This window comes from Odontesthes bonariensis, chromosome 11, assembly GCF_027942865.1.
Source record: "Odontesthes bonariensis isolate fOdoBon6 chromosome 11, fOdoBon6.hap1, whole genome shotgun sequence".
NCBI classification, from domain to species: domain Eukaryota; kingdom Metazoa; phylum Chordata; class Actinopteri; order Atheriniformes; family Atherinopsidae; genus Odontesthes; species Odontesthes bonariensis.
Genome location: NC_134516.1, coordinates 25,172,063 through 25,313,028, shown reverse-complemented (window position 1 = coordinate 25,313,028; position 140,966 = coordinate 25,172,063). Strand labels below are relative to the sequence as shown.

At 43.2% G+C, this 140,966-nt stretch overlaps 2 protein-coding genes, 2 long non-coding RNA genes and 19 other non-coding genes across 29 annotated transcripts; 19 read left to right on the top strand and 4 right to left on the bottom strand.

Moving 5' to 3' along the window:
• Positions 1-26,296: 26,296 nt before the first annotated feature.
• trnav-aac (transfer RNA valine (anticodon AAC)) lies at positions 26,297-26,369 on the top strand. The gene has a single exon. It is a non-coding gene; the product is annotated as a tRNA-Val (tRNA).
• A 4,439-nt stretch (positions 26,370-30,808) lies between these two features.
• trnav-aac (transfer RNA valine (anticodon AAC)) lies at positions 30,809-30,881 on the top strand. Its single transcript has one exon. It is a non-coding gene; the product is annotated as a tRNA-Val (tRNA).
• An 845-nt stretch (positions 30,882-31,726) lies between these two features.
• trnav-aac (transfer RNA valine (anticodon AAC)) lies at positions 31,727-31,799 on the top strand. The gene has a single exon. It is a non-coding gene; the product is annotated as a tRNA-Val (tRNA).
• An 850-nt stretch (positions 31,800-32,649) lies between these two features.
• Positions 32,650-32,722, top strand: trnav-cac (transfer RNA valine (anticodon CAC)). The gene has a single exon. It is a non-coding gene; the product is annotated as a tRNA-Val (tRNA).
• A 442-nt stretch (positions 32,723-33,164) lies between these two features.
• Positions 33,165-33,236, top strand: trnaq-uug (transfer RNA glutamine (anticodon UUG)). The gene has a single exon. It is a non-coding gene; the product is annotated as a tRNA-Gln (tRNA).
• A 331-nt stretch (positions 33,237-33,567) lies between these two features.
• Positions 33,568-33,640, top strand: trnav-cac (transfer RNA valine (anticodon CAC)). The gene has a single exon. It is a non-coding gene; the product is annotated as a tRNA-Val (tRNA).
• A 1,775-nt stretch (positions 33,641-35,415) lies between these two features.
• On the top strand, positions 35,416-35,488 carry trnav-cac (transfer RNA valine (anticodon CAC)). Its single transcript has one exon. It is a non-coding gene; the product is annotated as a tRNA-Val (tRNA).
• A 437-nt stretch (positions 35,489-35,925) lies between these two features.
• trnaq-uug (transfer RNA glutamine (anticodon UUG)) lies at positions 35,926-35,997 on the top strand. Its single transcript has one exon. It is a non-coding gene; the product is annotated as a tRNA-Gln (tRNA).
• Positions 35,998-36,600: 603 nt separating this feature from the next.
• Positions 36,601-36,673, top strand: trnav-cac (transfer RNA valine (anticodon CAC)). The gene has a single exon. It is a non-coding gene; the product is annotated as a tRNA-Val (tRNA).
• An 838-nt stretch (positions 36,674-37,511) lies between these two features.
• On the top strand, positions 37,512-37,584 carry trnav-cac (transfer RNA valine (anticodon CAC)). Its single transcript has one exon. It is a non-coding gene; the product is annotated as a tRNA-Val (tRNA).
• Positions 37,585-62,751: 25,167 nt separating this feature from the next.
• LOC142393121 (5S ribosomal RNA) lies at positions 62,752-62,870 on the top strand. Its single transcript, XR_012771741.1, has one exon. It is a non-coding gene; the product is annotated as a 5S ribosomal RNA (ribosomal RNA).
• Positions 62,871-63,168: 298 nt separating this feature from the next.
• Positions 63,169-63,287, bottom strand: LOC142392404 (5S ribosomal RNA). The gene has a single exon (XR_012771058.1). It is a non-coding gene; the product is annotated as a 5S ribosomal RNA (ribosomal RNA).
• Positions 63,288-63,732: 445 nt separating this feature from the next.
• LOC142391885 (uncharacterized) lies at positions 63,733-72,587 on the top strand. Of its 3 annotated transcripts, none has more exons than XR_012770621.1 (6): positions 63,735-66,248; positions 66,678-67,295; positions 67,397-68,686; positions 68,772-68,918; positions 69,127-69,303; positions 72,390-72,587. It is a non-coding gene; the product is annotated as an uncharacterized LOC142391885 (long non-coding RNA). The 3 variants fall into 3 exon arrangements; XR_012770620.1 differs by having other exon boundaries at positions 69,116-69,303; XR_012770619.1 differs by having other exon boundaries at positions 63,733-66,248; positions 68,772-69,303.
• Positions 64,283-70,238, bottom strand: LOC142391884 (uncharacterized). Of its 2 annotated transcripts, XR_012770618.1 has the most exons (11): positions 70,172-70,238; positions 69,531-70,069; positions 69,103-69,430; positions 68,164-68,968; positions 67,794-68,003; positions 67,394-67,674; positions 67,166-67,273; positions 66,919-67,071; positions 66,664-66,816; positions 66,395-66,476; positions 66,162-66,237 (listed from the first exon to the last, which is right to left on the bottom strand). XR_012770618.1 is itself a non-coding variant. In XM_075478069.1 (10 exons), exons 2-10 carry the CDS (start codon positions 69,989-69,991, stop codon positions 65,203-65,205), a joined length of 3,534 nt encoding a protein of 1,177 aa, XP_075334184.1. In that variant the 5' UTR covers positions 69,992-70,069; positions 70,172-70,238; the 3' UTR covers positions 64,283-65,202. The 2 variants fall into 2 exon arrangements, 1 of the variants encoding a protein (XP_075334184.1); XM_075478069.1 differs by lacking the exon at positions 66,395-66,476 and having other exon boundaries at positions 64,283-66,237.
• A 104-nt stretch (positions 72,588-72,691) lies between the features above and the next one.
• On the top strand, positions 72,692-81,517 carry LOC142391886 (uncharacterized). Of its 3 annotated transcripts, none has more exons than XR_012770624.1 (6): positions 72,692-75,178; positions 75,608-76,225; positions 76,327-77,616; positions 77,702-77,848; positions 78,057-78,233; positions 81,320-81,517. It is a non-coding gene; the product is annotated as an uncharacterized LOC142391886 (long non-coding RNA). The 3 variants fall into 3 exon arrangements; XR_012770623.1 differs by having other exon boundaries at positions 78,046-78,233; XR_012770622.1 differs by having other exon boundaries at positions 77,702-78,233.
• LOC142391883 (uncharacterized) lies at positions 73,213-79,168 on the bottom strand. Of its 2 annotated transcripts, XR_012770617.1 has the most exons (11): positions 79,102-79,168; positions 78,461-78,999; positions 78,033-78,360; positions 77,094-77,898; positions 76,724-76,933; positions 76,324-76,604; positions 76,096-76,203; positions 75,849-76,001; positions 75,594-75,746; positions 75,325-75,406; positions 75,092-75,167 (listed from the first exon to the last, which is right to left on the bottom strand). XR_012770617.1 is itself a non-coding variant. In XM_075478068.1 (10 exons), the coding sequence occupies exons 2-10, from the start codon at positions 78,919-78,921 to the stop codon at positions 74,133-74,135; spliced, it is 3,534 nt and encodes a 1,177-aa protein (XP_075334183.1). In that variant the 5' UTR covers positions 78,922-78,999; positions 79,102-79,168; the 3' UTR covers positions 73,213-74,132. The 2 variants fall into 2 exon arrangements, 1 of the variants encoding a protein (XP_075334183.1); XM_075478068.1 differs by lacking the exon at positions 75,325-75,406 and having other exon boundaries at positions 73,213-75,167.
• Positions 81,518-95,299: 13,782 nt separating the features above from the next.
• On the top strand, positions 95,300-95,373 carry trnat-ugu (transfer RNA threonine (anticodon UGU)). The gene has a single exon. It is a non-coding gene; the product is annotated as a tRNA-Thr (tRNA).
• Positions 95,374-101,035: 5,662 nt separating this feature from the next.
• On the top strand, positions 101,036-101,109 carry trnat-agu (transfer RNA threonine (anticodon AGU)). Its single transcript has one exon. It is a non-coding gene; the product is annotated as a tRNA-Thr (tRNA).
• A 1,564-nt stretch (positions 101,110-102,673) lies between these two features.
• Positions 102,674-102,747, top strand: trnat-agu (transfer RNA threonine (anticodon AGU)). The gene has a single exon. It is a non-coding gene; the product is annotated as a tRNA-Thr (tRNA).
• A 15,971-nt stretch (positions 102,748-118,718) lies between these two features.
• On the top strand, positions 118,719-118,792 carry trnat-agu (transfer RNA threonine (anticodon AGU)). The gene has a single exon. It is a non-coding gene; the product is annotated as a tRNA-Thr (tRNA).
• Positions 118,793-119,054: 262 nt separating this feature from the next.
• Positions 119,055-119,128, top strand: trnat-agu (transfer RNA threonine (anticodon AGU)). The gene has a single exon. It is a non-coding gene; the product is annotated as a tRNA-Thr (tRNA).
• Positions 119,129-119,709: 581 nt separating this feature from the next.
• trnat-agu (transfer RNA threonine (anticodon AGU)) lies at positions 119,710-119,783 on the top strand. The gene has a single exon. It is a non-coding gene; the product is annotated as a tRNA-Thr (tRNA).
• A 12,788-nt stretch (positions 119,784-132,571) lies between these two features.
• trnak-uuu (transfer RNA lysine (anticodon UUU)) lies at positions 132,572-132,644 on the bottom strand. Its single transcript has one exon. It is a non-coding gene; the product is annotated as a tRNA-Lys (tRNA).
• Between the last annotated feature and the right edge of the window lie 8,322 nt (positions 132,645-140,966).

Sequence of the window (140,966 nt, the reverse complement as noted above, 5' to 3'; positions counted from 1 at the left end):
ATGTGTTCTGAGAATTTCGATTTGACCGTTTTTAGCCAAAAGTCGTTAGCCTGGAAGTGAGAGAGGCATATCATGTCACCGCTACAAAACACTATTTTTATACCTCTTCTACAGCTCCAAACAACATAACACTTACGTGGTAGTGAGTAGAGGGTCCCTAAAGCCAAACCGAAGTGTCCCGAGGTCTTCATGTGGTCGGATATAGAGTCCAGAATGAATTTAATCAAGCCAGTACCTTTCCGGAAATGTTGCTGCTGCAGCTGCTGCTGAAGACCGTGGTGAAGTTGGTTTGATATTGGATATTGGACATATATTCAAAATAAGGAAATAAGGTGTCTTTTTTTTCAAACCTGCTTTTAAACATGTATAGCACTTTGTGCTACATGTTAATGTATGAAAAGTGCTTTATAAATAAAGTTTGATTTGATTTTTACCAGAGGCCCTACGGGTGGGGCGAGAAGCCTGTCTGCGTCTGCGTCTTCTAGAATAGAAAAATACTTTATCCATCCCCCAATGGGGGAAATTTAAATGAGTCAAGTAGCTCAAAAAGAAATGAATAATATTTACAATGATTGTATATCAAAATATTATATATAATACTAGATTCTCCGAAATGTTTGGTATGCATCATGAGGTTACTACTCATATTCAAACTACCCAAGATGCAACGTAACGTCGCTGATCGGCCTCACTTAGCATGTAGCAGTAGCATCAACAGATCCCTGATCAGGGTTTTGTGAGTCCGGGACTGCAGAGCTGTAGCTTCAGCTTCAGACATTCAGGCAGGTTTACTCTGCAAAGATTCCCTTTCTTTCCTTCAGCTGCTTTGATGTTTTAAATCATCAGGCTTTTTCTCTTAACGATTCCCTGTTATATTTTGGTGGGATAGCAGCACACCCACTATGCGCTTGGTCATCACAAAGAGTGACGCCACACTTGTGCTGACAGAGGAAGTGTGCTTATGGAAGATGAGCCAGATGCAGACAGATGTTTTCTACCTGTGGACACGTAATCAGAACCAGAATTTATTGCCAAGTAGGTTTGCACTTACAAGGAATCTGACTTGGTGTCGTTGGTGCAGACAATATAGATATATATACAGAATCTATCTATCTATCTATCTATCTATCTATCTATCTATCTATCTATCTATCTATCTATCTATCTGTCTATCTATCTATCTATCTATCTATCTATCTATCTATCTATCTATCTAGATCTATATAAAAAGTTGGACCTCCCAAAACCTGCTCTCCAGTCATCGACCCACACAAACCCCTGATCAAGGATCTGTTGATGCTACTGCTACATGCTAAGTCATGGACAGAAACTGCGACATTTTTCAGTAAAACTGACCAACATGAATAACGGATTCATTCTCTGGAAAATCAATAACGGAGTGAAATAATGTTTTCAGTTCCACAATTGTGTGATGACAACAGCACAGAAATGTTATGACATCACAAAAGCAATATTCACAAGATGGAATGTCATAGATGACATCACAGCGATGTCATCATAGATGACATCACCGCGATGTTATCATAGATGACATCACCGTGATGTTATCATAGATGACATCACCGTGATGTTATCATAGATGACATCACCGTGATGTTATCATAGATGACATCACCGTGATGTTATCATAGATGACATCACCGTGATGTTATCATAGATGACATCACCGTGATGTTATCATAGATGACATCACCGTGATGTTATCATAGATGACATCACAGCGATGTCATCAGTGACATCACCGTGATGTTATCATAGATGACATCACCGCGATGTTATCATAGATGACATCACAAAATGATATCTCCAGAGTTTATAAATAGAACCCCCTCCTCAAGATGTATACTAGCTTGCCTGCTTGCTTGCCCGCTTGTTCGCCCGCTTAGTTGTAGCTTGCTCGCACGCTTGAGCTTGCCCGCTTGCTCGCCCGCTTGCTCGCCCGCTTGCTCGCCCGCATGGTCGCCCGCTTGAGCTCGCCCGCTTGGTTGCCCGCTTGCTTGCCCGCTTGTTCGCCTGCTTGAGCTTGCACGCTTTGCCGCTTGTTCGCCCGCTTGCTCGCTCGCTCGCTCACTACTTGTTAGTAATTTGTCCTAACAAGTAGACGTTACGTGATCGAGATTCATGCTGCACAATCTTTCCAACAGTCATGTGTAGCGTTACCGGGTATTTATATACCTATTAAATATAAGGATTTATGAGATGTTCTTACAGTCTCAAATAAACCTTACCTCGAATTCAGGGCACCACCTACCTAGGTTTTGACTTAATTTAAGTCACAGTCAGGTAGGAAAACTGTTTGAAATCTTACGATCCAGGTGTTAAATTAATCTTTCGATTAATATTCAATTAATATTCAGTCTCATATCTCGCTACTTTCGTGAAGTTCTCGTTTGGTTGGACAGACATTACGTAAAGAAAGCATACGACACAATCTGTGATTATAACATATATATATAGATATATGAGCTGTTTATTACAATGATATGATCTTAGACATGAACCTTTAAACAAACAGGAGATGCATGGAATATGGGTGATTATATAAAACACTTAGTGAATATAAAATAAAATATGGGAATGGAGAGATACTGGATGTATTCAAATAGTTTGGGTTGGCTGACTATTTGAATCTAAATACTGACATTTCGAATTAATTTATCATTCTGTGAAAGCCTCGAGATATCCATCAAACCCACTTTAAGGTGAAAACGGGTCGGTCTTACTGTGCTGAAGTTCTGTTCAGTCGGTTCGGACCATGGTAGCGGCCACGCGGGTCCGAGGGGATTTCTCTTCCGCTCTCTGGGCCTTCCTGGCTGTGGTGGCTGACTTTAGCGGACTTCTCAGTTGCTTCTTTCACCGGGAAACCGAAACGATGGTGCCGAGGACTGTGGTTAGATGGTCGAATCTTCTTAGTGTCAGTGGGTCCGTTGCTTCTCTGATGAAGTGAACTTAAGTTCACAGAAGATTAATAAAAGGTTGCTTGGAGTTGGCTTCTTGGTAGGAAAAGGTGATGATGGCGTGAAACAGCGGAGATTAGGACGTGCGACATAGAAGGACGTGGATGGCGAGGGACGAGCAAAAACACGTAAAACGTGCATCTTCAGAGTATTTCAATCTGTTTCTTTGTTCGGGTCTTTCTTTCTCGTCTCCGGGGTCTCACTGGGTTCTGGAGGGTCTCCTCCGGTCGTCCGCTGCATCGTTATCCACACGTCCTTCCGCTCTCTCCTGAGATTATGGGAAAACTCCCAAACTCCGGCGAGCTCTTCTCTTCTGCTTAAACCATCTCTAAAAGTCTCTGAGCAGCTGTTCTCTGCTCAAATCTCCTTCTGAAACTCTGGGTTGGAACCCTTCTGGAACAAGAGGCAAGAAGCAAGAGAGCAGACGCCTGAAGCGAGCCAGCAAACGAGAGAACTAGAGAGAGCACTCGAGAGCCAGAGAGCGTGTTTTCCGCGGGTTCCGGGTTTTGACTCTCGGAGGCGGGGCTTACACTACTCTTTCAGCCAATGACATGCTTGAACTGTGTGCATGTCTGTGTAAGGTGATCTGTGCTAAAGGGGATTTCTGGATGAGACAAAGAAAACTCTTATTTCTCCATTACTCCCATCTCATAGAACATTTGTCTCGGTGATTCTGAAAACACCACATCTTGTTAAGATATGCAGATTAAAGATATAACATAGACTTGTAATATAAAGACATCAAAATAACACACATGATAAAGACAATTATGACTTTCAAAATTCAGATGAATATCCATGAAATCGTGACATATGAATAGTGAGCCACACAATGTTCATCTTCTGTGTTAACAATGGGGACACTAAACAAATACCAAATAGATACCGAAGGGACATCGTTAGAAGTTACTAGTTGCATATATTGTCCATTTTACTGAGTCCTCTGGGATTTAAATGTTCAACTAATCAACACTGCAGACCACTAGGGGGCAATGTGGTTCCATCAGGCAGGTTGGGCATTTTCCACCAAGATCAGTTCTTTGTCAATATTTAAGCCAGAATCGTACAAATTGTCTCTATATGCGTCTTGTGATCAAGCTGGAAACCTGAAAGAAATTGTACACGGTTATCAAACACATTTAATATAGTTTTAAGATTCGACTAAAAGTGAGCCTTAGTGAAGTCTTCTCAGTTTGTATGTAGCCATCTGGTCGGTTTGCTGGTGAAAAGGGGTGTTAAAGTGTCAACTTTCGAGTTATGGTCTAGATAAGATACTAAGTGTCCCACTTTTCAAAGAGTGAGTTCTTTTTCACTCCCAAAAAGCTTTTAAGAGGGCAGGAAGTGAACGTAAATTAGGCAGTTTCTGTCTCTTTTTCCTTTGTGGAAAGAAAATGAAGATCTGGTTTATATCCACATACGTAAACATCCCCCACAGGAATGTTGGTTTTGTCAAAGTTTGAAAAACTCTTAATCCACACGGCACTGTGACTGCTACATTCCCCCATTCGAATCGGATCTGAACTCGTGGCTGATCCGAATCGCAGGTGAAGAAGTCCAGTGTGTCCGAGTCTGGTGGTTGCTAGGACTCTCAAGAGGGTTATGGTGGGTGTCTCGAGACAGCCTAATACAATTCTGACACAACAATGGCTATAAACGTAATTTTGTTAAGCTTACTTAACCTACGTAGTAAATGTCTAATAGCTAAAGATAATGTTCATAAGTAAAGGTTTCTAAGCCTATATAATTTCAAATGGAAAATCCTAGTAAAAGCATGCAGATTTCTTTTGAAAAAAAAAATCAATGTTAGGGGAGAATTTTGCTCATGTTAGAGTCATGATCTAGGATGTGGTATTTCTTAATAGTTAGGAAATGAGCACGTTTACTACCTGAGTGTGAGCATATTCGCAGGACTTATACGATCAGTAATGTGTAACATATTTGTCGCGGCGGCGGTCCTGGACAGGGCTTCACTGTACAGTAGCAACGAGTGATATTCTAACTAAAAGGATCCATGGTGAAAGCTGTTGTCAGTGTTTCACTGCTAATTTGGCTTTTAATTCAGTTATAGACCAGTTTCCCCCATTTGTAGATGTCACATGGGTGAAATAAGGTAAGTTGAGTGTGTCACCAGATGATGATAGACTTGAAAATTGAAGTTTTGAACACTGAGGTGTCCTGGATTCAATCTTGAGGCATCATGATACTACGGAGTAGTTTTATCGTGATTGGGTAAGTGATATTTTGAGGGTAAGCTTCTTTGCTTCCTTTAAGAGTTAGCTATGGTTAAAGGTTTGGTATTCGGGGTTACTAGAATGTTTGTTGGAGTGTATGGTCCTACCTCCAGGAACAGGCTAGCATTTCTAAGTCTCTGTTAGCACGGTTGGGTTCTGAACTTTTTATTTTCTTTTAGTAGCAGACTTTTCAGGCTATCAATATCGTCTTGACTGATGGCACTTATTTCACTAGACCATTGCTGAGATTTGATGTGGTCCTTGTCGATGACTCTGCTCATCTCAGTTGTGACCATACAGTGTGTGATGGTTTATAGCGAGACCGAAGTCTATAATTGCAGTTGCGGTTTCGAGCGGATTGCTGGTCATGTCGATTTTGAAAAGACATGTCTTGTTGCGGGTTTGAATGAACACTGTGGTTTTCACTGTGGCAGTGAGTTGGTTCATGGCTGGGCCATGAGGATTTGGAATAGTTGTGTTTGGAGCCTTTCTTAGGCCGTTGAGAATGTGGCCAGTGGGGGACCTCTGCTGGAGGTCTGCCACTTTGTCCCACTTCTAACTCTGGGGACCAAGAACCAGGGTTCTGGGTCTGTGTGGTGATGGGTTCTGGCTGTTTAGCTTGTCTATGTTTTTGGAAACCTAGACTGGCCCATTCACGTAGCTGCTGAATGGTAGCAGTGTGAGGGTTAGCTATAACTCCTAAGTGATAGCTGGTAGTTGGATGGAGGTTTTGAAGGAAAAGAGTTTTGAAACTCATGTCTTCTTCCATTCCTACCTTGTTGCTGAAACCAAAATAAGCTTTGAGGAGGCGGTAATAATACTGCTGAGGCAGCTCATTCCGTCCTTGTTTAACCATCATGGCAGCGGTTAAGCCAGATGGGGTCAGCTCGTCTGAAAACTCGCGTTCGAGTGTTTGGCAGAGGAGTGTATAGTCGTTCCGGATGTAATCGGGTTGACGTTCAATGAATCTACTGACTTCGCGGCTAGATGTAACCTTAATCAAGTAGAATTTGTTGTTAACTGATGCGTTTGGAAACCTTCGCAGGAAGAAATCAATGTCGTCCAAATATGCTCGGGTGTCATGTGGCGTCCCAAGAGTCGGTTCGAATCTGGGCACATGGCGAGCAATTTTGTCAAGCTCTTCGTCAGAAGGAGCTTGTGGAACGTGGGGTCCTAGAGTAGGAAATGATTGATCCGGTTTACCTGGATCATAAACGATCTTTTCAGATCTGAAAGAATTTGTTGTCGTTGAAGACGGGGGTGAAACAATTGAGCTCTTGTAGGCTGTTTTCACTTCAGGAAAAGGGTTCCCTGTGTCTTCCTGGGGGAAGCCATGTGTTTCCTGTTCATGTCCCGTCTCCAAAGACTGACGTAGGTCTATCTCAACACCTTCTGGTTTATCTGATAGGTGTTCCTGCTGTGGATGAGCGGCGTTTTGCTCATCCTTAGCTTTGCTTAGCTGTTCTGTCAACAGCTGCATTTGTTCCTGCTCAACATTAAGATGCTTGTCATCAGTTGGCACTTTGACTGTTAAATCCTGCATTTTCTGCAGAACCACGTGTAGAGATTGCTGGGACTGTTTTTGTGCTTGGTCCACCTTCTTCAGTTGGACTTGGGTTGAAATCAACTCTTGTTGGCAGTTTTGAAGTAGCTGTTCAAGCTTTTTGTTGTTTTCATTGAGTTGAATAATTTGTTGGTTTGAGTTCTCAACCTGTGTTGTTAACTCTGTTACTTGGGCATTAGCTTGGCTGGATGCCCTCTCAGTGGCTTTAAGTTGGTGTTGGAGGAATTTGGTTTCCTCCTGAAACTGTGGCTTTTTCTGTGACCGAGTTTTAAGTTTGTCAGCGGCTTGTTCCATCACTTGGTGTGCATGTTTAACGAACACCACAGCTAGACTACTTAACATTTTGGTCAAAGATTCTTCTTTGGGCTTTTTAGCTTTTGTCTCAGCCGATGGCTTTAAACTGATTTGCTCTGTTTCAGGTGTTTTAATGCATCTTTTCTTTAAGGCATAACCCAGTATCAACTTTTTTGTTAAGTCCATCATCTTGTTTTTCACTTGTCTCAGAAAGGGTTCTTTCTGAAAATAAGTTTGAGTTTGGAACAAGGGAAAATAGTTGGGTTAATGTGAAGGTAGTTGGGAATAAGGATTGTTCTCCTGAAATTAATTTCTTCCTTTTGAATTTGTTTACTTGAGAAACAAATAAGGAAGGATGTTAAAATAAACACGACTGTGTTATTTTACTCAAAACTGGAAGAAATGCATTTAATTTAGAAGCTTATCATTAACCGTTATGGTAAAAAGAGGGAAAACATTAATGCTAACACAAAAGGGAACATACAAGCTCTGGGCTGTTGTTTTCTTTAAGCCTTAGTGTCTTATAATCAGTTCCTGTTAAGGTAATCTGATTTGGTGAAAGACACACATTTGAGATAAATTAGCTTCAATTAATGTTTCCAAATAACAAAGTTGGTATTGTTTATGTCAAACAATTGATTCAAATGCATTAAAGAATTTTCAAATAAAGCTGGTATTCGTTAGTACCAAGCAAAATGATCAGCTTTCTTTGTGATCCTATTTACTGCTGTGATCCGAAGCGGCTCACGTCACAAGCTTCAAGTGGGCGGGTTTGAGAGAAGGGAGGAAGGAGTGACGTCACTGGTGACGATTTCTAGCACCGCCCACCAATAGTCCTTCAAGGATTCAGTGAATTCGCCTCATTTCCCCTGGGGAATGAGAGGGTTAACGTCTCTCACAGACAGTGCACAAGCGATGTTGTAGTTTGCTCACAAACTTTTAAACACAGCTTTGCAACATTCACAATGCTTGAGACACGGCGTTCTCAGTTCAGAATGCTTCTAAAAGTCACCAACTTTGATAATAACAACGAATAGAGTCACCAACTCAATTTTTCTGCAGCAAAATTGGTCTGTCCACTACTGCCGTTTATTATTTTAGTTAGGGCTTGTAGCATTTAAAAAAATAAACACACCCTCAGTTTTTTCTTTCAACTGGGTTCAACAGACACGGCGTTCCGGTCGTTTATTTAATAATACAAAAACAATTGACTGTTTAAGTCATTCATGCGATCACGTTTTGTGACCGTGTGTATTTTATTTATTTATTTTATTCGGAGCGACGGCTCTGACTCATTCAGTTAAGCTCAGCAGCTTTAACTTTCAAAAGGTAATCTGTATTACTTTATTTTAGGCGCCACAACGCTCCGTTAAACAACGTTTAAACTCGCTCCCCCACTTCATGGGGTTTCAATATAGCACCTTGATGCTTTTTTTATGTCCGGCTGCAAGATTACAGCGGATCAAAACTCCTGTGTTTGAGGAGGCTCTGAGTTGACTAAATTCGCCGGGACTCGCGGCTGAATTTGTGATACTCATAAAAATCAAATCAACCGTGTTGGAAACTCGCAACTACGGCCAGGCCTTTAAATTCAGCGTTCTTGCGCTGTGCATGCAATCTTTATTCTGGGAGGAAACAGCGACAGCGGGACAGCTGGCTGCTCTTCTGCGGTGTGCAATTAATATTGCGCACCCACGGATTTGGAGAGTTATCATGCGTCCACGATTACTCTGATAAAGTGCTTTTAGTCATTCCAAGTTTATAAAGACAGACACAGCCACTGCTTGCATTGCTCACACACAGATAATGAACCAGCCAATATCATGTTTATGCTTTCCTTCACGTAAGTCAGTCTACCGTAAAACGCCTCGCACGGCGCACCAAAAATATGTAGCGTTACCGGGTATTTATATACCTATTAAATATAAGGTTTATTTGAGACTGTAAGAACATCTCATAAATCCTTATATTTAATAGGTATATAAATACCCGGTAACGCCACACATGGTATCTCTTTTGTTAGTAACAGTTAGTAAGATGGCGCCAGTGTGTGAGGCGCTCTGTCAGCCGTTCCGACTTTTGTGTGTTTTTATACTGTTTGTACTATGTGTTGCACATCATGTTGACTGCCTGACGGTGTATAGTCGCCAAACGTTGCTTGAACTGAGAATTTCCGCCAAAGATTGGCGCAATTCAGATCGCGATGGCCATCAAAATCTGCCTCCTTTCCATTCCATTAAAAAGCAGGCAGCATAAAGTTAAACCAGAGCCCTGGTTGAATGAAACAACTCGCAATGCGAGACAGGTGTGTCGCAGAGCTGAGCGCAAGTGGAATAAGGATAAACTGGAAGTGTCTCTGCCAATATTGTGTGACTGTTGGCGTCGATATCAGTCCTCTGTGAAAGAGGCCAAAAGAAAATATTTCTCTGATCTTATTGCTTCAAATTCCCACAAACCTCTTGTGTTTTTTAAAGTTTTAAATTCCGAGTTTTCTGAGTGTTTTATTTGACATTTTGTACTGGATGTTCGTTGATACTACTCCGCCACCGCTAAGAAAATAGTGCGAGCGTGAACGACCTCCCAAATAAAACACGACAGAAGCAACTTTTCGCAACGAAATTTGATTTGGATTACCAGTGCACACCAGTAACCACTCCGGTGAGTTGATTATTTTGAAAACGGACGTTTATGGCAAACAGTCAAGACAGCCCCTCAGGCATCGCCAACATTACAGGCACGACTACAGGAGAAGACAAACTCAGAAATGGACATGAAGAAACCATTGAAGGACCGAAAGGATCCTTCTGCTGAAGGACTGGCAGATACTTCTGACCAAAAGGATCCTTTTCTCTCTATCTCCTCAGCATTAAAGTTGGGAACCTGCGCACCCTGGTAGGTTTAAAGGCATCAAAGTGGACGGAGTTTTTTGGCATGGGACCTTCCCCTGAAGGCTGTTGGCGGTCCCTGTACAAACCTCCTGTCGACAAACGGACAGGAGACATCCAGTGGAGGATCGTACATGGGGCCATAGCTACAAACAGGTATCTGGTGCACCTCGATCCTGGCACAGGGGATGGCTGTCCGTTCTGCCCTCGGTCAGAGACAGTCTACCACCTCTTTGTCCAATGTCCCAGACTGGAGGCGCTGTTCAGACAGCTGCAGAGGTGGTTTCAGGGGTTAAGTGAGGGTTTCTCCTCCAGCCTGTTCATCTTTGGGCCACATTATTGTGCAAGGAGGAAGGCTGTACTTCAGTTGATTAAAGGGATAATCCGGAGTAAAATGCACTTTAGATCCATTTACGGGATGTTGGGAGTACATATGTTGAGTTGACATCAAAATCATGTAATTTGGATGTGTTCTGAGAATTTCGATTTGACCGTTTTTAGCCAAAAGTCGTTAGCCTGGAAGTGAGAGAGGCATATCATAGCCGCTTTCGGACTGTAGGAACCTTTGGCAGTTCTAATAACCTTTTAATCCGCGGGGCCGTTTTCTCCCGTGTTCGGACATACAGGAACTCGGGGCTTTCTCCCTTAGTTCCTATAACTATTTAGCTCCTTCTCCGAGGTCGGGTCTTTTCATAGTTCTATAGAACTAATCTAAGGGAGGTGTTTGGTGGTTGGTAGCTACGCCCCATGTAATTCTATCACGACTGAAATGTTTCCTCATAGACACAGACACAACCAGCGGGTGTTTAATAAGTTAACTTACACTGGTCTCATTTGTCTGCAGCGCTCTGCTCTCCTTTCTTCCTTCATGAAATAAAAAAGTATCTCCTGAGTCCTGACTCTCTCTGTGAGCTCTTCCAGCCTCGATATTAGACGCCTGATGTGATTGTCCATGATTAATATCACCATCATGCAGACCATGAACACGGTGGCCTCCCCGCTCTCCATATTAGCTTCTTGGTGGTGTTTTTTCTACTCTCCTTACTTTTACCGTTTTGTTTTGTGTTTGAATGTAGCGCTAACGGCTAACACGTCACTGAAGCAGACGGCTGCGTGCGGCGCATCAGTCCCTATCAGGTCCCGACTCATGTGCGAATGCAGACTGAAACAGTTCCGCTGGGGAAGGATAGTTATCAGAACGAAATTCGAGGAGGGTAGTTCTGATAACTACTTTCTTAGAACTGTCTGTCCGAAAGCGGCTCATGTCACCGCTACAAAACGCTATTTTTATACCTCTTCTACAGCTCCAAACAACATAACAGGCTGCTCTGATTGGCTGTCGCAGGATCAAACATCTTCAGGCTGCTCTGATTGGCTGTCGCAGGATTAAAGGTCTTCAGGCTGCTCTGATTGGCTGTCGCAGGATCAAAGGTCTTCAGGCTGATCTGATTGGCTGTCACAGGATCAAAGGTCTTCAGGCTGATCTGATTGGCTGTCGCAGGATCAAAGGTCTTCAGGCTACTCTGATTGGCTGTCGCAGGATCAATGTTCTTCAGGCTGCTCTGATTGGCTGTCGGGTCCGGGTACCAAAGTATAATCCGTTTTTCTGTCAAAACGAAAAAATGAAAAAACGGAAATAGCTGTCCTTTTTCCTTTTTTCGTTTTAAACCAAAAACGGATTTTTCTGTCTTCCTAAAAAAACGAAAAACCAAAACCAAATAACGGACAAAATTTGTTTTTTGGAAATTACTTTTTTCATTTTTCGTTTCTTACATTCGAACATGACGGCGGGCAGACCGGAAGTGGAAGTAACGCCAAAATAAAAGTAGCGTGCTAATTTAATATCAAACATATTTTCCGCTTTTTATACACCCATTGTAGGTAGTAGACTGCATTTATTTTAGTTAAGTGGAACTACAACAGCTGGTTGTTTGGGAGAACATAATAGGCTATATAAATTATGATAGGCTACAAAAAAGTGATCACAGCCAAATATGACAAAAGATTAGGCTAGCCTTTCATTTCTGACAGCTGAACATTGCACATCTACTAACCTTAAAGCTAAATAAACGAGAGCAACAACCGTCTTTTTTTTTCTTCTTAAAAGATGTTTTATGTTATTTTCATATAATTTGCTGATGGCAATTATAGAATGTGAGTGCTTGTGTTATATTGAAAGCGAGGCTGGGTGTGTCTATGAATATAGACAACAGTGAGGTTTTTTTTTTAGATGCTGTACAAGCAAATCATAGCATCTCTGTACAATGACAGAGGACTTTAGGTAACACTTCACAATACTGACTGTGTATTAGAGTGTACATTCCGTTCACTTATTTCCTACTTTGCCGGGACTTCCAGTGTAGCCTAACTCCTGGCCAATTCCCACCTTCTCCAGTCTTACAGCATAACTCGCCGCGACACTTACCATGTAATACGCGAAACTACCCCAACTTTTTGCTCATGGCGGTTGTGTATGTATACATGTCAGCGGACAAGCTTCACCCTTATTCCAGGCATTTATTATGTTTGTCTCACAGCCTTGTATGATTGGGAATAAGAATATGCTGAGAAATGGACAAAACAAAGTGTCCCTGACATAAAATAACAGAGTTCCACTGATTTTTCTTATTCATGTTGTTCCTTCATTTAACTAATACTACTACTGCTTTGATTACCCACTGAAGCCTCTTCCTGTCTGCCTCTGTGAAAGTCCCAGTGGGCTCTCAATACAAGGTCTTCATCAGTTTGGTGTCTAGATTGTTCAATCTGGACAATGTGGTGGTCCTCCTCACTGTTGGGCCCATGTCAGGATTGCTGGAGATTACAGTAAAATACACCCTGACATAGCCTACAGTTAAGAGTGAACATATCAGACCCTGTAATGTGACCTTGCATTTTGCTCCTTTGAAACGAAAATGTTGCAGGTGTGCGGACAAAGTGGAGTACCATTTTAATGGTTTGAATGTGTTAAAACAAAACAACTCATGTCTGTGTGGCATGTGTTTAACTAATAGAACTAGCACTTGAACCCAAACGCACAACTCAGGAACAAAAGGAATACCCAGTAAACAAAATAGTACAAACTACAAAAAACACTTTATACAAAACACATTCTCAACAGAACTATATAACACGCACACACACTGGTAGCAATTCAAACATTCCCTTTCATAACTATAATTAACTTAACTAACCAACTAACAGAATAACCACAAAAAGAAACCATTAACAATTATGAACCAAAAAAGAAAATATTTTCAGTTAACTAATCACGTCATCGTGTGATTGGCTGTTGCAGAATCAAACGTCTTCAGGCTGCTCTGATTGGCTGTCGCAGGATCAAACATCTTCAGGCTGCTCTGATTGGCTGTCGCAGGATTAAAGGTCTTCAGGCTGCTCTGATTGGCTGTCGCAGGATCAAAGGTCTTCAGGCTGCTCTGATTGGCTGTCGCAGGATCTAACGTCTTCAGGCTGCTCTGATTGGCTGTCGCAGGATCAAAGGTCTTCAGGCTGCCCTTATTGGCTGTCGCGGGATCAAAGGTCTTCAGGCTACTCTGATTGGCTGTCGGGTCCGGGTACCAAAGTATAATCCGTTTTTCTGTCAAAACGAAAAAATGAAAAAACGGAAATAGCTGTCCTTTTTCCATTTTTCGTTTTAAACCAAAAACGGATTTTTCTGTCTTCCTAAAAAAACGAAAAACCCAAATCAAATAACGGACAAAATCTGTTTTTTGGAAATTACTTTTTTCATTTTTCGTTTCTTACATTCGAACATGACGGCGGGCAGACCGGAAGCGGAAGTAACGCCAAAATAAAAGTAGCGTGCTAATTTAATATCAAACATATTTTCTGCTTTTTATACACCCATTGTAGGTAGTAGATTGCATTTATTTTAGTTAAGTGAAACTACAACAGCTGGTTGTTTGGGAGAACGTCATAGGCTATATAAATTATGATAGGCTACAAAAAAGTGATCACAGCCAAATATGACAAAAGATTAGGCTAGCCTATGGCTACGCCATACCACATCTACTAACCTTAAAGCTAAATAAACGAGAGCAACAACCGTCTTTTTTTTTCTTCTTAAAAGATGTTTTATATTATTTTCATATAATTTGCTGATGGCAATTATAGAATGTGAGTGCTTGTGTTATATTGAAAGCGAGGCTGGGTGTGTCTATGAATATAGACAACAGTGAGGTTTTTTTTTTAGGTGCTGTACAAGCAAATCATAGCGTCTCTGTACAATGACAGAGGACTTTAGGTAACACTTCACAATACTGACTGTGTATTAGAGTGTACATTCCGTTCACTTATTTCCTACTTTGCTCGGACTTCCAGTGTAGCCTAACTCCTGGCCAATTCCCACCTTCACCAGTCTTACAGCATAACTCGCCGCGACACTTACCATGTAATACGCAAAACTACCCCAACTTTTGCTCTTTGCTCATGGCGGTTGTGTATGTATACATGTCAGCGGACAAGCTTCACCCTTATTCCAGGCATTTATTATGTTTGTCTTACAGCCTTGTATGATTCGGAATACGAATATGAAAAAACAAAGTGTCCCTGACATAAAATAACAGAGTTCCACTGATTTTTCTTATTCACGTTGTTCCTTCATTTAGCTAATACTACTACTGCTTTGATTACCCACTGAAGCCTCTTCATGTCTGCCTCAGTGAAAGTCCCAGCGGGCTCTCAATACAAGGTCTTCAGCAGTTTGGTGTCTAGATTGTTCAATCTGGACAATGTGGTGGTCCTCCTCAGTGTTGGGCCCATGTTAGGATTGCTGGAGATTACAGTAAAATACACCCTGACATAGCCTACAGTTAAGAGTGAACATGTCAGACCCTGTAATGTGACCTTGCATTTTGCTCCTTTGAGGCCAAAATGTTGCAGGTGTGCGGACAAAGTGGAGTACCATTTTAATGGTTTGAATGTGTTAAAACAAAACAACTCATGTCTGTGTGGCATGTGTTTAACTAATAGAACTAGCACTTGAACCCAAACGCACAACTCAGGAACCAAAGGAATACCCAGTAAAAAAAATAGTACAAACAACAAAAAACACTTTTTTCAAAACACATTCTGAAAAGAACTATATAACACGCACACACACTGGTAGCAATTCAAACATTCCCTTTCATAACTATAATTAACTTAACTAACTAACTAACAGAATAACCACAAAAAGAAACTATTAACAATTATGAACCAAACAAGAAAATATTTTCAGTTAACTAATCACGTCATCGTGTGATTGCCTGTTGCAGAATAAAACATCTTCAGGCTGCTCTGATTGGCTGTCGCAGGATCAAACATCTTCAGGCTGCTCTGATTGGCTGTCGCAGGATCAAATGTCTTCAGGCTGCTCTGATTGGCTGTCGCAGGATCAAAGGTCTTCAGGCTGCTCTGATTGGCTGTCGCAGGATCTAACGTCTTCAGGCTGCTCTGATTGGCTGTCGCAGGATCTAACGTCTTCAGGCTGCTCTGATTGGCTGTCGCAGGATCAAAGGTCTTCAGGCTGCCCTTATTGGCTGTCGCGGGATCAAAGGTCTTCAGGCTACTCTGATTGGCTGTCGGGTCCGGGTACCAAAGTATAATTCGTTTTTCTGTCAAAACGAATAAATGAAAAAACGGAAATAGCTGTCTTTTTTCCATTTTTCGTTTTAAACCAAAAACGGATTTTTCTGTCTTCCTAAAAAAACGAAAAACCAAAATCAAATAACGGACAAAATCTGTTTTTTGGAAATTACTTTTTTCATTTTTCGTTTCTTACATTCGAACATGACGGCGGGCAGACCGGAAGTGGAAGTAACGCCAAAATAAAAGTAGCGTGCTAATTTAATATCAAACATATTTTCCGCTTTTTATACACCCATTGTAGGTAGTAGACTGCATTTATTTTAGTTAAGTGAAACTATAACAGCTGGTTGTTTGGGAGAACGTCATAGGCTATATAAATTATGATAGGCTACAAAAAAGTGATCACAGCCAAATATGATAAAAGATTAGGCTAGCCTTTCATTTCTGACAGCTGAACATTGCACATCTACTAACCTTAAAACTAAATAAACGAGAGCAACAACCGTCTTTTTTTTTCTTCTTAAAAGATGTTTTATATTATTTTCATATAATTTGCTGATGGCAATTATAGAATGTGAGTGCTTGTGTTATATTGAAAGCGAGGCTGGGTGTGTCTATGAATATAGACAACAGTGAGGTTTTTTTTTTAGGTGCTGTACAAGCAAATCATAGCGTCTCTGTACAATGACAGAGGACTTTAGGTAACACTTCACAATACTGACTGTGTATTAGAGTGTACATTCCGTTCACTTATTTCCTACTTTGCCCGGACTTCCAGTGTAGCCTAACTCCTGGCCAATTCCCACCTTCTCCAGTCGTACAGCATAACTCGCCGCGACACTTACCATGTAATACGCGGAACTACCCCAACTTTTGCTCTTTGCTCATGGCGGATGTGTATGTATACATGTCAGCGGACAAGCTTCACCCTTATTCCAGGCATTTATTATGTTTGTCTTACAGCCTTGTATGATTGGGAATAAGAATATGTTGAGAAATGGACAAAACAAAGTGTCCCTGACATAAAATAACAGAGTTCCACTGATTTTTCTTATTCATGTTGTTCCTTCATTTAACTAATACTACTACTGCTTTGATTACCCACTGAAGCCTCTTCCTGTCTGCCTCAGTGAAAGTCCCAGCGGGCTCTCAATACAAGGTCTTCAGCAGTTTGGTGTGTAGATTGTTCAATCTGGACAATGTGGTGGTCCTCCTCAGTGTTGGGCCCATGTCAGGATTGCTGGAGATTACAGTAATATACACCCTGACATAGCCTACAGTTAAGAGTGAACATGTCAGACCCTGTAATGTGACCTTGCATTTTGCTCCTTTGAAGCCAAAATGTTGCAGGTGTGCGGACAAAGTGGAGTACCATTTTAATGGTTTGAATGTGTTAAAACAAAACAACTCATGTCTGTGTGGCTTGTGTTTAACTAATAGAACTAGCACTAGAACCCAAACGCACAACTCAGGAACCAAAGGAGTACCCAGTAAACAAAATAGTACAAACTACAAAAAACACTTTATTCAAAACACATTCTCAACAGAACTATATAACACGCACACACACTGGTAGCAATTCAAACATTCCCTTTCATAACTATAACTAACTTAACTAACTAACTAACAGAATGACCACAAAAAGAAACCATTAACAATTATGAACCAAAAAAGAAAATATTTTCAGTTAACTAATCACGTCATCATGTGATTGGCTGTTGCAAAATCAAACGTCTTCAGGCTGCTCTGATTGGCTGTCGCAGGATCAGACATCTTCCGACTGCTTTTATTGGCTGTCGCAGAATCAAACGTCTTCAGGCTGCTCTGATTGGCTGTCGCAGGATCAAACATCTTCCGACTGCTCTGATTGGCTGTCGCAGGATCAAAGGTCTTCAGGCTGCTCTGATTGGCTGTTGCAGGATCAAAGGTCTTCAGGCTGCTCGGTTTGTGTATCATCCGATCATTCAACTATTCCATTGAATCTGGCAAACGCAAAACTAAATAACGACTCCATATTTTGTTTTCCCGTTTTTCTGTATGACCAAAAAAAGGGAATTGGTGTTTGTTCTCCCTTTTCCCAACACAAAACAGAACATTTAATAAACAGGGAAACTAAAACGAAATAATAAATCTAATTTACGTTCTTGGGTTATTGGTTTCCCGGTCATCCGCTCCACTCAGTGCAATCTGGCTGGCTGGTGCAATGAAGTGTCAGCTCATCAATCATAACTCGCTTGAATACAAAACTGATTTTCACGGGGGTTTTGTTTCTGCAAAATTCATATATGTAGGCATGATACGAGACACATGATTCAGCGTATTTTAATATTCATAGTAGGCTTAACAGTAATATAATATCCTGGTAACATATGTGATGTAAAATAGGTTAATTTGCAAAAGACATACGATATATAAAATATAATACATACGATAACGTGGAGGTGCGTCGCTTACTTAAAAAAATCCGGGTTACTGTCATTTTGAATTTTAGCCGAATGAATAAATAGGCAGCAGGTCTGTGGGCTGTCTGTGGTAGTAGCACGAGGATGACGTCAGTAACACCCACTTTACGACATAAAATCTAAATTACAACTTCCTACTTCTTCCTCATATCTTTGTCTTTGGGAAACCTTCAAAATATAAACGTGAGATTCGACAAAGTCAACACAAAAACATTTTAAAAAGGAGGTCAAGCTTATGTTCTTCCTTCTTCTGCCTTCACATTTCTTAAGAGGGTTAGGGTCAACAAACTGTTGATAATAAACCAAAGCTGCTGAAAGTGTTAGTAAGCTTGTTTGCAAACTATTCTACAGTCAGATGTTGTGTTGTCTGTATTTTTAAGTAAGTGGGGTGGGTGTGAGACATGAGAGGTATCTTACTCTTGTTAGGATAAAAGAATTACATGTGAACAATTCAGCCTGTGTCAGCTGTAAAATTTGCTGGTCAATGTCATACCACCAATATTTGCATTATTTCTACAATAGCATTCTTGTGTCAGTTGTAATCTAAGCCTGTGTTATGGAATTTATGATTTATAAAGTCTCCGTTGGCCTAATAGCCGGGTGAACACCGGCTATAACCATAGCTTAGCTTAATGTTTGCTGGCTACGATTTCGCTGGCGGACATAAGTACAGTACAATAATATTTTATTCACAAAATACAACCAATAATAATGTTGAATCTTACTTGTGAAAAGTAATCCCCCGACCCTGTTCGCAATCGTCTGCCGATTTGCACAGGAATACGCCGCACAGTGCTCTGGCATGTTGAATACTTTATGGGTGTCTATGGGTAGGATGGCCGCTCCAAGAATGCTGTTTTTTGCAAGCAGTCTCCGGACACTGCTCTTAGAGCATCCCCGCTGCACACCCATTTCTAGCCATTTCTGTGAGATATCATGATGTGTCTCTCCATTCATGAACATATCATTGATTATATGGATGTATGGCTGGAGTGAGGCCATTATAACGTGCTGTGGACCATACCGTGGAACTTTCTGTAGCTTCCACTTTTGGTGCGAGGACCGGTCTGTTTCATCTTTCCCCATGGTAACTGTCGCTGAGGATCATGGGAACGCTAATACAGCCTTCATGCACGTATGCGCAGAATGTGCGCACGCAACCAGAGAATGTCTAAGACACCGCGGGAAATGGGGAAACCAATAACTCAACAAGGCAGGAGCGCCTGGTCTTGTTGGCCAAGTTCTTGCCCCAAAAGTGTATTTTATTTCCTAAACATGATGCTTTTCTAACTTTAACCCAGTACTTTTAATGTTTTACACCTTTCGACCAAGTAGTTCTGGAAAAAAGATCAAAATAAGGAGAAAATGAATGAAGGAAACAACAGGTAAACTTGAACAGCAGTTCAAAGTCTGGTCTTAACATTTACCACATTTCACTGACAGGCTTGTTCTGACCTGGTTATAGCTCCCCATCTTCCGTGGGTGTTCTGATGTGGAGTGAAGTCCTGGAATGTGCAACACTTTAGTGGATTCTCTGCTCATCTCTTTGTAATTCTGGCCCACTGAGTTGGAGCTCATATATATTGCATTCTGATGGACACTTGTTGCTTGCTTATATGACCCTGAATGGTTCTTTGGTGTTTGTGTGATTTGTAAATATTAAAGTGTGTATAAAAACTGTTTTGCAGGACTTGCAGTATTTAGTGTGTAATAGGCCCTGATCTACGGCTGCGGCTACACGGAAACGTTTTTCACTGTAAACGATACTTTTTCTTATCGTTTCGCTGTCGCGGCCACACGGAGCCGGCGTTCCCACTACCCCAAAACGATAGTTTTTGAAAACGGGTTCCAGAGTGGGAAAGTTTGAAAACGGCCTCGTTTCGTTTCCATTGTTACAGCAAAAACGTTTTTGCGTCAGCCACACGTTGACGCTGGGTGCCAATTTTAACACCTCTCTATTGTCTCACAGCGTGGCGTGACACAGTGGCGTGTGTACTGTATCGTTTCATCGTTGTCGTCTGGACAGCAGCGCGTTTCCGTGTGGTCGCAAGAATTTTCGAACCCGTTTTCAAAAAAAACCTCGTTTCGTTTTCGTGTAGCCGTAGCCTACATTTCATGGGTTCCTCCAACTCCAGTTTCTGACTGATTGTTTTGCATTAAAGGGGAAGTTTTTTTTTTTTCTTTAAACCTGGACCTTATTTCTGGCATAGAATACGTTCATCTACTCACCGATAACAGTTTGGTGAAAGTCGGCATCCTTCGGAAGAGTATTAGATATCCATATAACGGGAGAGAACGGGGCATAGACAATACAATCAATCAATCAATCAAACTTTATTTATATAGCCCTTTACAATAGCCAACTGGTACTCAAAGTGCTTTACAACAGGATAAAAACAACAATACATAAAACAAAACATAAAACACGATTCAGAAATGGTAAAAGTGCTAAAAGTGCTGCAGGGCATTAAAAGCCTTCCACAAGTGCAATAAAATGGATTGAATAATCTTTGTGTAAAATTACTATAATTAAAAAAGAGCGGATAGAATGGATGCATTGTGGCCCTAATCAGAGTTCGAACGCCAGTCTAAAAAGGTGGGTCTTAAGCTTCGATTTAAAAAAGGCAGAGATCAGTGATGGTGCGGATGCCAGGGGGCAGTTTGTTCCACAGTCTATGGCAAAGGAACGATCACCCCACTGTTTAGATCTCGACCTTGGGACCTCTAAAAGAAGCCTCTTTATGTCACTATGGTCACGCCATCTGCGCTTCGGAGAGGCACAGTCTCGCTATCTACACTTTAAAATCGAATCAGAGACGGACAAAGTTCCTACTGGCTCCTGAAGCCGGTGTAGCGGAAGTGGTTCTGGAGGCAGCAGCGACACTTGTAATGTTCACAGCTTCTGTTTGACACCTCAGAGTTTATAAAACTCATACAACACTATCAGAACACATGGTCACCATAGGAACCTTTATAAGTTCAGGCTTTCTAAAGTAACGGGACACACACACATCAGTCCAATCCAGATGTTTTTCTCATCTTTTCATAGTTTCCTGTTTTGCCTTCATAACTCAGATGGAATCAGTCAGTGAAAAACACAGCAGGCTGTGAGAGAAAGTAAAGGTGTTCACCAGACCAACCCCGACTGAACCTGAGGGATGTATCACTGAAATTACTGAGCACATCATCAGACAGGAGAAGAAGAAGCCCATTTTCACTGATATCAGCATCAGACAGCAGACCTGGAGGTGCTTTTCTTTCTACAGCTGGCCTTCACTCCTCTGTGTCTTCTCTCCAACCATCTTTGTCCCAACCATTGCATCTGTGGTGTTCAGCACATCTGCAGCATCAGGCCCGCTGGCTCCGTTCTGCTCGTCTTCTGCAGACGGAGCTTTTTCATGGCAGGAAACCATCCAGAGAGTCAGGATTCTGCAGGAACCACTGGAAGACTTTCACTTCCTCCTTTAGTTGAACGCTTCATCAAACTGACATCATGCAGTTCCTCTATTCGCCACCAGAGGGAGACACATCTCCATCAATGCAGAGTCCCGCTCAGTATTACTGACAGTACTTCACAGCCACTGAGAGGACACATTTAAATCAGTAACATACAAAGAAATGATTTCTATATTTGAGCCAGGCTTCCACCTCCATATAAGACACACACTGTGTCCTCATACAACAAGCAGCTCTCCTGTCTGAGCTTCACATCTTTACAGTTAGCATCAGCACACACAGCATGTTGATGAAGATTCTCACTCATCCAGGTCATGGTAATCCTAAGAGCTCACATCCTCTGGCCTAAAAGGCCTCTAGCAAAGAGCCAGATAAGACCAGAGCCACCCACTCTCCAGATAAAGTGCCTTATGAGCTGCTGAAGTTCTTCAGGTAAATAAGTTTATATTAGTTTCTCTTTTGGTCAGAGGCTCTGGTGCTCTGGAGTTACACCAAGTGTTTCTGAATGTTAGCTGCAACACCTTTAAAACCTGTTTTATCTTCATGCAAACAACAGCTAATCCTAACTGTCCTGTAGTTCGTAATGTGTCAGATCTCCATTTATTCCATCTCTTTCGCTGCAGTTTTAAAACTTCATTACATTTGTTTTGTTGTTGAACCACCAAACCAGCTCAGAAGACACAGTATTTAATGGCTATCAGGTTGAGTGGAGGATGTAAATGAACAAGTGGTTCACTTCAAGGCAAGTAAGGACATTCATCTTGAAAATCAACAGATATCAGCTTGCTGCACTTTTGTATGAAAGGATAACAAATCCAAGCCTGCAATTGTTATTAAGTTTTAAACAAGAGGCACAAGACTGAAGCGTTGAAACAGACAATTATAGCAGATAATAAAACACTTGTGATCTGTGGTGATTTCAACACTGACCTCTTAAAGGTACATACTCCTAAACAAACTTGTGATTTCTTGGCTGCGTTATACGGTAGAGGCTTGTATTCACTGATCACAAAGCCGAGCAGAGGAGCCACAAATAGTGCAACATTAACTGACAACATTTTTACACATTCCTTGGACACTGGTATAAATAGTGGTTTGGTAATAAGTGATGTAAGTGATCATTTAGCTGTATTTGCAACATTTAATGATCAGCTACAGAGGAAGAAAACAGAAAAGCGTAGATATGAAAGGGTAAGGACTGTTAAAGCAATTAATGCTTCAGAAATGAGCTTTAAAACAAGAGTGGAATGAGTTTCATACAGATGAAGTAAATACTGCAGACAATTCATTCTTCAACTGTTATTTATCTCTCTATGATAAACACGGTCCAACAGTTTTATGTTGACATAAGCATAGTTATGCTGAGAAACCTCGGATAACAAAGGCATTAAAAAATGCATGTAAGAAGAAAAATAAACTTTATGGAGACTTTATCAAAACTAGAACAGAGGTTGCTGAAAAACGCTGAGATGTACAAAAACAGGCGGACCAACATGTTGAGGCAAGCAAAGAAGCAACATTATGATAAAATGTTACAAATAAATCAAAATAATATGAAGCGCACATGGAACATCCTAAATAATGTAATGGTGAATAAGCCTTATCACCAGATCAACCTAAGTGTTTCATAAAGGACAATAAGGTGTTTGGCCATCTGACTGAAGCGGCTGATGAATGTAACTCAGTACAGCGGCTCGTGAATCCTCTGGTGCACGTTGAGCATCGTCATGCTCTTGAATTCCTTCCCGCAGTCGTCACATTTCATGAGGTCCCTCATTTCCACGAGGTTCTCCTGGTGCTCCTTCAGGGCGGACGCGTACTGGAAGTGTTTGCGGCAGTTTGAGCACCACACGGGTATCTTCAGCGACGACCCCTGTTCGTGGTCGGTGCCGCTCACTTCTGCTCTTGACTCTTTTCTCCAAAAGAAACGGGTGCTCTTCTTCTGGCAAATGGCGTAAATCTGGTGTCTTTTCAGCCGTGCATGTGTTTAAAATGCTTGTTGCAGTGGATGCAGTGATAGGGCCGATCGTCCGTGTGGCACTGTGTGTGTCTGTTCAGTGTTCTGACACAATCAAATGCTTTAGAGCAAACGGGGCACACTTTGAGGGCTTTCTTTGCCACGTTTTGAACAGGTGCAGATGGGCTCTCCTCAGACGTCCCAGGAGGTGTTTCTAAATGAGCTTCCTTTGTGTCGCTGTCACAGTTCTGAGCGTCAGCGCCTGCCAGAATCTGCTCCAGCCTCTTGCTCTGCAGTGTGTCCTTAAAACATCTGAGGAAACTGGACAAGTGGAGGACAAAAGAAGAAGTGTCAGACCTAAAAAACTATCTACAGAAGATGAACAATATCTGAAAGTTATGTCCTTAAGAAAGAGGAAAAAATCCAGCAAAGACCTGACACAGGAGCTGAGAGATGCATCTGGACCTTCAGCTGATCCATCGGCTGTTGTTTCCAAGTGCTTGTTAAAATGATTATTTAAGATAGTAATTAAGTGTTTTTAGGCGATGTGAAAACCGTTTGCTGTGACTTTCAAATCTGCTTCAGAAACTGGACGTGTTTCTTCAGATAAACTCCTGACCAGCTGTGAAAAAGCAGTGAAAATGTCTGGCCTGTATAAACTTTGTGATGTCATACAAGATCAGAGATGACATCGATTGTGATGTCACTACAGTGATGACATCACAGCTTTGTGAAGGCTTCTGTTCTGTCTCTCCTGGTCTGTGGTTCCAACCACAGATTCTGGATGGAAGTGAAGTCCGGATTCCAGAATGTTGATTTGTGTTCTCTGTTAATCTCTGGACGACTTCAGCTGATTACTTCCTGTCACTGTCACGTTGGAAGGTCCACTTCTGCCAGTTTTTCAGCAGCCAGTATCATGTTTTCCACCAGCAGTGTTTCCCAAGACAGAATAATGTCAGTTTGTTTAAAATGTTGCCAAAATAAACTATTACAATTACAACAAATGTCATCTCAGGGCACTTCAGTAATAAAGTCCAATTCAGGCCGATTAGAGTTCAATTCATTGTAATTATAATCCAGTTCATTAAATTCAGAATGAATCCAATTCATTCATACAGAGCAATTCAAAAACTATTTCCTCGCTAAGGAAACCAACAGATGGCACCGAACGTGCACTATTTCTAATTAGATAGAACTTTTTAATAGTTCTAAGATCATATCTTTCTGGTTTTATTTGCATTTTACAAAGAGTCCCGAGTAATTATGAAAGTGGGGTTTTAATTTGAAGAAAAATCCTCAAAATAAAGTGATTTTTAGGAGTATGCAGGGATTCATTTCCATCTAATGAACAGGTCAGTTATATTAAACAGTGGGCCGTGTGAGCAGCAATCAGGGGAGTAAGGAGTTCACAGATCATAGACAGAGGCAACCGTCCAACTATTCAAAGCTTTTAAAATGAGTAATAAAATCTGACAGGTAACCAGGGAAGGAAGGACAAGAGGCAGGGAGGTGGGCAGCCACTGTGTGGCCTGGTGTGGGAATAATCACCTCAGCTGCTGATTTTAGGAGGAGCACCAATAAGCCAAACAGCGTCTCCATCCCAGGAGAAGAGGTGGCTGAGGAACACCTGGGAGTTTACCTGTTGCATATCTCTTATAAGTCTGTGGTGCAGAGTGCATCTTTCTTCAGCACCATCTGCTGTGGCAGCAGCATCAGAGCCAGCGACTCAAAGAAACTGAGCAAACTGCTAAAGAAGGCTGGCTCTGACCTGGGGACGGCTTTGGAGCTGTGTTTGATGAGCACTCACTTCTTTTTTTTTTTTTTCCTTGTCCTGTCCAGCATTATGGCAGCAGAATTTTAATCTGAATACCGTTTATGCCAAACACATTTGCTATGCAAAGGGAAGCTTTATGAATGTAAAGCTCCCCTTGATGCCCATCAACTCCTTATTTTTATTTATTTATTTTTGTTACAATACTTAACATGATGTGATAGTGTGATAGTGCCGAACCGGACCGGGGACAGAGAGAGAGGGAGAGCGAAGAAGGGAAAAAAAGGAACAGAAATATGAAGAAACAAACATAGAAAACAATGAAAAATCAGACAACCAGCTGCTACACCTGTAAAAACAAAACTGAAGACAATCCAAGGCTTTTGTGCGGAATCCAGCCTTAGAGGCACCAGGAGCACCTGTAAGCAGATAAGCAGAGAACAAACAAACAAAAAAGCACAAGCAGCAGCAATCACATGGCAACCTTCCATCAAGGAATCGAACCCTGTTCCTCCGCTTGACAGGCTGATTCTAACCTTTGACCAGCAAAGATACAGAATGTGTTGCTTGACTGTTGTGCGAATTCTGAGAATACAAGTTGTAAGAGTATCACTGAAAAATTGTCAAAAAAAATCACGTCCTTAAAATCCTTCCATTGTCGAGCATTTGCATGACTGAGAGCGTAAATTGACTGTGGAAGGGGTTCCATGGTGTAAAGGTCAGCACTCTGGACTCTGAATCCAGTGATCTGAGTTCAAATCTCGGTGGAACCTTCAGGTGTGTGCTGTCATGGTTGTGTTCTGGAAAGAAGATGAGTTGAGTAGGCTAGTCAGTTGTGAAATGACACCAGAGTGCACAATTCCAGCTGAGAGGATCTGTGGTATGTGACGTCACACCTCTGTGTTGCTAGTTGAATCTTTTTTGGTTTCCTCTTGCATATTCATTTACGATGCTTCTATTTATCCATGCTCTCCCACAGGAGAGTGTTACAATCCCACTTCTGACTCAATTTGTTGCGACTCCAAAATCACTTTCCGTGAGCAACAAAATTTGGGAAAATTTACCTCATTGTTTGTCTTTCGGAACACTAGTGAATAGGCATGGTGCCAGTTTCCGTAGTGTAGTGGTTATCACATTCGCCTAACACGCGAGAGGTCCTCAGTTCGAAACTGGGCGGAAACATTACTTGCTCCTCCTTTATTTATTTCATCCTTGTGTTAAGATGTATGACTGCACGTTAATGATAGCAACATCAACATATTCATAATTATGGATAGGAGGGGAGCCTCATCTGCTATTCTTGACATGTAAAGTCAATTTTTTCAGGTTTTAAAAAGATTTTCCGATGCTGTTGTTTGAAACGGACTTTGGCAAACCCCTAGCTGCTGAGCGAAAATGGCAGCCTTCCGTCAAGGAATCGAACCCTGTTCCTCCGCTTGACAGGCGGATACTAACCTTTGACCATTGAAGAAGATACAGAATGTGTTGCTTGACTGTCGTGCCAATTCTGAGAATACAAGCTGTAAGAGTATCACTGAAAAATTGACAGAAAAACACGTTGCTAAAACCCTTTCATTGTCAAGCATTTGCATGACTGAGAGCGTAAATTGACTGTGGAAGGGGTTCCATGGTGTAAAGGTCAGCACTCTGGACTCTGAATCCAGTGATCAGAGTTCAAATCTCAGTGGAACCTTCAGGTGTGTGCTGTCATGGTTGTGTTCTGGAAAGAAGATGAGTTGAGTAGACCAGTCAGTTGTCAAATGACACTAGATTGCACAATTGATCAATTCCAGCTGAGGGGATCTTTGGTATGTGATGTCACACCTCTGTGTTGCTAGTTGAATCTTTTTTGGTTTCCTCTTGCATATTCATTTACCATGCTTCTATTTATCCATGCTCTCCCACAGGATTCAATTCAATTCAATTCAATTCAATTCATTTTTATTTATATAGCGCCAAATACAACAAATGTCATCTCAAGGCACTTAGATAGTAAGTCCAATTCAAGCCAATTGGAATTCAATTAATTAATAATAATCATAATTCATAAAATAATCCAATTCGTTCATATAGAGCCAATTCAAAAACAATTTCCTAGCTAAGAAAACCAACAGATTGCACTGAAAACTTTTTGTTTTTTCGGTCCAATCTCCCGGCCTGAGCGGCGTGCCTGAGGCGACTGTGGAGAGAAACGACTCCCTTTTAACAGGAAGAAACCTCTGGCAGAACCAGACTCAGGAAGGGTGGCCATCCGCCTCGACCAGCTGGGGTTTGAGAAGACAGAAAGGGGGGAGGGGGCCGCGGCGGCGGCACTGTAACACCATTCAAAGGATATCTGTTGGAACAGGGAAACACGAGTTAATGACCACAATAATGTCACAAAACATAAAGAGAGTAAAGTGAGGAAAGGTGTGACAGATGAGGCCCCCCAGCAGTCTAGGCCTATAGCAGCTTAACTATAGCCTGGTTTATAGTCGGTAACGCAAGACGCAAAGCAAGACGCAAGAAGAAACGCAAGAAGAAACGCAAGCCCTTGCGCGGTTGCAAGCCCCCCATTGTGAGCTTGCGTGTGTCACCTCAATTTTCTAAACTTCATGCAAGAAAAGACACAAGCCTACTACTTGAAAACGGCATACTCATCGATCTGACAGTATGCAGAGCGTTTACACACAGTGCACTTCACTCCTGTCCGAGCCGAAATCAGCCGGCCTGAAAAGCTGATTTCCCTTAAGTTATAAACTCTGTAAATATATAACTTTAGCAACATTTGAAACATTTTCAGGCGAGAAAGTAGTCGTTTAGACCCCCAAGGTGTTGAAAATCTGACAAAATACCGACTATTTACAAGAAGAAGAAGCATGAATCACTTGAAGAGGTCCTGGTGGTGAATTTCCTTTCATCATGTCATTGAAAAAACCCGCTACTCTGCCTACTCTCCTGGCAGTGAATCGCCATGCAGCACACGCAAGCGCCGGCAAAGCTAAATGAAGTATAAACGTCTCGAGCCATTAACATAAACGCAAGAAGAAAGCGCAAGGGCAGTAAAAAGAAGTATAACTCAGCCTTAACCCTTTATACCCCGTAGCGGCCGCGGCCGGCCGTGCTGCAGTACCCCACAACGGCCGCGGCCGGCCGGTGTTATGTCATTGATGAATACAAGTCACCAGATGCTTTCAAAAGCTAAAATACAATAAATACAAAAAAAAAACAGACCCTCTTCGTTGTTTTTTCATTATCAAAAGCATATGTTTGTATTAAATTATTTCTAGATATTGTCATGTTTTAAAAAATTTTGAGGGATTTCTCTTGGCCGCAGTTGAGACTGATATGAGAGCGGAGGTTCTGCGTTTGGGCGCAGCTTCACTAGCCGGCAAATTGTGCTATCTACTGTAGTTATTTGAAATGTTTCTCAAATTGCCCATTTCTTTCGGAATTCTCAAGAATCTGGAGCATTGTTGTAAAATTCTGTTGGGGTCTAGAGGGTTAAGGGATGTTTCAGGATTACCTGAGCCATCCCTATTCAAGGTAAACACAAGAAACTTGTGCTAACGAAAAAAATAAAAATAAATAAAGGACCAGACTCAGTGAGTAATTCCCTATACTCCCTATATAGATCCATATATAGAACCATCTTTTACAGCCACAAGCTACCTCAGCCTCTCACCAACTGCACACCAGTCACAGCGGGGTGGGGATGCAAACCCTGGTTCGGGTATGGGGAGAAATAAAAAAGGTAAGATACGCGGGAATGGGATTCAAACCCTGGTTCGGGTAGGGGGTAATGAAAGTATAGAAGGTGCCAGAGGTGGAGGCAGGACAAGACACACTAGCAGATTCAGCAGACAAACTCACCTAAACAGCCCTACAATCACTAAAAATACCAGCAAAAACAAAGCCATACAACTCACTCTCACCAACTGCACACCAGTCACAGCGGGGTGGGGATGCAAACCCTGGTTCGGGTAGGGGGAGAAATAAAAGAGGTAAGATAGGCGGGAATGGGATTCAAACCCCGGTTCGGGTACGGGGTAATGAAAGTATAGAGGGTGCCAGAGGTGGAGGCAGGACAAGACACACTAGCAGACACACTATCAGATTCAACAGACCTAACTATAAGCTTTATAAAAAAGGAAAGTTTTAAGCCTGGTCTTAAAAGTGGAAAGGGTGTCTGCTTCCCGGACATTTACTGGCAGCTTATTCCACAAGAGAGGGGCCTGATAACTGAAGGCTCTGCCTCCCATTCTACTTTTAGAAACTCTGGGAACCTCAAGTAAACCTGCAGTTTGGGAACAAAGTGCTCTGTTAGGAAAATATCTTACAATGAGATCTTTAAGATATGATGGAGCTCGGTCATTAAGAGCTTTATATGTAAGGAGAAGAATCTTAAATTCTATTCTGAATTTAACAGGGAGCCAATGAAGAGAAGCTAAAACTGGAGAAATATGATCTCTCCTGTTAGTTCTCATCAAAACTGTGGCTGCAGCATTTTGGATCAACTGAAGGCTTTTCAGAGAATATGTGGGACAGCCCAATAATAAAGAATTACAGTAGTCCAATCTTGAAGTAACAAATGCATGGACTAGTTTTTCTGCATCACTCTGAGACAAGATGTTCCTGATTTTAACAATATTACGAAGATGAAAGAAGGCAGTCCTAGAAACCTGTTTTATATGTGAGTCAAATGATAAGTTCTGGTCAAAAATAAATACAAGGTTCCTCACTGTAGAACTAGAAGCCAAGGAAATACCATCTAGAGTAACTATATAGCTAGACAATTTCTCCCTGAAACGCTCAGGTCCAAAGATAACGACTTCAGTTTTGTCTGAATTTAGAAGCAGACAGTTCTGAGTCATCCAGGTCTTTATGTCTTTAAGACATGCTTGTAGTCTTACCAACCTATTGGGTGCATCTGGTTTCATAGATAAGTACAGCTGAGTATCATCAGCATAGCAATGGAAATTTATGCCATGCTGTCTAATAATGTTACTTAATGGAAGCATGTATAAAGTGAAAAGAATCGGTCCAAGCACAGAACCCTGGGGAACTCCATGACTTAATCTGGTGTGTGAGGAAGATTCTTCATTTACAAGAACAAACTGAAATTTATCAGATAAATATAATGACTTAAACCAGCCTAATGCAGTTCCTTTAATCCCAATAACATGTTCAAGTCTGTGTAATAAGATACTGTGATCGACCGTATCAAAAGCAGCACTGAGATCCAACAGGACAAGCACAGACACAAGTCCGCTATCAGAGGCTAATAGGAGATCATTGGTAACTTTCAGCAGTGCAGTTTCTGTGCTATGATGCAATCTGAATCCTGACTGAAACTCTTCAAACAGATTATTTCTGTGTAAGTGATCACAAAGCTGAGCTGCAACTATTTTTTCAAGAACTTTAGACATAAAAGGGAGATTGAATATAGGTCTATAATGAGCCAACACTTCTGGATCAAGAGTAGGTTTTTTAAGTAAAGGTTTAATTACAGCAGTGTGTTACAATCCCACTTCTGACTCAATTTGTTGCAACTCCACAAACTCTTTCCGCGAGCAACAAAATTTGGGAAAACTTACCTCATTCTTTGGCTTCCGGAACAATAGTGAATAGGCATGGCGCAGGTTTCTGTAGTGTAGTGGATATCACGTTCGCCTAACACGCGAAAGGTCCTCAGTTCGAAACTGGGCGGAAACATTACCTGCTCCTCCATTATTTATTTCATCCTTGTGTGAAGATGTATGACCGCACGTTAATGATAGCAACATCAACACTCATAATTATGGATAGGAGGGGAGCCTCATCTGCTATTCTTGACATGTAAAGTCAATTTTTGCAGGTTTTTAAAAGATTTTCTGATGCTATGGTGTGAAACAGACTTTGGCAAACCCCTAGCTGCTGAGCGAAAATGGCAGCCTTCCGTCAAGGAATCGAACCCTGTTCCTCCGCTTGACAGGCGGATTCTAACCTTTGACCATTGAAGAAGATACAGAATGTGTTGCTTGACTGTCGTGCCAATTCTGAGAATACAAGCTGTAAGAGTATCACTGAAAAATTGACAAAAAAACACGTTGCTAAAACCCTTTCAATGTCAAGCATTTGCATAACTGAGAGCGTAAATTGACTGTGGAAGGGGTTCCATGGTGTAAAGGTCAGCACTCTGGACTCTGAATCCAGTGATCCCAGTTCAAATCTCGGTGGAAGCTTCAGGTGTGTGCTGTCATGGTTGTGTTCTGGAAAGAAGATGAGTTGAGTAGGCTAGTCAGTTGTGAAAGGACACCAGAGTGCACGATTCCAGCTGAGAGGATCTGTGATATGTGACGTCACACCTCTGTATTGCTAGTTGAATCTTTTTTGGTTTCCTCTTGCATATTCATTTACGATGCTTCTATTTATCCATGCTCTCCCAGAGGAGTGTGTTACAATCCCACTTCTGACTCAATTTGTTGCGACTCCAAAATCACTTTCCGTGAGCAACAAAATTTGGGAAAACTTACCTCATTCTTTGGCGTCCGGAACACTAGTGAATGAAAATGGCTCCAGTTTCCGTAGTGTAGTGGTTATCACATTCGCCTAACACGCGAAACGTCCTCAGTTCGAAACTGGGCGGAAACATTACTTGCTCCTCCATTATTTATTTCACCCTTGTGTGAAGATGTATGACTGCACATTAATGATAGCAACATCAATATATTCATAATTATGGATAGGAGGGGAGCCTCATCTGCTATTCTTGACATGTAAAGTCAATTTTTTCAGGTTTTAAAAAGATTTTCCGATGCTGTTGTTTGAAACGGACTTTGGCAAACCCCTAGCTGCTGAGCGAAAATGGTAACCTTCCATCAAGGAATCGAACCCTGTTCCTCCGCTTGACAGGCGGATTCTAACCTTTGACCATTGAAGAAGATACAGAATGTGTTGCTTGACTGTCGTGCCAATTCTGAGAATACAAGCTGTAAGAGTATCACTGAAAAATTGACAAAAAAAAATCACGTTGCTAAAATCCTTCCATTGTCGAGCATTTGCATGACTGGGAGCGTAAATTGACTGTGGAAGGGGATCCATGGTGTAAAGGTCAGCACTCTGGATTTTGAATCCAGTGATCCGAGTTCAAATCTCGGTGGAACCTTCAGGTGTGTGCTGTCATGGTTGTGTTCTGGAAAGAAGATGAGTTGAGTAGGCTAGTCAGTTGTGAAAGGACACCAGAGTGCACGATTCCAGCTGAGAGGATCTGTGGTATGTGACGTCACACCTCTGTGTTGCTAGTTGAATCTTTTTTGGTTTCCTCTTGCATATTCATTTACGATGCTTCTATTTATCCATGCTCTCCCACAGGAGTGTGTTACAATCCCACTTCTGACTCAATTTGTTGCGACTCCAAAATCACTTTCCGTGAGCAACAAAATTTGGGAAAACTTACCTCATTCTTTGGCGTCCGGAACACTAGTGAATGGGCATGGCTTCAGTTTCCGTAGTGTAGTGGTTATCACATTCGCCTCACACGCGAAAGGTCCTCAGTTCGAAACTGGGCGGAAACATTACTTGCTCCTCCATTATTTATTTCATCCTTGTGTGAAGATGTATGACTGCACGTTAATGATAGCAACATCAACATATTCATAATTATGGATAGGAGGGGAGCCTCATCTGCTATTCTTGACATGTAAAGTCAATTTTTTCAGGTTTTAAAAAGATTTTCCGATGCTGTTGTTTGAAACGGACTTTGGCGAATCCCTAGCTGCTGAGCGAAAATGGCAACCTTCCGTCAAGGAATCGAACCCTGTTCCTCCGCTTGACAGGCGGATTCTAACCTTTGACCATTGAAGAAGATACAGAATGTGTTGCTTGACTGTCGTGCCAATTCTGAGAATACAAGCTGTAAGAGTATTACTGAAAAATTGACAAAAAAAAATCACGTTGCTAAAATCCTTCCATTGTCGAGCATTTGCATGACTGAGAGCGTAAATTGACTGTGGAAGGGGTTCCATGGTGTAAAGGTCAGCACTCTGGACTTTGAATCCAGTGATCCGAGTCCAAATCTCGGTGGAACCTTCAGGTGTGTGCTGTCATGGTTGTGTTCTGGAAAGAAGATGAGTTGAGTAGGCTAGTCAGTTGTGAAAGGACACCAGAGTGCACGATTCCAGCTGAGAGGATCTATGTGATGTCACACCTCTGTGTTGCTAGTTGAATCTTTTTTGGTTTCCTCTTGCATATTCATTTACGATGCTTCTATTTATCCATGCTCTCCCAGAGGAGTGTGTTACAATCCCACTTCTGACTCAATTTGTTGCGACTCCAAAATCTCTTTCCGTGAGCAACAAAATTTGGGAAAACTTACCTCATTCTTTAGCGTCCGGAACACTAGTGAACAGGCATGGTTCCAGTTTCCGTAGTGTAGTGGTTATCACATTCGCCTCACACGCGAAAGGTCCTCAGTTCGAAACTGGGCGGAAACATTACTTGCTCCTCCATTATTTATTTCATCCTTATGTGAAGATGTATGACTGCACGTTAATGATAGCAACATCAACATATTCATAATTATGGATAGGAGGGGAGCCTCATCTGCTATTCTTGACATGTAAAGTCAATTTTTGCAGGTTTTAAAAAGATTTTCCGATGCTGTTGTTTGAAACGGACTTTGGCAAACCACAAGCTGCTGAGCGAAAATGGCAACCTTCCGTCAAGGAATCGAACCCTGTTCCTCCGCTTGACAGGCGGATTCTAACCTTTGACCAGCAAAGATACAGAATGTGTTGCTTGACTGTCGTGCCAATTCTGAGAATACAAGCTGTAAGAGTATAACTGAAAAATTGACAAAAAAAAATCACGTTGCTAAAACCCTTTCATTGTCAAGCATTTGCATGACTGAGAGCGTAAATTGACTGTGGAAGGGGTTCCATGGTGTAAAGGTCAGCACTCTGGACTCTGAATCCAGTGATTCGAGTTCAAATCTCGGTGGAACCTTCAGGTGTGTGCTGTCATTGTTGCGTTCTGGAAAGAAGATGAGTTGAGTAGGCTAGTCACTTGTGAAATGACACCAGAGTGCACGATTGATCAATTCCAGCTGAGAGGATCTGTGGTATGTGACGTCACACCTCTGGGTTGCTAGTTGAATCTTTTTTGGTTTCTTCTTGCATATTCATTTACGATGCTTCTATTTATCCATGATTTCCCAGAGCAGAGTGTTACAATCCCACTTCTGACTCAATTTGTTGCGACTCCACAAACTCTTTCCGCGAGCAACAAAATTTGGGAAAACTTACCTCATTCTTTGGCTTCCGGATCACTAGTGAATAGGCATGGTTCCAGTTTGCGTAGTGTAGTGGTTATCACGTTCTCCTCACACGCGAAAGGTCCTCAGTTTGAAACTGGGTGGAAAATTTACATGCTCCTCCTTTATTTATTTCATCCTTGTGTGAAGATGTATGACTGCACAATAATGATAGCAACATCAACATATTCATAATTATGGACAGGAGGGGAGCCTCATCTGCTATTCTTGACATGTAAAGTCAATTTTTTAAGGTTTTAAAAAGATTTTCCGATGCTGTTGTTTGAAACGGACTTTGGCAAACCCCTAGCTGCTGAGCGAAAATGGCAACCTTCCGTCAAGGAATCGAACCCTGTTCCTCCGCTTGAAAGGAGGATTCTAACCTTGGACCATTGAAGAAGATACAGAATGTGTTGCTTGACTGTCGTGCCAATTCTGAGAATACAAGCTGTAAGAGTATCACTGAAAATTGACAAAAAAACATGTTGCCAAAACCCTTTCATTGTCAAGCATTTGCATGACTGAGAGCGTAAACTGACTGTGGAAGGGGTTCCATGGTGTAAAGGTCAGCACTCTGGACTCTGAATCCAGTGATCAGAGTTCAAATCTCGGTGGAACCTTCAGGTGTGTGCTGTCATGGTTGAGTTCTGGAAAGAAGATGAGTTGACTAGACCTGTCAAATGACACTAGATTGCACGATTGATCAATTCCAGCTGAGGGGATCTGTGGTATGTGACTTCACACCTCTGGGTTGCTAGTTGAATCTTTTTTGGTTTCTTCTTGCATATTCATTTACGATGCTTCTATTTATCCATGCTTTCCCAGAGGAGAATGTTACAATCCCACTTCTGACTCAATTTGTTGCGACTCCACAAACTCTTTCCGCTAGCAACAAAATTTGGGAAAACTTACCTCATTCTTTGGCTTCCGGAACACTAGTGAATAGGCATGGCTTCAGTTTCCGTAGTGTAGTGGTTATCACGTTCGCCTCACACGCGAAATGTCCTCAGTTCGAAACTGGGCGGAAACATTACTTGCTCCTCCTTTACTTATTTCACCCTTGTGTGAAGATGTATGACTGCACGTTAATGATAGCAACATCAAAATATTCATAATTATGGATAGGAGGGGAGCCTCATCTGCTATTCTTGACATGTAAAGTCAATTTTTGCAGGTTTTAAAAAGATTTTCTCTTGCTATGGTGTGAAACGGACTTTGGCGAATACCTAGCTGCTGAGAGAAAATGGCAGCCTTCCGTCAAGGAATCTAACCCTGTTCCTCCACTTTACAGGCGGATTCTAACCTTTGACCAGCAAAGATACAGAATGTGTTGCTTGACTGTCGTGCGAATTCTGAGAATACAAGCTGTAAGAGTATCACTGAAAAATTGACAAAAAAAACACGTTGCTAAAACCCCTTCATTGTCAAGCATTTGCATGACTGAGAGCGTAAATTGACTGTGGAAGGGGTTCCATGGTGTAAAGGTCAGCACTCTGGACTTTGAATCCAGTGATCCGAGTTCAAATCTCGGTGGAACCTTCAGGTGTGTGCTGTCATGGTTGCGTTCTGGAAAGAAGACGAGTTGAGTAGGCTAGTCAGTTGTGAAAGGACACCAGAGTGCACGATTCTAGCTGAGAGGATCTGTGGTTTGTGACGTCACACCTCTGTGTTGCTAGTTGAATCTTTTTTGGTTTCCTCTTGCATATTCATTTACGATGCTTCTATTTATCCAAGCTCTCCCAGAGGAGTGTGTTACAATCCCACTTCTGACTCAATTTGTTGCGACTCCACAAACTCTTTCCGCGAGCAGGTGTGTGCTGTCATGGTTGTGTTCTGGAAAGAAGATGAGTTGAGTAGGCTAGTCACCTGTGAAATGGCACCAGAGTGCTCAAGTGCAGCTGATAGGATCTGTGGTATATGACGTCACACCTTTGTGTTGCTAGTTGAATCTTTTTTGGTTTCTTCTCTCATATTAATTTACGATGCTTCTATTTATCCATGCTCTCCCACAAGAGAGTGTTACAATCCCACTTCTGACTCAATTTGTTGCGACTCCACAAACTCTTTCCGCGAGCAACAAAATTTGGGAAAACTTACCTCATTCTTTGGCTTCCGGAACACTAGTGAATAGGCATGGCTTCGGTTTCCGTAGTGTAGTGGTTATCACGTTCACCTCACACGCGAAAGGTCCTCAGTTCGAAACTGGGCGGAAACATTACTTGCTCCTCCTTTATTTGTTTGAAGATGTATGACTGCACAATAATGATAGCGACATCAACATATTCATAATTATGGATAGGAGGGGAGCCTCATCTGCTATTCTTGACATGTAAAGTCAATTTTTGCAGGTTTTCAAAAGATTTTCTCATGCTATGGTGTGAAACGGACTTTGGCGAATACCTAGCTGCTGAGCGAAAATGGCAGCCTTCCGTCAAGGAATCGAACCCTGTTCCTCCGCTTGACAGGCGGATTCTAACCTTTGACCATTGAAGAAGATACAGAATGTGTTGCTTGACTGTCGTGCCAATTCTGAGAATACAAGCTGTAAGAGTATTACTGAAAAATTGTCAAAAAAAATCACGTCGTTAAAACCCTTTCATTGTCAAGCATTTGCATGACTGAGAGCGTAAATTGACTGTGGAAGGGGTTCCATGGTGTAAAGGTCAGCACTCTGGACTCTGAATCCAGTGATCCGAGTTCAAATCTTGGTGGAATCTTCAGGTGTGTGCTGTCATGGTTGAGTTCTGGAAAGAAGATGTGTTGAGTAGGCTAGTCAGTTGTGAAATGACACCAGAGTGCACAATTCCAGCTGAGATGATCTGTGGTATGTGACGTCACACCTCTGTGTTGCTAGTTGAATCTTTTTTGTTTTCCTCTTGCATATTCATTTACGATGCTTCTATTTATCCATGCTCTCCCAGAGGAGTGTGTTACAATCCCACTTCTGACTCAATTTGTTGCGACTCCACAAACTCTTTCCGCGAGCAACAAAATTTGGGAAAACTTACCTCATTCTTTGGCTTCCGGAACACTAGTGAATAGGCATGGCTTCGGTTTCCGTAGTGTAGTGGTTATCACGTTCACCTCACACGCGAAAGGTCCTCAGTTCGAAACTGGGCGGAAACATTACTTGCTCCTCCTTTATTTGTTTGAAGATGTATGACTGCACAATAATGATAGCAACATCAACATATTCATAATTATGGATAGGAGGGGAGCCTCATCTGCTATTCTTGACATGTAAAGTCAATTTTTGCAGGTTTTCAAAAGATTTTCTCATGCTATGGTGTGAAACGGACTTTGGCGAATACCTAGCTGCTGAGCGAAAATGGCAGCCTTCCGTCAAGGAATCGAACCCTGTTCCTCCGCTTGACAGGCGGATTCTAACCTTTGACCAGCAAAGATACAGAATTTGTTGCCTGACTGTCGTGCCAATTCTGAGAATACAAGCTGTAAGAGTATAACCGAAAAATTGATAAAAAAAAATCACGGTGCTAAAACCCTTTCATTGTCAAGCATTTGCATGACTGAGAGCGTAAATTGACTGTGGAAGGGGTTCCATGGTGTAAAGGTCAGCACTCTGGACTCTGAATCCAGTGATCAGAGTTCAAATCTCGGTGGAATCTTCAGGTATGTGCTGTCATGGTTGCGTTCTGGAAAGAAGATGAGTTGAGTAGACCAGTCAGTTGTCAAATGACACCAGAGTGCACGATTGATCAATTCCAGCTGAGGGGATCTGTGGTATGTGATGTCACACCTCTGGGTTGCTAGTTGAATCTTTTTTGGTTTCCTCTTAAATATTCATTTACCATGCTTCTGTTTATCCATGCTCTCCCACAGGATTCAATTCAATTCAATTCAATTCAATTCATTTTTATTTATATAGCGCCAAATACAACAAATGTCATCTCAAGGCACTTAGATAGTAAGTCCAATTCAAGCCAATTGGAATTAAATTAATTAATAATAATCATAATTCATAAAATAATCCAATTCGTTCATAGAGAGCCAATTCAAAAACAATTTCCTAGCTAAGAAAACCAACAGATTGCACTGAAAACTTTTTGTTTTTCGGTCCAATCTCCCGGCCTGAGCGTGCCTGAGGCGACTGTGGAGAGAAACGACTCCCTTTTAACAGGAAGAAACCTCTGGCAGAACCAGACTCAGGAAGGGTGGCCATCCGCCTCGACCAGCTGGGGTTTGAGAAGACAGAAAGAGGGGGGGGGGGGGGGGGGGCCGCAGCGGCGGCGGCACTGTAACACCATTCAAAGGATATCTGTTGGAACAAGGAAACACGAGTTAATGACCACAATAATGTCACATATACATAAAGAGAGTAAAGTGAGGAAAGGTGTGACAGATGAGGCCCCCCAGCAGTCTAGGCCTATAGCAGCTTAACTATAGCCTGGTTTATAGTCGGTAACGCAAGACGCAAAGCAAGACGCAAGAAGAAACGCAAGCCCTTGCGCGGTTGCAAGCCCCCCATTGCGAGCTTGCGTGTGTCACCTCAATTTTCTAAACTTCACGCAAGAAAAGACGCAAGCCTACTACTTGAAAACGGCATACTCATCGATCAGACAGTATGCAGAGCGTTTACACACAGTGCACTTCACTCCTGCCCGAGCCGAAATCAGCCAGCCTGAAAAGCTGATTTCCCTTAAGCTATAAACTCTGTAAATATATAACTTTAGCAACATTTGAAACATTTTCAGGCGAGAAAGTAGTCGTTTAGACCCCCAAGGTGTTTAAAATCTGACAAAATACCGACTATTTACAAGAAGAAGAAGCATGAATCACTTGAAGAGGTCCTGGTGGTGAATTTCCTTTCATCATGTCATTGAAAAAACCCGCTACTCCGCCTACTCTCCTGGCAGTGAATCGCCATGCAGCACACGCAAGCGCCGGCAAAGCTAAATGAAGTATAAACGTCTCGAGCCATTAACATAAACGCAAGAAGAAAGCGCAAGGGCAGTAAAAAGAAGTATAACTCAGCCTTAACCCTTTATACCCCGTAGCGGCCGCGGCCGGCCGTGCTGCAGTACCCCACAACGGCCGCGGCCGGCCGGTGTTATGTCATTGATGAATACAAGTCACCAGATGCTTTCAAAAGCTAAAATACAATAAATACAAAAAAAAAAAATCAGACCCTCTTCGTTGTTTTTTCATTATCAAAAGCATATGTTTGTATTAAATTATTTCGAGATATTGTCATGTTTTAAAAATTTTGAGGGATTTCTCTTGGCCGCAGTTGAGACTGATATGAGAGCGGAGGTTCTGCGTTTGGGCGCAGCTTCACTAGCCGGCAAATTGTGCTATCTACTGTAGTTATGTTTGATATTGGTCCGCAGTGTGCCAAGTATTACTTTGTAGCTACCAGCTTCGTTCATTATCACTCGATTACCTCAGCCACTCAATTCAAGAAAATCAAGATCAAGAAAATGACAGCTCCGAAAAGACTGCAGATGTTTACCTGGCAATTTGCACCGGTTCGCAATTGTCCGACTCGGATTTCAGTGACACTAACGTAAGTTGTAAATGTGATTTAGATAGATATACAACCTAAATTTGTGACGTAGTGGCCAACCTTGTCACCTACAGCCGTTTTGATTAGCCATGCTAACTCCAGCTGATTTATCGTTATTTGCGAGCTTGCCGGTGTCCTTCAACAGAGCAGACTACACCTACACCAGACTACACCTAAACTAAGAGATAATAAAGCAAAGATGATGATGATCATTACCTTATCTGTTGGTTACCATTGAAGATCCCAAAATAGTATTAATAGTAGTAGTAATTTCCAAATCCAAGTCCTTCCTTATTGTAGCGATGTAATCCAGTGACAGTGCTAGCAAGAGCAACTCGAAACGCTGAACTCCGGAGAGGAAATGTCAAACGAAACTGTAGATTTTTTTTAGTCTAACTCCTTGTTTGCTACTGGTAATCTAACTACCTGCCTGGTATAAGTAGCCTACACATATTTCCCAGTTTATGTAAGGTGCCTATCAACAAACATTTCGAGTGATGTCGTGCCTGATTATAATGCCAGAATTTCAAACCGGACCTGTCACCATCATTCGTCCACCAAGTGATAGCCCCAGCATTTAGGTTGCCAGAGTTAGACTACGATCAACTCGATCTTATAAATGTAATTGTGCAAACGTATTTGAAATACTTAATACATTTTGTGGAAAATTGTTTGTGTTAGTCTTGTCATGGTACTGTAGTGAAGTTCTGAAGTGGGCCCAAACTTTTTTTCTCTGAGGAAGGTTACCAAATAGCTGCCCCTATTTCTCTGCATTATAGCCTATCGTCTATAATAATAATAACAACAATTACTTAGTTTTATATAGCGCTTTTCAAGATACCCATGGTCGCTTTACATTACATGTAGGCATGTGTGTAAATGTGTGTGTATGGCAGCGGGTGAGGGGGGAAATTACACTGAATTTCAATTAAAACAAATTTCATTACATTCACTTTACTCTCATTTTATTATTACTGAGGTCGTTCAGAATCACCTGAGATGTTGATATGTTATGCAAAATAATACTTAAATATGCCTACAGTACTATAACTATCCATTTCAAGTTAAAAAGAGGAGTGAATATTTGTTCAGTCTCAAAATATCCTTTTTGATACAGTTCAATGGTCGTCTATGAAATACATGAATGAATAATTCCTAATGGATCACATATCATTTGAAAGAGCCATTTCCAATCTTTAAATAGAAAGGAACTTACAATGAACACTTGTCATTAGTTTTCAAGTTATTCTTGGTTATTTGAAATGTTTCTCAAATTGCCCATTTCTTTCGGAATTCTCAGGAATCTGGAGCATTGTTGTAAAATTCTGTTGGAGTCTAGAGGGTTAAAAAAACAACAAAGAACAAACCAGACCCCCCACCCCCCAACCATATACAGTACACCATTTAACACAAACTAAACAGAAACATAACAAGAACAAATAAATTGTAAAAGTAATAATAACAACAACAATAATACCAAAACTTAAATTACAAAATAAAAACATACCTACACAATACACAAAGCCTGCAACCTTAGAAAAAATAAAATAAATAAAATAAATCTGTTACCACAGTAATCCATTTCCTGTAACATATGCACACAGTTCTAGTCTGTCACAGAGGGGAGATTCAACTTGTCAATGTAATCAGACAAATATCCCCATGTTTTTGTGAACTTGCGGGTAGAGCCTTTCATGCTGTGTTTTATTTTTTCTATTTTCATAAAATAAAGAATATCTTTAATCAGGGAACTGAATGAAGGGGCATTAGGAGACTTCCACCTAAGCAGAATTAGACGCCTTGCTACGAGAGTGATAAATGCAACAAAGTCAGCCTTATACGAAGATGTGGACATAGTAGAGGGGAGAACACCAAACAACGCAGTTAAGGGAGAAGGAGAAATTGTTTGCTCTAAAACATAGGACAGGATATCAAAGACCTTGGACCAGTATTCAAATAGTTTTGGGCAAAACCAGAGTGTATGTCCCAGTGTCGCAGGTGCTGAGTGACACCTCTCACATGTAGGGTCAATGTCAGGGAAAAAACGGCTTAATTTGACCCTAGTCCAGTGAACAATCTTACACTGAATGACGCCATGTTTAGCGCAAATTGACGATGAATGCACACGTTGTAAGATTGAGTCCCATACATCATCTAAAATATCAATTCCCAGGTCCTCCTCCCATTGACTCTTAATTGAATTGAGATTTACTGGTCTTAAAGCATACATTCTATTATAAATAGAGGATATCATTCCTTTAGCATTAGGAAGAGGCATTAAGAGGGAGTCAAGGGGGTTAGCAGAGGGCACATTAGGGAAATTGGGATATAAGGATTTAACAAAGCTGCGTATCTGTAGATATCTAAAGGTATGTGATGAGGGTAAGGAATATTTCCCAGATAGCTGTTGAAATTATGCAAATACCCCATCTATATACAGATCCTTTAAGGACTTGATACGCAACCTAGACCATATCGATCACGCTTCATCAGTCAGTGAGGGTGGAAAAGCAACATTTGAAGTGAGAGGAGAGAGGATAGAAATATCACCCAGATTGAAATGTTTTCTGAACTGGTTCCAAATTCTCATTGATGTTTTAACACATACATTTTTAGTGTATGAAGACAGAGAAAATCTGAGAGGGGAGTACAATAATGCCTTCAAAGAAGTGGGTTTACAAGACAAGGCTTCCATCTGTAGCCAAGTAGGCTGTGGACTAAGAACATCTAGATGCAGCCAGTAGTGTAGGGTTCTAATATTGGCAGCCCAATAATAGTACTGAAAGTTAGGCAATGCCATGCCTCCAAGTCTCTTAGGCCTTTGGAGTAGCAATTTGCGAATTCTGGGTGCCTTCCTATTCCAGATAAACTCTGTAATCAGTTTATCAATCTTCGTTCTCGTAGTAGGAAACATAAATAGCGACAGTATCATTTGTTGAACTTAGACAACTCTGCGTCAGCTTTCTGATATGTTCTGCAGACTCCTTGCTGCAAGAATAAATGTTTTGTGTTAATTGTCTCCAGCGACTTTGAGACTCATTTTGAGATTTTTCTTGACACAAACACAACAGACATTTGAAACAGTTTCACAGCTTGAAGTTGAGCCTCGTGCCCTTTTAGTGTTGGAACAGCCTTAACTTTCATCTTCAGTTATGAGCATCATACAGCTGTCTGGAAAGTACAGGGAACAACTCCAAACCTTTTTCAGACTGCGTTAAAGATTTCTGGGACTTTGGGAAAGATGACAAAGGTCAACTTTCCCTCGTAAGCAAACAAAAATTTTCTTCAAAAATATCTCTGTAGCAAGAACATGAAAACCATGAGAAATGTTGATATCTGACCTTTAATAAAAGCAGAACAATGAAATACAGACGAGTGTAAAGCTAGACTTTACATCAAACTGAAGTGATATATTGCTTCTACAGATGTTGTATGGTTACATAAGTACCCACGGCTGGTGCTACTTGTGATTCTGAACTTAACAAAACATATATGTTCAGTATAACAGAATAAAACACATTTCTACTTTCAAACAGATTGCATTTTGTTCCGTCCATCATCTCACATCTGATGCCACGTTTGTCTTGAATTGTGGAAGATCTGTCCACAGTTAAAACAATCCTAAAAAATTATAAAGCACTTTCAATCATGTGCTACCCACAGAACATTCAGAACAAAAGTCCACAAACAAGATTTTTAATCTGAACAACGGTAGTTCCTGTTGCTGGTCCCAGGTGAATGTTCCTTATCGAACGTAAAATATGTTGTTGATTAAAACCAATCATTTATCCGCAGTGTGAGTACGTTGGTGTCTCTTTAAACTAGATAATGCACTGAAAACTGCTACACACTGATCACAGCTGTAAGATTTCTCTCCTGTGTGAATATGTTGGTGTTGCCTTAGACCACCTAATGTAGTGAAAGCTGCCCCACACTGACCACAGCTGTATGGTTTCTCTCCAGTGTGAATACTTTGGTGTCTCTTTAGACTAGACAATGCAGTGAAAGCTGCCCCACACTGACCACAGCTGTATGGTTTCTCTCCTGTGTGAATATATTGGTGTTGCCTTAGACCACCTAATGTAGTGAAAGCTGCCCCACACTGACCACAGCTGTATGGTTTCTCTCCTGTGTGAATACGTTTGTGCGTCTTGAGATGAGATAATCTAGTGAAAGCTGCCCCACACTGACCACAGCTGCATGGTCTCTCTCCAGTGTGAATACTTTGGTGTCTCTTTAGACTAGATAGTGCAGTGAAAGCTGCCCCACACTGACCACAGCTGTATGGTTTCTCTCCTGTGTGAATATGTTGGTGTTGCCTTAGACCAGCTAGTGTAGTAAAAGCTGTCCCACACTGACCACAGCTGTAAGGTTTCTATCCTGTGTGAATAAGTTGGTGTTTCTTTAGAGTAGATAATTGAGTGAAAGCTGCCCCACACTGACCACAGCCGTAAGGTTTTTCTCCTGTATGAATACGTTGGTGTGTCTTTAGAGTAGATAATTGAGTGAAAGCTGCCCCACACTGACCACAGCTGTAAGATTTCTCTCCAGTATGAAGCTTCTGATGATACCTCAGATGTGATGAACTTTTCAAAACTTTTCCACAGTGCTTACAGCAGTGCCATCTGGATCCCTCTTGGACTATACGTTTCTGCAATGACAGAGAGGAAGAAGATTTAGATCCTTTTGAAGTTCACACAAACGATTTCTCCAAGCTAACCTACGCTAACCAACATATTCTAACTGGACAGACAGAGCCACACAGGTCTCAATATCTCATATTTTTCGTCTTGATTAAATTCTGAAAAGGGAACTTTTCTTGCTACAATATTTCTAAACGATAGAAGGAAGCAGTCTTGTCCAAGTTGTTCACTTAAACATGTTGATGACCGCTGGTTTAAATGAATAAAAGTAACAGTGGTGATAATACATGACATTCTTTACACTAACCCTTTGTTCCAGCGTCCAACCCAGAGGTCTGCAGCCATTCAGCTCAACAGCCATCAGGGAAACATGGTCTGTTTTCACTCAACCTTCGTTTCTCTCTACAACAACTCTTTACACTGAGGTACAGAGCTCTATAAACCTGTCATCTAACCATTAAAGACCCAGAAGTATTACCACCACCAGGTTCAATTCATGTAACCCAGAGACTTTAAACACAAATAATGAAGATTAGCTCCTGAACCTCTCAAATCTGCAGACTGAGAGCCAGAAAACGTCCCACCACAACAATCTGCCCACTGATTTTCTTCTAGCAGATCATTCAGCCTGCAGCACATGTTGAGTCTGAGCACATCTGGATCTGCAGCTCAGAGAGAGGAGATGAAACCAGGAAACACTTTGCTGTTTTTAACCAGGAAAAACTCAAACTTTGACACTTTTTCCACATCTAATGGAAAAGCAGAATGAGCAAAGGATACACAGAGCCTCAACACTCGTCCTCGTGTCTTTAGCGTCCTCCACACTGACCTGTGGCCCGGTGGAACCGGAGGATGAGCCGGCTCTGTTCCTGGTGGAAGGGCTCGGATCCTGGTTCTGCTGCTCCATTCTGGTCCTGGTCCTCTGACTGATGGACTCTGTCTGAAACTGTCAGTACATACGATAAGATCCAGCTGTGGCGTGCAGCGTGTTAAACCACACCCACTTTTCTTCTTCTCTTGATAACCTTTCTGCACAGTTTTTAACCATCCAGTCACATTTCATTAAACTTATTACTGTGGTTTTTATTTAAATCCCTGTGAACTTTAAAATGCTTCTTTAAAGACCCACTAAGGTCACAGTTCAAAATATTTGTAGCTTTTTGATCAAATTCAGAAATAAAAGTAATAATAACTCTGTAGACCGACACCCACTGTATGCAATATCCCATAAATCTCATCTGAGTCAGTGGAACATGATCAACTTAAATCATTTTACTACATTAACCCATTGGCGCCTAAAGCACCTGCAAAAAAAGCTGCTCAATGCCTAAGCCAGTTTTTAGAAAAGGTCCCCAATGCCTGAGGTTTTTTTTAACTAAAAACAATTAATTGAAAACACTTAAGAACAATTCAATAGTCTCAGCCTCTGAAACACATAAAGACATGAAATAAGTTGCATTTTAAAGGTTAAATTCTCTGCTTTTATTCCGTCATGTTCATTCAGCATTAACACCAACACATTTTCATTAAAAAAAAATGAAAAAGATGAGTCAATACACACACAAACACACACACAGACACACACATGATTCAGGATAATACCCAATGCTGCTATTTATTATACTACTATTACTATACTATAATCATCATTACTATTATTATCATCATTATTATTATTAGTAGTAGTAGTAAATGTAGGCACCACTTCAGCTACATTTCTGGCCATGATAGAGACGTCATTGCAAAATTATAATATCAGCAATAATAATGAATGATAAAAAGAAACTGCAATATATCTTGCATTGTGCAGTTATACTGTATACTTCAGTGACACGACTTCTAAAACATCATAGTTATACTGCAGTAATTCGCACCGGGCTCTCTCTTTTTTTTTTTACATAAGGGCAACGCCACTCAAATAAGAATGAGAAGTCGTCAGAATGAAGCGCAAGAATAAATAATTACCTCCAGATCATGTCAAAACGATCTTGTGCCATCACTCGGGCGACATTTGTCTGATACAGCCACTTGCTGTGCCTCCAGTAATCCCGGCGAGTTAGTAGTTTGATTATTCCAAAAGTTAGGCAGAGACCGATGAAAGATTTCATCTCCTGCTTTGACACGGGGCTCCACTTCGAGTTGGGTGGTGTGTGGCCGCGTGCCTGATCCGCATATAAGTTTGTCTGTGTCACCAACATATCCCAAACTTCATCAGAGAAAATATGCGAGAACACATCTAAAGGACTTGCATCTTCAGATATTGGCACCTTCAGCCCCGGTGTACGAGTAAACTTTTGTTGACGTCGGGGGCGAAATCCAGCGGACTGCCAGTCTACTTGAAAGCCAAAAAAATTCCTCGTCCTCATCCTCTCCAAACAAATACCAATCATTGTGCATTACATGCGCCTTGAAAATAATGATAAATGAACAATGTTGCGCTACGCAACATCCGGCGTCAATGGGTTAAGACAATAATCCTGTTTCCGGAAAGGGTCTCAATATCATCCCAAAGACTGAAGTTCATATTTTCTGTTTCTAAATGTGTTCTCATTTCCAGAAGCTGTCAGGGATCCAGGAAAGTAACACGGAGTAATCTCAGATTCGTCACATTTACACTCTGAAGCCCATCTTTGAACAGTTCAGTTCTCAGGGAGCTTCAGTCTGGACTGAGGCTTGAAACTGAGAAGATGTGATGGTTCAGTGGGGGAATCATCTGGTTCTGTGTGGCGGACAGCACGTCAGCTGGAGCTGTCTGACTGATCTGAGACGCTCTGAAGAACAACATGAAGTGGACCTTTCTGAGGCCGTCCTTTAAATATAAAGGAGTGTTTTTCTGGCATCAGAAGTGCTCGTCCAGCGATTCATTCCAGAAAGCTGCTTTAGTGAAAGCTAAAGTTTGAGATGAAGGAAACTCTCAGACCCGTAAAACGCTGAAATGTTTTTCAACCCAAATAACCTACAATCTCCTTTATTTAGATTCTGAAATGATCTTAACTGGTAAACTTATGTGTCCAGTAGAAGAGTAAGTGATCTTTTGTTGTGGTCAGATTAGAGTATCAGCTCCTAAAAGTTGCACAGATCCTCCTAATAAAGATCATTTTAACTGCAGATGTGGGCAGGTGGACTTAAAGAGTAAAGATATGTACAACCTTTTTATCATCTGGTCAGTCAAGTCTTTAAAATAATGCTATGACTCCTCTTCACACAACTTAAACTCTTCATGTAATTAAAGGATTTATATTGAGCATAATTAAGTCCCATTTTAAGATCTAATCATGAAATATGGCATATTGTGTACATTAAACACATCAAATCACATGTTCCACAGTTTTATCAAAAAGACAAATGATGCTCAGATAAGTCTGGAAAGAACTATTCTAAATTTTACATTGATCATCAAACTTTTTAAATCACAAAAGATTTCAGCAAAACTACAGAAAGAAGTTTAGAAAACTGCAGCTTTAGTGGAAAATGTGACAGGATGGTCAAAAAGTGCCCCAAAAGGTTAGAAAAGAGGAAGAAAAGGGCCCAGAAGTATGTTTCACACACAGCTAAAAGGATAAAGCTCCATTTTATTTGGCCATCTTGCCGGCTTATTGAAATCTATAGCTGAGGCTGGGTTTCTGGTATTGTGCACAGCTTTGAGTACAACGGTTTGCAGAGCATTAGCATTTGCATTAGCATGACATGCTAACTATGGATAGCAGCCAGGTTATTTGAACTTTTTTACTCGCTGGTACATGTTCTGACTGCCCGTGTCCAGGAGCAGGAATCAAACCAACGACACAGAGCACTTTGAAGACATTTCTGCTAATGTTTGACCGCAACATGTATTATTTTCTGGACTTACCTGCAGCTTCCTGTAGTGATGTTCCTGTAGATGTGCCGAGCAGAGTGGTGTAAAGAGAGAGCAGCGACACTCCTTCTATAGAAAGAAAGGAATGCGGAAGTCACGTGGGTCACTGAGCCGCCGATAGGTCCAGATAGTCCCAAACACCAGCAGTTCCACCGTGGAACGCCGTTCATTTTTGGGGTTTCTCAAGTATTATTTCCGGTAAGTTGATGAAATTACATTTTTTGGCACTGTGAGGCACGAGCTGATTGTTCTTTAACTAATTAAGTAAGTTAAGTTTTAGTGAATTAACCGTGCTAACCAGCTAGTTGGAGTTTAGCTGCAGCTAGCTAATGTGAGCAAGACGGGTCCAAACGGGTCTCAGGACATTCACTTATTACTGTCTGATTCAACTTTTTAAAATATTCAGCCACTTTTGAAATATTATACTTTAGAATTACTCTTTCCCTTCCTGTACTGTATCTATACTGGCAGACTGATATGGTTCATTTAGTTGGAGTTATGTTATTGTTATTGACAGACAGAGGCGGCAGCATAAATGTGATTATCAGTAAAGAAAAATGTGATTGTGGAGATGAGTAATTATTTCATATTTTTCAGTTAAATCACCGACTCCAATGAACTGCTTAAGCATGTTATATACACATGATCAACAAGGTAACTAGATGCCATTTTCTCCGTGTCCTCCAAAATAATCAGAGCTGAATCAAAATGTTTCAACAACAAACACTTGAAAAATTGTAACCTTTACAAAGTTGGTATTTACTGCAGGCTGTTAGTTTGGTTTCATTCCTTCATTTAGTGTTTCATCATACAGTCAACCTGAGACTAAGATCTCTATTAGAAGACAGGAAATGAAGAATTATGTACAATAACATATCAGCAAGAATAAATAACTGTATGACATTTATAAAAATAAAACAACTATGATCAAAGTATTCCGGTTTACACTGCTGACATTCATGTTCATCTTCATGTTTTCAGGGGGACTGATTGTGAGAGGTGAGCTGGGCGATGAGCAGCTGGGTGGAACTTGCCCGTCCTGTCAGTGATGGAGTGATGCACCAGCTGGTGAGTGGAATGCTGCACAGCTGGAGCTGGCTGGGTGATGGGGAGGCTGTCAGAATAAAAGTGATCAGAAATGAATTTATCACCTAATAAAGCTAATGCAAACATGGCAACACTAAAATGTCCTGAAGAAGCCGGATGATGTATGAATATAATAACTTCTATGCAATTAGTGAAATAGAAATCAAATGTCAGGGAGCAAAAAGATAAACGCAGCATCCATATGTACTGGTGTTGAAGCTGCCGCGGGTGGAGGGATGCTTGCAAAGGAGAGACCAAGCGTCTCCATGGCAACAGGCGAGGTGTTTGGTGGGGGCTCGCTTGTTGTGGGACCAGATGCTGTTTTCTCTTCATGTTCTTTGTCTGGCTTTTACTCCCCAGATGCCCAGCTTTGGACAGCACTTTTTTTCTTTCATTCAGGAGATGCTTTGCTGCCATTCTCAGTCTGAGCCTGATGAGTCTGCTGGTTATTTTCCTCTGTACATCATGACATGAAGGGAGCACGCTTTCCAGCAGCCTTGCTTCTCTCTGTAGAGCATCTGTGGCATTTGGGAGTTCCATGAAAGATGCACTGGACCTTTTTCAGAAAAGCTCCTCAGTTTTCTGGAGCAGACTGAAGGCCGACAGAGCACTCCTGGTTTGAATTCCCTCAGCGTCAGTAAGGTACCGTGCTCTTCTTCCAGGCTGTCATCATTTTGCTTAATTGCACTTTGGCGTCCATCACAGATGTTGGAATGTTTGATTACTTTGTTTACGCTGTATCCTGTAAGATGGTGGAGAGTACATGTTTCGCTGTTTGTGAGATCAGGAGTGCCTTTGTGTCCGATCAGCTGGTCCACACTCAGGCCAGGACTGGGAAATGTCTCCTTAATGTCCAGGAACTCTGCCAAAAGCCTGCTGCCTCCTGACTCCTGATAGCTTCCTGATTGGACTGCGGTAAGAAACTGCCCGACTGAGATTGATCTCAGTGCCTGGTGTTGGGACAGGATTCCTTTGCCTTATGCAGCTGAACAGGTTTTTAATGCAGTCCTGGGTAAATCAGCTCGTCAACACAAACATGTGTCCGTGGTCCAGCATGTCTTTTTGGATTGATAAAATTGTAGATGTTGCCATGACAATTCCTGTGTGGACTGGTTTCCAGCGGCCCATTTGACCAATCTTTAGTCCACAGAAGAGTTGCACCATGTGTTGGAGGAATTCAGTGGCTTTGCTGTACTCTTCCATCTTGTGTCTGCTCAGTGCCGTCACAGGGTGGCCAGAGGACATGATGTCCCACCAGTGGGTCACCTGCTGCAGAAGCCATGCTGAGGCAGGTTAGAGGCAGGTCGCTGCTCCCGCTCCAGCACCTGTTTCACACCTGCGCTTGCTGACTTACTGAGGACATTCTTTGCAGGCCCCACCGTCTGTGATGGAAAATGAATTATTCTCCTTTAGCATCAGAATCAGAACAGAACAGCCTTTATTGTCACTTCAGTGTGGAGGTACAACGAAATTGAAGGTGCTCCCGCAGAGCCATCCTGCACCACAAAGGTTCAAAAACAAGGCAAAAAACCCCAACAACATAAAGGACATTATAAACATAAAAACATTTGGATAAAGGATATATAAAGGATAAAAGTGGCTGCAGGTGTTGCACAGGCATGGTAGGGGTAGCCGTGCTGTTAGGCTGCTGAGAGGTAGGAGGAGCTAGGTGTGTGTGCTGTTCTTCAGGGCTGTTTGGGGGAAGAAACTGTCTGTTAGCCTGCTGGTGCGGGACCTTGTGGACCTGTAGCGTCTCCCAGGGCAACAGATCTAGCAGGCGGTAGGCAGGGTGTGAGCGGCCTCCTGTGATGGCCTTGGTTTCAATTCAATTTTAGGGCCCCTGCTTTTTTCCCTGTGCTTGCTGCCCCTGGGTTACATCCTGAGAAAGCATGGTATCTCTTTCCATTGCTATGCTGATGACAGCCAGATCTATGTGCCCCTAAGGAAGAAGGATGCTTTTTCTATTAAACCACTTCTGTTATGTCTTGAAGACATTAAAGTCTGGATGTCCTTAAACTTTTTAAAATTCAATGAGAAGAAGACAGAAGTGATGGTGTTCGGTCCCAGTGGCTCTTGTACTGTGGCTCCCCTCCTGTTGACTTAGGCCCCTTGGTGCAATACAGGAAGCCAACAGTCACAAACTTGGGTTTTAAGATGGACAGTGATTTTAAATTGGACCGGCAAATTTGTGCAGTAGTGAAGTCCAGCTTTTTTTATCTCAGGCAGCTGGCAACACACACACACACACACACACACACACACACACGCTTACTGCAGTACTGTTAAGAACTGAAAGACAGCTGCTGGATGTACAGACACAATGAGATACTGATCATGTGGTCTCACTGTGAAAATGACGGAGATGGGTTAACTCCCAAATGGTCGGAATATTCCTTTAATGCACAAGGCTGGAAGGCAGGGTTGAAATGGTGACAGTTTCCTACATTTCCCTGTTGTAATGTCATGTTTCTGTTTGCTTTCATCACAGGATGGTGACACAGATGAGACCTGGGCACCAGTATCTGTCGGGCTGCCCAGATGTCCGTGCAGATGTGCAGCTCACTGCAAAACAGCTGCACCTTCCCCCAGTGTCCACTGCCATCATTGCTGAGGGAGGTATTGTAACGGATGATCTGCAGAACCTGCCGGAGGCGCTTTGCCTCTTGTTTGGACGGTCATATGCTCCACATTTGGACCCCCTATAGCCATGAAAAACACTTTCTCTCACTGCAGTGAAGTAGATTTGCTTGCTGCTGATATCGGACACACAGCTCTTGACAATGAAAACATTTTGAAATCTGTGACTTATTTGGAGAACAAGTTTAAACCTTTAGAAGCTGCGTATGTACAGTGTGCTGATAAAAGCCATGAATGTCCTCAGCTGATTCTGACTGTTGCCGGCCAGCCTGTTTCTTTCTGAGTCGACTCCGGAGCAGCGAGCTCTGTCCTTCACTCATCTGCTTTTCCTGCTAACGAGCTGAAAATGAGGGGACACATGTCTGTTCTGTGGAGGCATCAGGCAGGTGGTGAAGGAAAAGCTAAGCATTCCTCTCCGTTGTGTTCCCCCGCAGCTGTTTAGCTTCCTGACCTGCGTCCGCTCAGTCTGCTCGGCACAGGTCTGAGGTGCAGATCGGGCATTTGTCTGAGCTGCGCACCGGACGGCCTGCAGGTGGGGAATGTCCCCGAGCTCCACCAGGACACATTTACTGCTGTTGGCTTTGAAGCTCAGCAGCCCTTACATGTGTATCAGTGGAAAACTGAGCGCACACCAGTGATAACAGAGCTGATGCAAAGCATCTGCAACTTTGTTTCTCCAGCAGACGCCGATTTGATGTCACCTTTAGATTTCCGTTGCACTGCTTCTGTGTCTGACGGGCCCGACCAACCTGATGAGGAGAACTGCTTTGGTGTGCAAAAAGAACCTGTTGTGGCCACTGATCTGTGCTGGAACACACACGTCTGCTTTGTTGGGAACTCTTACACCGGACCAGGACACACTTTCCATTCTCTACGACTCTGAAGCTCACGTTTCACTCTGAGAATTCACACAAGACAAATGGCAAGACTGAGGACAGTCTGTGAACCAGTGTGGGAACACGTGGGACTGGACCTTTACTCCAGACACACTTTGTGTTCAGAGGCTCTGCATTGCCTACTTCTGAGCAGCGCATTTTCAACAGAGCAACTACTTCTTTAGTTACTGAGGTGCAGCTTCTTATGTCTTGGCTTGGTGTGCTCAATGCACGTACGCTTTCACACTCTTGCGTTAAGTGTGACTCATATTCTAACACTATAAACGTAGTAATCAAAATCTTAAACCTTGTGCAAAACTTATGGTACAAGTATGCCTATTAATTTCAAAGATCAATCACACACAGGTTAAACCAAACAAGAAATTCAAAGTAGGAATGTCAAATTACTTATTAACACAGGCCAGAAATATTCACACAAAATATTCACACAATGGCCTTTCACACTTATTTCAATATTTACAAGTTATAATGCTCGTTTTTCAACTGAAAAAACCTGAATTCCAAGGGCTTGGTGTTACCACTCACGACCACGGCGCGCTGCTGCTCTCTTGTGGTGACTTGTGGAAACGGCACAGTCTCAATCCTTGTCCTCGTTGCAAGCCGACGCTATGTTTTGCAAGTCACTGCAATCGCAACGGTCCGAGTATATTGGCGAAAGACGAGCTGTAGTAATCTTCAAGCTGCGACGGTCCTTTCTTTCTCTCCCCTGTCCGTCTCGGCACGGCTGGTGAGAAGTTCACAGCGCGTAGTCCCTCGATGTTCTCGGGCTGAGCTGCATGTCTTCACTATAGCTGCTCCCAACTTTTCTTAACTGGTTGATGAAAGTGCAACGCTCCGACGGATGGTTTAAACATTTTATTACATGCATTTTCTGTCTTGCAAACGCCCAAGACCACCGTGAACACTGAAATAAAATACACGGTGGCAGATATACATTAGTGAAACCGTCATGTTTCTATCTATGAATTGCTTAACTGAAACGTGTTACATAAAATATCAATGCTCTCAAAAAACACAATTTACACACACCCAAACACAAGAATATTTCTCTCAATTGTTCATACCGTTCTAACCAGAAGGTTAGGAGTTGCTAGAAGTCCATTTCTTCATATTACACAGTCCTTTGTCTTTTCATATACCGCTGAGTATGAAACGAAACTCACCTTTTTCTATCAAGTGTATCACGTGACCAAGTGATGACCTAACTGCTGACGTGGTCAAGTGACGTTATTAATTAAACAATTTTCCCAAAGTATGCACATAATAATCAAAAATATACAAAATATTAAATGGATATTACAAGTAAAATAAATAAATTCACACAAAAAAAGCTTATGTTTCAGCGTTCGCTACAGTCCTCATACATTTAACTTTGTCCTGAGAAAGGAGAAGTTCCAAAAAGTCAAACAGGGACTAGTTTTGCATTTGACGTAGCCAAACTGCATGCGCCTGGAGAAGCCAAAAGCCTTACAGCACCTGGTATTCCCAGGCGGTCTCCCATCCAAGTACTACCCAGGCCCGACTCTGCTTAGCTTCTGAGATCGGACGAGATCAGGCGCGTTTTTTTATTATCAAAAAATACATATATCAAAATCCATATTCACATATATACACATTTAAACTATATATACACATATATTATTTAAAAAATAGTCAAGACAAAAAACAAAACTAGTGAGGCAACCTGTGTGTCTTCTCCCTCTCTCCCATCCCACAAACCTCCTCACCAAACCATAGAAATAAAAAATAATAACAGAAACACCGACATGACAAAACTAGACAAGTGAGACAGCCTGTAGGTCTTCTCCTTCTCCTCTCCTCCACAGGCCCCCTCACCAAACCATTGAAATAAATAAACACATTTAAAGCCGCCCTTGCTCTACCCAAAGTCTAACTTCACACCCCCATCCCCAATCTGTATGAAAGTGCTCCCCTCCACAAAACCCTCGGTGAAATCTTCTACCCCTAAGTGTGTTAAAACCCTGTGCACGTCCCTTTTCGTGATGCTTTTAAAAATACTCCACACCTCCACTTTCTTTTTTTCCGTAATGAGCTATGTCCCTCCTCATTTTTACAGCGTACCTGGCGTGACTTAAAACATAATTTAGCAAATTTGCATTCTTCCCTTCCATCCTTCCACTCACTCCAAACAACCACACCTCTCTCCAGCCCGTTTCCCCCCACACTTCTTTATCCCAACATCTATTTATGAGTTTTCTCATTTTCTTAAAATACCCTACCAGTTCCCCACATTCAACAAACTCATGCATACACGTTTCCACCCCCACACCGCACACATCACATTCTTTCTTTACATTCACATCAAATCTACTTATTACTAAATTATTAAAAATCCTGTTGTGCCTCAACATAAAATCAAAGTTTTCGCATTCAGGGGTGTTAAATTTAACCCTTAGGTTTCCCTCACTTTCCTGATCCCTGCCCTCCACATCAGCCTATTATATATTGTGCTCCCCCCACAAGTGATTTTTGGGTTTAAAAACACTGGCTGCTCCCACACCTGCCTCACATTCTTACATTCATACTCCACATTTTTCACAAACTCCCCCCACGCTCCCAGCACCTCCTTATGAAACTCAGACACTCCGCTCAACATACCTTCCTTCAAATCCATGTACACCGCACTCCCACCACATCAACCACATTCATCTATTGCCCTCCCTAGAAACACCTTCCACACTTGATCTTTTTTATTTTTTAAATATCTTACCATCATTTTCACTCTCATTGCTTTCTTTTTCCTTTCTAGATTTATTAGTTTTAACCCACCATCCTCGTACTCATTCTCCAACACCTCCCTAGCTATCCTCACTCCTTTCCCATCCCATAAAAACTCATTCACCATTCTCTCCATCTCCTTCAACACTCTCTCAGGCACATCCAACACATTCATCACATAACCAATCTTACTCATAATTAACGCATTCACCACCACCCCCCTCAGTGTCAGCCCTCTCCTTTCCCAAAACTCTGTCTTCTTAGCGCTGTTCATTATCCCTTCATACTGCATATCACAGGGAAGGAACAAGGATCCCTATCATTCGTCCCTCCCCATCATCCACACACTTCTTTATATTGCTTACTACTCCCCTCTTCACTAAAATAGCCACCCCTCTGGACTTTGCCCCACTATTGTTCACATACATTTCTCCCATCCATTCCTTCTTTACTTCTCTCATGCACTCCTCATCCCAATGTGTCTCTTGCACACACACAATATCCCCGTCACACACCTGCCAGGCTTGTTGCCTTCTGTTCTTGTCACGCATCCCATTTACATTAAACGATGTGATTTTTAACATAAACAGTATTATATACACAATTATTTTTCTCTTCATTTTAAACTCTTTTTCACCTTCCCAATCCTTTTCACTTCTCTTTTCCCCAAAGGCCTTTTTCTGGTTGCCATCACCTCCTCCATGTTATCCCCACTGCTGTCTGTATCTTCTCCCATTGCCCATTCACATTCCTGCCCTGCCCGCAAGTCCTCCCTTGACCCCCCTCTGCTCCTCCTGTTCTCCGTTGTGCTGCTCCTTGTTCCCTCCATTGCACTCTCGTGCGTAATGCCCCTGTTTTGTGCACTTATGGCATTTAAATTAAGGACATCCTCTCAGAATGTGTCCCGGCTGGATGCATAGCCGGCACACTGTCACTTGTCTGTCGTGTATTACTCTGAAGTATTCTCCCCCCTCCAGGGTTTCAAACTTTGTAGAATACGGCAGCGATTGTACTTTGTCATTAAATTGTACTTTGCAGAATCCCGTGCCGTCAGCCACGTCTGTTCCTGGCCATTTCCTTGTTTTTAATTGGCTGTCAGGTAGGGTGGGTGCGAGGAAGGATGCGGACTTCAGAAGTGAAAGCAAAACTGATTTATTATTTAAAAAAAACAAAGTTAACACAAAGCGCGGCTGAGCCGGAGACTGTGAAAACTAAACATGACTGTGACAAAAAAAAAAAAAAAAAAAAAACTTGACTTGCATGAAAATACTTAGCTTTGGCATGAAGACGTGGCGTGAAGGTGCAAGGATCTGACCCCGTGCATGGGGAAACCTGGAAACTAAATACTGAGGAGGGTGATTGGTGAGTGAGTGCAGCTGATGGGAAAACACAGGTGAGGGAAGGGAAGCTGATGGCAGGGCAGGAGAAAGACTGAGGTGGCACAGCATGGCCAAAACTAAAAACAAGACCTGAAGCTAAAACTTAACAAAACTAAGACATGAAAAACTGAAACATGGTAAAACTAAGAACTTAAACAGAAACTAAAAACCCACAGACATGATATCGGCGGAGTTGCCTTCACCCCCAAGTTGCTAGTTTATGGCAGATGTCCTCGTCAGTGATGTACGGGGGCAAGTTTAGAAAGGATACAACCAGTTCATTGCTTCTTACTTCCTTTGACATTATCTGCACTCCCTTTAATAAGAAGCCGTCCATGAGGCGCGCCCTGCCTTTCCCGTCCTGCATAGTTATTACATATGCGCTCTTTGCCTTTATTGTGCAGGCAAGAACTATACCGCAGCTTTCTTTCATTCCTCTCAGCAACTCCATTAATGTCACTTTGTCGTCCCCCGCGAGCTCCACAATCACTGTCAGCTCCTTTTTGAAGCCACCATCTTTCACATTCTCCCTTTCATTCCTCACGTTCCTCACATCATTCAAACTCGCATTCCTACTTTCTCCCTTCCGCATTCATTCTCCCTTTCTCTCTCTTTCTCACCATCATTCACTCGCCTGTCATGTGTTCTTTTCTGAGGCCCCGTTTACATGATAGGAAGACGCAGATATTTTCCTGCGGTTTGGCCTCTCATTTACACCAAAACCCCGTTTTTAATCACAGAAAACGATTATTTCTAAAAAACCAAAGTGGAGATTTCTGATAACGCCGGTTATGTGTTGTCGTGTCAACTGGGAGAAACGGCGTTTTAGGTTCTTAAACGTCACATTATGCGCCAGAAAATGCTTAACGTCATGCGAGCGCCTTATGTTTACAGTTTGTTTGGCTACTGATCAGGATTATCATGGATGATGTTAAAGTTGTACTAATTTTTACGTTTGTGCAAACGATTCTGGCCTTATTGCATTTGCCACCAAAAACCTGCTCGCACAGTTCAAAATAGAGGAGCACCACTCTTCCGTGGCCGCTCCTGCATCCAGTATGCACTGACTGTCTATATTTCCCTCTTATTGCCTTCAGTTTTGTTGTGATATTTGCTCGCGTTATCTCCTCCTTCACATGAGGAAAGTCCTCGATTCTGAGGATTTTAATTGGCTTGCATGGCTTTATTCGCGCTTGACGGCGTATTTATGCGGGTTGATGTAAATGACACGATGTTGTGTGCACGATGTTATTATTGAAAACGGAGGGGGGGGAATATTTGTTTCTCTAAATACCCGGCTATGTGTAAATGTGGCCTGAGTCTACCTGTCTATATCACCGATGAGGAAATCCTGGATGAGCTGCCTGGATGGGGCGTAGAAGGAGCTCCAATCACCGATGGGACCAGGTGTCAGGTTGAAGGTGTGGAGGGAGGACACGGATGCGGACTTTTCAAAAGAAGGTAAATTTATTAAACAAAAACAAAGTACCAACATAAAACGCGGCTGAGCCGGAAAAAAACGTAGCTGTGGACAAAAACAAAACAAAGAACTTAACACGGCATGGATAAATACTTAGCTTGAAAGAACGAAGTGGAACATGGTAGCATGGCATGGGTTTACCAACTTGACTTTCAACAAAGATCCGGCAAAACTGAAAGGGGAGGCAGGAAACTAAATAGGGAGTGAGAGTGATAGGGGAGTGAGTGCAGCTGAGGGAAAAAAAACACAGGTGAAGTGAGTGAAACTGATAAACAGAGTGCAGGGAAACTAAAAATGGCAAAAACTAAACATGGAGTGACACAAACATAACCTAAAACATGAAACTAAAAACGTGAGTCCATGGGTGTGACACCAGGTGTGTCAGGGTACAGTTTACTGACACGCTGCAGTCTCTCTGCTACTCGGTTAGATTCAACACAGCTGCAGGAACAGTTTTTTAGTGATTCATGATGGACAGATAAAGGTTTGTAGGATCTGTTTGCTGCCGGGGAACATCATCCCAGAGAGCCCAGACTATTAATGCCATAAATGTGGTCAGCAGAGAGTGTATGTGGGGAGAAAAGATGTGCAGTTTGCTGCAGTCTGTCCTCCAGCTGCTTTTGGAAAGATATGAGTTCAGACAGCGAGGTGTGGGACTTTTCCTGTCTGACCCACCAGAGGATCTCTGATGAGATGAGGAGCAGGGAATGGGGGAGGCTCGAAAAACGGGTCTTACCCCGGAGCCCACAGTGATAAAAAGCACTGCCGCTCAGGCTTCGGAGAAGCGGAGGGCTCAAAAAAGGGGCTCCACCGCAGATCCGAGGGAGGGGAGACACACAAGGGCTCCTGCTCCTGAGAAAAAGCCCAAGCTGCAGAGCTGGCCCAGGATAAAGAGGGGGCAGAAGAAGAGGCAGAGGTGGAAACGTGTGGAATCAGCTGCGTCTCACAATGTGAATGAGCAAAAAGGAAAGCAGCCGACGCCTGCAAATAAGCCCCCTCTGAATGATGAAGGCTCGCCTGATCACAGCTCCGTGCACCATGGACATGCTTCCTGGGATCCGACTGAAATGCAGTTCCAGGTGGTCCAGGTCAGAAAGAGGGTCAGTCAGGAAAGGCACACACAGAAATCTGAACGGAAAACAAGAGCAGACTGCACATCTTCCTGCTGCTCCCTTTGCTTTTATATTCCCTGAATGTAGTGAGCCTGAGGAGGAGGGGGAACAGGGAGGTTTGTTCTCTGGGATATGAATTAATTAAATGGAAAACATCAAATAGTTTCATTATAGGAGATTTAAATGTGGCGCTCTCTGTGATGGATGTTTCTGCTGCAAATGTTTTTAAAAATGATGCTCGCCGTACAGCCCTGATAGATATTATTAAAGGGGGAAACTTAATAGATAGAAACATGGGTTTGGGTGGAGGAGGAGGAAATGGAGACGAGGTGTCTGGTCCAGGTGTGGTAAAGGTGGAGGTGGTGGGCTGCTCAGCCGTGGTCTCCGTAGACAGCTGTCTCCCTCTGCTGCCTCTGGGGCCTGGTGCTGCTCCCTGAAGAAGTGGAGAACTGGATGGAGGAGGAGGAGGAGGAGGAGGAGGAGGTGGAGGAGGAGGAAGGACCTGTGCCTCGTCTGCTTCTGGGAGGAAGGGGGACCAGTCCCCTCGCCTCTGTTCAGTCCGGCGTCGCCGCCGTGGCTTGAGCTGATGGAGACGGCTGTGTGGGCACAGCCTGAGTGGGTGGGGCTGCGTGTACCTGTGCCTGGGTGGTGGCCGGGCCTGCCTCTGAGAGAGAGGGGAACTGTGGCAGATCCTGGATGTTACAGTTCATGCCCTTCTCATAATGCTGCTGCAGGAGGATCATGGCAGTGTGTTCCCAGTTTTTTGCACGACCTTCTAGCAGCAGCTGGGTGGCGCTGTTGGGGGAAGCTGGCCCAATGAGGGTGGCCAGGCTCTCTGTGGTCTTGGTGATCATGGGGATTGAGTCCAGATCAAAGACGTTCTTAAGATGGGGGGCAGATTTAATCAGGCGTTGGATGATCCGGACCTTGTGTGTGATGTCCGGATCATCAGACATCCCTCTCATCTGAGGTCGGGTGTCATTGTTGGCATTGTGCCTGCAGGTGGGTTGCTGGCGTGACTGACACTGGTTTCCCCGTCCCCTGGTGTGTTGTTGCTGGGGTCTGTACCTGGGGACTGCGTTGCGGTCAGGCTGGCCGTGGCGGTTCCAGCTGGGCGGGTTGTGACATGTGCTGACTAACTCATATACTATATAATATATTATATTAAACCTCTCTAACTATCCTTACTCCTTTCCCATCCCATAAAAACTCATTCACCTTCCTCTCCATCTACTTCAACACTCTCTCAGGCACATCCAACACATTCATCACATATCCAATCTTGCTCATAATTAACGCATTCACCACCACCACCTCCCCCCTCAATGTAAGCCCTCTCCTTTTCCAAAACTCTAGTGTTTTTAACGCTGTTCATTATCCCTTCATACTGCATATCACAGGGAAGGAACAAGGAGACCTATCACTCACCCCTCCCCATCATCCACACACTTCTTTATGTTGCCGACTTCTCCCCTCTTCACTAAAATAGCCCCCACTGTTATTCCCATACATTTCTCCCATCCATTCCTTCTTAACCTCTCTCATGCACTCCTCGTCCCAATGTGTCTCTTGCACACACATAATATCCCCGTCACACACCTGCCAGGCTTGTATGACTACTGTCATACATGACAGACAGTACTCTCCCCCCTCCAGGGTTTCAAACTTAGTCGAATACGGCAGCGATTGTACTTTGTCATTAAATTGTACTTTACAAAGTTGCGTGCCGTCAGCCACGTCTGTTCCTGGCCATTTCCTCCTTTTTATCAGTGAAGTTGCCTTCACCCCCAAGTTGCTAGTTTATGGCAAATGTCCTCGTCAGTGATGTACGGGGTCAAGTTGAGAAAGGATACAACCAGTTTGTTGCTTCTTACTTCCTTTGACATTATCTGCACTCCCTTTAATAAGAAGCCGTCCATGAGGCGCGCCCTGCCTTTCCCGTCCTGCATAGTTATTACATATGCGCTCTTTGCCTTTATTGTGCAGGCAAGAACTATTCCTCAGTTTTCTTTAATGCCTCTCAGCAACTCCATTAGTGTCACTTTGTCTGGCCCTGCAAGCTCCACAATCACTGTCAGCTCCTTTTTGAAGCCGCCATCTTTCACTTTTTCCCTTTCATTCTTCATATTCTTTATTCCATTCAAAATCGCATTCCTACTTCCAAATTTCTGCATTCACTTCTCCATTCATTCTCACTTTCTCTACTGCATTCTCGTTTTCTCCTGTATTCATACTTTCATTTACTCATAATCTCTCTCTTTCTCACCATCATTCACTCGCCTGTCATCCGTCAGCCATTCTCCATTGTTCAGTACCGTTGTCGTTTGTCGTTCCATGTTTTCATTTGCCATGTTATCCATCCGATCACAAAACACACGAAAAGAGGACGTTCCCCCAAACAGCGAAGCTGCTGGGGGAATAAAACAAAACACACAACTATACAAACAAATCTAACTCACACACGATCAGTCAAAACACTCACCAAACACTATCACTCACTCTTTCAAACGCACGCGCTCTCCCTCAAACAAATTGCTGCAGGGCACCGACTGTCACAAGTGATCAGGGCGGTGTGGCCGCAAGCCACAGTCCCTGTGACAAATATATGTTATATAGGTGCTGGAACCATACGTTTCCCCTATTTTATCAGAGAGTTTGCTTGAGAGGCTGCTGCTGAGCCTGCACATTGACTTCCCTGATGTGATTGTTCTCTGCAGCTGAAAATGGGACTCTCAGATAACTTAGTGTCTGTCAAAAGCCTCTGTTCCCTGTGTGTAGTTTTGTGTCCGTTGTCATATAGAGAAACCAGGGAAGCTCAATCCCACGACATGCTCATAAACTGCGTCTTCTCTAAACACTATCGTTCTATTTTACAAGTCGGAATACAATAACAGATTCTGTTTCAGAATCTATAAAGAGCTGGTTTGTGATTCCATTGCTGGCTTACGGCCACACCACCCTGAACACGCCTGATCTCGTCAGATCTCAGAAGCCAAGCAGAGTCGGGCCTGGTTAGTACTTGGATGGGAGACCGCCTGGGAATACCAGGTGCTGTGAGCCTTTTGGCTTCTCCAGGCGCATGCAGTTTGGCTACGTCAAATGCAAAACTAGTCCCTGTTTGACTTTTTGGAACTTGTCCTTTCTCAGGACAAAGTTAAATGTATGACGATCAAAGCCAACAATGGCCTGGGACATCTCAGCAGATCCAGGATCAGCAACATGGAGACTGAGAGCCAAACAGAAACAGAGGTGTGTGCCAACCAATCAGCAGCAGCCCAAGCTGGTTAACTTCCTGGTGTCTGTGTGGCACACGGTGATGGTCAGATGTTACATGCAGGCCGCAGAGAGAAGAGAAAAAAGCTTACAGCACCTGGTATTCCCAAGCGGTCTCCCATCCAAGTACTAACCAGGCCCGACCCTGCTTGGCTTCCGAGATCGGACGAGATCGGGCGTGTTCAGGGCGGAGTGGCCGTAAGCCACAGTCCCTGTGACAAATATATGTTATATAGGTGCTGGAACCATACGTTTCCCCTATTTTACCAGAGAGCTGGCTAGAGCTTAACCTGTTGTAGTTTCAGTGAATGTGATCAACACTCTGCAGCTGGCGTATTTAAGGTGATTTCTATAGTTTATATTTAAAAATTCTATAATTTATATAACTTACGAATGAGGATATAACGATGCAGCTAACAGCAAAGCTACATAGAAGGAAAAGCATCAGCCAGGCTCTGTCAGAGGAGACAGTGTAGAAACAGAGTGCAGGCATAGAGGGAAGTACAGGTTAAGTGGGAGATTACATTTCTACACCTGAACAGGGACTTGAACCCTGGACCCTCAGATTAAAAGTCTGATGCTCTACCAACTCCGCTAAAGCTGGGGAACAATAGTCTGTTTGGGGGGGGGAAGAAGAAGGAAAGAGGGGGAAGAAGGGGGAAGAAGGGAGAAGGAAAAAAATGAAGGAAAAGAGAGGAAATTTTGAGAAAATGAGAAAAAATGAAAGGAACTTGTAGTTATTTGTGTCTCTGCTGTCCATCACAAGTAAAAGAACACATATTCTGGTCTATTCATTTGAGAAAACTAACCAAACATGACACTTTACTGTACAATAGCATAGGAGGCTCTTGATCCAAAGGTCGCTGGTTCGATTCCACCATTGGAACATGACGCCTGTAACACAAACTACTACCAAGTGTGATCAAATGTAACTAAATGTACTTTTAAAGTGATTTCTGAATTAAGTACTGCAACAATCGTCTTCTATGAATGAGTTTGCATGTTTGCAGAAAAAACTGAAGACACTCACTGAAATGTAACAAATTTATTACTAATTTCACACACACAAACACTCACAAACAAGTGTGTGAAATTAAACCAGAAAACCTGAAGCAATAAAAACAGGAATAAATTAAACAATTAAAAGTAGAAAAAAAAGATAAATAACCTAAATAAAATAAAAGCAATATATAAAATGTTTAAATTTAGGAAATATTAGAACAATAGTAACAACTTGAAATAGAATAAATAAATGATAAATACCAAAATAAAATAAATACAATAAATAAACAAAAATGGAAAATATTTAAACTTAGAAAATTTAGAACAAGAAACAATTTAAAATAGAATAAAAAAAGATAAATAACCAAAACAAAATAAGTAAAATAAATACAATAAATTAACAGAAGAAGAAAATAAATTTTAAAAAAATTAGAACAGATTTTTTAGATACACCGATCAGCCTGGCCACTGACAGGTGAAGTAATTAACAGATTGCCTCATAAAAGGTGCATATATTAGGCCGCCAGTGAACCTCAAAGTTGACGTGTTTGACGCAGAAAAAATATAGGCAAGCACCAGGATGCACCCCCAGCAGAGGCAGTGGGATGCAGCAGGATAATACGCCCTGCCATGAATGATTCAAGAACAGTTTGAGGAACACAACAAGTTAAAGGTGTTGACATGGCCTCCAAATTACATCCAACCAGCCATTTTGGAGCTGGAGCCTGTCCCAGCTGACTTAAGGCGAGTGGCTGGTTACACTCTGGACAAGACAGCTCATCACAGGGTACACTGAGACAAACAACTATTCACATGAACATTTTAGTCATCTATTAAGTGCATGTCTTTAGACTGTGGGAGGAAGCCCCTGCAGACATGCAAAGAATAAACAGCCCCCACATAGAAAGGCCCCAAATTTCCTAGATCTCAATCCAATCGTGGGATGTGTTGGACAAACAAGTCCGATCCAAAGAGTAAGTATAAGTAAAATAAATACAATATATTAACAAAAGAAGAAAATAAAAGAAGTTAGAAAAATTAGAACAGGAGTAAATGAAGACATTTCTTTTCTTTTGAAACTATTTACATTATATTATATACATATTGACAAAGAATGTCACACCATTTTTTTTTCTTCCCTCTTTCTCCTCATCTCCTCCATCCATTCTTCCAGTGGCATTCTGTTATTTTTGGGACAGTATATACTCCCATAATACTGCCCATGACCATTTTCCTTTATGCGCGGCAGGTGGCACTGACGGCATTTGTTTTTTTCAACCGTTCGGGTGTAAGCTCTCCGGGTCGGCGGTGGTGAGGGCAGGGGGCCAGACGGCACAATCTGTTTGTTTCCAGCAACAAACGCAACTGGCACAAAGAATGGGCTGGCGTTTGAAAGAACAGGAGCTGGAGGTGGTGGCTGAATGAATAACTGCCTTTGAGCTGCTGACCTCCGCTTATCCACTGCCTGTCCAACTGTACTGCGGGGCAAGTGGTACTGATGGTGGGGACCAGGCCGTGGAGGTACAGCAGGAGGGCGCACTTGCGCAAGTGGCAGAGGCCTCGCAGCAATGGGGACAGAGTCAGGCAGGTTGACCCCTTGCAGCAGAATGCCACTGTCCTGCCTCTTCAGTCTCTTATTGTGCCACTGAGTCAGTGTTGTTTGATTAATATCAAACAACTGCAGAGTAGTGCTCTGCATCACTGTGGCATTCCCCAGAACCAGCTGCCTGATCTTGCTGTAGTCAGTCAAAATCAAAGTCCATCTTGTCAGGCTGGAAGTGCCCTGTTTTTTGGGGCTCTTGTGAATGTTACACAGCTTGACACATATGGACTCTACAAGGCGACTACAGTCTGGCCACTGGGCAGGAGATCCTGAGGATGCTAAAACGCAGCGTGTTGTGCTCTCCACACCAGGTGTAAATTCAGGTCTCTTTTTAGAGCACCTGAAACGTCCTGTGGTAAGGCGCACCTGATGACGTGCAGCATATGCCACCCGTTGCTGGTCGTACGGCAGAAGGTTCTGCCACAGTGCTACTATTGTACTGGCCTGCTGATTGCTCATTGTTTGACCAGTTTCTGTCCTCAGACCCACCAAATATTCTGCCAGGCTATCCACTCTGTCCATCCCTGGGATGCCACGCTCATCAACAGCCTGGAAAAGAGGTAGGAGTATACATCAAAATTAAAACACAATAACACAACTAGAAAAGTACAGCTGTCACAGTCCAACAGTCACAAAACACTTACCAACTACTGTAGGATGTTCTTCTAATCAGACATATGGATATGGATCAGTGTTTTTGTGTTACCTTGACATGTTTTGACTGCATCTGATGTCTTCCTCAGAAGAGTCACCTGATGTTGCTGTGATGTGTCTTCTCAGCTGATTTTCTGTGTAACATCAGCTGGTGTGACACATCACAGCAACATCAGGTGACTCTTCTGAGGAAGACATCAGATGCAGTCAAAACATGTCAAGGTAACACAAAAACACTGATCCATATCCATATGTCTGATTAGAAGAACATTGGTGATTATTAAATTAAGTCTTAATGAACTTCACTGAACTAAGACTTACCGCCTGTTCCACAGGTGCTGCTGGAGCCAAGGTATGTGCCCCAGAGGGACCAACAGTTGCTGTGGGGAGAGTGGCTGGTTGGATGTTAAGGGGGGGGGCAGAGGCTGTTCTGGAGGTGACAGCTGTTGGTCCAGAGGACAGGATGTGCTCAATCTGTTAAATGTAATAAGACAATTATTAATATCAGTGATATATAATACATTGACAAGCAGGACATTAAGACCACTGACACCTTTTTGATGCAAAAAGACTAACCAGTTGTTTCTCAGGGGCTGCTGGGGTGGCGGTGGCCATTTTTGACCCAGCTGTAGCTGCAGCTGCAGCAGCAGAGGTAGTCATTCTGAAGGCGGTGGAGAGAGGAAGGGCAGAGGCTGCACTGGTGATAGTGGCTGACTGGCCAGAGGACAGCTGAAAAAAAAAATAGAAATAAAAAATAAGAAAAAACATATTACATCATATTACAAGTGCAACAAATGATATGTCACATAATAAGAACACTTACCAGCTGTGACAGTTCGGCAGGCGTACTTGCTGGGAGGCTGGTGGAAGTGTGGAGAGCAGGAGCAGAGCAGGTAGCTGATGGATCAGAGAGTGTGGACTCATGCACAGGCTGTAAAATGTAATACAAAAAGGTGATTATAAAAATGCATTCAATTGGACTTCATCTTTTTGCATAATTACTTTATTAGTATGTATTTATTTACTATAATTATAATTCTATAATTATTACCAGTTGTTGCTCAGGTGCTGTCAAGGTGGAAACAGCCGGACTAGGGGAGGGCTGGAGAGAGGTGGGAGTTGGAGTCGAGCTGGTGGTGACAGGGGCTGGATCAGACAGGTCCAGCAGCTCTACGGTGGGGTCTAACCCACTTTCTTCAAACCCCTCATCTTCCAGCTCCTCCTCAGTGCCTACATCTTCCAGCAGGGCCTCAGTTTCCTCTGAGTCAGGATGTACATCCTGCAAGGCCTTTCCGGTCTGGCTGTACAGGTAGTCCATGCCAAGAAGCTCACCTGGGACAGGTGAGAGAACAATAGAGGGTGGAAAATTCACTTTCAGAAAATGCATTAAAAAGATGAATATATAGTAAATATAGCAAATAGCTTCATCAGGATGAAAAGCTTAAACTTACCAGTGTAAACAGCAGGTGGCTGAAAGGACGGGACAAGGTGCCTTCCAAAGACCTTGACACTGAGGGTGTTGACGCAGTGAACAAGGTCTCCAGAATAACTCAGCAGGGGGGCAGGCTTGACTGCTAGAGATGCAGCTTCTCGGTCCTGGTTCCACCTGTTCAGTCCTTCCAGGAGGTACAGCTGGAAATTTAAACTGTTGGCACTCGTTCCTTAAGATAGTAGAAAGGTAAACACGATGATACATTTATTTGTTGTGTTTGGTCATCTGAAAATTATTAATTGTGCCACTGTTTCCAGGGTAATGGTAATGACAAACAACAGAATTGCGATGTTAAAGAATCTTACTGATGAATAATGATTCATACTGACCTGGAATGAACCTGTTCACATGGAGGTGAAAGGATTCCAACGATGTGGACCCTCTGGCACACCTGTAGTTTGGCAGGACAATGCCTGCCTTGGTGGTGGTACCAGTCTTGGTGTAAAGCAGCACACCTGGTTCGTCCTGTATGCACTTCACGTGCCTCTGTTGGACTTGCCAGATGTGCTGCATCCTTTCGTGGTCCAAAAGAGGGACACCAAGAAAATCCCTGCCCTTTGCCCCCATCAGTTCATTGAGGAGCTGCTCAATCATCCCCAATGTCTGCCGCTCTCCTCTTGTCTGCCTCCTGCAGTGCAGTGCCAGCTCGTCTTTGCTGATGCGCTGATCGACGAGAGTGTCAGTGATGCCAGGGATGCCTTCCTGTCTCAGCTGCTCCCGCTTGGCCTGACGCAGCAAGGCAACATCTCCTCTGTCCCACTCGAAGATGCAGCTCGACAGCTTCGCCATGAAGACAGGGTACAAAGGATGAGCATCCTTTGTACACCCTGATGCCAGTCGGCGCATAAAATGGTAAATGTCCAGCTTGATTATGAGGTCTGGCCACCCACCAAATCTCTCCTTCAGTTTGGTCTGTCCTCTGCCCTCCCGACAACAGTCACAATCGACGTACAGCAGCTGAGGTGGAGCCACTCCGGCATTACTGTACCTGGAGATGAGGCCAGTTGCCATTCTGTCCAGGGCAGGACCCTCCTGAGCAGACAGGACACTGATCAGGATTTGCCCTCTCTCATTGCTTACAGAAGTAAGCCACAAGGCTGTCCCCTTAGCAGTGCCTGAGAGCTTCTTGGTGATCTGCAATAGCACAGAAAACACAGTGAATGCCTAAATAAATTGTTGAATTTGTATCTGAACATCAGGGTTATAATTATGTATTTATTTTACATGTATTTACTGAATTTCACAGCATTAGCAGTTAAAATACTTACCTTCTTTGTGGAGTCCATTTTTAGGATACTGCCAAAGGTGGACGTTATGCTGGCTTTGATGTGGTCCAGCCTGCACAAAATGTCCCGCCCATACACAGCCAGCATCCATCGGTGCGATGGAACATCCACAGGCTCAGGGGGATCCTGGAATGTTACGGGAAAAAGGCTTGGCCTGGCAGCAAAGTCAGAGCAAGCTCCAAGGTAACGGCAGAGGCGCTTAAGCCATTCCTCGCTGTGGTTCTCCCTCAGCTGTCTGACCAAGCGGGTGGGACTGTTTCCAAGGGCCCTCTCCCTCAGGAAACGGATCACCCGCACATCACAAGCGAATCTGTATAAAACAAAGGAAACGAGAGACCGAATGAGACAAACATCAAAACCTTCTAATTTCTTGATAACAAACTAAGGCAAAATTATCTACGTATACTTACTTTCGAGTCAGAATCAATCTGAACTCCAGCCTGTGAGCCAAGTCCAGCTGGTCCAAGACTGTCTTGCTGGAGGAAAGATATGTTGTCTTGCAACCAGCTGAACTGCACCAGAGAGTCTCGGTGATCATCAGGTAATACCTGTCCACATCCAGAATGTGTCGGGCTCTCTTGTGAGCTCCATAGCTTGTGAGCTGTGTGCCACAAGCAGGACAGGACAGCCTGACCTTCCACAGATGGTATGGCATCCACAAGAGAAGCCGGTGATGGAAAAAGCGCTCTGGAGTGGGGACTTGATGATAAATAAGGGACGGCTCTGGTGGATCATACCACAGTTTTAGGTCTGTGCGCAGACGCTGGTTCTTCCACAGGGCTGCTGAAATCCACTTCTGGTCTTGCGGTGGTATTGTCTTCAGCAGCTTTGTGGGCAGCCAGGCAGCATCTGAAACGTGTGGAATCTCCATATTTTCAGGAAATGGCGAGGTGAGAGGAGCAGAGGGGGTTCCAGAGGATACACAGGAGGAGGTGGCAGATGACACTTCCTATTTTATGTAAAATAAAATAAAATAAGGTAAATACATAGATATGATAACAATCTACTTAAGAGCAGTTCCTGTTTCAAGTGTAGTAGAATATCTTCTTACAACTGTAGCAGTGGAGGGCAGAATGGAAGGAGCTGGTGATACAGGAACAGGAGAGGGAGGAAGAGACAGAGGAGAGACAGTTTGCAGGAACAACTTGGAACTGCGGCCAGGCGGTGACAATGTTCTTTTGGGTGGGCTGATGATGAGGCTGGATATGTCAGAGGTCTGAGGGAATAAAGGCACAGTTCACAATATAGGATAACCTTAGATGATAACGAATGAATGAATGAATCTATCCATTATTGGTATAGCAGTCAATAAAACCAGATCATTTCAACATGAAACGGATGCATGAAAGTCCCACTATAGTTACTGCTACATGAAAACAATAACAGTGTATGTTTTTTAAAATCAAAGTCAGTCTATGTATCATTCTCTTTACATTACCTTAGATGAACGCTTCCCAGCCGAACTTAGGTTTGGCTTCAACATGGCACCATGAGAGCCACCAAACCGTGGCTTTGTAAACTGACAAAAAGAAAAAAATGACCTTCACTGGGGCTTTGTACATTTTTTATAGTTGAGTATATTAATAACATCAAGATAAATATCAGCATAAGTAAATCCTCATTACTTACTGATGCCAAAGTCAAAAGGGGCCTTCTAGGTTCACCAGCAGGTGAGGGTCCTGACTGTACGGTCCCAGCAGATGACAGCCCTGGCTGCTGTGCCACCGTACATGAAGGTCCAGCAGATGAAGGCCCTGGCTGCTGTGCCACCGTACATGAAGGTCCAGCAGATGAAGGCCCTGGCTGCTGTGCCACCGTGCATGAAGGTCCAGCAGATGAAGGCCCTGGCTGCTGTGCCACTGTACATGAGGGTCCTGAGTCAGGGAGCGAACTGGAAGGCTACAGGTTCACAGAGAAGATGAAAAAATTGTAATACTACAGAATTCAACACCAGCACGTCATAATTATATGAGAAACTTCTGATACCTTCTTTGCATGGAAACCACAGTTACAGCTCTGTGCACCTCCAAACAGTGACATTTGTCCCCTCGTCTGCATTGGGCATTTCTCAATCTGTATTAATGTTTGACAGCGAATAAGAAGGTGTTCCGTTTAAATATGTCATAGCTTTACATTTAATATGATACACATATCACTCTGTCCAGGTTTACCTTCAGATACAGATCATGCCACTTTTTCTGCCGAGGTGCTGGTCTGTTTCCTGCCTCAGAGGGCCAAACGCCTGAGGCAGCAAATCTACGAAGGCGGCGTATCCACTCCTCCTCTCCCATGGCCCTGTGCTTTTTTTGTTTGCAAGCCATCTGCCATTAACAGGGAAAGAATATTTATACCAAAACGGCTAATATTTATTCATAAATATGAACAATGTGCAATATTTTTAACTTACTAATATACATATATTTATGCACACACACAAGTTCTTACAGTCACACAAGCACACAGCTAATTATTAACAAAGAGCAGTAGTCTACATATTATATATTTATTACAACAGAAGTGAATACTACACAGATTTCATTCATCATACCGTAGCTTATTATCAACTAGTACTAATAGAAGCAGTGCATATTGAAGACTTTGGTGAAGTGAATACTACCAGTAGACAGATTTAATTCGTACTGTAGCTTATTATCAACTGGTAGCAGTGCATAGTCAAGACTTTTGTGACAATAGAAATGAATACTATACAGGTTTAACATACTGCTATACGTTACGAATACGTTCGTTATACGTTATACCGATGCCGGTAACCGGGGAGGGGGCCAGCATTACCGTTAGTCGTTGCTCTTGGAGGAAACTCGCACATAGAAAAAGTCCAAAAGTGGTCAAAATAAGTTTCACAACGGTGACTGCAACAGTATGTGACGATGATGGAGACGATACTGAAAAGCCAAAACAAAATGGCTCTAAAAGTCACGTTTGGACACGTCGACGGCGATGCGACGTCAACGTCGTTTCTTTTTAACCGTAATTTCTCTTTTTAATATATCATTAATATTTGCCTAGCTACCTAGCTAACTTAATACAATATTATAACGAGTGTCTGAGTATTATAACGAGTGTGTTTCCTTTTGGCGGCGAATGAAAAATCAATTTAATGTTAACGTCTGGGGAGGCAACGGCAGTCGTTTCTGTTATCGTATTTTTTTATTTATTTTTTTCTCTCTATAATACATATTTCACACCGACCAAGTTAGATAGTTGACAGAATACAATGATATTAGCGATATATTTACCTTTTTCCACAGCTTTCGGTAAAGACATTTGAAGTTCGGCGGGATGAATTTTTGGAGAAGCGGCATCGTGATTGGCTGTCAGAAAGATGGAACTTCTGGGCTGCGATTGGTCCGTCCCAGCAATGTTGGAGAAGGACTACTGTGATTGGCTGACAGCAAAGATGGAGAAAGATGGAAATGGGCCAACGTGATTGGAGGAGATTATACAGACGCTCGGTCTCCAGGCCCTATGAAAGCTGGGGAACAATAGTCTGTTTGGGGGGGGGAAGAAGAAGGAAAGAGGGGGAAGAAGGGGGAAGAAGGGAGAAGGAAAAAAATGAAGGAAAAGAGAGGAAATTTTGAGAAAATGAGAAAAAATGAAAGGAACTTGTAGTTATTTGTGTCTCTGCTGTCCATCACAAGTAAAAGAACACATATTCTGGTCTATTCATTTGAGAAAACTAACCAAACATGACACTTTACTGTACAATAGCATAGGAGGCTCTTGATCCAAAGGTCGCTGGTTCGATTCCACCATTGGAACATGACGCCTGTAACACAAACTACTACCAAGTGTGATCAAATGTAACTAAATGTACTTTTAAAGTGATTTCTGAATTAAGTACTGCAACAATCGTCTTCTATGAATGAGTTTGCATGTTTGCAGAAAAAACTGAAGACACTCACTGAAATGTAACAAATTTATTACTAATTTCACACACACAAACACTCACAAACAAGTGTGTGAAATTAAACCAGAAAACCTGAAGCAATAAAAACAGGAATAAATTAAACAATTAAAAGTAGAAAAAAAAGATAAATAACCTAAATAAAATAAAAGCAATATATAAAATGTTTAAATTTAGGAAATATTAGAACAATAGTAACAACTTGAAATAGAATAAATAAATGATAAATACCAAAATAAAATAAATACAATAAATAAACAAAAATGGAAAATATTTAAACTTAGAAAATTTAGAACAAGAAACAATTTAAAATAGAATAAAAAAAGATAAATAACCAAAACAAAATAAGTAAAATAAATACAATAAATTAACAGAAGAAGAAAATAAATTTTAAAAAAATTAGAACAGATTTTTTAGATACACCGATCAGCCTGGCCACTGACAGGTGAAGTAATTAACAGATTGCCTCATAAAAGGTGCATATATTAGGCCGCCAGTGAACCTCAAAGTTGACGTGTTTGACGCAGAAAAAATATAGGCAAGCACCAGGATGCACCCCCAGCAGAGGCAGTGGGATGCAGCAGGATAATACGCCCTGCCATGAATGATTCAAGAACAGTTTGAGGAACACAACAAGTTAAAGGTGTTGACATGGCCTCCAAATTACATCCAACCAGCCATTTTGGAGCTGGAGCCTGTCCCAGCTGACTTAAGGCGAGTGGCTGGTTACACTCTGGACAAGACAGCTCATCACAGGGTACACTGAGACAAACAACTATTCACATGAACATTTTAGTCATCTATTAAGTGCATGTCTTTAGACTGTGGGAGGAAGCCCCTGCAGACATGCAAAGAATAAACAGCCCCCACATAGAAAGGCCCCAAATTTCCTAGATCTCAATCCAATCGTGGGATGTGTTGGACAAACAAGTCCGATCCAAAGAGTAAGTATAAGTAAAATAAATACAATATATTAACAAAAGAAGAAAATAAAAGAAGTTAGAAAAATTAGAACAGGAGTAAATGAAGACATTTCTTTTCTTTTGAAACTATTTACATTATATTATATACATATTGACAAAGAATGTCACACCATTTTTTTTTCTTCCCTCTTTCTCCTCATCTCCTCCATCCATTCTTCCAGTGGCATTCTGTTATTTTTGGGACAGTATATACTCCCATAATACTGCCCATGACCATTTTCCTTTATGCGCGGCAGGTGGCACTGACGGCATTTGTTTTTTTCAACCGTTCGGGTGTAAGCTCTCCGGGTCGGCGGTGGTGAGGGCAGGGGGCCAGACGGCACAATCTGTTTGTTTCCAGCAACAAACGCAACTGGCACAAAGAATGGGCTGGCGTTTGAAAGAACAGGAGCTGGAGGTGGTGGCTGAATGAATAACTGCCTTTGAGCTGCTGACCTCCGCTTATCCACTGCCTGTCCAACTGTACTGCGGGGCAAGTGGTACTGATGGTGGGGACCAGGCCGTGGAGGTACAGCAGGAGGGCGCACTTGCGCAAGTGGCAGAGGCCTCGCAGCAATGGGGACAGAGTCAGGCAGGTTGACCCCTTGCAGCAGAATGCCACTGTCCTGCCTCTTCAGTCTCTTATTGTGCCACTGAGTCAGTGTTGTTTGATTAATATCAAACAACTGCAGAGTAGTGCTCTGCATCACTGTGGCATTCCCCAGAACCAGCTGCCTGATCTTGCTGTAGTCAGTCAAAATCAAAGTCCATCTTGTCAGGCTGGAAGTGCCCTGTTTTTTGGGGCTCTTGTGAATGTTACACAGCTTGACACATATGGACTCTACAAGGCGACTACAGTCTGGCCACTGGGCAGGAGATCCTGAGGATGCTAAAACGCAGCGTGTTGTGCTCTCCACACCAGGTGTAAATTCAGGTCTCTTTTTAGAGCACCTGAAACGTCCTGTGGTAAGGCGCACCTGATGACGTGCAGCATATGCCACCCGTTGCTGGTCGTACGGCAGAAGGTTCTGCCACAGTGCTACTATTGTACTGGCCTGCTGATTGCTCATTGTTTGACCAGTTTCTGTCCTCAGACCCACCAAATATTCTGCCAGGCTATCCACTCTGTCCATCCCTGGGATGCCACGCTCATCAACAGCCTGGAAAAGAGGTAGGAGTATACATCAAAATTAAAACACAATAACACAACTAGAAAAGTACAGCTGTCACAGTCCAACAGTCACAAAACACTTACCAACTACTGTAGGATGTTCTTCTAATCAGACATATGGATATGGATCAGTGTTTTTGTGTTACCTTGACATGTTTTGACTGCATCTGATGTCTTCCTCAGAAGAGTCACCTGATGTTGCTGTGATGTGTCTTCTCAGCTGATTTTCTGTGTAACATCAGCTGGTGTGACACATCACAGCAACATCAGGTGACTCTTCTGAGGAAGACATCAGATGCAGTCAAAACATGTCAAGGTAACACAAAAACACTGATCCATATCCATATGTCTGATTAGAAGAACATTGGTGATTATTAAATTAAGTCTTAATGAACTTCACTGAACTAAGACTTACCGCCTGTTCCACAGGTGCTGCTGGAGCCAAGGTATGTGCCCCAGAGGGACCAACAGTTGCTGTGGGGAGAGTGGCTGGTTGGATGTTAAGGGGGGGGGCAGAGGCTGTTCTGGAGGTGACAGCTGTTGGTCCAGAGGACAGGATGTGCTCAATCTGTTAAATGTAATAAGACAATTATTAATATCAGTGATATATAATACATTGACAAGCAGGACATTAAGACCACTGACACCTTTTTGATGCAAAAAGACTAACCAGTTGTTTCTCAGGGGCTGCTGGGGTGGCGGTGGCCATTTTTGACCCAGCTGTAGCTGCAGCTGCAGCAGCAGAGGTAGTCATTCTGAAGGCGGTGGAGAGAGGAAGGGCAGAGGCTGCACTGGTGATAGTGGCTGACTGGCCAGAGGACAGCTGAAAAAAAAAATAGAAATAAAAAATAAGAAAAAACATATTACATCATATTACAAGTGCAACAAATGATATGTCACATAATAAGAACACTTACCAGCTGTGACAGTTCGGCAGGCGTACTTGCTGGGAGGCTGGTGGAAGTGTGGAGAGCAGGAGCAGAGCAGGTAGCTGATGGATCAGAGAGTGTGGACTCATGCACAGGCTGTAAAATGTAATACAAAAAGGTGATTATAAAAATGCATTCAATTGGACTTCATCTTTTTGCATAATTACTTTATTAGTATGTATTTATTTACTATAATTATAATTCTATAATTATTACCAGTTGTTGCTCAGGTGCTGTCAAGGTGGAAACAGCCGGACTAGGGGAGGGCTGGAGAGAGGTGGGAGTTGGAGTCGAGCTGGTGGTGACAGGGGCTGGATCAGACAGGTCCAGCAGCTCTACGGTGGGGTCTAACCCACTTTCTTCAAACCCCTCATCTTCCAGCTCCTCCTCAGTGCCTACATCTTCCAGCAGGGCCTCAGTTTCCTCTGAGTCAGGATGTACATCCTGCAAGGCCTTTCCGGTCTGGCTGTACAGGTAGTCCATGCCAAGAAGCTCACCTGGGACAGGTGAGAGAACAATAGAGGGTGGAAAATTCACTTTCAGAAAATGCATTAAAAAGATGAATATATAGTAAATATAGCAAATAGCTTCATCAGGATGAAAAGCTTAAACTTACCAGTGTAAACAGCAGGTGGCTGAAAGGACGGGACAAGGTGCCTTCCAAAGACCTTGACACTGAGGGTGTTGACGCAGTGAACAAGGTCTCCAGAATAACTCAGCAGGGGGGCAGGCTTGACTGCTAGAGATGCAGCTTCTCGGTCCTGGTTCCACCTGTTCAGTCCTTCCAGGAGGTACAGCTGGAAATTTAAACTGTTGGCACTCGTTCCTTAAGATAGTAGAAAGGTAAACACGATGATACATTTATTTGTTGTGTTTGGTCATCTGAAAATTATTAATTGTGCCACTGTTTCCAGGGTAATGGTAATGACAAACAACAGAATTGCGATGTTAAAGAATCTTACTGATGAATAATGATTCATACTGACCTGGAATGAACCTGTTCACATGGAGGTGAAAGGATTCCAACGATGTGGACCCTCTGGCACACCTGTAGTTTGGCAGGACAATGCCTGCCTTGGTGGTGGTACCAGTCTTGGTGTAAAGCAGCACACCTGGTTCGTCCTGTATGCACTTCACGTGCCTCTGTTGGACTTGCCAGATGTGCTGCATCCTTTCGTGGTCCAAAAGAGGGACACCAAGAAAATCCCTGCCCTTTGCCCCCATCAGTTCATTGAGGAGCTGCTCAATCATCCCCAATGTCTGCCGCTCTCCTCTTGTCTGCCTCCTGCAGTGCAGTGCCAGCTCGTCTTTGCTGATGCGCTGATCGACGAGAGTGTCAGTGATGCCAGGGATGCCTTCCTGTCTCAGCTGCTCCCGCTTGGCCTGACGCAGCAAGGCAACATCTCCTCTGTCCCACTCGAAGATGCAGCTCGACAGCTTCGCCATGAAGACAGGGTACAAAGGATGAGCATCCTTTGTACACCCTGATGCCAGTCGGCGCATAAAATGGTAAATGTCCAGCTTGATTATGAGGTCTGGCCACCCACCAAATCTCTCCTTCAGTTTGGTCTGTCCTCTGCCCTCCCGACAACAGTCACAATCGACGTACAGCAGCTGAGGTGGAGCCACTCCGGCATTACTGTACCTGGAGATGAGGCCAGTTGCCATTCTGTCCAGGGCAGGACCCTCCTGAGCAGACAGGACACTGATCAGGATTTGCCCTCTCTCATTGCTTACAGAAGTAAGCCACAAGGCTGTCCCCTTAGCAGTGCCTGAGAGCTTCTTGGTGATCTGCAATAGCACAGAAAACACAGTGAATGCCTAAATAAATTGTTGAATTTGTATCTGAACATCAGGGTTATAATTATGTATTTATTTTACATGTATTTACTGAATTTCACAGCATTAGCAGTTAAAATACTTACCTTCTTTGTGGAGTCCATTTTTAGGATACTGCCAAAGGTGGACGTTATGCTGGCTTTGATGTGGTCCAGCCTGCACAAAATGTCCCGCCCATACACAGCCAGCATCCATCGGTGCGATGGAACATCCACAGGCTCAGGGGGATCCTGGAATGTTACGGGAAAAAGGCTTGGCCTGGCAGCAAAGTCAGAGCAAGCTCCAAGGTAACGGCAGAGGCGCTTAAGCCATTCCTCGCTGTGGTTCTCCCTCAGCTGTCTGACCAAGCGGGTGGGACTGTTTCCAAGGGCCCTCTCCCTCAGGAAACGGATCACCCGCACATCACAAGCGAATCTGTATAAAACAAAGGAAACGAGAGACCGAATGAGACAAACATCAAAACCTTCTAATTTCTTGATAACAAACTAAGGCAAAATTATCTACGTATACTTACTTTCGAGTCAGAATCAATCTGAACTCCAGCCTGTGAGCCAAGTCCAGCTGGTCCAAGACTGTCTTGCTGGAGGAAAGATATGTTGTCTTGCAACCAGCTGAACTGCACCAGAGAGTCTCGGTGATCATCAGGTAATACCTGTCCACATCCAGAATGTGTCGGGCTCTCTTGTGAGCTCCATAGCTTGTGAGCTGTGTGCCACAAGCAGGACAGGACAGCCTGACCTTCCACAGATGGTATGGCATCCACAAGAGAAGCCGGTGATGGAAAAAGCGCTCTGGAGTGGGGACTTGATGATAAATAAGGGACGGCTCTGGTGGATCATACCACAGTTTTAGGTCTGTGCGCAGACGCTGGTTCTTCCACAGGGCTGCTGAAATCCACTTCTGGTCTTGCGGTGGTATTGTCTTCAGCAGCTTTGTGGGCAGCCAGGCAGCATCTGAAACGTGTGGAATCTCCATATTTTCAGGAAATGGCGAGGTGAGAGGAGCAGAGGGGGTTCCAGAGGATACACAGGAGGAGGTGGCAGATGACACTTCCTATTTTATGTAAAATAAAATAAAATAAGGTAAATACATAGATATGATAACAATCTACTTAAGAGCAGTTCCTGTTTCAAGTGTAGTAGAATATCTTCTTACAACTGTAGCAGTGGAGGGCAGAATGGAAGGAGCTGGTGATACAGGAACAGGAGAGGGAGGAAGAGACAGAGGAGAGACAGTTTGCAGGAACAACTTGGAACTGCGGCCAGGCGGTGACAATGTTCTTTTGGGTGGGCTGATGATGAGGCTGGATATGTCAGAGGTCTGAGGGAATAAAGGCACAGTTCACAATATAGGATAACCTTAGATGATAACGAATGAATGAATGAATCTATCCATTATTGGTATAGCAGTCAATAAAACCAGATCATTTCAACATGAAACGGATGCATGAAAGTCCCACTATAGTTACTGCTACATGAAAACAATAACAGTGTATGTTTTTTAAAATCAAAGTCAGTCTATGTATCATTCTCTTTACATTACCTTAGATGAACGCTTCCCAGCCGAACTTAGGTTTGGCTTCAACATGGCACCATGAGAGCCACCAAACCGTGGCTTTGTAAACTGACAAAAAGAAAAAAATGACCTTCACTGGGGCTTTGTACATTTTTTATAGTTGAGTATATTAATAACATCAAGATAAATATCAGCATAAGTAAATCCTCATTACTTACTGATGCCAAAGTCAAAAGGGGCCTTCTAGGTTCACCAGCAGGTGAGGGTCCTGACTGTACGGTCCCAGCAGATGACAGCCCTGGCTGCTGTGCCACCGTACATGAAGGTCCAGCAGATGAAGGCCCTGGCTGCTGTGCCACCGTACATGAAGGTCCAGCAGATGAAGGCCCTGGCTGCTGTGCCACCGTGCATGAAGGTCCAGCAGATGAAGGCCCTGGCTGCTGTGCCACTGTACATGAGGGTCCTGAGTCAGGGAGCGAACTGGAAGGCTACAGGTTCACAGAGAAGATGAAAAAATTGTAATACTACAGAATTCAACACCAGCACGTCATAATTATATGAGAAACTTCTGATACCTTCTTTGCATGGAAACCACAGTTACAGCTCTGTGCACCTCCAAACAGTGACATTTGTCCCCTCGTCTGCATTGGGCATTTCTCAATCTGTATTAATGTTTGACAGCGAATAAGAAGGTGTTCCGTTTAAATATGTCATAGCTTTACATTTAATATGATACACATATCACTCTGTCCAGGTTTACCTTCAGATACAGATCATGCCACTTTTTCTGCCGAGGTGCTGGTCTGTTTCCTGCCTCAGAGGGCCAAACGCCTGAGGCAGCAAATCTACGAAGGCGGCGTATCCACTCCTCCTCTCCCATGGCCCTGTGCTTTTTTTGTTTGCAAGCCATCTGCCATTAACAGGGAAAGAATATTTATACCAAAACGGCTAATATTTATTCATAAATATGAACAATGTGCAATATTTTTAACTTACTAATATACATATATTTATGCACACACACAAGTTCTTACAGTCACACAAGCACACAGCTAATTATTAACAAAGAGCAGTAGTCTACATATTATATATTTATTACAACAGAAGTGAATACTACACAGATTTCATTCATCATACCGTAGCTTATTATCAACTAGTACTAATAGAAGCAGTGCATATTGAAGACTTTGGTGAAGTGAATACTACCAGTAGACAGATTTAATTCGTACTGTAGCTTATTATCAACTGGTAGCAGTGCATAGTCAAGACTTTTGTGACAATAGAAATGAATACTATACAGGTTTAACATACTGCTATACGTTACGAATACGTTCGTTATACGTTATACCGATGCCGGTAACCGGGGAGGGGGCCAGCATTACCGTTAGTCGTTGCTCTTGGAGGAAACTCGCACATAGAAAAAGTCCAAAAGTGGTCAAAATAAGTTTCACAACGGTGACTGCAACAGTATGTGACGATGATGGAGACGATACTGAAAAGCCAAAACAAAATGGCTCTAAAAGTCACGTTTGGACACGTCGACGGCGATGCGACGTCAACGTCGTTTCTTTTTAACCGTAATTTCTCTTTTTAATATATCATTAATATTTGCCTAGCTACCTAGCTAACTTAATACAATATTATAACGAGTGTCTGAGTATTATAACGAGTGTGTTTCCTTTTGGCGGCGAATGAAAAATCAATTTAATGTTAACGTCTGGGGAGGCAACGGCAGTCGTTTCTGTTATCGTATTTTTTTATTTATTTTTTTCTCTCTATAATACATATTTCACACCGACCAAGTTAGATAGTTGACAGAATACAATGATATTAGCGATATATTTACCTTTTTCCACAGCTTTCGGTAAAGACATTTGAAGTTCGGCGGGATGAATTTTTGGAGAAGCGGCATCGTGATTGGCTGTCAGAAAGATGGAACTTCTGGGCTGCGATTGGTCCGTCCCAGCAATGTTGGAGAAGGACTACTGTGATTGGCTGACAGCAAAGATGGAGAAAGATGGAAATGGGCCAACGTGATTGGAGGAGATTATACAGACGCTCGGTCTCCAGGCCCTATGAAAGTGTGTCTGAGTGACAGCTGACATCTGAAACACTTCCTGAGTCCAAAGCTGTGACGCTGTTTTCTGAACAAACGCCTGGTTGATGTGAACTTGTGTTGCAGCCACTGAGCATAAAGAAGAAGGCCTTCATGGAGGGAAACAGGGAGTTAAGGAGGAGTGTGGAGAAAAAAGGAAGAGAGCAAGTCGGTGGGAAACTCTCTGCAGCAGAACAGTGTGAGGGATGTGTGGTCAGGAATGGAAAAGCTCACAGGCTTTGGGATAATGTGGGATCAGACAGATGGAAGAGTTCAGACAAACTCAGCATGCTGCTGCCTCCTGCTACAGACCTCACATCCTCCATGTACCAACAGCTGCCCTGTCACACCTCAGCACATCTACATGAAACTATCACATCTATAGGAAAATAAACTATCGCTCATCTGGATACAAACAAAAGAGATGATTGTGGATTTTAGGAGGAGCAGCAGTCAGCTGAACAGCGTCTCCATCCTCGGTGAAGAGGTGGTTGAGGATTACAGATACCTGAGGGTTCACCTGGACAGCAGACTGGACTGGAAATGCAACACTGAGGCTGTCTACAAGATGGGACATTCAGTAAACTATTCCTATAACTGTATGTATGCTAACTGAGTTGGCATGGGTTGGTGCACTAAACACATGTTACAGAGTTTAATATTTCTGCATCTTTTAGTAAACACAGTAAAGAATGAGTGTATATTTCCAGCCAAATTCCCAATAAAGCTGCTCTCATCCACATATTTTTCTGTTTCTTCTGTCAGACGGCTAAACTGAAAATCAGCCCATTAAGACTACGTGTCAACTCGTGGTCACTTAAAGCATGTCCAGACTGTCGCTCTGCTCTAATAAAATCCTGATTTCGTTCTGAATGTCCTGATCAAGATAAAAATATGTAACATACGGAACAAAAAGCATCCATCTCCAGCTGAAAACATGAAACCTGCAGACTACACATAAAATGTTCCACTGGGGACACCGACCCAAGTTGGTTATTAGCAGGAAATTTCATAAATATCCTCAAAACCAGTTTTCCTCAGTGTGCAGACTTCAGGTTTTTGTTTTAAGTTTTGTACAAAGAAAATAGACTCAAATGTAACCTCTCTTCTATGCATATTCAGAACTTATTTAAATCTCTTCCAGAAAAACTCTTGTTTTGATTGTTTTCTTTAAAATAAAGATTTTTAAAAAGCTAATTGACCATGTGCTCTGTTTTACATATAACATCAGTTATAGAGGTAAACACGCAAAGTTAGCATATTGACGGGTTTCAAATATATGTTTCAGTGGCGGCCGTGCTTTGGCTCACTGGGCCTTCAGTGCGGGTTTACCGTCCATTCAGAGTCGCTATTTAAATCTGTCCTGAGTGCCCACATGGATCTGGATCTCACTAACCGTGCTGTATGCCAATAAACACAGAGAGACAGCTGTTAGAAGACTTTCTTCTGCAGGTTTCCTTCTGATTTATTTATTTTTAAACACATATTCAGCAGCAGGATGTTTATTCATCAATTAGCCTACTAATAATGAACTATGAGAGGCATTTCACGTGTTGAGAGCAGCTTCCATTGTTATTGTTATTATTATCACGAATATCAGCAGTTCAGAATATTTGATCATTTATATTTATAATATAACATTTATACATGTAAATAAAATACATAATACTCACAAGAGTTCCTGATTATTATCTATTTATGGACATAACACTGAGATGCTCCATATGTTAGTCCATTGTTGCCCGTTAACTGCAGCCTTGCACCTTTCAGCAGCAGCTGTTACCGCTGAGCAATCAGTTCCCTCTGCACTGAGGATCATATGAAAGCAGCTCCTGCAGCTTCAGGTTAGTGTCACAGGGCTCTGAACTTTGTGTTAGTGCAGTTTGGCAGCAGCAGGTCCCAGGCAAGCTTTAATTATATTGCAGCAGAATGAGGTGAGTAACTTCTAGTCTATCCCAGTGCTTCTAAGTGGTGGCACTGAACCTCTGCTGCCTTAAATGTCTGAGGCAAGCAGAACCTCATTTGGTGGCAGCATTACACTATGAATATGCAGTTAAGCTCAACAGGAGTGGGCATGTTAAGGGGAGGTGGTGTGACCCCACTGGTCTCTAAATGTACTCAGAACTTCATATGAGATGTCCCTGTTTCTGCAGGGTTTTGTGGATTTCTTGTGTGCTGATTGGAAGCATCACCTGCATTCCTGCACAAAGCGGTAAGCTGATCCCAATCAAAGCTCAGCAACTAAAAGCAGTTTAAATTGACTCAGGGTGTAAATGGAAGGCTGATCTTAATTCTGTTTCCTCACGCATGTATTCAGTTTATGGACAAGCTCTATCTAAGCCAACGTATCAGAAAGCAGCTGGAACCAGTGGTTCTGCAGCACAGCAGCATGGCGCTCAGGGAGGTCAGTCTGGAGCTCCTGGCAGCAATTACCAGTTTGAAGATGGGAGCTGGAGCCTTTCATCTGACACCAGCGGCGAGGACGAGCCAGTCTTCACTCCTGTGACCGACGAGGATCAAGTCTACGCTTACAAATCTCGGTCCCGCTACAACCAGAAGCGTGTGCTGTTCAGCCAGTTCCGCTACAGCCCAACAGAATCTGAGCCAGACCACGGCAAAACATCTCAGCACAAGGTTCCAGTTCAGAGCGGCTTCTGAGGATCTTTCTGGTGAGGCTCATTTTACTCTGCATGTGTGCTCTCTGTAGCTGCTGCTAGGTGACTGACTTTCTTTGTCTTGCAGATCTGCATATTCTAGAGGCATCGCTGCTGCTGCCGCTTGAATAAATGGCTTTAACTTGAATACCTTGTTGCTCCATCAAATGGCTCCTAGCTGTCTCTGGGTCATCCAGTTGTGGGTTGGAGGGGATAGTTGAGGGCCTGACAGGTTGACATGACTTAATCCTATAAATAAGGTGTTGGCATTAACTTAAGGACAGTATCTGCTCAAAGGTGAGCTTGTGATGGTCTTGACGGCTTCAGCTTGGATTGCATTCCCAACTAAAAATGGCTGAAAAGCCAACTGCAGCTCTCTGACAGCAGTGGGTAAAGGTGTGGCCTTGAGCTCTATCAGAAGATTCCACTGCTGCATATTGTGCTGAGGGGGAAACCTTTACACTCTGTAGCAGTCCTCACCCTACAGCTCTGGGTAAGGGCAGACCCATCAGATGCTGGGGCCATGTGAAACCTGGACAGTAGTTTCTGCAAGTCCATGACCGAGGATGGCTTCATAACTATCCTATGTGGTTGCAAAGATCTTGTACTCTTTGTGCTTGTGCTACACATATCAAAAGATGTGGCAGCTACTTTTAGTGGCTTGGGAACAAAATTTATAGGCTCACTTACTCACTACCTGGAGTAAGTTTGGGCAAGCATCTATTTTGTTCTACATTTGGATGCAAGAAGACGAGCCAGGTGTTGGAATATATTCAGTTAAGTCGTGAGCTGTACAACCACACAGTGGACTGTGCACAAAAGCATTCACTACCCTGTCTGGAACATGAACAAACATGTCTGATTAATACTGGCCATAATGCAACATCAAATGTTCCATCTATATCCTCCTGAGACCCGGCCCATTCATTGATGTCCTTTGCAATGGACATTCTTTTCACCTGTAACTTCCTGAAGTATTTGGAGTTACCCTAACAAGCTCTATAGTATTCTGTAGAGGACATCCTGGGCTTTCCAGTGATGTGTCATGTGATAGGATTGCATGCTGGGAACCTTACTTTTTTCCTCTTTCAAGATGGCTTCCATACCACCAACCACATTTTATGGAAAGAGGAGAGGTAAGTCAAATATTCTTTATCTATTGCTATTTTTACCATGATAATTATATATATTCTTGTTCATAAACATGTTAATAACAATATTTTTACATCTGAAAACAGTTTCATTGTTTCAGTTTTGAAATAACAGTGATTTAATGAATGTCAACTGTAGTGGACATCGGGACAATTTTAATGTATTTATTGACTGCATACAATGGTAGGAGAAAGAAGTGAAGCAGAGAGGATTCTATACCGGATAATAGAGGGAGATTCAGATTTGGAGCTTTCAGATGAGGAAAAGGATGAGGAGGATGAGTATCAGCCTGTGATAGGAGAAGATGATGATGATGGAGAGGGAGAAGATGCAGGCGAATCTGATGAGACAGACGCAGAGAGGGAGCAGGAAAGTCGTCGTGCTCTATGGGCCAGGACCAACTTGTATGTTTTATTTAGTTTCAGGCTAATGTATTCAATTCTATTATCATGCTAGATTATTGTAATATTTGTGCTATGTGTAAATGCTTTTAAATATATGCTGGTTACCTAAAGTTACATAAAAATATGCTTGGTCATTAGGGAGTCACATCACATCTATGAGACTGAAATTACTGAATTCATCCAAATGGATGTTACTCATAATAAATGTTACTCATTTATTAACTTGATTTTATTTGTGCATTTTTCCCTAATCACATCATAACAGATTCACACCTGTTCTACCTGGGCTTCCTGCCAACCAAGATTGCCCCAAAGTACGTGAGTACTGGAGTCCAATCCAGTACTTTTCACAGTACATCGATGACACAATCTTTGAGGATCTCGCAGCTTTTACAAATCAAAGACAGCTGCAAACAACAGGAGTGTCACTGAATACTACTGCCCAAGAAATCAAGATTTTTTTTGGCATATCAGTACACATGGCCTGCCTTGGCTATCCCAGAGTCAAAATGTCTTGGGCTAAAAAAACTAAAGTGCCAGTTATTAGCAAGAAAATGACAAGGGATAGGTTCTACAAGCTGAGGAGCTCACTCAAGATTGTGAATGACCTGGATGTAACTGAAGAGGCAAAGAAGTCAGACATTCTTTGGAGAGTCAGACCATTGCTTGACCGTGTGAGGCAAGGTTGTCTCAGCCTTCCAAGGTGTGACAAGGTGTGCATTGATGAGCAAATCATCCCTTTCACAGGCCGCTGCCCAGTCAGGCAGTATGTGCCAGGAAAGCCAAACCCTACTGGCCTAAAGGTTTTTGTGCTTGCTTCCCCAAACGGCCTGGTCCTGGATTTCGAGGTGTATCAGGGCAAGAACACATTCAGGGGCCAAAGACTAGGAGTTGGAGCCGCAGCAGTCTTGCGAATGGTTGAGTCAGTTCCTACAGGAACTTATGTGTTCTTTGATCGATATTTCACCACTATTGAGCTCATGAACGCTTTGCTCTCAAAGGGTCTTCCAGCAACTGGAACCATTATGAAGAACAGGGTTCCAAAGCAATGCCAGCTACCAGAAGATAAGCAGCTGAGAAAAGAAGGGAGAGGGGCTTCAGTGATGGCAGTCCGGAAGATGCCTGAGCTGGCAGTGACCAAATGGTTTGATAATAAACCAGTTCTCATGGCCTCCACTGTATATGGGAAAGATCCAGAAGATGTCTGCAGCAGATGGTCCAAAAAAGACAAAGTTCATGTCCAGGTGAGACGGCCAGCAGTAATCCGGGAGTATAATGGCAACATGGGTGGCGTAGACCTCTGTGATAGAATGCTGAGCTTCTACCGCATGTCAACCAGGACCAAGAAGTGGACTTCACGTGTGATGACACATTTCTTTGATGTTGCCATCACAAATGCTTGGATCCAGTACAAGCGTGACAGCGAAGCGCTGAATCGACCAGCGAAGAATAAACAGCAGTACCTGGATTTCAAGTTGCACCTGGCTGAAGAGCTGCTGGATAGTCCTTCATTTGCTGACAGCAGTGAGGACAGTGAGGAAGACTATCAGCCACCAACTAAAACAAGGATCCCACAACCAGAGCCATCTGTGCGCAGACTAGGAGCACGACACATGCCAGAGATGATGGACATCAAACATGCAGAAAGATGCAGGAACAAGGGCTGCAATGGCAAGACCTACATTAGGTGCACCAAATGCAAGATGTTCCTCTGCATAACTAAAAAGAAAACATGCTTCCAGGATTATCACAGCTAAAATGGAAGAAGAAAAGCAGGATTAGTTAGGTTCTATGTGCCTATGATTTACTGTTGACCTGAATTCATGTTTGTCGTTTCATTGTAATGTATTACTACATACATTTTTGTCCTTATAAGCAACAAGTAACATAAGAATGATACAGACTTTTTTAGTTTTTGTTCAAATGAAATGTGTTCTTGGGTAAATATCACTCAGAAGATATAATCTGCTCCTTTTTTCTCATTTTCTAAATTTAGTTCTATTTTCACACGAATATCATCCTGTTATCCTCTACAGTGGACATGCTATAAAATTAAAATTAAAAATATTTTTAAAAAAATTAAAATTGTAAGGTGTTTATTTAGGCCCAAATAGATGGGAAATCATAAAAAATCTGAAATTGTAAGACACTTTTTTCCCTTGGTTCTCAGGAGGATATGTGAGAATCAGATGTCTTACCTGGACATATACTTGCACATAGTCGACATAATTAAAAGAAACTTCTGTGGACTTGTTCCCACACTTTCAGTCACTCACATTGTTAACCTGCAGGTTGCAGTTTAAATATGAACATGATAAAGTCTGGTCTTTGTTGGATTTTATGAAAGTAATTATGAGGACAGATGATGTGAACTACTGTAACAAATGTTAGTTTTCAGAATTAAAACAACCCGGGGATATAAATATTCTCATTTACATAAATAAATATGAAGTTCAGGTGTGACAGTCAACATTTTACAGTAAAAAATACTTTCTCAGAAACTTAGACCCATATTAAAAAAGAGCATTATTCAAATAGACACATTTTCCCTTTTTAAATGAGTTAAAAATGTAACTTTAACTTCAGTGTATTTTCAGTACAGTTCCACCTCACTGATGGCTGGTAAAGCCTCCACAGTATAAAGAACAGAAAACAGTCGCCTACAGACTATAAAGTGCTCAAATGTCACATTTCCCATGTTGGAAGTTTGCTGTGTCACAGGGAGTCTGTGGGAGTCTTTGCTTGTTCTCACAAGGCAACAAGTTTTCAGGAGGAATGATGGAAATCCACAGAAATCATCAAGACAAATTTGAGAAACACTTCCAGATATGAACAAAATGAAGGCACAAGGTGCTTTAAACATTTAACCTCCGTTATGTCCTGTTTAATCAGGTTCATCTGAAATAAATCTAAGATCTCCTCCATATCACTTAATAAAAGAGCAGCTCTGCATCATGTTGTCTCACGTTTCTACATCTCAGCTCAGATATTAATCTGAGCTTTAAACATCTCAGAGTGCGCAGAAGGCAGTTAGCGTGACTTTAGGAAGAATACACCCTCTGCTATGTTCCAAACACATCCATTCTTCTAGATCCTCTGGATGAGAGAGCTGCAGAGCTCCTTATTCCTGCCAAGGAGTCAACATTATTTTAGAGTTATTTCCAGAACTCAGCAGGTTAACTTACTAAGACTCCAGTCTTATGTTACGCTGAGCTCACTTTTTTCCCCTTGAAACCCAACTAGCAGCTCCCACTAGTGAAGTGGACAAGTGATGTGCTGGACCCCAATTTCATGACTGTGACGTCTTTGTGACGTATTAGAACCGAGGTTATAACCTGGAGTCCTTCAGACCAAATCTCTGTCACTCCCCTCACACTCCCCAGCCAGAGATTAGGGGCCCACAGTGATCTGCAGGACTTTGGTCCAGATGTTTAACACCGTATCTGACCAAGCGTAATTCACCTTCTTTAAAACATCCCATGTTCATTCCTCACATGTTGCAACAAACCTTTTTAAATGTCAGAAGTGTTCATTTTCAGAGCTGAATTGAATGCAGCACGATCTGACTGGGTCCCAGGTGAGATTTATGAGTGTAATTAGAGCAGGTAGAGCACCAATATAAAGTCAGCTGCAGCCTCAGATGAGTTACAGCACAAATCTTCTCTCAACACCACTCGTTCCTTAACATGGCATCACATCTTCCCATGTTGGTTTTCATCCTACACAAGACTTAAATATCTCCTGCTTTTGTTTTCTTGATTCTACCACATGTGGACGATGCATTTTCAAATTCCCTCGAGTGCAAAGCTACATGATCATTTTGCAAAATATCTTTTAACTCCTTCGATTCAGATCACTTGCTATTAAATTAGCAATAGTTGGCACAATCAAACTTTCAAAGTACTCTCCCACAGTAGGCTCTGTGATACGGCCCTCTAGAAAAGGTCTCCAAACAGTTCTAGCAGAGTCCCAGTGAATGGAAGTGTGGAAATTATTAGACCTTTTGCTGAGTGATGGACTGGAGATATACTGCACAGTATGAAGTATTTTTATTAAGGCTTAATGGTGTTTCCTAAAGGGGGCTCTGTTAAACCTGGCAACGCAGCCCGCTTAAACCACCGTCACACTTGACCGCAGTGCACGCTAGCTCCATTAGCGAGATGCAGGCACAATGGGTCTGTTTTTAATTAAAAAAAGGACTAAACCATGCTCATCTTGAATGTCTCACTATGATTGCAACAAACTACAAATACAACATGAAGAAAGTCAAGGACATGCATGCCAGCTTCCAGTATTGAGTATTAAGGATTCCAGTATTCAGGTAAATGCGGTCTTAATTGAAAATGTATTGGCTGTGTTGTTTCTTTTGTGGGATGTTTTATATGTAGAAATGCATATTTGCAAAAGGGGACTTAGTATGTTGTCATAAAAGTGGCTCTTGCCTTGATGTTGCTCTGTAAATGTGGCTCTTGTGGGAAAAAATAGTATCACTGGGCTAAAGGCTTCCACTACCCTAAACTGGATACATTGAGTAAAGTAAATGGATGGTAAGATAGTTCCAGTGAGGAACCTTGGAGTTATTTTTGACCCGAATTTATCATTCAATGCACATAAAACAGGTTTCTAGGACTGCCTTCTTTCACCTTTGTAATATTGTTAAAATCAGGAACATCCTGTCTCAGTGATGCAGTAAAACTGCTCCATGCATTTATTACTTCAGGAGTGGTACAGGGTAGGGTTGTCAAAGAATATTCTAAATTCAAATAGTTTATAAAAACAGACGAAGGTGAAAATTAATATCGAATGTGGAAAAACATCTGCGCAGCCACTGCATGACATGGACACAGGAGTCACACTGGCAAATGTCACTGCTGAAAGTTTATTCACATGACGATGGTAGAAAGTTCAGAACCCAACTCAACTGCAGGCACAGAGAAAGTGATTTTAAACCCCCCAAAATATATAAAGCACCACCTGGCAATACTGATTTGTCAGTTGATGGAAAAATTTGAGCCGAGACCAAATTGTATACGAGCTACAGTTAGCTTATCATTCCAACAGCAACATGACGTTAATTCTTTATGTTCAACTAAATTGACTTGGCATAACATGAAACAAATTGTTAAATGTTTAAACTTGAATAAACCACCTATACAAGTAGTGAAGTCAGTTTGTCCCGTTATTGACGTAAAGTGCTGTTGCCTGGCAGTTTGAAAGCCCCCAGATGCGCATGTGTCATTGACATGTGCTAATACAGATGTCTGAAAACATTTTAGAAGGCATATGAAATCATTTGACAGCCCTAGTATATGGATACCCAGAGACAATAGAAATCATGTTCATTAAAAAAAAAAAAAAAAACTACCCAGACAAGGTCATCATATGACAAGACTGCCAAAGACAGCACTGGCTGTGGCTCAACTGTAGGAGAATATTTAAGGAGTATCCAGCAAAGTATTTCAAGCACAACGTTTGTTTGGCAAGCCTTCAGGTTGGCTACCGTGCACTCTGCAACCTATAGAAGGGGTTGTGTCTGGCTGCCATGTACAGGTGTAGAGAAATGGCTGTAAAGGATGCTGTAGCTGATCGCTAGTCAATTGAGCAACTATTTAACACTTCCATAGCAATTCCTCTCAAGATGCAGAGCTTTGAGAAGCCATGTTTGAAACCGAAAGCAGAATGTCCGAGTCAAATATGACAGGTGATGCCTGCCATTTGCCTTGAACCCAGATGGTGTACACAGGACATTGTTTCCCTTAGTCAATCATTCTGAAGCGAGATCATTTGACAAGCTTTTATTCAAAGACTAAAAAGAATCTTGTGCCGTTGGATTCAGCTTTCCAATCTGAAACAGAACCAGATTAGTTAGAGCATTGAGATAAAGACATTTGCAGGTACCACTCAACATACCCTCTGCACATCATGTTCAGCTCTAGCGGGCACTTGGGAAGAACTTTTTCTGCTGCCCAGAACCATGGCTGTCAGTAATATGCTCCTTCAAGTAGTGGACGTCCTGAAAGTAGTCTTTGCCCTTCTCATGCTGCTGGCTGAAGGTGCTGTAGGTTCCAGAGGGGTACAAGCCATACAAAAGCCTGTAGTCAAAGTTAGGAGATCCACCCACACCAAAGCGTGGCACCAGTACGGTTGCGGATCCCGGTCCAGACCCTCGGCGGTCATCCGGGTAGCCGAATTCCTCCGTCTGCTGCTGGTAATTCCCGAGTTCAGCTTCCTTGGTGACACTGGAGGTCTCCCCTGACTGGAGGACAGGGCCAGGTGGTGACAGAGGGGCTGCAGGGAGAACGTCAGTGAGGCTGAGGGCTTGGGCTGACGCATCCGCAAAGACTGAGGGAGCAATAGCCCACTGGGTTTCTGTGTGGAGACATTTCACAATTAGTCCTTTTCACAGCAGAAGTTCTGATAGCACAGAATCTTAACATATTCTTAACTAAGCAAGATTTGCTAGTGACTACATGAAAACACACAGACACCTTTAGGCTTCCAAACATATTTTGGGCCATCTACACTCCAAGCAGAAGATTTACCTTGTGGTCCAGATTGGGCAGCTCCAGGTTGCAGAGCGCCAGCGTCAGATCCTATGTCAACAGGCACATAAGTGACAGTAGAGTATCCTGTTGCAGGCAGGCCAGAGCTCAAGCTGCTCAATGCTGGACCCGTCTGAACAGCCTGTGGGACACCAGAAGCTTGCACAGCCATTTGCACGGGCACAACGGAGCCAGAGCTGCTGAATCTTGGGTCTGCCTGAAGAGCACCTTGGACAAGGCCAGGAGCTTGGACAAAACCGGGAGCTTGGACAAGGCCAGGAGCTTGGACAAAACCGGGAGCTTGGACAAGGCCGGGAGCTTGGGCAACCAGTTGCGTTGGCACAAATGAGCCATAGCCGCTGAGTCTTGGGTCTGCCTGAAGAACAGGTTGACTTAGACCAGAGGATAGCACAGGTGTCGCCATATAAACGTCACTGGAAGCAGTGTAGGGCACGGTCACCGGGCGGCCAGCGGCTGCTCCCTGGTAAGAGCCAAAATGACCTGCAGCTCTTGTGCCGCTGCTGCTCTGGCCTGCTGATTTTGAACCTGGGTGCATGAGAACAAGTTTAGCAGAAGCTCATTCAAGCAAGCATGTAATGTTTTACCACTACAGATGATAGCACACCTTTAGTGGGAAAACCCCATGTAGCAGCAGTCAACAAGGCAAAGAGGGAAACCCTGAAATTATGTACAGCAAAGAGTAAGAATGTAATATTAACTAATGTTTCCAATCAATCAAACAAAAACTGTAAAAGGCAGCTTGTGCTTATACCTCAGGAAGAACCCAGCAGCTGTCATGGTGAAAACAAGCTATGAGAGGAAACAGCAAGGGTGAAGGGTTATAAATAATGCCACAGACCAGCCCAGACCAATCAAAGCTTAACGTGCTAACAACAGACAGCTGCTTGTGAGGGACTATCAGGACAGGTGGACGCTGGAGGCTCATCTGGTTGCTCTGGTATCAGCCTCATTGTCTCCTCTCGCCTCCACCCTCCTGTCTGTGCTAAAGGCACTTAGTCACTGCCAAATATTTTACTGTCGTAAAATAGCTCTACCTACATTGTCGTAATTCTCAGATTTTCTATTTCAGTTAAACGTAGAAGCTGGAAATAACATCCTAGATGTTGAGTTTTCACACCGACCCACTGACACATTTAACAAGTTAACTGAGGCCTGTAGAGTCTGAGATGTAGCTCTTATTGGTCCTTTAAAGGAGACATGTTTTGCCCTTTTTGGTACAATTTCCCGAGGTCTTACTGAAATGTATGAGACAGGTCAGGAGCTCCTGGTCTTATTGGCCAAGTTTTTCCCCCAAAAGTGTATTTTATTTCCTAAACATGATGCTTTTCTAACTTTAACCCAGTACTTTTAATGTTTTACACCTTTCGACCAAGTAGTTTTGGAAAAAAAGCTGAAAAACGAATGAAGGAAACAACGGTCTCACAGCAGTCCAAAGACTGGTGTCAAACACAAGTCCCGTGTTTAGGAGATGGTTGACTATCCTCTGCATCCTTTTTAATCTCCTGACTTGGTCAGTGTTACTTGTTGATAATCCAGCGGTGCAGGATGATGTTTCCTGTTAGTTTTGGCAGAACTGGTGCTCAGCTGCTGGCACAGAGGAATAACTGGCCCAGCAAAGAGCCTCCAACAAATAACCAACCGGATGATCCAGAACTTCCTGCAGCTAAACAAAGAGAAAACAGAGGTCATTGTCAGCTGTTAAAAATCTGAGCTCAGCTTCAGGCTGTGATGTTAAAAAGCACAAACCAAGCAGGAATCTGGGTGTTATTATGGACTCAGAGCTGAACTTCAGCAGCCAGATCAGCTCAGTTAGGAAGTCAGCCGACTATCACCTGGAGAATATTTCCAGGATTAAAGGACTTCCTTCCCTGGTTACCTGTCAGATTTTATTACTCATTTTAAAAGCTTTGAATAGTTGGACGGTTGCCTCTGTCTATGATCTGTGAACTCCTTACTCCCCTGATTGCTGCTCACACGGCCCACTGTTTAATATAACTGACCTGTTCATTAGATGGAAATGAATCCCTGCATACTCCTAAAAATCACTTTATTTTGAGGCTTTTTCTTCTAATTAAAACCCCACTTTCATAATTACTCGGGACTCTTTGTAAAATGCAAATAAAACCAGAAAGATATGATCATAGAACTATTAAAAAGTTCTATCTAATTAGAAATAGTGCAAGTTCGGTGCCATCTGTTGGTTTCCTTAGCGAGGAAATAGTTTTTGAATTGCTCTGTATGAATGAATTGGATTCATTCTGAATTGAATTAATTGGATTATAATTACAATGAATTTAACTCTAATTGGCTTGAATTGGACTTTATTACTGAAGTGCCCTGAGATGACATTTGTTGTAATTGTAATAGTTTATTTTGGCAACATTTTAAACAAACTGACATTATTCTGTCTTGGAAAACACTGCTGGTGGAGAACATGATACTGGCTGCTGAAAAACTGGCAGAAGTGGACCTTCCAACGTGACAGTGACAGGAAGTAATCAGCTGAAGTCGTCCAGAGATTAACAGAGAACACAAATCAACATTCTGGAATCCGGACTTCACTTCCATCCAGAATCTGTGGTTGGAACCACAGACCAGAAGAGACAGAACAGAAGCCTTCACAAAGCTGTGATGTCATCACTGTAGTGACATCACAATCGATGTCATCTCTGATCTTGTTTGACATCACAAAGTTCATACAGGCCAGACATTTTCACTGCTTTTTCACAGTTGGTCAGGAGTTTATCTGAAGAAACACGTCCAGTTTTTGAAGCAGATTTGAAAGTCACAGCAAACGGTTTTCACATCGCCTAAAAAACACTTAATTACTATCTTAAATAATCATTTTAACAAGCACTTAGAAACAACGCTTACTTACTATCTTAAAAAGTAATTTTGATTTTAAGTACTTACAAACAACAAGCTAAATTTTTTTGTTTTTTATCCTTTCATCAGTTTTATAAACCATGTGGTGCTGTGGCTTAGTTGGTCAAAGTTCCTGTCTTGTAAACAGGAGATCCTTGGTTCAAATCCCAGCAGTGCCTGTAGGCCTTCAGAGCAAGCTATGACTTAGCATATAAAACAGTTTATTATCAGCTTTCTACTAAATCCTTTTCACTGGTCCACTATAAATAGCACACAGCTTTTAAAGTCTCATTAATGCCTATTTTATGCTTTCAGAGTGTAATTTTCCTCTGTTCACATAACGTCAATTGGTTAGGGTTAGGGTACAGTACAGTGGAGGTTCTCCTCCTGTCACACTACATAACATCAAAATGAACGTACAAACCATGAAATAGTCAGAGTTAGAGTAAAAGCTGAGGGCAGGACGTCATTTCCTTGATATATGTAGCGGAAAATAATACGCAAAAGCATTAAAGAAGCCTTGTAAAAACACAGTAAATGACTTGGTGTGTAATAAGTACACCGCTTCATGAGATCTGGCTGTAACTGGTGAAAATGACTTCCTCATGAACAGCAGGGTCTGAGTTGAAAACCCAACAATATCTGCAAAATATGATGAAGTTTTGAACCAATTGGAGGCACTTCTACTCATGGCTTTAAAAAAGCCATGAGTAGAAGGGTAGGTTCACTTCCTGTAAAAGTGAAAACTTGGCCCAAGTTGTCGCAAATTGACCTGGGAACTGCTCCCCCATGACCCCCTCCCCTACTTAGGAGAGCCTTTAATATGTAAATGCCAGTGATTAGGTCGGGAGCTGCCACAGTCATTTTCAAGTGAGGTGGGCAGCATAGACATAATATAGGTAGACGCCCCATTGACTGCTTCAGCCCGTTGCCGTGACGTAAAACGTCGCCGCCATATTGCTTGAGGGCTCATTTGGACCAGAGGTCTGTCAAACAAGCGCAAGTTGCCGGGAGCATCGTTTTTTCTAGATAAAAATCACGATTGTCTTACATTTTGCAACCGATTTCACTGAGTCGTTTTTACATTCAATGGTGTATGATCTACGTGGAGTACCCCCCAAAATATTCCTCAGCTTTTATTCACATTTAAACAAAAAGTGGCATGTCCAAAATTATTCATACCCTTCTCAATAATTAATAGAAAAGCCTTTATTGCCTTTAGTTTCCGTATTATCTCCCGGGAGATGCCTGTGTCATTTACGGTCAAAAATAAAATTGTTGGTTGAATAAAAGTACATTTAAGTCAAAATTTGCAAGGGGTATGAATAATTTCGGGATTGACTATACATATATATATACAATCATGCTCATAAGATTTTCACATCTAAGCAACAGTGCAATTGACAATAAAAAGTCATTTCCCAAACAAAAACTTCTGATACAGAAGACAAATGTAAACAAACATCAAAACACCTGCTGCTATTATAAATAAATACCATAGTATTTCAATAGTTTAATTCTAATACACATATAGTAATATAAAATATAATATAATAATTTAAATATGTATGTATATATTTGTATATATAAGCTTGTGTCTAGGCTTGTATCTTGGAGCTAGAACCCTTTAAAAAGTATAGTTTTGCTAAGCCTTTTTTGGCTGTTGCCACTCTGTAATTCCAGTGTTTTGAGTTTGGCTATGTGGTGCAGCCTGAGTTTGTGAAATGTGGACACAACCAATGACAACAGTGAAAAGTGGTGGTTGTATATACCAAACTATGTGTCCTGAATAGAGTCCTGCACTGGAGCCCGAGGCCCGTGGGGCCCGACGGCCCTGAAAACAATTGAACGCAGCAGCAGCTGCTCTGCCCCGCGCCAGCACCTCCCTTATATAGGCATACGGACTCACACAGTCCTCCGACATGTCTTAAACACAGATGAGCTGGCTGAAGTAGTCCCAGTAGCAACAACAAAGCAAGGCTGCTCAATTTCTCCATTGATAAAATAAATTCACAACTCTACAACGTAAAAATTCATGTAGAATATAGCATATACTTTGTTGTCCACAGTAGTAGATCAACCCTCATCTTACTTTGAAGCTCCCAGCTTCCTGAAGTGACGTCGACGCAGCTTTAGCTGCAGAGAAGCTATCAGGCTTGTGTTGATAATAATAAACTCCTGGACTATGTACAAACTTCCAAATGCATCGTTTTGTGAGTACAGATCATATTTGTACTACTGTAGAAGTTTGGTGTCATGGCATGTGATTATTAGTGTGGTCATTTTGGAGATACTGCCAGGGTCCGTTAGCGCTTGTACTAAGCTATTCTGGATAACTCGGTAACTCGGCTGATGTTCAGCCAAGATCGGAAAAACTTCGGGTGGGCTACTTGGCTGGATATCACGGGTCAAATGACCCGGGTGAATCTACTCCGAGCCGTGGTGAGAGCGCACGATTGCGTGATGTCTCCCCAGATGGTCTGTGTCTACGAGTTCTCAAGCTGCTGATCGAAACATGAGCCCCTATTTTAACCTGCTCTTTTATGTCCATTTTGATCTGTCAGAAACCGTTTGCTTATTCACAGAAAAATAGAATGCTGTTTTTTTCTATCTGCAGAGCGTTATCCCATTTTCAGAGCGGCAGATTGAATTTACGAACGCACACATTGAATATAGCGTTCTATCGTTAAAACATTGTTATGGGAGGTTAAAAAAAAAAAAAAAAAGTCGGGCCGGTTCGGGCCTGAGAATTCTGAAAACCTGTCGGACCGGGCCGGGCTGGGGCTCCACCCCCTCGGGCCAGGGCCGGGCTCGGGCCCAGATAATAGGCCCGTGCAGGGCACTAGAATGTGCTCCTCGAGCAGAAACACATCATCTGAGCCAATTTCAGCCCGAACAAACTGCTCTTTTACCGACACACTGACAGCTTGCCCTGATACAGACCGGCGATCTTGACGCAACTGACTCCCTAGCAAGATGGCGGCGACATTTAACGCGACCCAGAGGCGAAAGGGGCGTCTACCTATAATATGTCTATGGTGGGCAGGCCTGTTTCTACACGTTCATCACTATCACCTCCAACTCCAGCCAAGTTTGTTGTCTTGAAAAAGAAGAGGTGCACGCTGTCTGCTGGTGACAGGTGATGCATATCTGTTTTTTTTCTCCCAAACACCTCTTTTGTAATACCGCTTTTTGTGGGCAAAATTCAAGGATTCAAGGATTCAAAGGTTTATTGTCATGTGTGCAGTTAGAAACGTGTTTCCCTGAACAATGAAATTCTTTTCTTTGTTGCCCGCACTGGATGTCCAAATGTATAATAATAAAGATAAGATAAAGATAAAATAAGCATGCAACAACAATATTCTAAAAGGTTTCTTAAATAAAATAGAAATATAGAAATAAAAATATAGAAATCTGGCCTGTATACATAATGTGCAGTAGTGCGCTCAGTGTTTTATTGTGTATGGCTTAATTCGGTGTCACAATGGTCACAATATCGCCGAGGTCTTTTCTTTGTCCTTGCAGAGTCCATTTTTGTGTCAAAACAGTGCAAATTGCCAGCTGTGGTCAGACAACATTAAATAGCAAAAGGACGGGAGGTTGTCTCGCGAGTATTCCGTGTAATGACGTATACGCATATGATTGGTGGAGCTTAACGGCTCGCATAAGCTCTCGTTCAATCACGTATGAGAAACATTGTGTCGTGCAGTGTAAACAAAAAGTTTAAAGAGCAGATCTGGCGGCAGCAAGGGAGACAGAAATCGCTGAGGTCCCGTGCTGTGAAAACTGCCCTGGTTTGCAGAATACAATGGCTGGAAGACGACTTGCTTTCAACTCCCCAGCAACTGTCTGCGGGTCTACAGGTTTGTGTGTTTTTTTTCTACTTGCACATGACCTTTTGATTGATTAATTTTAGTCTTGTTGCACTGTACAGCACTTGGGACAGTTCTCGCTGATTTTAAATGTGCTGTATATTAAACTTACTCACTCACTTGCTTACAGGCAGATAAAATGAAAGTCCTGTTGAATGCTATGACCGGGATGTCTCGTATGGTGGCCAGCACTGTGGATACGGTCGTGGAGAGGGTGCTGGAGGGAATCGACGAGAGATTCGCTAGGTTGGAGGCAAGATGGCCGTCGAGAACGGACTGGAGTTACATTCCAGAGAAGTTGAAGAGCGCACCCCCAAGAGAAGGCGGATACAGAATCCGAAAATCGCGGTAAGAGTAGGTTATTGACTGTGGCTTTAGGCTAAACTCAACTTAATTGTGTCCATCACGTGAAAACCAGTGTGAGTTGCTTTATTTTAAAAAAATTAATTTCGTGTTTTCAATTTATAGGAAGCAGTTCGCCGCCTGCATAACTCACCGTGGCATTATAATCCAGGTCAAGGGTAAGAATAAGTGAGTGTTCTCCCAATATCTAGTTGAGTTGGACCCGATGTTACGTTACGTCAATGCAGGTTTTTTTTATTAACCATAGGCCTGTTGTTTTTACAGGCTACTGTCACCTCACAATATGGATGTAACGAGTCGCTTGAAGGAGGCGGTGTCAAACAGTCCGAACTTCAGAGAGGCAGACGGGGACACTATCGAGGGTGAGCGGCGCTGGCTTTTACCACGGCTGGCACTGATACTTTTAAGCACTGGTCATTTTATTCATTCCTCTTGTTTGTTTGTTTTTAGCTGCGTGACGGACCTGTGTGCTGTGCTACAGGCGCGTCTTGAAGCCAACCCGAAATACTCACAGTCTCACCACAGAAGAGTGAAAGGGAGTAAGAACATATACGCTGTCAATATGACTTTTGTTACTTTATAGACAAGTTGTCAATATGCTGTGCATGGCTAGACTATGTTTTGATTATTTATTGGTTATTCCAACAGCTCCCAGAAGCCAGCTTCTGATCCAGGATGAGGATGTCTGACAACTCCCGCAGACTCTGCAGGGACCGGAGTAATGCGAAGAATGCGGATTCCAAACGGCGGCGTTTAGGCTTATTGTGTATATTGTAGGCTACAGCAGTGTGTGTGTATATAGTTTTCAATTCTTTATTATCAACATGGTTCTTATTACAATGTAAGCTATGTACATTGTGTGGTGTGGCAATAAAGGTGCTTTAAAAAAAAAAGTTTCCTTTTTCATTTCCTCAATAGATTCACGTCATTCATGCCTGCATTAGCCTAGTCATAGTGCAGCTTATAAGAATGACGTGAATATATGAAGTACACAAACATCCCAGGAATATTAGTAATCATAATCACAATTATTAATCATAATTGCTGAATGATATGCCCATATAAAGTATGCATATATTAACCTAATTGGCCAATGGGCGGACAGCTTTACAGGAGCTTTTTTTATGTAATCACGTGCCTTTTTCGTCCAATACCAGCGAGGCCAATGAGAGGTCCAGGCACTCTCACAGCGGGGTGCTAATCGCTGGGCCATTAGCACCCCGCTGTGAGAGCCCACCGCGAGTCGGGTTAGTTTCTGACGATTTTCTCGCTCAACAAACTTTTGTCAAAAAAGACAAAAAGTTTGTCTGCCTGCAAGCGCCCAGGTGCGTCCGAAAATTAGGCAAATTCTCGGATGTTCACTGCCGTCCACAGTGACACAAATCCCTCTTTTCGTGCAGTGTGGTAGTTATCAGGGTTCTACTGAATGCTTTGCATTGTTGCTCTTCACCAAATGATGGACCTTTCAATGAGCATCATGGTTATTATGAGACTGTTCTTTGGTCAGACTTCATAAAAATGTTTTTAGAAGTCACAGTTAGTTTTGGGAGAGTCTCTGGAGCTCATTTCCTGCTCTTTATTCTTTCATCAATTTTATGAACCATGTGGCGCTGTGGCTTAGTTGGTCAAAGTGCCTGTCTAGTAAACAGGAGATCCTGGGTTCAAATCCCAGCAGTGCCTTAAGCTGTTATTATGTACGTCAACATGGTGCCATAACTGTGTACAGCAGTGCTTCAGGAGTGCTGGACTTCCAAAGCAGTCTGTACTTGGAGGCACTTCATCTCATGGCTTTAAAGGCCTACAGAAAGCTGACACTACACCCAATACATAATGATAATACATACACAGAGGAACAATAATGATCATTGGACTCTACATCAAAACATTTCATAAACGCATGAAATTTGCGATTTTGAATTTGCCACTAGGAAACCTTCCTGGAATTGCAGACTGGGGGCGGGGCTTCCGTGCGACGTCACAAGTGCGATGGTTTTTCCTGGCTGCCGTGTTGCCAATTTAGCGACTTTGTCAGAAGACAGAAGCACTGCAGGACGGCGGCAACCCGGCAACCGTCATTTCCTGTCAAAACGGCAGTTTCAAGCTAGCTACAAAGAGGGTAGGTTCACTTCCTGTTTTCCCTATGATAAAAGGCAACGGGTATTTTATTTTGTCAAAATAACCCGAAGTGCGTTGCTCAATGCGGCTAGCTTTAGCAGCGCCGAATTCGTCGGAACAAAATGGTAAACAGCCGGTATTTTGTCAGGTTTTCAACACGTTGGGGATCTAAACGACTACTTTCTCACCTGAAAAGTTTCAAATGTTGCGGGGACAGAGGAAGCAGAGAGACCTGCGGTCGGAACTTGTGTCTGTGTCTCCCTGTCCGCCTGCCTCCTCTCTGGTGAAATCAGGCGGAGCCATCCCGCCGTGTTCAGCTCCCTGCGGTGCGGACACTCAGGGGGAATCCACCTGGCGGAGAGCGGACACACCGCGGGATGGTTGCCCTGAAATCAGCCGACAGAGCGATCATCAAGAGCCCCGACGTGGACATGATCGCTCTGCCGGCTGATTTCCACTCTCCACCTGGCAGAGTGTGTCCGCTCTCCGCCAGGTGGATTCCTGTCCGACCGCAGGTCTCTCTGCTTCCTCTGTCCCCGGTGGTGTGAGCTGCTGGTGCTGAGGACAACACACACACTTCTACATCTACTCGCAATAAAAACTGCACTGAACCCAACGTTTTACATTTCCAAGTGACATCCCGCGGCACACATCGAAATTTGCCGTGAAGAAGCTGTCCAGGTCTGGCAAACTGCTGGCTTCGCTACTGGAACTACTGGTATCAGACATGTTTATTGTTTATTGCACTCGTGACGTCACACACCTATCGTCGGTTTGCCAAAATTCGAATCAAAAGTGGTGATAGTTTATTGGGTCTAATCAGGACTATCCAGGGGCCTAAAATTATTTTAAAATCATAAAACAATTCCATGCTATATAAGGAATCGATCTGCCATTTCAGTTTTGTGCAAAAAAAATCACCTTTCCGTAGGCCTTTAACTATTCTTGAGTTACATAAGATTGAACTTGGACTATATCCAATGTTTTTACATATGAAGATAATTTGAATAACATCAAGCCTTGATTTATGCAGAGATCACATGAATTTCAGAAATAGATCACAAAAAACACTTCCTGAGGTGGATCCAGTTCCTGCTCTTTATTCTTTCATCAGTTTTATGAATAATGTGGCACTGTGGCTTAGTAGGTCAAAGTGCCTGTCTAGTAAACAGGAGATCCTGGGTTCAAATCGCAGCAGTGCCTTAAAGGATAAGACCGGTTTTTTGACATTGGGCCCTTGATTTCACATTATAACATGATGTTCTACTCACCCCTGCTTGTTTTTGAACATTTGGAGCTGTTCCGAAGATATTCGCGAGGCGTCTGGCTGCTCTCTTGAGATATTCGGCCATGAAACGGTTTCCTGTGGGCAAGCTTATACAGGCACAAACTATGCTGTTTATAATTTATTAATTACTGTACATTAGCACTGATAACGTGGAGGTGCGTCGCTTACTTAAAAAAATCCGGGTTATTGTAATTTTGAATTTTTGTCGTAAAGTGGGTGTTACTGACGTCCTCGTGGTGCTACTGCCACAGACAGCCCACAGACCTGCTGCCTATTTATTCATTCGGCTAAAATTCAAAATTAGTAACCCGGATTTTTTTAAGAAAGCAACGCACCTCCACGTTATCAGTGCTAGTGTACAGTAATTAATAAATTATAAACAGCATAGTTTGTGCCTGTATAAGCTTGCCCATAGGAAACCGTTTCATGGCCGAATATCTCAAGAGAGCAGCCAGACACCTCTCGAATATCTTCGGAACAGCTCCAAATGACCAACAACAAGCAGGGGTGAGTAGAACATCATGTTATAATGTGAAATCAAGGGCCCAATGTCAAAAAACCGGTCTTATCCTTTAAGGAGGACCTGGAGAACGGCGAGGAGGTGGCCACCTGTCCCAGCTGCTCGCTCATTGTTAAAGTCATCTATGATCAGGTAGCTGCTGAATCCTCAGGTTGCTCACCCTGCTCCAGTTGGTAAAAAAACAGCTTTTAGCAGGAAAAGCAGTTCCAGATCAGCTCCTGCTTAAACCTGGATGTGAAAGTCAAAACCGCAGAGGAACAACATTAAGTTCATCTTATTTTCTTAAAAGTTTAATGTTTTCGGTTATCAAGCCAAGTTGGAGATGGCAACCATCCCAAAGTCCATCCACCTAAGTTTAGGCTGAATGACCCGTCTGGGAGAAAATGGGCTTCTGGGAATAGCCACATCAGGGTTTATTCTTGAACAGGACTCTTCTTCTTTGTGCCTTTTCATGGTGGTAAGATGGCCGGCCTGACGTGTGGGAAGTAAGTGGTTCATTCTAAGGCCATAAAAACGTTAGACACTAATGTGAGGTTGGTTTCTCTTGGGTTCAGACTTTTTACTGACTCTGATTGATCTCATTTGGAGCTCCGCTGTGAGAGAAAAAGGTTGAAATGTTTAAGGAAATCCAGACTGACCGAAAGCCGTTTGTGTTTCAGGAGTTGTTCGTGTCCGGAGAAATCATCGAGGCTCCGTCGGCCTCGGAGCACAAACTGCAGCCGGCTCAGTCCTGAAGGAGGAAACCAGTTTGTACAAACTTTATTGGAGCAAAGAGACGCTCGGAGTGACGCTGAGCCTCGTGTTTTCCTGTGCTGGCTGGTGGTTTCATGTTAGCTTTCCTGTTGCGTTCATGGGGAGGAGCGGCGTGTTTTCCCCTGAGCCAACGTCCTGCTGGAGGCCGGAGACGGCCGGAGCGGCGCCTGGTTCCAGTCGTGTCACGCTGCATTCGATTACGACTGGGAAAACTCAGAGAGCGCTGCACCACTGATCCGGTTTCCTGGTAGGGGACGTGAAGCAGACTTCCATGTTTCACATCCTCTGCTGGAAAGGTCGCCCACAGAGTCTTCCATCTGCTTTTCTTCTTCCAGGGAAACATCGGACGGCGTCCCGGTGGCTAAGCAAAACGGTTAACTCTTTACAGACAGTAAAAAACGACCTGAACACCAGTTCAGACTTCCCCTTCGGAGGTCTTTCAGAGCTGCAACAGACTCTCTGCTGGTGTTTTCTGCTAAAACTCGCCCGTTTGAAGCTGAACGTCTCAGATTTCAGCTGTTTGTCTGGAATGTGGAAATCAGGCTTAAAATCTTGTAAATGTGGCCAAACGGAAGTAAAACCAAGTGCCTGCAGCTGTGAGTCGCCTTCATATGGAAGCTGTGGTTTATTAGCCCACTTCCGACTGTTGGGAGCCATGATGGCGACATGAACCAGAGTTTGTGTGCACGGATCAAATCTACATCTGAGGGCAGCTCGACCCTGCAGGATTAAAGATCTGTCTTTTAAAACTGTTTAATTGTATTTATTAAGATTCAACAAGGTAAAATTTGTCCCTCTCAGACTACCGTACTTCTGTCTGAAAGTGGACTTTGTGCTGTTTGGGTCAGGAGAGACGTCCCCTGAGGAAATTCTACTAAACAGACATTTAAACCGTGTTTGAACAGTTTGCTTTGATAAAAAGAATAAGAATACAAGTTATAAAGTTGGAATGCTACCGAGTTTTACTGTGAATATTTTATTCACCAGAAAACTCATCCTGAAATATCTTAGCAGTTAGCGTTCAATGTGACTAAATTTAATTAAAGAAAACAAAAGACAGAAATGACATTTTCCACTCATCAAACATCAAAGGAAGTTAATATAGTTAATATAAAATCTCCTGAAGTTAACTGGAATTTATCTTTAATAATGAAGCAGAAAGTAAGAGCGAAAGATTCTTAACTTCCCAGTTTTAGGTCAAGTGAATGCAGCATGATTTCAAGTTCAAACTGATGGAAGAAGAAGAAGCCACTAACCTTTCAGCGGTGGATCCTGCGTTTAAATGAAGGCGGCTTTGGGTAAGGGCAGACCCATCAGATGCTGGGGCCATGTGAAACCTGGACAGTAGTTTCTGCAAGTCCATGACCGATGGTGGCTTCATAACTATCTTCTGGGGCTGCAAAGGTCTGTTACTTTCAATACTTGTATTGAAGCTCGTGCTACACAAATCAATAGATGTGGCAGCTACTTGCATCTAGTGACTTGGGAACAAAATTTATTGGCTCAATGTTGTCACTTACTCAGTACCTGGAAGTAAGTTGGATCAGGTGGTGTGGGCAAACATCTAGTGGAGGACCCTGTTCATTACATCTTAAACACAAAGCTGAGTTTTGGGTTTTTTTTTTTTTTTTTTTTTTTTTTTTTTAAATTAAATGTATACATTGAGGTTGGGTCATGGAACCTGAAAGGCGCCTCTCAGCCTCAATTGCAGAGCTGTGTGGCCAGAAGGTCATCATTGCCAGGTACCAGGTGGCCAAAAGGGCTGCATCATCAGTAGCTGCTCAAGCTAAAATTCAGGGATGGGAAGAATTTGTCATCTGTTCCCATTTCTTTTGTTGCATCTATAAAATAACAGTTTAACATGCATGAAATGGCATTTTTGCAGAAAATGGGTGATTCCCAGGGATGCATCTGGACCTTCAGCTGTTCAATGAAGCCTCATCAGAAATGAATCCATGGAAGGGTGGCTGTCAAGAAGCCGTTCTTAAGGAGGGGAAACGGGGAGAAAAGGCTGAGCTGTGCTAAATGACACAAGAAGTGGACTGAAAATCAGTGCCAACAGGTCTGATGGAGGGATGAATCCTCCCCAGAGCCCGGGGAGGGTTAGAATAAATGTATTAAATAAATTAATAAATCAAACAACTCTCATGGATTCTGTTCATTACATCAGATTTTACAGATCAAACATCTGTTTTGTTCTACATTTGGACGCAAGAAGGCGAGCCAGGTGTTGGAATATATTCAGTTAAGTCGTGAGCTGTACAACCACACAGTGGACTGTGCACAAAAGCATTCACTATCCTGTCTGGAACATGAACAAACATGTCTGATTAATACTGGGCATAATGCAACATCAAATGTTCCATCTATATGTGAGAATCAGATGTCTTACCTGGTTGTCCCTACAGCAAGGACACTGCCTGTGGGGACTACTTGCACATAGTCGACATATACTGACATATAATTAAAAGAAAAACTTCTGTGGACTTGTTTCCACACTTTAAGTCACTCACATTGTTAACCTGCAGGTTGCAGTTTAAATATGAACATGATAAAGTCTGGTCTTTGTTGGATTTTATGAAAGTAATTATGAGGACAGATGATGTGAACTACTGTAACAAATGTTAGTTTTCAGAATTAAAACAACCTGGGGATATAAATATTCTCATTTTCATATATAAATATGAAGTTCAGGTGTGACAGTCAACATTTTACAGTAAAAAATACTTTCTCAGAAACTTAGACCCATATTAAAAAAGGTCATTATTCAAACAGACATATTTTCCCTTTAAATGAGTTAAAAATGTAACTTTAACTTCAGTGTATTTTCAGTACAGTTCCACCTCACTGATGGCTGGTAAAGCCTCCACAGTACAAAGAACAGAAAACAGTCGCCTACAGACTATAAAGTGCTCAAATGTCACAATTCCTATGTTGGAAGTTTGCTGTGTCACAGGGAGTCTGTGGGAGTCTGTGGTTGTTCTCACAAGGCAACAAGTTTTCAGGAGGAATGATGGAAATCCACAGAAATCATCAAGACAAATTTGAGAAACACTTCCAGATATGAACAAAATGATGGCACAAGGTGCTTTAAACATTTAACCTCCGTTATGTTCGATTTAATCAAGTTCATGTGAAATAAATCTAAGATCTCCTCCATATCACTTAATAAAAGAGCAGCTCTGTGTAGCAGTCACAGTGCCGTGTGGATTAAGAGTTTTTCAAACTTTGACAAAACCAACATTCCTGTGGGGGATGTTTACGTATGTGGATATAAACCAGATCTTCATTTTCTTTCCACAAAGGAAAAAGAGACAGAAACTGCCTAATTTACAACACCCTTAAGAGCTTTTGGGGAGTCGAACTCACTCTTGGAAATGTGGGACACTTACTATCTTATCTAGACCATAACTCGAAAGTTGACACTTTAACACCGCTTTTCACCAGCAAACCGACCAGATGGCTACACACGAACTGAGAAGACTCACTTTTAGTCGAATCTTAAAACTATATTAAATGTGTTTGATAACCGTGTACAATTTTTTCAGGTTTCCAGCTTGATCACAAGACGCATATAGAGACAATTTGTACGATTCTGGCTTAAATATTGACAAAGAACTGATTTTGGTGGAAAATGCCCAACCTGCCTGATGGAACCACATTGCCCCCTAGTGGTCTGCAGTGTTGATTAGTTGAACATTTAAATCCCAGAGGACTCAGTAAAATGGACAATGTATATGCAACAATTTAACTTCTAACGATGTCCCTTCGGTATCTATTTGGTATTTGTTTAGTGTCCCCATTGTTAACACAGAAAATGAATATTCTATGGCTCACTATTTATATGTCACGATTTCATAGATATTCATCTGAATTTTGAAAGTCATAATTGTCTTTATCATGTGTGTTATTTTGATGTCTTTATATTACAAGTCTATGTTATATCTTTAATCTGCATATCTTAACAAGATGTGGTGTTTTCAGAATCACCGAGACAAATGTTCTATGAGATGGGAGTAATGGAGAAACACAGAGTTCTTTGTCTCATCCAGAAATCCCCCTATAGCACAGATCACCTTACACAGACATGCACACAGTTCAAGCATGTCATTGGCTGAAAAAGTAGTGTAAGCCCCGCCTCCGAGAGTCAAAACCCGGAACCGCGGAAAACACACGCTCTCTGTCTCTGGCTCTGTGTGCTCTCTAGTTCTCTCGTTTGCTGGCTCGCTTGAGGCGTCTGCTCTCTTGCCTTCTTGCCTCTCTCGTTTCTTGCCTCTTGTTGTTTTCCAGAAGCACGCTCTTGTTTTCAGAGGGAGAACAGGTCAGAGAAGAACAATGGAGAATTGATCAGATGAGTTGCTCAGAGAGATTTGAAGAGCACGGAAAGATGAGAGTATGAGCCGTGGAGAAGACGACGGAGGGGAGGAAGGAGAAGGACGGAGCAGGACCCAAAGAAAGACGAAGAAGACCCGAACAAAGAAACAGATTGAAATACTCTGAAGATGCACGTTTTACGTGTTTTTGTTCGTCCCTCGCCATCCACGTCCTTCTACGTCGCACGTCCTAACCTCTGCTGTTTCACGCCATCATCACCTTTTCCTACCAAGAAAGCCAACTCCAAGCAACCTTTTATTAATCTTCTGTGAACTTAAGTTCACTTCATCAGAGAAGCAACGGACCCACTGACACTCAAAAGATTCGATCAGCTAAGCAAAGCCCTCGGCACCATCGTCCCCGTTTCCCGGTGGAAAGGAGCAACTGAGAAGCTAAAAAGTCAGCCACCACAGCCAGGAAGGCCCAGAGAGCGGAAGAGAAATCCCCTCGGACCCCGCGTGGCCGCTGCCGTGGTCCGAACCGGCTAAGCACAGTAAGACCGACCCGTTTTCACCTTAAAGTGGGTTTGATGGATGTCTCGAGGCTTTCACAGAATGATAAATTAATCCGAAATGTCAGTATTTAGATTCAAATAGTCAGCCAACCCAAACTATTTGAATAAATCCAGTAACTCTCCATTCCCATACTTTATTTTATATTCACTAAGTGTTTTATATAATCACCCATATTCCATGCATCTCCTGTTTGTTTAAAGGTTCATGTCTAAGATCATATCATTGTAATAAACAGTTCATATATCTATATATATGTTATAATCACAGATTGTGTCGTATGCTTTCTTTACGTAATGTCTGTCCAACCAAACGAGAACTTCACGAAAGTAGCGAGATATGAGACTGATTATTGATTGAATATTAATTTAACACCAGGATCGTAAGATTTCGAACAGTTTTCCTACCTGACTGTGACTTAAATTAAGTTAAAACCTAGGTAGGTGGTGCCCTGAATTCGAGGTAAGGTTTATTAGAGACTGTAAGAACATCTCATAAATCCTTATATTTAATAGGTATATAAATACCCGGTAACGCTACATCTGCATCATGTTGTCTCACGTTTCTACATCTCAGCTCAGATATTAATCTGAGCTTTAAACATCTCAGAGTGCGCAGAAGGCAGTTAGCGTGACTTTAGGAAGAATACACCCTCTGCTATGTTCCAAACACATCCATGCTTCTAGATCCTCTGGATGAGAGAGCTGCAGAGCTCCTTATTCCTGCCAAGGAGTCAACATTATGTTAGAGTCATCCCATGTTCATTCCTCACATGTTGCAACAAACCTTTTTAAATGTCAGAAGTGTTCATTTTCAGAGCTGAATTGAATGCAGCACGATCTGACTGGGTCCCAGGTGAGGTTTATGAGTGTAATTAGAGCAGGTAGAGCACCAATATAAAGTCAGCTGCAGCCTCAGATGAGTTACAGCACAAATCTTCTCTCAACAGCAGTCACTAGATTGCTGTTTTTGACCAGTTTTATCTGAATTGTGTTGCTTCTGTTTTGTCTTGTTCAACATGTTGTTTAAGGTTTTCTTCAGGTGAGTCTTCATGTTTAATGGTTTAGGTTTTTGTTCTATATACTAAAGTTTCTTTCTTTTCTTTTGAAATCCAAACAGGATTTCCTGGCTTTGTGTCCTGCTCTTCAGCATTGGAACATGTTATCCCCCCCAGAAAAGCAAGTATATCAACATTTAGGTGCAGTTTATATAAAGGCAGCCAACATGGGAAGTTGTTTAGTCTGGACATGCTCAACCCATGATGTTGGTAGGAATGAGAGGGAAGAGGGTCTGCAACTATAATCATGCAGCACCAAATCTTACAATATATTAGACTTCAGGTTTAATGACCCACTTGATATTCAAATAGTCCTTTAGCTTTGTTTTTTGTTACTAAACATATTGGCAGTTATACAGAGGCTACTGACAGCATGACTAATCGTACTGTCATACTTTGCTTCAACTAATTTCTGGGCTCAGGTCAAAACAGCGGCTCCTCTGGCTCTGGTAGTAGCACGTCTGGCTCCGGCAGCGGCTCCTCTGTCTCTGGCTACGGCGACGGCTCCTCTGGCTACGGCAGCGGGTCCTCTGGGTCTGGCTACGGCAGCGGCTCCTCTGTGTCTGGCTACGGCAGCGGCTCCTCTGGGTCTGGCTACGGCAGCGGCTCCTCTGGCTCTGGCAGCGTCTCCTCTGGGTCTGGCTACGGCAGCGTCTCCTCTGGGTCTGGCTACGGCAGCGGCTCCTCCTCTGGGTCTGGCTACGGCAGCGGCTCCTCCTCTGGGTCTGGTTACGGCAGCGGCTCCTCTGGGACTGGCTACGGCAGCGGCTCCTCTGGGTCTAATGCTGGCTTTACTGCGCAGGACGCAGACTTTGCTCGTTTCCTTGCTGCCCTAATGAACTTGAAGATCGACAGTTCTTTCCCACAGTCTGTCTGGACCTCCGACCAGGTCCCTAAGGACACATCTGAGATGCGCACTGTATACCCTTCATCCCACGTCGTCCAGTCCAGCAATGGCTACCAACGAGCCCGCGACTCCAGTTCGTACGCCAAATACTCCCAGGATGCTTTTGACCACGCTGATGCCAAGACTGGGTCTAAAGGGCAGAAGTTGTACTAAGGTAAAGCTGGACTCGTGTCTGAAGTATTGAGACTCCTGTATCAATACTGACCCCTTCTGTTTTCTGCAGGTGACTCTCATGGACACTTCCATGGAGATTCCAACATGTGGCTGAACTCAGGCAAAATAAACTTGACCAATAAAATGAGGTCTGTGTATTGAATACTTGATCTCGAGGTTTGTTTTCACTTCATAGCTTTGAGTCTTCACCACACCCACTGAGGCTGACTCTGCTTTTGAAGGGCAAACTGAATACTGCTGCTTTCAATTCCACCCCTACCTGTTTCCTTCTCCTCATGGTTGACTTGCATTACACAAACCCAGACTAAAATAACTTGAAGCTCAGTACAGTTGCCTTGCTTGCCCTTGCACCATGAAGGTGTTTCAGTTAAATCTGCACTCGCTGGCCTTTTTCAAGCTTTAATTACATGTGACTCATTAGCCTATGCTACGTAGCCTTGCCCCTCTGCTTGGCACCACTTGGTGTCTTCTGTGTGCCTCATCAGAACCATACATCCCTCTTAACCAACTGTCTCGACTTGCCCCCTGTGTGTGCGGCCTTTGTTCATCTCACCTGGGACACCAGCTGGAGGGCTATGACACTGCTTCATACAGACTCGGTCCTTAACATGGCATCACATCTTCCCATGTTGGTTTTCATCCTACACAAGACTTAAATATCTCCTCTGCTTTTGTTTTCTTGATTCTACCACATGTGGAAGATGCATTTCAAAATTCCCTCGAGTGCAAAGCTACATGATCAATTTGCAAAATATTTTTTAACTCCTTCGATTCAGATCACTTGATATTAAACTAGCAATAGTTGGCACAATCAAACTTTCAAAGTGCTCTCCCACAGTAGGCTCTCTGATACGGCCCTCTAGAAAAGGTCTCCAAACAGTTCTAGCAGAGTCTCAGTGAATGGAAGTGTGGAAATTATTAGACCTTTTGCAGAGTGGACTGGAGAGCTGTCCAGGGTGCACCCTGACTCTTTCAATTGGCAGCAGGGATAGGCTAAAGCAGAGATACTCATTATGCGGCTCCTCAAGCTTTAATTGGTGGCTTGCACTCGCATAGTAGCTTATAACAATATGGTAACAATAACAAATTTTGTCAAATAACACACAGCGAATACTGCACAGTAGGAAGTATTTTTATTAAGGCTTAATGGTGTTTCCTAAAGGGGGCACTGTTAAACCTGGCAACGCAGCCCGCTTAAACCACCGTCACACTTGACCGCAGTGCACGCTAGCTCCATTAGCGAGATGCAGGCACAATGGGTCGGTTTTTAATTAAAAAAGGACTAAACCATGCTCATCTTGAATGTCTCACTATGATTGCAACAAACTACAAATACAACATGAAGAAAGTCAAGGACATGCATGCCAGCTTCCAGTATTGAGTATTAAGGATTCCAGTATTCAGGTAAATGTGGTCTTAATTGAAAATTTATTGGCTATGTTGTTTCTTTTTTTGTGGGATGTTTTATATGTAGAAATGCATATTTGCAAAAGGGGACTTAGTATGTTGTCATAAAAGTGGCTCTTCCCTTGATTTTGCTCTGCCAATGTGGCTCTTGTGGAAAAAAAATAGTATCACTGGGCTAAAGGCTTCCACTACCCTAAACTGGATACATTGAGTAAAGTAAATGGATGGTAAGATAGTTCCAGTGAGGAATCTTGGAGTTATTTTTGACCAGAATTTATCATTCAATGCACATGAAACAGGTTTCTAGGACTGCCTTCTTTCACCTTTGTAATATTGTTAAAATCAGGAATGTCCTGTCTCATGATGCAGTAAAACTGCTCCATGCATTTGTTACTGCAGGATTTGACTACTGTAATTCTTTATTGCATTCAGAGGATGCAACATCAATAGGCATGTTCTGGCACAACCTGCCATTACAGAGTGGAAAGGCAACAAGTTGCCTATTAAAGCACAATAGTAGAGTGGTACAGGGTAGGGTGGTCAAAGAATATTCTAAATTGGAATAGGTTTCAAAAAAAAAAAAAAAAGATTAAATTAATATTCGAATGTTGAAAAACATCTGCCTTGAGTCGGCACACTCCATGACGGGGTCAGGTCACAGGAGTCACACCGTCTGGTAAAGCGTCACTGCTGAAAGTTGATTCACTTGATGGCAGAAAGTTCAGGGCCCAACTTGACTGCAGACACAAAGAAAGTGATTTTAACCCCCAATAATATATATATAAAGCCCCACCTGGAAATACTTCAGATTTTGGTCAGTTGGAAAAATTTTGAAGCCTTTACAGTTGTATACGAGCTACAGTTACCGTAACATTCGACCATCAGCAACATGAGGTTACATCTTTAAAATATTCAAGAAAATACACTTTGCATAACATGAAACAAAAATTGTTAAATGTTAACTTGAATAAACCACTTATACAAGTAGTTAAGTCTGTTAACTTGAGCAAAAAAAAAAAAAAAATAACCCTGGGCAAGGTCATCATTTGACAAGACTGCCAAAGACAGCACTGGCTGTGGCTCAACTGTAGAAGAATATTTAAGGAGTATCCAGCCAAGTATTTCAAGCACAACGTTTGTTTGGCAAGCCTTCAGGTTGGCTACCGTGCTCTCAGCAACCTATAGAAGGGGTTGTGTCTGGCTGCCATGTACAGGTGTAGAGAAATGGCTGTAAAGGATGCTGTAGCTGATCGCTATAGTCAGTTGAGCAACTATTTAACACTTCCATAGCAATTCCTCTCAAGATGCAGAGCTTTGAGACGCCATGTTTGAAACCAAAAGCAGAATGTCCGAGTCAAATATGACAGGCGATGCCTGCCATTTACCTTGAACCCAGATGGTGTACACAGGCCATTGTTTCCCTTAGTCAATCATTCTGAAGCGAGATCATTTGACAAGATTTTATTCAAAGACTAAAAAGAATCTTTTGCTGTTGGATTCAGCTTTCCAATCTGAAACAGAACCAGATTAGTTAGAGCACTGAGATAAAGACATTTGCAGGTACCACTCAACATACCCTCTGCACATCATGTTCAGCTCTAGCGGGCACTTGGGAAGAACTTTTTCTGCTGCCCAGAACCATGGCTGTCAGTAATATGCTCCTTCAAGTAGTGCACGTCCTGAAAGTAGTCTTTGCCCTTCTCATGCTGCTGGCTGAAGGTGCTGTAGGTTCCAGAAGGGTACAAGCCATACAAAAGCCTGTAGTCAAAGTCAGGAGATCCACCCACACCAAAGCGTGGCACCAGTACGGTTGCAGATCCCGGTCCAGACCCTTGGCGGTCATCCGGGTAGCCGAACTCCTCCGTCTGCTGCTGGTAATTCCCGAGTTCAGCTTCCTTGGTGACACTGGAGGTCTCCCCTGACTGGAGGACAGGGCCAGGTGGTGACAGAGGGGCTGCAGGGAGAACGTCAGTGAGGCTGAGGGCTTGGGCTGACGCATCCTCAAAGACTGAGGGAGCAATAGCCCACTGGGTTTCTGTGTGGAGACATTTCACAATTAGTCCTTTTCACAGCAGAAGTTCTGAAAGCACAGAGTGTTGACATCAATTTCCTAGGATGTAAAGTTAAAAGCTCAACCCCCTCTCCAGAGATTTTGAGCAGGCCAAATGAGAAGTACAGGTGTAATGCTCGGGTTCGCTTTGGTGCCCCAGTAAGGCTGCTTAAAGTGAAGGGCCTTTCCTCCAAGCAGAAGGGAGCCATTACACACCTGAGCGTCATTTTGTTTTAATACACATGTTCGGAATTTTTTACAATTCAAACACAGCAGGTTTTGGCTTCAGAATAGAGTTTGGCTAAATTTGCTAGTGACTACATGAAAACGCACACCTTTAGGCTTCCAAACATATTTTGGGCTATCTACACTCCAAGCAGAAGATTTACCTTGTGGTCCAGATTGGGCAGCTCCAGGTTGCAGAGCGCCAGCGTCAGATCCTACGTCAACAGGCACATAAGTGACAGTAGAGTATCCTGTTGCAGGCAGGCCAGAGCTCAAGCTGCTCAATGCTGGACCCGTCTGAACAGCCTGTGGGACACCAGAAGCTTGCACAGCCATTTGCACGGGCACAACGGAGCCAGAGCTGCTGAATCTCGGGTCTCCCTGAAGAGCACCTTGGACAAGGCCAGGAGCTTGGACAAAACCGGGAGCTTGGACAAGGCCGGGAGCTTGGACAACCAGTTGCGTTGGCACAAATGAGCCATAGCCACTGAATCTTGGGTCTGCCTGAAGAACAGGTTGACTTACACCAGAGGATAGCACAGGTGTCGCCATATAAACGTCACTGGAAGCAGTGTAGGGCACGGTCAGCGGGCGGCCAGCGGCTGCTCCCTGGTAAGAGCCAAAATTACCTGCAGCTCTTGTGCCGCTGCTGCTCTGGCCTGCTGATTTTGAACCTGGGTGCATGAGAACAAGTTTAGCAGAAGCTGATTCAAGCAAGCATGTAATGTTTTACCACAACAGATGATAGCACACCTTTAGTGGGAAAACCCCATGTAGCAGCAGTCAACAAGGCAAAGAGGGAAACCCTGAAATTATGTACAACAAAGAGTAAGAATGCAATATTAACTAATGTTTCCAATCAATCAAACAAAAACTGTAAAAGACAGCTTGTGCTTATACCTCAGCAAGAACCCAGCAGCTGTCATGGTGAAAACAAGCTATGAGAGGAAACAGTAAGGGTGAAGGGTTATAAATAATGCCACAGACCAGCCCAGACCAATCAAAGCTTAACGTGCTAACAACAGACAGCTGCTTGTGAGGGACTATCAGGACAGGTGGACGCTGGAGGCTCATCTGGTTGCTCTGGTATCAGCCTCATTGTCTCCTCTCGCCTCCACCCTCCTGTCTGTGCTAAAGGCACTTAGTCACTGCCAAATATTTTACTGTCGTAATATAGCTCTACACAAATTGTCGTAATTCTCAGATTTTCTATTTCAGTTAAACGTAGAAGCTGGAAATAACATCCAAGATGTTGAGTTTTCACACCGACCCACTCACACATTTAACAAGTTAACTGAGGCCTGTAGAGTCTGAGATGTAGCTCTTATTGGTCCTTTAAAGGAGACATGTTTTGCCCTTTTTGGTCCAATTTCCCGAGGTCTTACTGAAATGTGTGAGACAGGTCAGGAGCTCCTGGTCTTATTGGCCAAGTTTTTCCCCCAAAAGTGTATTTTATTTCCTAAACATGATGCTTTTCTAACTTTAACCCAGTACTTTTAATGTTTTACAGCTTTCGACCAAGTAGTTTTGGAAAAAAAGGTGAAAAACGAATGAAGGAAACAACGGTCTCACAGCAGTTCAAAGACTGGTGTCAAACACAAGTCCCGTGTTTAGGAGATGGTTGACTGTCCTCTGCATCCTTTTTAATCTCCTGACTTGGTCAGTGTTACTTGTTGATAATCCAGCGGTGCAGGATGATGTTTCCTGTTAGTTTTGGCAGAACTGGTGCTCAGCTGCTGGCACAGAGGAATAACTGGCCCAGCAAAGAGCCTCCAACAAATAACCAACCGGATGATCCAGAACTTCCTGCAGCTAAACAAAGAGAAAACAGAGGTCATTGTCAGCTGTTAAAAATCTGAGCTCAGCTTCAGGCTGTGATGTTAAAAAGCACAAACCAAGCAGGAATCTGGGTGTTATTATGGACTCAGAGCTGAGCTTCAGCAGCCAGATCAGGTCAGTTAGGAAGTCAGCCGACTATCACCTGGAGAATATTTCCAGGATTAAAGGACTTCCTTCCCCGGTTACCTGTCAGATTTTATTACTCATTTTAAAAGCTTTGAATAGTTGGACGGTTGCCTCTGTCTATGATCTGTGAACTCCTTACTCCCCTGATTGCTGCTCACACGGCCCACTGTTTAATATAACTGACCCGTTCATTAGATGGAAATGAATCCCTGCATACTCCTAAAAATCACTTTATTTTGAGGCTTTTTCTTCAAATTAAAACCCCACTTTCATAATTACTCAGGACTCTTTGTAAAATGCAAATAAAACCAGAAAGATATGATCTTAGAACTATTAAAAAGTTCTATCTAATTAGAAATAGTGCAAGTTCGGTGCCATCTGTTGGTTTCCTTAGCGAGGAAATAGTTTTTGAATTGCTCTGTATGAATGAATTGGATTCATTCTGAATGGAATGAATTGGATTATAATTACAATGAATTGAACTCCAATTGGCCTGAATTGGACTTTATTACTGAAGTGCCCTGAGATGACATTTGTTGTAATTGTAATAGTTTATTTTGGCAACATTTTAAACAAACTGACATTATTCTGTCTTGGGAAACACTGCTGGTGGAAAACATGATACTGGCTGCTGAAAAACTGGCAGAAGTGGACCTTCCAACGTGACAGTGACAGGAAGTAATCAGCTGAAGTCGTCCAGAGATTAACAGAGAACACAAATCAACATTCTGGAATCCGGACTTCACTTCCATCCAGAATCTGTGGTTGGAACCACAGACCAGAAGAGACAGAACAGAAGCCTTCACAAAGCTGTGATGTCATCACTGTAGTGACATCACAATCGATGTCATCTCTGATCTTGTATGACATCACAAAGTTTCTACAGGCCAGACATTTTCACTGCTTTTTCACAGCTGGTCAGGAGTTTATCTGAAGAAACACGTCCAGTTTTTGAAGCAGATTTGAAAGTCACAGCAAACGGTTTTCACATCGCCTAAAAAACACTTAATTACTATCTTAAATAATCATTTTAACAAGCACTTAGAAACAATGCTTACTTACTATCTTAAATTTTTTTGATTTTAAGTACTTAAAAACAACAAGCAAAATCATTCAAACCAAGAAACCATCTCCTCCACTTCAGTGGTGTGACATGGCAGACGACGATATGCCCGAGGGTTTCTACACGTGTCCCATTACTTTTGGCAGTAAGAAAAGTTATGAGGAACCCAGCAACTGTTGGAAAAAGAACAACCCCAGGTCTCTGCTGCAGCTGGGACTCCTCACTCAGAGGATGTCCAGCTCCTGCAGGATCATCTCCAGGCCTCCGTAGTTCCTCCAGTCAAGTGGAAGTTTCCAGTTTCACAAACCGAGGGGATTCCCTCTAACGCCTCTGCTGCCGACGGAGATCATGGATCAGAGAAATGACAGAACTCTTACCGACAGAAGAATGACAGGATCAGCTATTTATAGCATGGGATGGATATTCTGAGGACAAAGCTGCTGAAGAAACATTTCTTTCTGACAGGAGAAAAAGACAGAAGAGTGGCAGCAGAGAGCGGCTGCTCCATGACTGAGGAAAAACTAAAGAAGGTGCAAAACTGTTTGACGTGTGAGCGTCATCTCCGTCAAAAGTGTGAGCAGGAGCTCAAGCAGTGCAACCGAGTCACTGCAGGATTGTGTGAAACTCTGAAAGCAGCAGCAGCAGAAACTGAATATCAGTCAGTTCTGAAAGAGGCAGAGAGCTGGAAAGAGCAACTGAAAGAAAAGAGCCACGTTGGAGCGGAACTCTCTCTTAGATTAGCCAGAACTATCGAGAAAAGCCAAGCTTTCTGCGAATCCAGCTTCATGGAACACCCCTCAGGACTTCCAAAACTTCCAGACTTCTGAACTGGGTTTCAGTTCCTGCTCTTTATTCTTTCATCAGTTTTATCAACCATGTGGCGCTGTGGCTTAGTTGGTCAAAGTGCCTGTCTAGTAAACAGGAGATCCTGGGTTCAAATCCCAGCAGTGCCTGTGGCCCTTCAGAGCTAGCTATGACTTAGCATGAGAAAACGGTTGTTAGCAGGGTTCTACTGAATGCTTTGCATTGTTGCTCTTCATCAAATGATGGACCTTTAATTGAGCATCATGGTTATTATTAGTCTGTTCTTTGGTCAGACTTGATAAAAATGTTTTTTAGAAGTCCCAGTTAGTTTTGGGAGAGTCTCTGGCGCTCATTTCCTGAAATGGATCCACTTCCTGCTCTTTATTCTTTCATCAGTCTTATGAACCATGTGGCGCTGTGGCTTAGTTGGTCAAAGTGACTGTCTAGTAAACAGGAGATCCTGGGTTCAAATCCCAGCAGTGCCTGTAGGATTTATTATCAGCTTTCTACTAAATGCTTCTCACTGGTCCACTTAATGAAACTGTGTATAAATAGCATAAAGCTTTTAAAGTCTCATTTATGCCTATTTTATACTTTCAGAGTGTAATTTTCCTCCGTTCACATAACACGTCAAATGGTTAGGGTACAGTACGGTGGAGGTTCTCCTCCTGTCACACTGCATAACATCAAAATGAACGTACAAACCGTGAAATAGTCAGACTTAGAGTAAAAGCTGAGGGCAGGACGTCATTTCCTTGAAATATGTAGCAGAAAATAATACGCAAAAGCATAAAAAAGCCTTGTAAAAACACAGTAAATGACTTGGCGTGTAATAAGTACACCGCTTCATGAGATCTGGCTGTAACTGGTGAAAGTGACTTCCTCATGAACACCAGGGTCTGAGTTGAAAACCCAACAATATCTGCAAAATATGATGAAGTTTTGAACCAATTGGAGGCACTTCTACTCATGGCTTTAACTATTCTTGAGGTACAGAATTACAAACAACTTCTGAAATGGATCCAGTTCCTGCTCTTTATTCTTTCATCAGTTTTGTGAACCATGTGGCGCTGTGGCTTAGTTGGTCAAAGTGCCTGTCTAGTAAACAGGAGATCCTGGGTTCAAATCCCAGCAGTGCCTTAAGGTGTTATTATGTACATCAACATGGGGCCATAACTGTTTTCAGGAGTGCTGGGCTTCCAAAACAGTCTGTACTTGGAGGCACTTCATCTCATGGCTTTAATCAGTGCTTCTCAAAGTGTGGGGCCCAGCTGTTCACCTGGGGCCCGTTGCACAAAAGTAGGATAAGGGATTAAGCGGGGATATGTTGGCTATCCTGGATCAACTTATCCGTGATCCGGTTGCAAAAAAGTAGGATAAGGGAAGTGGGATATGTTCAGACCTAAGTTACCATGGAGATTTATTCTGTGAAGCTAGCCTGCTCCAGACCAGGCTAAGTTCCAGGATCTATTTAATCTCATTCCTTATCTCAGTCAGCGGTAGCCACAAATGGAAACCAATATTTATTCCACTGCCTAGAACATATTGTTAAAACATTTAACTATACCTACTATCATTATTGAAACATTTGTGATCATTAATTACAATCATTTTAGATAACTGATGATTTTAGATGAACCACTAGATAATTTAGTTTCCCACAGACTACACATAAAGTACATCACCATATAAATATAAATACACATTAGAGAGTACCATGATGTTCCTTTATTGAACAAGGATGAATCAAAGCAAGTAAACCATCAACTCCTTTCAAAACTGAAGTCTCACAGTGCTCTACAAGACAAAAAGCACAGAATCAAAGCATGCAGTTTGAGACAAACTGTTTGTAAAAATGGTAATACAAATAAAATTGCCTTGCCTATACAGCACAAAAATCTTCTGCCATTGCAGGCACAACTTAAATAAACATGCAATACTAATTAAAATAATTTAACACATGTTGGTCTCTGACCAGCCGACCACAGTCGTCATCCGGGAAGATGGCAGGAATGTCCCGGTCTATGAGAGCTGGCACTCTGGGGGCCCTCTCCTTTCTCAGGCAGGCCACATTGTGGAGGACAGCACAGGCCACAATGACATCACATGCCCTGTCTGGGCTGACTCTCAGGTGGGTCAGACACTGAAAGCGTGCCTTTAGTAGGCCAAATGTCATTTCTATCCGGGCCCTTGTTCTGGCATGGGCATGGTTGTATGCCAGTTGTGCCTCCAGAGGGTCTGCAAATGGAGTGAGCAGAAAAGGCTGGCAGGCATACCCTCTGTCACCCAGCAATACACCCAGGAATTCACCTGTGAATACAAAATGTTACCATCACAACCTCATAAGTAGTGACAGTCTTAACACAGCCATGATGTTAAAAGTGGTTATCAATAGAGGTTCTGTGGCTCACCTTGTGATAGGCGCCGATAAATCTCTGAGTTCCGAAACACTCGGGAGTCGTGGACCGAGCCGGGCCACTTTGCCACAACATTACTGATCAAATAGTCAGCATTGCAGACCATCTGAAATGATAAGATGTTAAACCAATTAATGCACATCACAGGCAATGTACAGTGTTCATTAATTAACTTTATCAAAAGTCATGTTCACCTGTACATTGATGCTGTGGAAGTTTTTCCTTTTCACAAAATCCCCCTCATGGCCACCTGAGGGGGATTTTATTTTGATGTGTGTGCAGTCCACTGCATCAATGACAACGGGGAAACCTGTAATACGATGCAATGAGTATCTTACTCTGAATGTTAACATTGTAATTGTAACTGTAATTTAAAAAAAAAAAAAAATTCTTACCTGCAATCCTATAGAACTTGATGTCACAGAGTCTTCTATGCCCAGGGAAGGAGATGAAGATGCTTGCAAGTCCTTTAATTGCGTTTTTTTTTTTCACTGCTAAAACAGTACAGGCAATGTGTGGGCAGGCACATTCTTAATAAAAAGTTGCTGCCATGTCCATTTTGGTTGCTTGCTTGCGCTTGACTCAGAGCGCGGATCTCGAAAACACATGAGAAGCTATACAGAATCATACGCGGCGGACAGCACAGCTTTATGCCAATTACGCACACAGGCTCCACACCTCCACACGCATCGCGTCTGCAATCATATCTCATCAGGGGAAATCACATTTTGCCAATATTTTAGAGACCCCCCAACATTTCCCAAATCATGTTTTCAGGGGGGTCTCTTGTCAGTTTCAGGGGGTCTCGGATCCCCCGAGTCCCCCGTAGTTCGAACACTGCCTAATTGTGATAATTTCAGTGGAGTGGTGAGTGTGATTTGTGCACTACTTACGCATTCAGGAGGTCAGCAATGGTTTGCCACGCTTGCTCCCTTTGTTTTTTAACTGTGGCAGTATTTCCTTTTTGTTTTATTTTCTCCGTCACCTCTTCATATACTTCCATTAATAATTATTGCTCCGCTGGGGAGAAATACGCCGCCCTTGTTGGAATGGTGAATGAGTGAATCTATGATCGATCGTGGGGTCTATTTAAGAAAGCCGTGTGCAGCACTTATCCAGGATCGCTTTCAGCTGGCTTAATGAATCCGTGTCTGCTCATCCTGGATTGGCCTTTGTGCAACCAACTAAGCCTGGGCGCCCATGTTTTGGATTCCTTGAACCTGGCTAAGTAATTCATCCTGGATGTCTAAATCCTACTTTTGTGCAACGGGCCCCTGCACAGATTGATCTCTGAAGACACAACTCCTTCCTCTCACATATTTCGAAGACTGACCATTTCTAACAAACAAACAAAAAAGCTTTTTCTTGATCGCCATAACTTAGGTCTCTCTCAGGAGTTGAAGTCCTTCATGAAAATGATGATTTGTAACCGATGAATATCAAAGGTGAACATGCATGTATGTTGTTGTCGTGGCCGTACCCGCCAGTTTCTGGACTGTCTCTGAGGTCCGAACATATCCTAACATTTTCCGAACATATTGCTACATTTCCTAACAGGTCCTAACCAAGGTCCTAACACATCAAAGAGTTTCAAACGAGGTCCTAACACAAAAATGGGGCAAAAGGGACTGCCCGGCGAGGGGAAAGAAAAAAAAAAGGGGGGAAAAAGGGGGAAAGAGAGAGAAAGAAAAGGAGGAAAAAAGGAGGAGAACGTACACTATATATATTTTTTACCCACTCTTCTATCTTCTCAACATTGTTTACACACAGTTCTGCACTTATTGCAAGGTTTATCATCACTTTAATCGTCATGTCTCTTGCGGGATACGAACCGGTGCTGTGGCAATATCACTTGCATCTTAGCTTGCTCTCTCGTCTCGCAATGTATTTTGGGTAACGTAGTCATTTTTAACACAGGAACTCTTTTTCCATACAAATCACCAAAGTAATAACCCTGTTATTATGTAATTACGCACATGAATGCATTAAATATGATGAAATGAATATGATATAATATTCAAATAATTAACTCAAATTGCCATGTGCTACATTTAAAGTTAAAACAGTATTAACAGTCTATAACTGTAAATGTAAATAAGTCCCCATCATGTTTCCCCTCCTTTATAGTAATCTCAATTATTTGAGAGACTACATCTGTGCAGCACAAATGAATAAAACAAATTCCAAATTGAGCAGCAAAGAGTGTTGTGTTTTGTGAATAAATGTAAATGATTCTGGCTTTGGTTTTCACAATCACATTCAGTGGATGACACTCACTGTCCTGTTATTCAAGAGGAAATTAAATAAAAACATGAAGGCTGTTCTTGGCAAAAATTATTAACTTTAATTTAACAAACACTATATACATATCGTTCAGGAGCTCAGGAAACAGAACAGAACAGAACAGAACAGAACAGAACAGAACAGAACAGAACAGAACCGAACCTTTGGCACACACACACACGCAGCAGCTCACACTCACACGCAGCAGCTCCCACACACACACACACTCACTCACATACGCAGCAGCAGCTCCCACACACACACACACTCACTCACACACGCAGCAGCAGCTCCCACACACACACACACTCACTCACACACGCAGCAGCAGCTCCCACACACACACACACACTCACTCACACATGCAGCAGCAGCTCCCACACACACACACACTCACTCACACACGCAGAAGCAGCTCCCACACACACACTCACTCACTCACACACACACGCAGCAGCAGCTCCCACACACACACACACACACACACTCACTCACTCACTCACACACGCAGCAGCAGCTCCCACACACACACACACTCACTCACATACGCAGCAGCAGCTCCCACACACACACACACTCACTCACACACGCAGCAGCAGCTCCCACACACACACACACTCACTCACACACGCAGCAGCAGCTCCCACACACACACACACTCACTCACACACGCAGCAGCAGCTCCCACACACACACACACACTCACTCACACATGCAGCAGCAGCTCCCACACACACACACACTCACTCACACACGCAGAAGCAGCTCCCACACACACACTCACTCACTCACACACACACGCAGCAGCAGCTCCCACACACACACACACACACACACTCACTCACTCACTCACACACGCAGCAGCAGCTCCCACACACACACACACTCACACACACACACACGCAGCAGCAGCTCCCACACACACACTCACTCACTCACTCACACACACACGCAGCAGCAGCTCCCACACACACACACACTCACTCACACACACACGCAGCAGCAGCTTCCACACACACACACACTCACTCACACACACACGCAGCAGCAGCTCCCACACACACACACACACACTCACTCACTCACACACGCAGCAGCGGTTCCCACACACACACTCACTCACTCACACACGCAGCAGCGGCTCCCACACACACACTCACTCACTCACTCACACACGCAGCAACCTCACAACCCAGAGACAGACAGACAAACAACAGAGAGAGCGAAGTAATGGTGACTATAGCCCTCCACTCTTCCTCCAGCCATCCAGGGTCTGTCCTGACTCTGGACTGTACCACCGCCCCTTTAGCTGGGTGTGTCCAGTCTGTTTGTTTTTGTCCTGGCCACACACTTTGCAGGTGTAGTGGTATTTCTCCTTTTTGAGCCTCTTCCGGGGCTGTTCCCCCCTTGCCATTCGCTCCTCATCCTCCTGGGCAGCTTTGTTCAGCATCCAGGCAGGTTGCCTTGGCTGGGCACCTGGAAGGCACTCTGGAGGAGCTTGTGGTTGAGGAGCCTGAGAAAAAGGAGGAGCATGTGTAGATGGAAAGTGGGGAAATGGGGGAGCATATGAAAAGGGAGCTCGCTGGAACGGAGCTGGCCCAAATTGTGGAGGGAACTGAGGAGGTGGAGGTGGCGGAGAGATGACTGCAGGCTTGTTTGCCGCAAGAATGCGCTGGCGGGGGAAAGCTTCGCCCTCGCGGTTTTCTGGCTCCTCAAAGGTCATCTGTTGGTGTGCATGTTGCACAGGGGCAGCCGGGAGAGTGCTGATTGGAGGGAGAGGCTCCTTGGCCAGGTGCAGCTGTTGAGGGAGAACTGTACCTTGCAACAGCATGTTCCTGTCCTTCTTCTTGTCCCTCCTAAGCAGCCTACAAGACAAACATTCATTATTTTATATGTGTAAGCCTATCATCCCTCCCTAAGGTTATTACAGCGTATTACATATTTTCTAACAAGCATGCAGGTGGAGGGTTTTCTTGGTTTTTCTTAAGTTAAATATTTTTATATATACAGTATATATATATATATATATATATATATATATAAGTCTTAGCTGTATGGGGAAGGTAAATTAAATAACACATACCATGCAGAGACCGTGGTGTTGTTCACCGGCACCAGAGCCAGCGTCGTCTGGACCAGGACAACCCTGCTGTCCTCCAGCAGCTGTCTAATGTGGCTGTACATACTCACAATCGACTGAGGGATGGGCAGGGTTTTCCCGTTCATGTCCTTGGGCCTGTTGCGTGACTGCTCGAACTCCTTGGCCAGTCTGAGGCAGACACACTCACTGACCCTGTGGGCTGCTTGGCCGTGAGTCATGTATAGTCTGTGGGAGAGAAGTGTGATATGATCTGGGCTGTGAACAAGGTTGTAAAGCCACGAAGAACCAAGTGACAATGTCAGTAGGGATTGAAATAAAGTAATTTACACTTAATAACATGTGCTGTCTCTTAATCAATGATTTGCATTGAACCAAAATGATAGAAAGCCCCTCTCTGCCGCCTGCTGTCCAGGAGCAGAGCCACTCGGCTTCCTCGGTGCTCTCCACGGTCCTCCTGATGCCCGCGCTTTCTTCCTAGCCTTCTGGGTGTAGCTAAATGGTGAAAGAGACATCCATATTCTTCATTCAGCCCATGGAATGTATGTTTAATTCTGGTGTACAAAATAATTACTATTTTGTACCTTGAAGGCTTCTTGTCCATGGCATGGAGAGCTGTGCAGCGGTGGACTATTTCCTCCTCCTCCTTGGCTGACAAGGCTGTGATGGTGCGATTCAAGCCAAGTAGGTAGGATGCTAGGGCATCAACTGCCTCCCATCCTGCAACACCTCGAGTCACATTGACTGGTCTGAAAAGTGATAAGTGAGAAAAAGAATAACCAAGCAAATAAATGTACACTCTTGTTTCTAATATGTGAGCCATGCTGATTTTACATTCATTTATCTTATTAAAATGTAACCACATTTACTTCAGTTAAATATTGTGCTTTAGAGTAAAGTGTTACAGAAAGTGTTATTGACCTCTGCGACAAGGGGTCCGGGTTCAGCGTCACCCATCACAGCACTCGGAGGATCACCAGCCCCTATCGCAGCTGACTGGCTCACAATGTCAGGCGTGCTGAAGGTGTCATCCGGCTCCTCCTCCTCCTCCTCAGGCACCTGCGAGGGGACTTCAGGGACCTGCGATGGAGCCAGGAGGTCACCTCTGTTGGTCTGGGCCAATAAATATTCCACTCCAATGCGCTCGCCTGTAACCAGTATAAACACAAAGATGAAGAAAGGACATGCATACACATCCATCTCCTCCATGAGTAGCACAATCATCACACAGCAGAAATGCATGTCCTCTGAGTAGGGGGCAGCCTAAGGAAGAGAGGAGGAGGGGATGGAATACTCTGGTCAATCAGTGTTGCTTAGTTTGTTTTGGATCTCTTACTAGTAGGTTTCCCTGGTGGAGTGAACTCTGGCACCAGAGCACAACCATGGACGCGCTGGCTGAGGTTGTTCAGGTGGGACATCAAGCGAACGTCAAAGCTTCTGAGGGTTGAAGCCCCCTCCACGTCTACTGCTTCCTTGGCCCGGCCCATGTTCCACCCTGATGCCCCCTCCAGCATATACATCTGCATATGCACAGCATTGCACCGCCAGCCTAAGAAACAAAACACTAAGTGAATACATATGAATACCCGACAGTGTTAATTGTGTTATTTTGAATAATTGAACAACACATTCTCTGTCATATTTTTAAAAAAAAGACATACAATACAGTAAGTATGCCTAGGTGTGATTGTACCTGGGACGAATGCACACTGGTGCCGGTGGAAACTCTCCAGGGAGGAGGACCCCCTACCACACCTCAGGACGTCCAACTCCTTGCCGCCCTTCTTGAGTGTCCCCACCTTTGTGTACAGTAATACACCTGCAGGGTCTTGGAGGCACTCCAGGTGCTTCTGCTGCTTCTCCCAGACGTGGGGCATGCTGTCATGGTTCACCAGACGCAGCCCTGTGGTGTCGGTCAGGTCCCACACTGATTCCAGGAGCCCGGAAATCATGCGCCGCATCTCCTCCACTCCACGTGTCCTCCTCCTGCAGTGCCTCTTCAGTTCCCCTGGGCTGATGGATGCAAGGAGCTGTTCTTCAGTTGGGGGGTGTCCGCTGTGGCTGTTCCTCCACTCCCCTGTCTTTGCCTGCTTCAGGCGTTGCACATCCTCTTGGTCCCATTCAAAGACACAGGAGGAAATCTTGGCACAAAAGGTGCCATAGAGAGGGTGGTGCTCTGTAGTGAGGCCGCAGCTAAAGCGCCTCATGAAGTGGAAGCTGTCCAGCCGCACTGCAGACTTCCACGGGTGAAACAGCTTTGTCACAGAAGACACACCTGTGAAAAACAACCATTCATAATAACATAGACCACAACATCTGTGTGTGGTTACACCAAGTAAACTCCCAATTGCCTGTACCACTTTTCCCCAAAGTGACATTTGTATTATATAAATACATTTACTACAAATGGTTCTAACAGTGAGTGTGTGTGTGTGTGTGTGAGAGAGAGAGAGAGAGAGAGAGAGAGAGAGAGAGAGAGAGAGAGAGAGAGAGAGAGAGAAAATAAGGAATTTTCACCCACCTGACTGGTTGCAACAGTCCCGGTCGACGTAAATGACTTCAGGCTCAGCTTGGCCAGCGTTCTGGTACCGAGTGACGATGCCCTGGCACAGATCCTCCAACCCTGCACCTTCACCCGTTGTCAACAGAGAGTTTAACACCTGGCCAAACTCATTTCCAATGTTGGTCATCCAAGAAGCACTGTCCCCGATCTTGCCAGCTAGCTTCTTGGTGATCTGTAAAACACAATACAAGCACTAAGAAGTAAACCAATTTCCTGTAATTATACATGTTCTATTTTATATATCTTTTTACTGTTGAAACCCTTACCTTCTTGGTCGAATCCATTTTAAGTATTCTCCCATAGGTGGATGTGATGACCCCCTTCATCTCATCCACATGGCTGAGGATGTCGTTGGAGTGGACAGTCTCAAACCACTGGGCGAGTGGAAGGGGCCTGAAGGGTGGTGGAGGAAGATAAACAGCTGCAGAGGGGACGAAGGCAGCCATCTTCTTGTGGCGTTCACAGTCCGACAGGTAGCGGATGGTCTGCCGCGCCCACTCCTCGCTGTGGGCTTCCTGTATTGCAGACTGCATGTAGGAGGAACTGTTCCCGCTGGTCCTTGGCTTCAGGAAAGTCATACATCTCCTGTCGAGAGCCAGCTGTGTAGTGAGGACAGCGGGGAACAGACTCCTGTGTGCCACATCCACCTGTGACAGAATTTCTTGACTCCATGGGCAGACTGGCTGAGCGCACTTGCTGCAACGTGGATAGTCCCCTCCCACCAGGTAGTAGCGGCTATCCACGTCGATCACCTCCCTTACCTTTCTGTATATCCCAGAGCTGTTCATCTTAAATGAACATTGTGGGCATTTCAATGAAATTCCCCACATTCTCATTGGCGCCCAGATGAACAACCTCTGCCGATAGTACCACCCGGGCTCAGGAGGAGATGGTTTGGGCTCCAGTGGGGGGTAAAACCAGAAAGCTTGTAGTTTTTGCCTCAGCTGGCCTGTGGGCTCATAGAGGCATTTAGCAACCCACACCTGATCTGCTTCATGAATTACCCTCCGAAACTGCTCCGGAAGAAACCCTCTCCAATTAATTGGAGTAGCAGTGTGGCGTTGCAGTGAAGTGGGACCGACCAGAAATGGCGTTGTCTTCGATGGAAGAGCTGTTGAAGAACGGACCGGTTTGGTAGTGCTTTTGTGTGGCTTTTGTGGTGATGGCGAAATGAAAGCTGTATAGTGAACCTGTTGAATGTGGGTCAACAGACCAACAGTACCCTGCACCTTGGCCCCACAGGTGTCACATGTCTCATCTGTGTGGTGGTCAGACAGGTGCTCTGAAAAATGTCCTCCTTCCACTAGCTCATCACACTTGAAACATTTCACTCCCTGTCCTGCCACTGATGTTCCTGCCTCCGTGTTTCCTCTCCCTGACTCGGTCTTGTCATGGACTCCCCCTGCCTCTGTGTCTCCACTCCTTGACTCTGTGTCTCCACTCCTTGACTCTGTGTCTCCACTCCTTGCCTCTGTGTCTCCTCTCCCTGTCACTGTGTCTCCACTCCCTGCTTCTTTGTCTCCTCTCCTTATCACCGTGTCTCCACTCCCTGTCTCTGTGTCTCCTCTCCCTGTCTCCGTGTCTCCTCTCCCTACCTCTGCGCCGACTCGGACTCGACCTGCCTCCATCTGAACCTCTGCTGCCTTACTGGAGCCAGCGGCTGATGACAGATGTGCTGGCTGGGGGGGGTTACAAAAAGAGGGCCATGCCACATGCAACACAGAATCCTACACTCACAGTTTTCTCCAGAATTGTGCAGATATATATTGTTCAATAAATAAATCCACATGCTGCAGTGACTTATCAGGACTTAGTAAATTATTTCACTTACCTTGTGGAACCCACAGGAGCACAGAAGGCTTCTCCCGAACAGATCTTTCGTGTGGCTCTGCAGGGGACAAGCATCAATTTTTTCCAGGGCTCTTTTCCACTTCTTGGCCCCTGGACGTTTGCCAGTAGAGAAGTGGTATTGGCCCTGGGCATATTTTACACAGATGTCCCTCCAGTATAGCATCAGGTTTCCCTCTTAGTCATCTGCAAACATTAATAAAACAGGTTAATGTAAAGCTAGGCTATGTGTACAGACAGAGTGGAGGAAATTATACATGTATGTATGTATATACAGGATGTATGTATGTATGTATGTATGTATGTATGTATGTATGAAGGCATGTTTTGCATTACTGTTTTATTATTGTTGTGAAGCACTTTGTAAATGTATGTTTTAAAATGTGCTATATAATGAAGTAATAATAATTATTAAGCATGTTCAAAACATCTGGACACATCTGTCTGCTCTGCTCAAACACATAACCAGGCTCCATTACCGGGGAAGAGAAACCACCATAGATTAACGGTAAATTACTATTCCACTGACGGACAATGAAACTTGGCACCATTCTTTCACATCTTAAGGCATTCCCCTAGAAATCGGCAGCGTTTATAGAGCAAATAAACAAACAAATAAGTTACTATTGGTCTTCTGATTCTGTCATATCACCATTATCCCCACCATCGCCACACAGCGCTATGTGTACAGCGACGTTATTACAGGCAGAAGCTCCGTTAGCAAAACGGCTACGTAACAAGAAAGTTGAAATACAAGTTGAATTACGCGCTAACGGGATGGTAAGATTACACCTCATATTGTTTTGTCACACGGTTTAACATTCGGCTTTGACATGGCGTTGCTTTTATGAGTATTAACAAAGTTTCCCAACCTTTACTTGCACTTGCTCTGGTGTTAAGCGGTGCGATGAAAAAACATGGCCGATATTCTAAAAAGATAACCCCGCCTTCTACATCACGTGACTTTGTTAGGATTTGTTAGGAGTTGTTCGGAATTGTGTTAGGACCTCGTTTGAAACTCTTTGATGTGTTAGGACCTTGGTTAGGACCTGTTAGGAAATGTAGCAATATGTTCGGAAAATGTTAGGATATGTTCGGACCTCAGAGACAGTCCAGAAACTGGCGGGTACGGCCACCTCGTCCTCTCTGTTGCAAGTTTGACTATAAAAAATTCCGTCTTAAACTACAGCTGGTATAATTTTGATCTAAAAATTGGAGCCTCATTAGATACAATGGTCTTTCGTTCAGAGGATATGAATTTATCCTCCTTTCACAAAAATGGAATCATTATTATCTAAATGTGGTACCATGTAGGGATGTTTGAGGTTGTTTGATTTAAAATTGGGTGAAACAAAAGCAATTGCACTTAGGATAAGTCAAATTTAAGGTTGGGGTTATTACAATCTCTTCAGAATATACCCAAATATGGAAGACAAACTATGTCAAATTATAAAGGGCTTGCTTTCCAGGCAAAATGTGGTGGGATTGATGTCCGCACTCCTCAGAAATCTTTTAGGTGCTCTTCTGGTGAGAGGCCTTAATGATCATCTTATAAAGACAAACCAACTAATGTGCAAATTCAAATTTGTTTAAAATCGGAAAGAATAAAGAATCTGCCAAACCACGAAACACTACGGATTTTCCATGTCTCACTGATCGAACGCAAGACTCTACTTGATACATTCAACCACTCTGAAAAATACTGATAAAAACCAACAAGCTTCAGTTGTGAGATCTATTCCTTTTGATGTATCGAGGAATGGATCGTTTGGTCAGAAATGGTTCGTTAATTTGGAAGCGCTAATATTACATGAATTGAAGGGGAATTAGCTCAAATATGGTAGAGCGCTCGCTTACTATGTGAGAGGTAGCGGGATCGATGCCCGCATTCTCCAGTTGTCTTTCCTTTGTCCTCTGTGGAGGAAATTATTAACAGCTGGATGTGGCAAAGGTGGATGCAAACTGAAAGAAAGACAGCTCTTTCACATTAGCCTGGAGTCACACTCAAAAATCTTCATGATAGATTCAATCGCCCAAATGTACTTTGTGTAGGCAAATAAAAATTCTGCGACAGAAGCAATGTTTGAAAAGCCTGCTTGTAAGTAGTTGAATGAATACTAAAGAATACTGCTCCTTATGTGGAACACACCAAACTCCAGAGAAGCTGGAAGCACCACTGCGACTGAACTTGTGACATCATCACAGTTTACGCAACTTCCTCCAACATCTATGTCTCTTGAGGCCTTTACAAAATATATTTCTGACACTGATTTTTCTGATGAAGTGCTTTGTTTTATTGCCACTTAAATGAAGCAAACAATGCCCTTGTTGTTTAAACTGCACCAACGCTGATTTATCTCTGTAATGTCTTGTGTTCTGTTCTGGGTGTTCATTCATTACAGATTGTCCAAATAGTGAAATCTAAGTGAAAAGAAGCCCTGATATAAAGCAGAACTATTCATGATAAATGCTCTTAACCTGTTGTAGTTTCAGTGAATGTGATCAACACTCTGCAGCTGGCCTATTTAAGGTGATTTCTATAGTTTCTATAGAATTATTCTATAGTTTCTATAACTTACAAATGAGGATATAACGATGCAGCTAACATTAAAGCTACATAGAAGGAAAAGCTTCAGCCAGGCTCTGTCAGAGGTGACAGTGTAGAAACAGAGTGCAGGCATAGAGGGAAGTACAGGTTAAGTGGGAGATTACATTTCTACACCTGAACAGGGACTTGAACCCTGGACCCTCAGATTAAAAGTCTGATGCTCTACCAACTGAGCTATCCAGGCCCTATGAGAGTGTGTCTGAGTGACAGCTGACATCTGAAACACTTCCTGAGTCCAAAGCTGTGACGCTGTTTTCTGAACAAACGCCTGGTTGATGTGAACTTGTGTTGCAGCCACTGAGCATAAAGAAGAAGGCCTTCATGGAGGAAAACAGGGAGTTAAGGAGGAGTGTGAAGAAAAAAGGAAGAGAGCAAGTCGGTGGGAAACTCTCTGCAGCAGAACAGTGTGAGGGATGTGTGGTCAGGAATGGAAAAGCTCACAGGCTTTGGGATAATGTGGGATCAGACAGATGGAAGAGTTCAGACAAACTCAGCATGCTGCTGCCTCCTGCTACAGACCTCACATCCTCCATGTACCAACAGCTTCCTGTCACACCTCAGCACATCTACATGAAACTATCACATCTATAGGAAAATAAACTATCGCCTCATCTGGATACAAACAAAAGAGATGATTGTGGATTTTAGGAGGAGCAGCAGTCAGCTGAACAGCGTCTCCATCCTCGGTGAAGAGGTGGTTGAGGATTACAGATACCTGAGGGTTCACCTGGACAGCAGACTGGACTGGAAATGCAACACTGAGGCTGTCTACAAGATGGGACATTCAGTAAACTATTCCTATAACTGTATGTATGCTAACTGAGTTGGCATGGGTTGGTGCACTAAACACATGTTACAGAGTTTAATATTTCTGCATCTTTTAGTAAAAACAGTAAAGAATGAGTATATATTTCCAGCCAAATTCCCAATAAAGCTGCTCTCATCCACATATTTTTCTGTTTCTTTTGTCAGACGCTAAACTGAAAATCAGCCCATTAAGACTACGGCTGTGTTCGAAACCGCCTACTTCTCCTACTATTCCTACTAGTCATACTTTTTTAAGTTCCCGGATGTACACTAGATGCATACTAGATTCGCCAAAATGTTGAGTATTCATCATGAGGTTACTTGTCACACTCAAACTACCCAAGATGCAACGTAACGTGACGTCGCCCATCGCCATTTGAACGGTCAAATTCCGTTAACGGGACGAGAGCAGTCAAAACGGCATAACCGGAAGTGCGTTGCTCACTGCGGCTAGCTTTACTAGCGGAGAATTCGTGGGAACAAAATTGTAAATAGCCGGTATTTTGTCAGATTTTCAACACCTTGGGGGTCTAAATTACTACTTTCTCGCCTGAAAATGTGTCAAATGTTGCTAAAGTTATATATTTACAGAGTTTATAGCTTAAGCGAAATCAGCTTTTCAGGCCGGCTGATTTCGGCTCGGGCAGGAGTGAAGTGCACTGTGTGTAAACGCTCTGCATACTGTCTGATCGATGAGTATGCCGTTTTCAAGTATGTAGTATGTAGTAGGCGGTTTCGAACACAGCCTAAGTGTCAACTCGTGGTCACTTAAAGCATGTCCAGACTGTCGCTCTGGTCTAATAAAATCCTGATTTCGTCCTGAATGTCCATGATCAAGATAAAAATGTGTAACATACAGAACAAAAAGCATCCATCTCCAGCTGAAAACATGAAACCTGCAGACTACACATAAAATGTTCCACTGGGGTTGTTGGAGCCATTTTCTATTTTTCTCACTTTATGGTGATATTTAGTTATTTAGATTTGTCTGCTTATTGATAATTATTAATTTAGCAATATCTAGTAAATGTACTATGCATTTGGGAGCGGCACTGGTGCTTGGGCTATAGTGGGCTCTGATTGGTTTCTCCTCCCGACTCTCGCCTATCTAACAGGAGCACAGGTGGCTCACTGATGAATTGGATTTCTGATGACGGGTGTTGGAAGGGAAACAGTTTTTTGACCGTGTAGATGTCGTGTAAACATGCTGAACAGTGTTAATTGAGTTTGAGAAGAAAACAAGAAGATCTGTAACGTAAAGAGACCCGAAAGAAAATAAATTCGAGCACTGAGAAATAAGAACGCGCGTCAGAACTTAACTGGATACTCCCGTCAAAGCGACTCCAGCTGATGCAGCCAGGAGGCCGCTACAATAAGTCAAAAAACTCCCTGTGGATTAAACTTGAAGGAATAAGGATTGTCGGCTTTGAAAATTCGGATTTTAAGGACAAAGCAAAGGAAGGATCATGGCATGCTTCTAGACTCTCCGGTCCGTGAGTAACAGTTTATTTCAAGAAGCGCTTGACAAATGTTTGTAACGAAGACAAAGGAACTGCTTAAACAAACAATACGAAAGTGATTCATGTTTTCTAAACAAATGGACTTGAAATACTGAACCTAGACTGTGAAATACTGTTTTCTGACCGCGGAAGTGACTGAAAACAAATACTGAAGCGTGATTTATTGTGAAGTGTAAACACAAACACTTAATTGAAAGCAATCATGGCTGATCAAAGTGCGCAGGCTCTGACTAAAAGTCGCAGAGGAAAACTAGGAGTATGTACAAAGAAAATGAATGAAATAAGGACTTTGGTGGAAGCTCATGCAGATGATGAAACTGTTAATGAAAGACTTGATGAATTACGAAGAGCGATGAATGAATTCTATGACGCGCATATATCTGTTCAAGCGTTTATGATTGAGGAAGAAAAGGAAAAAGATCAGACCGAATGGTACGAGCCTAAAATGGCAGTGTTTGACAGTTTCTGTAATGAGATGGATGAATGGAAAAGAGGAAAGTTCGAATTCGAGAAACAACCGGAAATTAACCCAGAAGACAGCGTCTCTAAAACTGGGTCAAAGGCTGGGTCAAAAACAACGAAGGTGTCGGCAGTCTCCTCCCTGCGCGCAAAGGCGGCTGCAGAGAAAGCAGCGCTTGAAGCAAAGTCGCGCGGCATGAAATTACAACATGAGCTCCAACAGGAAAAGGAGCAACTTCAAAGAAAAATGGAGCAGCTTGATCTTGACATAAAATTGTCAGAAGCTGATGCAAAGTTACAAGTTTATGAGAGTTTTGAAATGGCATCAGGTGAACAGCTGCAATATTCGCATGACATTTTACAGCCGCTGCAAGGTGATGCAATGAACGCCTATGCCGAGGGATACCCAGATAAATCAGTTGTGATGGCAGAACAATCACCTATTAAGTCACCTGTTGAATTCCCTGTTGAATTCACACGCCTTGGGGCAATTCCCAAAACACCCCTGCAGAGGATCATGAAGGAGGAAGCCAAACCACGCATAAAACCAACAATAAGCCAAACAATTAACATGCCTACTGAAACAGTATCAACAACTGGACAAACAACAACACAAACACCAATACCATCGCCAACACCAGCACCAAGGACAGCGCCCGGACAAAGAACAACACAAACATCAGCACCAAGGACAGCGCCAGTACAGCCAAATGACAGTCAGCTGGCACAACCAAACCATCCAAGCAATCCTGTGAATGCTCAAAGTGAGCTTGCCAGTCTGATAATTCAGCACCAAAAACAAACTTCTCTTCCCACCAGGGAACTGCCAACATTTAATGGAGATCTCATTAGCTACTTGCCTTTTATTCATGCATTCAAGAACCGTATTGAACAAATGACTGCTAATGACCAAGAACGACTGTTTTTTCTTGAACAGTACACATCTGGCCAACCTAAAGAACTGGTCCAAAGCTGTCTACATATGGATGCTCAATCAGGATATGCAGAAGCAAGGCGACTTCTTAATGAACATTTCGGCGACCCTTATCGCCTCAGCACTGCTTACATTCAGAAAGCTTTAAATTGGAAAGCTATAAAGCCCGAAGATGGTAAAGAACTCTACAGTTATGCATTATACTTAAGAAGCTGCTGCAATATTATTAGCAGCCTGCCAGACATGTCTGAACTTGACACACCCTCCAACTTACAGTTGATTTTGTCAAAATTGCCCTACAAGCTGAGGGAACGATGGAGAAGCAAAGCATGTGAGATACAGGAACGGACAAATGGCCGGGCCAGATTCCATAATATTGTGGAATTTCTTGAAAAGCAAGCGAAGGTACTGCTGGACCCAGTCTTCGGAACCATTCAGGACTCAGTCAGTAGAGCAGTAAAAACAACTGTGCAAAACCGACCCCCACCAAAGAAAAGCTTCGCAACCACCTTCGTCCCAGTGGCGCCCGCAGCGACTCAAAGAGGAGGAAGCACATATGAAAGCACATCTGAGAGCCTCCCACAGAAGCGTTCACAAATGGCACATCAAAGACCATGTTTCTTCTGCAAAGGAGACCACACAATGGAATCATGTCACCAGATGGCGCTACAACAGCACAAGGAAAAGGTCGAATTTCTGAGGAAAAATGGAATGTGCTTCGCCTGTCTCACCAAAGGCCATATAAGCAGTGGATGCACCAGGCGCCTGACATGTCAGATATGTAGGAAAAGACATCCCACTATCCTGCACATTGAAGGCTCTGTCAAACCACACTCGCTACCACACGCCACCAACTCAAGCCCAGTGACACAGTCAGCATGTACCGTCAACAACACCCCAGACACCACACCTACAGAGACTGGGGCCGGGGTTTCTGATTGCAAGCTTGCCATAATACCTGTAAAAATTAAATCCACCAAAAGCAACAAAACCATACTTACCTATGCATTTCTAGACCCAGGAAGCTCTGCATCGTTCTGCACCCAAAAGCTCATGGAGGATTTGCATGTGCAGGGCAAAGGCACCGAAATCCTGCTACGCACTATGGGTCAAGAAAGGGTCATAAGGACCCAGCGAGTAACAGGGTTAGAGGTCAGCAGCTGCAATGAGTCTGACTTCATACAACTGCCTGAAGTTTTTACACAGGACAGAATACCAGTTAGCCACGGAAACATAACAAAAGAAACGGACATACAAAGGTGGCCTTACTTGAAAGATGTTCAACTCCCCGCCATCAATGCAGATATCGGTCTGTTGATCGGAGCCAATGCCCCATGGGCACTGGAGCCTTGGAGTGTCATACACAGCCAAGACGATGGGCCTTACGCTGTGAAGACCCGCTTAGGATGGCTAATCAATGGTCCGTTGAATGGTGGTGCACCTACAGATGAACATAACCGTCAATGTGTCTCCTCAAACAGGATTTCCGTGGCAAGATTGGAGGAGCTTCTCATCAAGCAGTACAATCAAGACTTCCCAGAGAGAACATGCCAAGAGCAGGCGGAGCTTTCTTTCGAGGACAAGAGATTCCTAAAAATTGCAGATGAATTCACCACAAAGAAAGACGGACATTACGAAATGAGGCTACCTTTCCGTGATGAGAATCCTGTCATGCCAAATAATAAACCCGTCGCTGAGCTGCGAGCTGCTACCCTACAGAGAAAGCTCAAAAACAATGACAACTTTCGCAACGACTACACCACATTCATGGTTGCCATGCTCGACAATGGATATGCTGAGAAGGTGCCAGATGGTCAACTGTCCAGGTCTGATGGCAGAGTGTGGTACATACCACACCATGCAGTGTACCATAAGAAAAAGAAAAGGATCAGAGTGGTGTTTGACTGCTCTGCCTCATTTCAGGGTAACTCCTTGAACCTCCAGCTACTCCAAGGCCCTGACCTGACAAACACTCTCCTGGGGGTCATCCTCAGGTTTAGACAGGAGCACGTGGCCATGATGGCTGACATCGAGGGCATGTTCCACCAAGTGAGAGTTCACAGCAACGACGTGGACTTCTTGCGGTTCCTGTGGTGGCCCGATGGCGACGTACATCAGCCCCTTGCCGAGTACAGGATGGTGGTACATCTCTTCGGTGCAGTCTCGTCACCCAGCTGTGCCAATTATGCCCTAAAGAGAACTGCGAAGGACAGCGAGGGCGTGATGAATCCAGAGGTGTTGCGGACCATAAGGAGGAACTTCTATGTAGATGATCTCCTCGGGTCAGTGGATTCTGAAGAGCAGGCAATAAGCCTGGTTAGTAACCTGAGGGCCACATGTGCAACAGGAGGGTTCAGGTTGACCAAGTGGGTGAGCAACAGCCAATCCGTCCTTGCCTCAATTCCAAAGGAAGACAGGGCCTCCAAAGAGATCAAAGACGTCAAGCTGGAGAAGACTGAGACACCTCTAGAGCGCGCTCTCGGTATCCAGTGGAACATCAGCTCAGACACCCTATGTTTCGAGATATCACCAAAGAACCAGCCGTATACACGCAGAGGGATCCTCGCCATTGTCAACTCCCTGTATGACCCCCTTGGCTTCCTGACACCTATGATTCTCCCAGCCAAAAGAATCATTCAAGAGCTTTGCAGATCCAACCTTGGCTGGGACTCAGAGATTCCAGCCTCCTTCGCCAAAAGATGGGAGACCTGGGTTGGAGCACTGGGCCAGCTGGAAGACCTAAACATCAGCAGATGTTACAGACCCAAGGACTTTGCCAACGTGTACCAAGCACAGCTACACCACTTCTGTGATGCCAGCGAGGTAGGGTACGGCACAGTGAGCTACTTGAGACTTGCAGACTCCACAGGTCTCACCCATGTGGCATTTATGATGGGTAAAGGAAGAGTAGCACCACTGAAGCCTGTCACCATCCCCAGACTAGAACTGGCAGCAGCGGTCCTGGCAGTGCGAATCAACAACATGTTGGAGAGAGAGTTAGAACTGACGCTAGAGGCACCAGTCTATTGGACAGACAGCACTGCAGTCATAAAATACATCCTGAATGACACCAGTCGCTTTCAGACATACGTAGCCAACAGAGTGACCACCATCAGAGACCTCTCAGAAAAGTCTCAGTGGCGCTATGTAAGCAGCAGTCTAAACCCCGCTGACGACGCCTCACGTGGCATGACCATTGAGTCCTTCCTGAAGTGTGAACGATGGCTGAATGGGCCAGACTTTCTAAAGCAGCCTCAACACTCTTGGCCGAAACTTCCTGAGACAACACTGTTACTTTCTGATGATGACCTGGAAATTAAGAAGACTGTTGCAGTCCTCAGTACAGCAGCAGATGAAATGTGTGATCCAGTCATCAAATTCATACAGCACTTCTCCTGGAACCACCTGAAGAGAGCTACTGCAAGGATGCTCCAGTTCAAAGACTTTCTAAAACAGTTGATCAAGGGAAGAAGAGACATGACACTCTCCGGCCAACAGACATACGACAACAGGAAAAGCATACTTACCTACCAAAATCTGTCAGTTGAGGATCTTGCACGTGCTGAAAAGAGTCTGCTCCAATATGTTCAGAGGCATCACTTCTCAGAGGAGATCTCAATACTGGAGAAAGGGAAGACGCCTGTTAAGAAGGGCAGCAGACTGTGCAAACTTGACCCCATCCTTGTTGACGGAGTGTTACGAGTGGGTGGGAGATTGAGCAAGACCGCAATGCCGGAAGAGTTCATACACCCTGCAATTCTACCTAAAGCCTGCCATGTAACCAAACTGCTCATCAGACATGCTCACATCTCAACAGGTCATGGTGGACGGAATCAGACCCTGGCCAAACTCCGCCAAAGATTCTGGATACTCCAAGCCAATGCAGCTACAAGACGTACCATAGGGGAATGTGTCTTCTGCCGTTGCTGGCACACTCCACCTGCCGCACAGAAGATGGCAGACCTGCCATTAAACCGCACCTTACCAGACCACCCTCCATTCACCTACGTCGGAGTTGACTACTTTGGCCCTATAGAGGCGAAGCGAGGTAGAGCGACTGTGAAAAGGTACGGAGTCTTGTTCACCTGCCTTGTAAGCAGAGCTGTCCACCTGGAACTTGCACATTCCTTGGACACTGACTCTTGCATTGCTGCCATCCGACGCTTCATGTGTAGAAGGGGCCAGGTCAAGGAGATGATGTCTGATAACGGCACAAACTTTGTAGCCGCAGAACGCGAGCTGAGAGACTCCCTTGCGCTTCTGAATCATAGAAAGATCCAACGAGGCCTATCATATGAGGGGACCAAATGGTCTTTCAATCCTCCGTTCGGGCCGCACCATGGTGGAGCATGGGAGAGACTCATCAGAACCATCAAAAGAGTCCTTTACTCCATCGTTAGGCAGCAAGTGTTGGATGATGAGAGCCTGCAGACGGTTCTCTGCGAAGTAGAAACTATCCTGAACGATCGACCCATCACTGTAGTTTCCAACGATGTGAGTGACCCAGAATCTCTCACACCAAACCATCTGCTCCAACTAAAGGGAAAACCCCTGCTGCCACCAGGAGTGTTTACGAAGGATGACTGCTATACTAAAAGAAGATGGAGACAGGTCCAGTACTTAGCTGACCTGTTCTGGAAGCGCTGGGTAAAAGAGTACCTTCCCCTAATGCAAGAAAGACAGAAATGGCACATGGTGAAGAGGAACCTCAAGCCAGGTGACATAGTCTTAATCATGGATGAGACATCACCACGAAACTCATGGCCAAAGGGAAGAATAACAGAGG

What these genes read in the sequence shown, in the direction of transcription:
- LOC142391884 (XM_075478069.1), bottom strand. Translation starts at nt 69,991, where the DNA reads ATGGAGATTCCACACGTTTCAGATGCTGCCTGGCTGCCCACAAAGCTG. An exon ending in CTGCCGAACTGTCACAGCTG is followed by an intron (nt 67,072 to 67,165) that starts GTAAGTGTTCTT and finishes TTTTTTTTTCAG; the next exon opens with CTGTCCTCTGGCCAGTCAGC. An exon ending in CAGCACCTGTGGAACAGGCG is followed by an intron (nt 66,238 to 66,663) that starts GTAAGTCTTAGT and finishes CCTCTTTTCCAG; the next exon opens with GCTGTTGATGAGCGTGGCAT.
- LOC142391883 (XM_075478068.1), bottom strand. Translation starts at nt 78,921, where the DNA reads ATGGAGATTCCACACGTTTCAGATGCTGCCTGGCTGCCCACAAAGCTG. An exon ending in CTGCCGAACTGTCACAGCTG is followed by an intron (nt 76,002 to 76,095) that starts GTAAGTGTTCTT and finishes TTTTTTTTTCAG; the next exon opens with CTGTCCTCTGGCCAGTCAGC. An exon ending in CAGCACCTGTGGAACAGGCG is followed by an intron (nt 75,168 to 75,593) that starts GTAAGTCTTAGT and finishes CCTCTTTTCCAG; the next exon opens with GCTGTTGATGAGCGTGGCAT.